Source organism: Pinus tabuliformis, chromosome 2_1, assembly GCF_031772625.1.
Source record: "Pinus tabuliformis cultivar Carrire ecotype Pingquan chromosome 2_1, CPIR1, whole genome shotgun sequence".
Classification (NCBI taxonomy): Eukaryota; Viridiplantae; Streptophyta; class Pinopsida; order Pinales; family Pinaceae; genus Pinus; species Pinus tabuliformis.
The window spans coordinates 67136138-67280316 of record NC_142299.1 but is presented as its reverse complement, the minus strand read 5'-3'; the positions used below and the strand labels follow the sequence as shown (position 1 = coordinate 67280316).

The window sequence follows — 144179 nt, the reverse complement described above, 5'->3', positions numbered from 1 at the left end:
ATAATCTTTGCAATAAATCAAGTACAATGTATATATATAGCTTCAATCAGTTACCAAGCACCAACTTGGACCTTTTGTGAGGCTCCAACCTCCAGAGCACCAACCCTATCTTGTCAAGGCACCAACCTTGGATTTAGGAGCACCAACTCCTAGGATGCCAATCATTCCAGTTCTGAGGCACCAACCCTAAGGGCTCCAACCCTCTGCTGTAAATTGTCTAGATCTGTTTGGTAGTAATTCTCTACTCCCAACCCCGCTGGACATATGACTTACTTCTGTCCTCCCTCTTCTTCCACTTCTGCTAGACCTTCGGCTTCCTCTGTTTCTTACAGTTTCACCAACCTTTAAACTTTCCTTGTTCTCTGTTATATATTCCTGATACCCTTGACCTTTGGCTTCCTTTTTCGCTCACTTGATCTTTCGGCTTCCTCTGTCTCTTTGAATTCACCAATACTCAAAGGACATGTTCATTCGAAAGAGAGGCCAAATTACAAAAGTGTTGCATATTAAAACTATATCAGAGAGGTTGTTTGGTCAATTTAGTGTGTCCTAAATTGCTATATAAATTGTCAATCTGGGAGTCGTAAACTGCTGAAGTGAAGTGCACTATATATGCAAGATAACCGATTTATTACTTCTTTGTCGTTTTTGATTTTTGGTTTGTTTTTGGGTTTATCATTTGTTGATTCCCTAATGTGAGATGGCAAAATTAAAAGTCAAGTATGCATATAAGTGTTCAAGGCAATGGTGACCTCTACAATGATTTCCAAACTTCAAAGTTCTCAAAAGGTTTTAAAACTTACAATGATGAAATCAATTCCTAAGAGAAAATAAAAATGTACCAAACAGTGAGCTAGTGACTATGAAACCCAGTATCCTTGCTGTTGTATAAAAAGAAAAATTGAACTCAAAGCAATTCAAAAATTGTAAGCAAAGTAAAGTAAATCATATTACATCAAATCATATTCTGACCCCTCACCATTCGACTCGCTCTGGCTATAGGAGGTAACTGAAAATGACATGAGTAATCTAATCACTAACTTGTAGAAAAATAAACTAAATCATATTATATCAACTCATATTCTGATCACTCACCATTCGAATCGCTCTGGCTATAGGAGGTAATCATAAACAAATTGAGTAATCTGATATCTAAATTGCATAAAAGTAAATGAGCAAAACAAAACTGAAAGAAATAACAGTGCTGGAATTAGAACTAAGAAAATAAATCAGTAGAAGGACAAAATAATTTCATGTCATTAGTCATTAAAAAGCTATGTGCAATTGCCCGGGCTGTCTATAAGAACCTGAAAGAAAAACACTGATCAGTTAACAGTCATTAGAAAGCATAAAAGAAACTATGGATAGCAACTATCATGAATACCAAAAACAGTGTAATATATACAAGCAAACGATTATGGCATCAGTAACATAAAGGAAGAAAGCATGAAACTATACAGTAATTACAGAACCTTGGTGTATGGGGGCCCTCTGCAACCTCGGCCAATTAGCAATTAGTCACAAATTAAACTTAAAAACATTGTCTTCTCACAAATTAAACTTAAAAACACTGTCTTCTCATGTATTAAAATGCAGTCATAATATAAAGATAGAGTCACGGCACAGTGGGCTCGTAAAACAGTCAAAATTACATATGAAAAGCTAGCTGATATGCGTATGATAACGCGTTATTTATAACTAAGGATGATACAACTACTTCCTAAATTCTACGCTGCTAAACAAACACGTGAATAACCACGTCCTGAAATCTAGCAATATGGTAGACGAGACAAATAAATCCAAGGAGTGGTGGTTGTTAGATTTGGTTCATGGAGCAGTCCACAGGTGTTATCACACCTCGTGAGATTGAGGAATTTGCCACGCAAGTCTTCACGTGGTGAAAAATAGAGTTCTGCCACCGCAAAACTCTTAGGTTGACCACCGCTTTGACTGTCCTTGACCATGGCCTTTTGTGAGTGATTTGGCTGAACCAAGGGGACACGTTCCATGTCCACATCATTTGCAGCTTGCCCATGTGGCTGGATTCTCCAGTAGACACCTGTAACATAGACTTCAACAAAAAGGCTGCTGAAAGTTGAGCTGGTTGCGGAAAGTGACAAGATTCCGTAGCTGACTGAGCAAAAATCTAGATCAAACAGCAGTCACAAGACATAGTTAGGAAACCATTTTATATGCTCTTTTTAAACTAATATGCAATGATTTGACAGCTTGGTGGTTCAGGTAACTGGAAAAAAAAGGCTAAAAAGGTGTATAGGGAAGATGCAAGTTTGGGACTCAACATACCCCCACTGTGAAGGTGTTGCATGTCCTCATGCAACCAAAATTTTAGTCATCCCCCTTTAGTTCATATGTTATGAAGCCTTTGCTAATACATCCAGTCCTCTTCTCTTCTTTCTTGGTGCTACCACCATCCTAGGTTTCCTTATCAAACATCTGAATTTGAGATTGATTATTTCCATGCTCAACTTCCTACACTTTTTCTTTAGTTTCTTGTTCTTTTTCTGCCATAGTCCCAAATGTAGCATAGTATTATCATGAATGATTTTGTCCACTTTGCTTTGCTCCTTTAATGCTTCATTTTCTTGTTTAATGTGCCTGTTTAGAACCTCTAATTCAAACACTTCTTGTTTCAAGGATTGGAATTGTGCATCTTGTGTTATGTGAGGCAAAGTGGTTGTTGTGATCGGGCATGCAGCTGTCTTTTCTAAGGATTCGAGGTAATCATACACCTCCTGCTGACTTAGATCTATTTCGGGTGTTTTCCTTGGGGTGACTTCAAAGTCTTGTTGAAGAGGAGGACTGCTTTCTAATTCTGGCCGAGAAGGACTTACATCAATATCTGGAGGACTGGTTTCAATATTTGGCTGAGGATGAGGTGGACTACGGCCAGCTGAAGGTTTCTCGGGTGTTTCCCCACCCAAGTCGATGATGTGGGGTCCTTTTACTTGTGTCTTCCTCCACTTTCCTCTAAGCCTGTTGCTTCTTCTTAGATACTGTGGGCTAGTACTCCTTTCTTCCATGCTCTGTTTTCCTTTTTCTTTCTTCTTGGCTGTAGCAGCTTGTTTTTGAAGATGCACTAGTCTCTCAAACAATGTTTCATTGTCTTCCTCTATAGATGGCTCTGGTGATTGGTAGACATCTTCTATGTTCCTTTTTCCTTTCAGTTTCCTCTGCTTTCTGTCCTTAATTCTTTCTTCCTTCTCTTTTTGACCAACTTCTTTAGTTTTGCTAATAGGAGAATCTTGGATTATGGCACTTTTTTCTTTTCTCCTACTCCTTCTTGGTGTCTTTGGTGTACTGCTTTCAGGTGCCTCAGATGGCTCTTGAAAGTAATTTCTTACTAGGAATCGTTCCCAGGTATCTTTGTTTTTCTTCAGTTGGTCTTCAATGAGAATCCTTACAAGTCCATGATGATATAAATGAGGTTCTATGTCTCCTATGTTCTTTTGGACTGTGGTGCTCATCTTTTTCAAGCTCAGCAGTAAGAAATGAGGTAGATTAAGGGTTTGATTCTCTAAGAAGTTCATCAATAACCTAGTATGATACATGTACATTGCTCCAAAGCGGCCTTCACAAGTGATGAACTTTTGAATGATTAACAGTAAGCTGGCCCACTCTTTTTTTAATGCATGAACATAAATTCCTTTTGTAAATACAGTAACGTCCATACCTGGGTTACGTAATATGATTCTCCATGCTTGCTCGTCAACACTTTTGTTTTTAAACCAACGCTCACCTTCCTCGGGCAGGTCTGTGGCAGCTGCTATTGATGCTTAAGTGACCGTGAACTTCAGGTCTCCAATTTCCACCATCTGGTCGTTGAAAGACCTTGCAAAGGCTTTTGTTACCTCCTTATTATGGCCCTTAAATTTTTGAATGAAGCGTAGCCATTTTGCTTTCTTCAGCAAATCTTTTACTTGAGGGTAACCTTCTAAGAACTTAGGTCCTTCCGGTTCTGCCCTTAGTAATCGTCCCATCCTTTCCTCTATTTGAAATTCAACTGAAATTCAACTGCGTGTGAGGGTTTAGCAGAGGTAAGATGGCTAGGTTGCAGGGTTTATGGCAAAAAAAAAAACAGTGGCTGCAATTGGAAGATGGATAACAGGTAACGAGAGTGTTCAGGAACTGTAAGCGGAAACAGAGGATGAGCAGCCGAGGTGAGTTCACAAAATGGAGTGGAGACGTATGTGAACGAGGTGGTAATGTAGCCGTGGCTTTAACAAAATGGCAGGGTAGTGAAGTGAAGTCGGAATTTTGAATTGAACGGCTGCGTACGAGATGTTACACGTTTATGGAATGGCTGCGAAAAATGCGGTGGAGAGGAGCCGTAATGAAATAGGTCACATCTCATGATTACAAATAGAGTGTGAAAGTGTAGTCAACTACGAGTTAAACTCGAAAATTAATCATGAGACCGTTTAGGGAATAAATGCATGGTTTATAGAATAATGTCGTGGAATGGTAATGGGTAATGGAGCTATTGTGATAATCATTGCATATAGTGGAGCTTTAAGGTTTAATAACTATGCAAAATTGTGCCTTTGATTGCTATTTGAAAGAAATTTTTTGCTCATACCTTGGAATCCTTGTCATTTGTTGTCCATTAGCCTTTAATCAACTGTTCCTTATTGATGTCTGTAGATGCCCCATGTCTTCATAGCATATGGTCAGTCATACCTGCATTTTCATGATTATTGCACTAACATCTTGACTGTAAATTTGAAAAACAGAGTGGTGGTTGCGGAAACTACTTCTGGCTGCAGAAACCGATTCCAGCTGCGGAAACTGACACAGCACCCACTTGGCTGAATAAAGATAGTTAGATAATAACTAACTGAATGGGAATGGTCATGAAAGAGACATTTATTGATGAAATGGAATGAAATGGATGAGATGGAGTGAGAAGAAATGGAGTGGAGTGAAAAAATTAAATGGAGATGGAGTGGGATGGCAATGAAGTGAAGTGAAAATGGGAAAGAAGGAGATTTTTTTTTTTTTGGAAAATATAGAGTGTCAGGTGTCCCTGATTTTCACTCTACATTTTCTGTATAAGACTGCCAATCAGTGATTGGTTTTCAGGCTTATACAATTTTTTTTATTTTTATTTTTTTAACAGAAAGGAACAAAGGCTAGGCTGGTGGGGAAGAAGGATTCTTCTTCACCAGCCTTATTGCAGAATTCTCTTGAAACATTTTGACAAATTCCTCTTTTGAGAGTGGCTTATGATAAATCTTTAATCTGTGGCCATTCACAATAAGAGGAGTTTGAAATTCATCAATGGTCTTGATTCTTACCACTCCATTGCTAAAGACTTTGTCAATCTCATATGGCCCAAGCCAACGGGTCTGAAATTTACCTTTGAAGTCTTTAAACTTGGAATCAAATAGTAATGCCCAATCTCCCTCTTGAAACTTTTTCTCTTTGATGTATCTGTCATGCCACTTAGCTCTTTGATGTTGAACTAGATCAGTTCTTAGGATTGCTTCTTGTCTTATCTCATCTAGCTCATCCAGCTGCTCCATTCTGTGCTTTTGGGCTTCTGATAGATCCATCCCCAACTGAACTGCCATCTTGAAAGTTTTGACTTGAAACTCAATGGGGAGCAGGACTTCTTGCCCATAAACAAGTTCATAGGGAGAATGTCCTGTTGTATTCCTCCATGTAGTTCTGTAGGCCCATAAGGCTTTAGGAAGCCTTTCTGCCCAATCTCTTCTGTGTAGATGAACAGTTTTAGTGATGATGCTTTCAATAACTTTGTTTGTAGACTCCACTTGGCCATTTGCTTGCGGATGGTAAGGAGTAGATTTTTTGTGCTTGATTTTGTATTCTTCCATCAGCTTCTCCATCATGTTGGATGTAAATTGACTTCCTTGATCTGTCACAATTTCTCTTGGGACACCAAAGCGAGTAAAAATATCCTCATAAACAAAACTAACAACTGAATTTGCAGTAGCAGAAAGTAATGCTTTGGCTTCTACCCATTTAGTGACATAATCAGTGCATACCAATATATACTTCTACTGTTTAGATGGTGGATTAATGGGTCCAATGAAATCTAAAGCCCATTTTTCAAAGGGTTCGATGAGTACCTATGGTTGTAATGGCATTTCATTTGAAAGAGTCGGTTTCCCTACTCTTTGGCAGCTGTCACACCTTCTGACATATCTTTTGTATCTTTGAAGAGGGAATGCCAATAATATCCTAAAGAAAGGATTTTATAGGTCGTCCTTTTGTCAGCAAAGTGTCCACCGCATGGTTCATCATGACATGCCTTGAGGATGTCAGGCATTTCATCTTCCCAAACACATCTTTTGATCACACAATCTGGCCCCGTTTTAAACAATTCATTAGAAATCCATGAATATTTTGAACTCTCCTGAATAATTCTTCTTTTTTCACTAGGAAATAGATGTGGAGGTAGCTTCCCTGTAACCAGATAGTTAGCAATATTTGCATACCAAGGAGTCTTATTAGTTACTGCAAATAAATATTCATCTGGAAACTTATCCTCTACAGGAGAATCTTCGTTAGTATTGTGGATTCTAGACAAGAAATCAGCTATTGTATTTTGTTTCCCTGGTCTATCCAACACAATAATATTGAATTCCTGTAAAAGTAAGAGCCATCTTGTAACTCTGCCATTAGTAACAGGTTTGTTCATTAGATATCTAATCGCAGAATGATCAGTATGGACAAAAGTTTCATAGCCTGTTATATAATGTTTAAACTTATTGATTGCATGAACAACAGCTAAGAACTCTTTTTCAGTCACAGTATAGTTCAACTCAGTGGGAATCAAAATTTTACTGGTATAGTAAATGGCATAAGGAACTAAATCCTTTTGACCCAACACAGCTGCTAGAGCTGTATCTGAAGCATCTGTAGAAATATGGAAAGGAAGTTTCCAATTTGGTCCTCTCAAAATGGGTGCTTCAGATATTCTTGTTTTCAAAGTTTCAAATGCTGATTGACAATCAGGATCCCATTTGAATTCACAGTCTTTTGTAAGTAATTTGAAGAGTTGAGATGCTATTTTGGTGAAGTTTTCTATAAATCTTATATAGTACCCAGTAAATCCCATAAAACTTCTAACATCTTTTTGACAATTTGGAATAGGCAACTTGGAGATGACTTCAACTTTTGATCTATCAACTTTAATACCATCCCCTGAAATATGATGTCCCAAAACAATACCTTAAGTAAACATCATAAAGCATTTTTCATGACTCAATGAAAGGTTTGTTTCTTTACATCTTATAAGGACTTTTCCCAAATTCTCTAATGCCTCTTCAAATGAATCACCATAAACTGTAAAATCATCCATATAAACCTCTACACAATCATGGATTAGATCATAAAAGGTTCCTAGTACTGCCCTTTGAAATGTTGTGGGTGCATTACATAATCCAAAAGGAAGCACTCGATCAGCAAAAGTTCCCCATGGATAGTTAAATGTGGTCTTATCTTGATCTTCAGATGCTACCTGAATTTGATTATAGCCACTAAAACCATCCAAAAATGAAAAGTACTTTTTGCTTGCTAGAGTATCTAATACATGATCGATAAAGGGTAAAGGAAAGTGATCCTTCAAAGTTGCTTTATTCAATTCCCTGTAATCAATGCATACCCTCCATTTACCATTCTTTTTAGGTACTATAACCAAAGGAGAAACCCATCGACTATCTGAAATTGGATAAATGAAGTTTACATTGAGTAGTTTTTGGAGCTCTTCTTTCACTATCTCCCTAAGGTTTGGATTCATCCTTCTCTGAGGTTGTCTGATTGTTCTACTGTTTTCCTCGATGTAGATGTGATGAATGCAAGTCTTAGGGTCAATACCTTTCATATCAGTATACTCCCATGCAAATGCAGTAGAATGTTTTTGCAAGATTTTGGTTAGCTCTCCCTGTTGTGATTTTTCCAAGTTTTTGTTGATATTCAATGTTTTACCTGGAAAGATCTCAATGGCGGAACTACCAAACTCTTCCATAGAGTAAAGAGACATTTGTCTAGATGATAGATACTCAATGTCAGAATCTAACTGAAATTGTGTGTGGTCATATTTTGAAGATGTTTCAAAGTTTTCTAATGTGTTCAGAATTTGATTATCTTCACTAATTTCAGAAATGGTAAAGACAGGTTGTATAGTGTCCTCATCATCGACCCATTCATTATCTCCTACTTCAATAATTGCTTTTGCTGGAGGATACAGATTGAATTACGTTGTCGAATTACCATCAGAAATATACATATCCCCAGATCTACAACTGATAAAAGCATTAGCTGTGGCTAGCCAAGGTCTTCCTAAGATGAGTGGGTGCCCTCCTAGATTACTCTTGGGAGTTAAAATCATGAAATCTACTGGATATTCCCAAGAATCTAAGGAGACCGAAATGTCTTCTAATACACCATCTGGTTTGATAATTGATCGATCTGCAAGTTGCAGTAAAGTAGGTGTAAAAAGAAGATTAGGAAGTTTTAGCTGTTCCATAGTCTGTCTACTCATAATGTTGATAGCAGCCCCTAAATCAATCAAAGTATTTGGAATTTCTACCCCATTGATATGTGTTTTGACAATTGGACTACTGAGATCTACATACTTCTGCATGGTAATTTTTCCCATCATGATATCTGCAATCTTTCCTACCAGATGGATTCTTCTTGTATCTCTTGGTTTCCTTCCTGGTCTTTTGAGACTCAACTCTTTTATTGTCTTTGCTAGAATAGGAATCTCTCTAATGGCTTGTAGCAAGGGAATATTGATACAGACATTCTTTAATTCATCTAGGAAATCATAGTCAGTCAACAAGTTTTGTTTTTCCACTCCTTTATCAATTTGTAATCTTTCAGGAAAAGGAGGTGTGGATGAAGATGCAGGTTGCTCAACTATAGGAGTTGTGGGGGTTGACTCTTTTTCTTTTTCTTTTTGAGTGCTTGGGTTTTGAAGAGATGCTTCAGAACCTTTATTGGCTTCAAGAGAATCTTCCTCAGAAATGCTTTGCTTTTGAGCATCTATAGAAGGCTTTTCTAAAACTCTACCAGATCTGAGTTGTACATCATTGAGAGGGACAATCATATAGGTAGGAAATTGTTGTCCTTCTACCATGTAAGCATTTTGAGGTTTTTTATTATTGGGATTTGGAAATGGCTGGGAAAGTAGTTGATTTTTCTTTTGTTGGAATGGAAGCAAGAGTTGGGAATTTGGATTTTGTTGAGAAGGTTGTTGTTGTTGTGGAAATGGCAATGAAAGTTGTGGATTTTGATTTGGAAGTTGTGGAGCTTGTTTGTTTTGAAAAGATGGAGGATATTGATAAAATTGAGCAAATCTCCCATAAGGATTTTGCATACCTTGTACCCATGATTGAAATGGATTTTGAGGTTGGGACCAAGGTTGTTGCCAAGGATTCCAATTTGGTGGGGGTTGAAAGTTCGTGGGGTTGTTAAACCCTTGATTTTGTTGCCCTTGCCAAGGTCTCCTTAAAACAAAACAGAGAGACTCAATTGAATTTGGGTCTTCTTGAAAGACAGATTTGAGCCCAGGAATTGAAGGACAATCCTTGGTCTCATGGCTTTCTGAACAAATCACACATGTTTCTACAACTTTTGCATCCAAGGGGCATTCCCTAAGAGCATGTTTCTTCCTACATTTTGGACAAAAGATGGCCAAAGCTTCAGCTTCTGCTTCCTGCTTGTTTTGTATCTTAAGGGTGTCTAGTTTCTCACTAAGACTCCCTAAAATATCAGTTTTAAACTCATCAAGCATGTTGCCAATCTCAGCTCCACTTACTGATCCAGTTGCAGATTTGTTTGCTCTAATGAGAGAAGGATCTCTAGGCCCTTTTCCAGTTTTAGATTTTCCCCTTGAGAGATGGACGCATAGCTCTGCTATATCATGAAGTGGAAGTTGAGATATATCTCCTTTTCCCATCATGTTCAAAATATCTATCCATTCATCTCTAATGGCTTTTAATAGAAGGGCTTTCAAGGTTTCCTCATCTAAGTTATTCATTTTGTCTCTTTTCAGGTTGTATTGAAATCTTTCAAGTAAATCCTCCAAGTTTTCATCTTATTTTTGCACCATTTTGAATACCTCATCCTTATGATTGGTGGGCATACAATAATCCAAGTATCTATCCAAAAATGTTTGTTTCATATCATTCCAAGTCCTAATAGATTGAGTGACTAATCCCATGAACCATTTTAGAGCAGCTCCCTTCAATGTTGAAGGAAACAATTTGAGTTTTTGAGAGTCTTCCATATAATCATAAGTTCGGCACACGACTTCAAACTCAAATAGAAATGTTTCAGGATCCTCACTTCGCAACCCATAAAAGTTTGGGAGGACAGATGGTGAGATGTTTTTCATTGTTGTTCGAGATTCCTCATCAATTATAGGAAATCCAAATGAGTTATCTCCATCCCTATTTCCCCCATTGTTACCTCTACCTCCTCCTCTACCTCTACCTCTACCTCATCCAAATCCGTTTACTACTTCCTCTGTCATGATAGTTTCCTCAGAGATTTCAGAGTCCTCTGGTTCTTCTATTAATGGCGAACGAGGAGGAATTTCTCCCTCTTCTTCTTCAGGGGATTCTACTTCCTCAATTACAATGTGTTTTCCTTTAGAAGTAAAGAAATGGTCTTTTCCTAACTCAGATTCGGTGGATAGTGTGGGAGAGACTCCTAATTCAGCTACTGCCTCTTGAATTCCAGGAATCCTAAGGCTAGGAGTGTGAGTTGGAGATGATGGAGGTGTATCTTGTCTATACCTTGAATTAGATGGAGTTGTAAAAATCGAACTCTTGGCCCTAGCTATAAACCTTCCCCTAGAATCTCTTGCTCTATGCATGTCATTTTTTTTTCTTCTTCAAGTCGGGCTAATAATTCTCTTTCTGATCTTCTAGATCACACTAGGTGCAAGAAGAGAGCATACTCAAGAAATTATTGAACCAATAACTCTCTTTTCTGATCCTCCAGATCACACCAAGTGCAAGAGGAGAGCATACTTTGAGAAGTTATCAATTTTTACCTTCCTTGAAATTTTCTTGTTTTTTTCTTTTAAGAAATTGGCTACCTAGTTTCACTTCCCCGGCAACGACGCCAAAATGTTTGGTCAATTTAGTGTGTCCTAAATTGCTATATAAATTGTCAATCCGGGAGTCGTAAACTGCTAAAGTGAAGTGCACTATATATGCAAGATAATCGATTTCTTACTTCTTTGTCGCTTTTTGATTTTTGGTTTGTTTTTGGGTTTATCTTTTGTTGATTCCCTAATGTGAGATGGCAAAATTAAAAGTCAAGTATGGATATAAGTGTTCAAGGCAATGGTGACCTCTACAATGATTTCCAAACTTCAAAGTTCTCAAAAGGTTTTAAAACTTACAATGATGAAATCAATTCCTGAGAGAAAATAAAAATGTACCAAACAGTGAGCTAGTGACTATGAAATCCAGTATCCTTGCTGCTGTATAAAAAGAAAAACCGAACTCAAAGCAATTCAAAAACTGTATGCAAAGTAAACTAAATCATATTACATCAACTCATATTCTGACCCCTCACCATTCGACTCGCTCTGGCTATAGGACGTAACTAAAAATGACATGAGTAATCTAATCACTAACTTGTAGAAAAATAAACTAAATCATATTACATCAACTCATATTTTGATCCCTCACCATTCAACTCGCTCTAGCTATAGGAGGTAATCATAAACAAATTGAGTAATCTGATATCTAAATTGCATAAAAGTAAATGAGCAAAACAAAACTGAAAGAAATAACAGTGCTGGAATTAGAACTAAGAAAATAAATCAACAGAAGGACAAGATAATTTCATGTCATTAGTCATTAAAAAGATATGTGCAATTGCCCGAGCTGTTTATAAGAACCTGAAAGAAAAACACTGATCAGTTAACAGTCATTAGAAAGCATAAAAGAAACTATGGACAACAACTATCATGACTACCAAAAACAGTGTAATATATACAAGCAAACGATTATGGCATCGGTAACATAAAGGAAGAAAGCATGAAACTATATAGTAATTACAGAACCTTGGTGTACAGGGACCCTTTGCAACCTCGGCCAATCAGCAATCAGTCACAAATTAAACTTAAAAACACTGTCTTCTCATGTATTAAAATGCAGTCATAATATAAATATAGAGTCACGACACAATGGGCTTGTAAAACAGTCAAAATTAGATATAAAAAGCTAGCTGATATGCGTATGATAACGCGTTATTTATAACTGAGGATGATACAACTACTTCCTAAATTCGCGCTGCTAAACAGACACGTGAATAACCACGTCTGGAAATCTAGCAATATGGTAGTCGTGACAAATAAATCCAAGGAGTGGTGGCTGTTAGATTTGGTTCACGGAGCAGTCCACAGGTGTTAGCACACCTCCTGAGATTGAGGAATTTGCCACGCAAGTCTTCACGTGGTGAAAAACAGAGTTCTGCCACCGCAAAACTCTTAGGTTGACCACCGCTTTGACTGTCCTTGACCATGGCCTTTTATGAGTGATTCGGTTGAACCAAGGGGACACGTTCCATGTCCACATCATTTGCAGCTTGCCCATGTGGCCGGATTCTCCAGTATACACCTGTAACATAGACTTCAACAAAAAGGCTGCGGAAAGTTGAGCTGGCTACAAAAAGTGACAAGATTCCGCAGCTGATTGAGCAAAAATCTAGATCAAATAGCAGCCACAAGACATAGTTAGGAAACCATTTTATATGCTCTTTTTAAACTAATATGCAATGATTTGACAACTTGGTGGTTCAGGTAACTGGAAAAAAAAGGCTAAAATGGTGTATAGGGAAGATGCAAGTTTGGGACTCAACAGAGGCCCTTTTTAATATTCATACGATAGACATTGATTTTTCATGGAAATCGCATTACAAGAGAGGTTATACCCATATTGAAGATCCTACATGCCATGTCCTTCCTTTAATCGCAATGGCAGCTTCCAGAGGTCTTTTACAAGTCGTTCCCATAACATACTATGTCCTCTGATATCAACATCATCGATCTTCATATATCAATATAGTTAAAAACATATAATGGGTGGTCCCACCTGCCACATCATCACCTTAATCACAATCGCGGTTTACCATCGTTACATTTCTTGCTTCTTCTGATAACTCAATCGGGTCCACTTAGTCCCAAGTCTTATCAGATTAATTCTCCACCGTTGATCTCATCTTTAATCTGATGGTTGTTGATCCACCCAATCAACAAACCCAATTGTCGATCCTCCACCGTTTGATCAAGGCGTGCTGGATCCAATGGTTCATAATGATATTGACCGGGGAACTTGCGTAACGCTTAACCGCCTTTTTGGAGCCGATAAGGATTATAAATCCTTTATCTATAAATGTTTGGGTTCGTTCTTGAGATTAATGTCCGATCATTTTGTGACCCGATATCCATTGGATATACGAGGTCATCAAATCTATGGCCTGCAGGTCTTCAAATAACACACAGGTTAACAACAGGCCTAACCCTCGCTGTTGACTATGACGTAAGTGTTGAAAATGAAATCGACGGCTAGGATTTAGTGCTGGCCTTCAGCCACGTACACTCATATCCTCGCTCTTCCGATAGTTGTACTCTTTGTTTTCTTTTTTACTTGCTCCGATGACCGTGTACACTCTTCACTCTTCCTTCGATGATGTGTTCCACATTTTGGCTCTTTCCTCGCTGTGTGTTCCTCTTTGCTCCTTCTAATATTTCATGCGATATCTCTGATATGGTTCTTACTCTTGGCACATGCGATAGATCTGCTTTGTCTTGGCTTGTCGCTCCTATGGCTTCTCTTCACTCCTACCCCCTATAACTTCCGATACTGCTTCGATAGCTCTTCTCTGCTCTGATAGCTCCTATGACTTCCAATCATCATTTAGTATCCTAGAATATTTCCATATTGACATTAATGACAATCTAGATCAACAATCTCCCCCTTTGTCATTGATGGCAATATTCTTCTTCTTCTCTCCCCCTTTGACATCAGTGGCAAAGGAGTGCATAAGGACTCCCCCTGTCGAACTGCTCCCCCTGTCATGTAACATCTTTATGAATCAACTTAATGTGATGCTAAAGAAATAACCCCCATGTTTTGTCGAAGATGTTCAAATGCTTCTTGAGGAAGAGGTTTTGTGAAGATATCAGCTATCTGCTCCTTAGTATTGATATATTCCAAGATGATGTTTTGTTCAGCTACTTGTTCATGAAGGAAAGGATACTTGATTGGTATGTGTTTGGTTTTTGAGTGCACCACTGGATTTTTGTTGAGGCTGATAGCACTTGTTTTATCACAATAGATGGTGATTGGTTGATTTGTACCTATGTTGACATCTTTCAGAGCTTCCTTCATCCATAATATTTGAGTACAACAATTTGCGGCAACGATATACTTGGCTTCAGTTGTAGATAGTGATATGGATGTTTGTTTTTTGCTGAGCCAAGATACTAGACAATCTCCCAGGAAGAATGCATTACCACTAGTACTTTTCTGATCATCGACACTTCCAGCCCAATCAGCATCGGTGTATGCAGTCACAGTAAGAGTTGAGCTCTTAGGGTACCAAAGACCGAAATCAGGAGTTCATTTCAAGTATCTGAGAATTTTTTTTATAGCCAACAAATGGGATTGTTTAGGAGTTGATTGAAATCTTCGCACCATTCCTACTGCTTGCATAATGTTGGGTATCGTAACAGTTAAGTATAGAAGGGCTCCAATTGTTGACCTATAATGAGTTACATCTACCGGAGGGGAGTCATCATCTTTGCTTAATTTGCAATTTGTGGTCATAGGTGTGCTCATGGGTGCACAGTCTTCCATTCCATATATTTTAAGCATGTCTTTAAGATATTTGGCTTGAGATATGAAAATGCCTGCCGTGGTTTGAGATACTTGTAGTCCAAGGAAGTAAGGTAAATCTCCTATCATTGACATATCAAACTCTTTTGACATATTTTGGGCAAATTCATGGTTGATCTCATCATTATTACTAGCAAAAATCAAATCATCAACATAGACAAGTGTTACTAGTAACTTATCCTCATCTGTCTTTATGTAGAGATTACTTCGTGCCACCCCCTTCTTGAAGTCTTGTTGTTGTAGATAGTGACCCAATCTTATGTACCAAGCTCTAGGAGCTTGTTTCAACCCATATAATGCCTTTTTCAACTTAAGTCTTTTCCTTCTGCTAGATTAAACCCTTCCGGTTGCTCCATATAGACTTCTTCCTTGAGTTCCCCATTTAGAAATGATGATTTTACGTCCATTTGATAGATTTTAAATCCTTTTGAGCAAGAAAATGCCAAGAACATCCTGATAGCTTCCACACGAGCTACTAGTGCAAAGGTTTCTTCAAAGTCAATTCCTTCAATTTGTGAATAGCTTTTACAAACAAGTCTTGCCTTATTTCTAATGATTTGTCCATCTTCATTCATTTTGTTTTTGAACACCCACTTGGTTCCAATTATATGTTTATCCTTTGGATGAGGTACCAGCTCCCATGTCTCATTCTTCTCGATTTGAGACATTTCTTCTTCCATGGCTTTTACCCAATGAAGATCCTTACTAACTTGAGTAAATGTTTCTAGTTCTATCATGGATGGAGAAGCAACACCATTTTTTTTTGGTGTACTTGTCATCCTTCTTCGGGTTTGCATCCCTTCATCTATATCGCCAATAATCTGCTCTTCTGGGTGATGTTTTTGGAGAAACTTCATCTTTGAAGGGGTTTGAGATGCTTCTTTTTCCTTGTGTTTTTCTTGATCTTTTTCTTCTTTTTCAGGTTTTTCTTCAATGAGAGGGTCAACTTCATGTTCTTCAATTTCTTTTTTCTGGAAGGTCTTCATCAATCTTCACATCAATGCTTTCCACTATTTTCCGTAGTTGATTATTGTAGCACTTGTAGGCTTTTCTCCTTGTCGAATATCCAAGGAATATCCCTTCGTCAACCCGAGAATCAAATTTTCCTGGTGAGCCATCATTGATTTTTATGAAGCACTTACTTCCAAAAATCTTGAAGTATTTTACTGAAGCAGGTCTTCACGTCCATAATTCATAAGGAGTCTTCTCATTATTTGGTCATAGTTGAGTTCGATTCAAGGTATAGACAGTTGTTCCGACTGCTTCTCTCCAGAATTTTGGCTGCAAGTCAGCTCCTATTAACATTTTCTTTCCATTTCTTGCACTGTTCGGTTTCTTCTTTCAACTACCCCATTTTGCTTGGGTGTTCTCGCAACAAAGAGTTCTCTATCGATTCCATGTACTTTACAGAATTCATCAAATTCTTTTGATGTGAATTCCCCCCCTCTATCTGTTCTAAGACATTTAATTTAGAGTCCTTTTCGTTTTCTACAAGAGCTTTAAGATTCTTAAAACACTCAAATGCTTCGGATTTATATTTTATGAAATATACCCACATCATTCTAGTATAGTCATCAACAAATAAAGCAAAGTACCTTTCTCCTTGGAGTGCCAGAGTTCTAGTTGGTCCACATAAGTCAGCATGGATGATCTCCAAAAGCTTTGATGTATAAAACTCCTTGGTCTTGTGGTTGGTTCTAGTTTGCTTTCCATGTTGACATGGACCACATACGCCTTGATTTGGCTTGAATAACTTTGGGATGTCTCGTATTGCATTAATCTTGCTGATCTTGGTCAAGTTTTTGAAGCTTGTATGTCCAAGTCGCTTGTGACACAACCAACTTTCGTCTGTTTGACTTAAGTAACATTTATTTTCTTGAATTTTGTTTGGAATGTAGATGTTGTCTGGTGTTCTAACCCCTTTTGCCACAAGTTCCCCTGAGGAAGAGTTCCTTATTTCACAATATTTAGTGCTAAAGAAAACATTATGTCCTTGATCATAGATTTGGCTAACACTCAGGAGATTGTGTTTGAGCCCATTTACTAGAAAAGCATTTTGAGCCTTTCCTTTTCCATTAAGAAGGGTAACAATTCCTTTTCCAACAATTTTTGCAGATCCACTTCCAAAGGATACATTTCCTTCCTTTTTTTTCAATGAGACAAACTTCCTTTTGTCCCCTGTCATGTGTCTGGAGCACCCACTATCCACAAACCAATATTTTCATCACTGTGAGCACATAGAGCTAGGCCACATTTATCCGTGTTGGGATTCTCACTTTTTTCTTTTCTTCTTTTGAGGGTAATTTTGTTCATTGTGTCCATTATCATTACATAATGAGCACATTGGATCAAATTTGGCCAAGAGATCAAAAGAGTTGTAGGTCTTTATTTGTCCTTGCCCTTTGGGACCATATGGTTTGTTTGTTTGATCCTTCAATTTTGGTGTTTCATTCTTACGGGCCATGCAATGTCTAGCTTCATGACCAAAAATTTTACAATAAAAACAATGCCCAAAAAAGATAGTTTTGTACCTGTTGTAATAGCCATGATTTGAATCAACATTCTTCCTTGGAGTTACTCTCTGTTCATTCTTTGGATTTGAGATGGGCCTTTGATGAAATAATGTTTTGTACCTGTTGTAATAGCCATGATTTGAATCAACATTCTTCCTTGGAGTTACTCTCTCTTCATTCTTTGGATTTGAGATGGGCCTTTGATGAAATAATCTTTCTTCTTTTGTGTTGCTGGAAAGTACGTCGGCATAGCTTTTTGCATTATTTTTAATACTTGATGATTCTCCTTTAAAACCTATCCCAGATTTGTCCTGTTGAGGTTTTTGATTATTTAGGATAGTGTCAAGAATTTGAGAGCTTTCCCAACTCTTTTTGACTTGCTCCAGTTCCTTCCTCAGAGATACTATTTCAGCTTCACATTGGTATCTCTCCAAAGAACCCAGACACACTCATGAAGTATTTGGGGGTTATACACAACCATCTGCGGAAGCAAGTAATGTTGTTCAAATTCAAAATGGTAGATGGGGCTTTTGTACAATCACAATACTTGGAGATCATAAACCAGAAGAAAGATAAATCAAGTGGGTCAATGCATAAGGAGCAATAGGAACCTTCAAAGGAGGGGATGATGTAGTCAAAAGGAGGAAAAGACAAAAAGGCAATAACCACAACACACCACTTCAAAGATCCCAACAACCATTGCAACCACTTTAATGTTGACAATGATATAGAAAACAAGAGGAGGAAGTTGCATATATGGCTCAACACAAAGAATAGAAATAAAGATGCTAAGAAGAAAAATCTCATGGCCATTGATTCGAGCAACTGGGTGGAAAGTAGCTAGGACGTGGATGAGAATATTTTTCTATACATCCGTGCAGAAGGGGGTGAATCTAAGTAGCCTTCAACAACAAGAAAATAATGAAATGACTAGACTCTTCCATATAAAGATACAGGTCTAGGAGATGAAAATTGATGCTCCATTCAATTTAGGATCATAGGAGAATATCGTAGTAGCAGATTTGGTCAAGAAACTGGGACTGGAAACTGATGACCATCCTAACCATATCCATTAAGATAGGTCAACAAGGAGGCAGAGATGAAGGTAACCAAATAGTGCATAATAAAATTTGCTATCAACACTGACTTTATTGAAGAAGTAGAGTTAGATGTAGCTCCATTAGATGTATGTGGTGTTGTGTTTAGGAGTCCCTATATTTACATGCAAGATACAATCTTCATGTAGAAATCCAACTAGTGCCACCTCATTAAGGATGGAAAATCCTTCATAATTAACATGCACGAGGGAAAGTTGTAGATCTTGTTAGTGCTTGAAATTTCACCTCAGGCTGAGAAAGGCAAACTCCAAGGCAACATCAAACCACTTAGCCTCGTAGCTAGCCCTACGGGGCAGGAGAGGGCTCTCTCCGGTATATCTCGGCAAAGATCTTCAACGGCAGAGATAACCAATAAAGAACACTGATTTTAGGCTAGTAAACTGATAAAAAAGGTTTAATTTGGGATTTTTAGGGTTTTGGTGGAAAATTGGGGAAAGGCAATTCTGGGTGCGGGGATTGGACACAGTTTTCGCAGGGGGTTCCTTGGGGCAAGGTAGGAGACTGTACTGATGCCTTTAAATTAAGTGAATGGATAGGAATGACCGGTGAGGAGCTAAAGAGAGCAAGAAACCTTCAAGGGTTCTCTTTAGACAGATGAAAACATAAATATAAAGCAAACTTAAAAGCAGATCATGACAATCATGAATTCTACTTTAACACTTCATTCGCCTAATTTGCAGAAGGAAAAGTAAGATGATGAATCACATAACAAATTTACAAGTACAAAGAGATACACACCATCAATACATGTAACCACAGGAATCCCAAAAAAGACTGCAAAACTCTGGTCTTTCTTCCTTTGCCAAAACTGCAGAGATACAATGAATAATACAATAGTAGCTTCTCCCTCAAGAGTCCAACCCTCCAACCTCTGAAAATGACTAAGAAAATACATAATATAGGCAAGCTAACACCTTTCCTTGCCTCTAGGGGTCGAGCTCATCCTTCTAGGATCTGTTTCAACCAATTCTAAACTGAGCACTAAAATCTAGGCAGTCAAAACAACTTGCCTCTATAAGCTAGGAAACCAATTCATTCATTAAATGTTTGCCTATCTTATGAATGAATCTTCTAGAAGAGATAAATAAGTGTCAAAATATCATAAAATTACATCATTTACAACAAGGAGGATGAAAATAAACTCCAAAAAGTCAAATCCAGTCAAAACAGTGTTTTGCTGAGCTGTAGGTTGAATTCCTGTGCAAACTGCCTGATGGGTCGCGCGCAATTCCTGAATGGGTCACGCACCTTTGGAGGCACTTTTGAGGCACTTCCAGGTGTCCAAATGAGGCAAAAGTGGGCTTGTTGGAAAGGTCTGGATGTCTACTTTCCAACCCAAGTGGAATTTCTGAATTTCGTGGTCATTTGCCCCTCCAAAATTGCAATCTCCCAAGACTGCTTCCTGTGTGCCAAAAAGGTGGTAGAAAGTCATTTTTTGCTTGTTTTTTGACCTTCTGGAGGCCCAAAACTTGGTGAAATTTCTTGGCAATGGCTGAGCAAGTGTAACTTTCCATGAAAAATCCAGAAATGCTGAGTTTTCCCAAAATGGAGTTGCCCAACGAAAGGGTCGCGCGCCATTGGTGGAGAAAACCTGTTTTTGGCACAAAAAATTCACAATTGACAAAATTTTCTCCAAATTTCTTGAAATTTGGGCTGGGAGTCCCCAATAAAGTACCATGCTCAGTCAAAGAGGCTTTGGCCAAAATTTGGAGTGGATCGGGCCTTTTCCGTCGTTTTAGTGCCTTGGCCAACCTCCTTGGATCTAGCGATTGCAATTTTGACATTTCTCTAAAACCATGACACCTGTGCAAAAAGTGAAGGAGGTTTTTCTTCCTTGGCATGTTATGGACAAAAACCTCTCTCAGGTTTCCAAAATTCATATTTTATTGCTCTGGAACATCATTTGAGTGCGACTTGTCCCGATGTGTGAAACAAGGAATTTTGTCGAAATGGAGCGAAATGAAGGGGATAGGGGGCTTCTAAATTCTTGGGGAAATTTTTGGGAGTGGGGAGGGATGTTAGGAAGCAGGGGAAAGTGGAATCTCAGAGATTGAGCGAGGGGAAGAGGTCGAAAAGGGCAAAACACAGGCCAAACCTAGAAAATTGCCAGGTTGTAGCTAGAAACTAGGGTTTGTGCAAAAATGAGGAATTTGGGGGATCTAAGGGATGGGAAACATTGAATAAGGTACTTTAAGGATAGGGGAAGGTGTATGAACATCTAGATACAAGTTTTGCCGATGATTTGACCATCCAAGAGAAATTGGCTTCAAAACCCTAGGAGAGGAAAATGACCTTACCTAGGCGCAACTGAAGCATGGACAAGGTGTAAAATGACTCATTAGACACTGACATGATAATGACAACCCTATGAATGATGATAAACTCAGCTGAATGGTGACATGGATCGACATTTTGACAACTTTAGAAGGAGTTAAAGCAAACCCTAGACCTAATGCCTAGTGACCAAATTTTGCTTGAAGACTCACTGAAATGACAAAATTTGACCTTGACACTTCAGAATCACTTTGTAAGAGCATATTTGATCACTGGAGGAAGGCTGGAAAGACTGACACTAACAGATCTCACTAGAAAGTGCCAACCATGCCAAAAGTTGATGAGCTATAGCAAGATATGCATTTTGTTGTTTTTACGAAAAATCAGTTTGTAGAAGAGTCCATGAGAGCTAAGTCATCCTTGGAGGGGTGTACCAAGGAACATAAACAACATCTAGAAGAGTTGATACATACAAGCAAGAGCCATCTAGTATCACCTCATCAAGGATGGAAAATCCTTCATAACCAACATGCACAAAAGCAAGTCAAAGATCTCAATTGTAAATGCCAACTTGGCCAAAAGTTGGTCAGTTATATCAAGAAATATATTTTGTTGTTGTTACAAAAAATTAGTTTGTAAAAGATTCCATGAGAGCTAATTCATCCCTGGAGGGGTGTAGTAAGGAACAAAAATAATAACTAGAAGAGTTGTTACAGGTGTACAAGGGTGTCTTCCAAGAGCTTAAGGGGCTACCACCAAGAGGGAAGTGGAACATGAGATCCAATTGTTGGTGGTCTCTCCACTTGCTAACATTGGGCTATATAGGAAGTTTTTCATATAGGTAAATGAGGTGAAGAAGCAATTGCAACAACTATTGGAACAAGATGTCATTTGACTAAGTACCTCACCATGTGGGTCACCCATCATCATTGTGCCAAGGAAGGATTGGAGTTAGTGAATGTGTATTGATTATAGGGCTTTAAACAAAATTAGGCTCAAGAATGGGTACCACCTACCCAAGATAGATGATCTATTGGATTAGTTGAAGCATGATAAATACTTCACCAAGTTGGACTTAAAGTTTGGATATCATCATGTTCAAGTCGAATAAGAAGATACTTGGAAGACCATCTTCAAAATCAGGCAAGGTTTATATCAATGATTAGTAGGCTATAACACAGTCTCATAGCCTAGTAGTCAATAAGAATTTGGTGCAACTTTTGAGGGGTTACAATAAGAAAAATCCGAAGACTTGGGATGAAAATCTGGTATATATACAATACTCTTATAACAAAGTAGTCCACATTTCTACTAGTAAGTCCATATTTGAAACTTGTTTTGGATATTTTCCACCTTCAGCTTTGGATATTGCATATAAACAACATATATAAGTGAGGGATGATCTTATAAGGGATGCCTTGAGGGCAAAAAAAAATGTTGAGTACATGAGACACTATAGAAATCACAGGGAAAATACAAGGTTAGGCATGATCAACATAGAACAAAGAAGTCATTCAAGGGGGGGAGACATAGTAGTGTTACAATTGAACAAGGAGAGATTGTAGGGTCATATGGTCCCTTTGAGATACCAGAGAAGGTGGGAGATAATACTTATAAACTCAATCTACCCCCATAACATGCACATTTACTCAGTGATGAATGTAGAGAATTTGAAACTCTATGAGCCTTCCATGCTAGATCAAGAAGAGCAACAAGTCCTATGTTCTGTAGAGGATTTAGCACAAGATTCTTAGGCAAAGTTGAAAGGGTACAATTTTACATAAGAGGTCAAGGATTACAAGACAAGGGTAGCATGAAATTTGGCATATTGGGTTGAAAGGAAAAATTCCAAGTAAGGTCCTGCATTCTTTGCTATGATAGTTGCATTTCATCATAAATACATTAAGTTCACCCCATATCATGATTACATTATTAAGATCTACACCATTATATATCAGCATATGCAATTGCATAAAAAGAAACAACATCACCATCATCGTCAATGCAACAAAATATAAAAGGAGCAGTAGAAGAAAATCATGCACACATATAGAGACACCAGGATTGGTCCAAGACCAGGGCAAAACCCACTATGGGGAAAACCCTTGCAAATCTTCTTCTTCATCACCAAATGATGCAGCAAAAGAGAGTACAATGATCCATAACTTTGTTTATGCAGTGAAACAATAATGGTATCTATGAAAACAGATCCAATCATGATAGGAATTAGAACCCTCATACTGATGGTTGTAATGTGTTGTCACAAATTGATGTCAACTGTTGCATACTGTGTCACTGTGTCGAACACTGTTGAGCATTGTTGTCATTGTGCCGAACATTGTTGAGCACTGTTGTCACTGTCGATGAGCCCAATACATATGTTTGCAACGAAAACCTGCAAATCAGATATATAGATCTACATTTCTGTATAACAGAAGAGAGAAACCTAGATCTACCATATCACTGAAGTCAAGATGTCAAACCCTAGATTTGAACTCTTTGTCGCTCTCATCAATGCTGTCTATGTGCAACTGAAACTCCGCGGTCTCTCTCTCGGTCACGTGTGTGAACGACTGTGACTGCACAATTGCTCTCAAGAAGTCTTTATGCGTGTGACTGTGGCGCAACACACTTAAAACTCAGAGTCGCTCCCTTATTGTTGTTGTGTGAGCGATCAAGATGTTCTGGTCGCTCTCAAGACCACTATGTGCGAGCGACCGAGAACCAAAACCTCCAGATCTGCCCTTGATTCCATAGTTGCTCCCATAAGCCTCTATGCCAACGATTATGGGTCTCTGGTCACTCTTATAGGCTTTTGTGCCAACGTCCAGGGATCCGAATGCCTTGTTTTGTGCTAGCGACGGAGATCCAGAAGACCCTAACTCAGAGCGAACCTTTTGCTTGTGATTTCTGACCCTTGAGCGAATTCCTTCCGTCAAAACTGTGCGAACCAAGACAAAAGAGAAGAGAAGATGTGTCCAAATGATCTTGAGGTCTCTTCTATTTATATGATTTCCTAAGGGTTCACTTGGGGTTAAGACTGACCCAAGTAGTTACTCATGTGGTTAGGGCCGACCCATTCCATAATACATATATGAATAAAATAATTCATAACTCAACTTCCGCTTGACCAAATTGGGTGATCTTTAGGTCGATTTTGGTCCTCTCGAAAAGGAGAATCTAATGCAATCCTTATCTCAATAATTTGAGTTGTCCAAGGTGGTTTTTTACCGCAATTGCAAAAATTAACACTCCCTCTCAACTAGGGAGAATTCCACCTACCAATATCTATTCATCGAACAATATGTCATTCCGGAATCTTTGAGTGTCATCACATATCATCTCTGTCATGTAGTCATCATGCCATGTCCATCTCAGTTGTCTTATCATCACAAATCATCATTGTACATCTCGATCTATCCTTTTCTTATTCCTTTTTATCTCTTGATTGTTCTTGCTTGTCCATATATTTACGTCTTGTCAAGTTGTTGTAATGCTTGACTATCTCTGCTCAACTCTAACTTCATATAATATATCAAACCCTAATCATCAAGATGTATAGGGTTTTCTTCAAACCCTACAAATATTTTAGGTCTCCTCCATCCTCTTCTTGCTTCCATCAATGGTGCCATCCTCGGGGTGATCTCCATGGCTTTTCTTCAGCCTAGCTTTGAAACCATGTTAAGTTTTCTTAGGGCGACATTTTTCTTTGCTATGATAGTTGCATTTCATCATAAATACATTAAGTTCACCCCATATCATGATTACATTATTAAGATCTACACCATTATATATCATCATATGCAATTACATAGAAAGAAACAACATCATCGTCATCATCAATGCAGCGAAATATAAAAGGAACAATAGAAGAAAAACATGCACACATATACAAACACCAGGATTGGTCCAAGGCTAGGGAAAAACCCACTATGGGGAAAACCCTTGTGAATATTCTTCTTCTTAGATCGTCATCAAATGATGCAACAAAAGAGATTACAATGATCCATAACTTTGTCTATGCAGCAAAACAATAATGATATCTATGAAACAGATCGAATCATGATAGGAATTAGAACCCTCATACTAATGGTTGTAATGTGTTGTCACAAACTAATGTCAACTGTTGTACACTGTTGTCACTGTGTGGAACACTGTTGAGCATTGTTGTCACTGTCGATGAGCCAATACATATGTTTGCAGCGGAAAATAACAAATCAGATCTACAGATTTACATATCTATATTACAGACGAAAGAAACCTAGATCTACAATATCACTGAAGTCAATATGTCAAACCCTAGACATGAACTCTTGGTCGTTATCATCAAAACTGTCTATGTGCAACCGAAACTCCCTGATCGCTCTCTCAGTTGTTTTATGCGAGCGAATATGAATACATGGTTGCTCTTAGGAAGACTTTATGTGTGCGACTATGGCACAATACACTTAAAACTCATATTTTCTACCTTACTGTTGCCTTCGGGGAACGTAAACCTTCAGATCTACCCCTGATGCCATAATTGCTCCCATAAGCCTCCATGCAAGCGACTATGGGTCTTTGGTCACTCTCATAAGATTTTGTGCCAGTGTCCAGGGACCAGAATGCCCTGTCTTGTGCCAATGACCGAAATCCTGAAGACCCTAACTCAGAGCAAACCTTTCGTTTGTGATTTCAGACCCTTGAGTGAACTTCTTTCGTCAAACCTGTGTGAACCAAGACAAAAGAGAAGAGAAGATGTGTCCAAATGATTTTGAGGTATCTTCTATTTATAGGATTTCCTGAGGGTTCACTTGGGGTTAAGACTGACCCAAGCAGTTACTCATGTGGTTAGGGTCGACCCATTCCATAATACATGTATGAATAAAATAATTCATAACTCAACTTCTGCTTGACCAAATTGGGTGATATTTAGGTCGATTTTGGTCCTCTCGAAAAGGGGAATCTAATGAAATCCTTATCTCAGTCATTTGAGCTATCCAAGGTGGAAATTTACAATAGTTGCAAAAATTAACAAGTGGAGGATATTGAAAATGCAACAAGATGATGGAGCTTAGTGAAAAGAAGTCGCCTTCACTAAGTGGGCCCGCAGGCTATTTTTGGTGCAAAGTTTATTTTTAGACTATTCTATTTTTAAAGATATGGATCATGGTCTATGAGTTGCAGGATGTTGTTTATGGATGATTGGTCATGTTGGGAAAAATAGATAGACTTCTATTTTTGGTTCATAGCGGAGTGATCAGAGTCTATTTTTAGACTGCTAGGCTAAAAATAGAAATAGTCAAATATTATTAGCCCTTAGTAATATTTGGACTTTAAACATTATCTTATTCTCTTGGAGCACTTCAGTTCGAGCTACGAATGTGGCACATGCAACTGACATAAGGAATCACGTGGTTTCTTATGTGTTAGTTGAGCTATTGCATGGAGGACTTCAGTTAGAACTCATGCATGTGAGTTCTATGGAGTTGGATGTGGAGTTGATGGAGTTGTGTTCAGTTTGACTTAGTTGAACTAGTTGTATTTAGTCTAACTAAAGAATACACTAGTGATGAGTTGTGTGAATTGATTGTTAATTAATTCACTAATTATTAACTCATAAAGCAACTAAAGAATACATCAGTTAACTCAGTGCATGGACAGTTCAACAGAGACAGGTGTTAGAGGTAAGTGAAAGGGTGAGTTGTGATTATCAGTTGTGCATGAGATTTTGCACATGGATGGATTGGGTTATGCCAATGAGGACTGCGCAGTGTGGGCCAATACCAAGGCAATTATAGCTTGTGCTCACGTGATTTTCACTTTGGATTGTGCAGTGGAGGCAGGCAAAGCAGTGAAGGAGATTTGAACCTGTGACTTGTTCGGATCTGAGCTAGTTTTGTGTTTAACAGGTGGAGATAGTACTGAGTACTTGGGAGGAGTATTGTACTATGTATTGTTACATGTTCTCAAATCATTATAATATACATATAGTGTGGGGTTTTCAACAGTATGCTTTCCCAGGGTTACATATTGTGTTATTGTGCGCATGCGATTAATGTTTCGTTGTTTTTAATGCTGCTAAATTGATGATCAACGTAGAGGAGGTTATGTATTATGCATGTATTCTGCAATAGTGTATAATCGGATAATCTCTGTGAATAAGTGTCATATTATTCAAAATTTCTACATGGTATCAGAGCTGTTGATCATCAAATCTATTATTCAGAAAGTGTTTACATTTTATTTCTTCAGGCAGAGTCTGTAATCGGGCCAGGTAGCCTCTAGATTCATCCTTCTTTTGGAAGGTGAGATATTCGGTAAAAGTCCATACAATCAATCTCTGTACGAGAAATACTTTGTTCTCACGAATTTTAGATCAGAAGCGGTTGAGTTTTGAGCTGGTGGAATTCGAATTTGCAGCAGTGTTTTCTTGGAGTCAAATTTGAAATGTCTTTCAACGGATTGCGATTGGAGTATGCTCTTGAAGGCCGCTCGAATTATATTGCATGGAAAGACAAGATGGAGGCAGTGTTAGATGATAATGGGTTGAATAATTTCATAGACGTTGAGGTCCCAAAACCTACTGATGCTGCTGAAGTTGTGGTTTGGCAAAAGAAGACAACAAAGTGTCGAAGGATTCTGTTGGAGGGCGTGAAGGATCACATTGTGTCCAGCCTGCATGGAAAGGCTTCTCCATACTTGATGTGGAAAGCGTTGACAGATTTATTCCAAAGCAAGAGCGACCAGAGGAAGTTGGCGCTTAAGGATAAACTCAGAAACATTAAGTGTGAGAATGGAGACAGTATGCCCAGGTATCTCACGAAGTTCACCCAATGCCGGGATGAGCTGGGAAGTGTGGGGGTGACTGTCGATGATGAGGACTTGGTGAGCTTGGCTCTCCTTGGTCTTCCGAAGAGTTGGCATTCCTATCAGGACTCTGTCAATGGTCGGGAGACATTGCTAGGAAGGGAGAGACTTTGGTAGGATCTTGTGCAAGAGGAGATCAGACGGAGCACCAGAGACATTTCTTCATCCATGCATGATGAGGAGAACTGTGCCTTATCGAGTAAGGTGAAGAAGGGGAAGGAGAAGCATTCTCTTTCCGAATCTAGTTCTTCCAATGATGGGAAGAAGGTTGACAAGTCGAAGGTGAGATGCTTTTGTTGTCATGAGTTGGGCCATTATGCTACTAATTGCCCAAAGAAGAAGTCCAAGAAGGGATCCGGGGAAGGATCTGAAGGTGAGGCACTTGCTTCATAGTTTGAGTTGGATTTCACACTCTTTGCATGCATGGTTTCATCCATGGTGGGAAGTGGTTGGTTTCTTGACAGTGGGGCTTCTTTCCACATGACCGGTGTCAAGAGTTTGTTCAGTACTTTGGTGGAGAAAGATCTCCAGATACTCATAGCGATGGGTAATGATGAGAAGTATAGTGTCTCAGGTGTAGGCACGGTTATTTTTTAGAGGGAGCATGGAGCTCGCCTTACCTTGACTGATGCCAAGTATGTACTAGGACTGAAGAGAAACTTGGTGTCAATCGTGATGCTGGAAGACAGAGGCTATGATGTAGTCTTCAGTAAGGGAAAGGTTTTCCTTAAACACATCATCACTACACAGGTGAAGCAGATTGGTTCACGAGTCAAGAACTTGTATGCTCTTGAGGTTCAAGATGCATGCAAAGCCTTGAGCAGCGAGGCAACTGATGGAGACTTGGTGGTTGAGAGGGAGCGTATATTACCTCTCAACATGCAGAGCCAGAAGAAGTCTCAGACGATTGTGGAGGAGCCACGATTGGTGCAGCAACTTCAGGAGGCTGTGGAGCAGCCACAATAAGGGAAGTTGAGAGGAGATCAAGTAGAGAAATCTACTCATGCAGAGACCTCCAGTAGGGGGAAACTTCGAGCCAGGTGGGCTGAGGGATCGCATGCAGCTATACCTCCAGGGAGGAGGTGGGGTGATGTGGATTGATCGTCCCAAGGAGGAGGGGCAGGATCCTTGAGGTACCTAACCTCTTGGATGAGACCTTGCTACGGGAGCCCCGATGTGGAGTAGCAGGAACTGACTAATTGGGTAGAGACAGATGCGGATGGAGCGGTAGAGAGAGCGACGGTGTAGGGAATCCCAGGACAGTGCATAGCTAGCAGGCTGCAACAATGCGAGAGGCACAAGTGTTTTGCACAGTGCTAGGTGGCACAAAGAAGTGTGCAATGGTGCGAGATGCATGGAGATGTTGCAGTAGCACAGATGTCAGAGAGGGAGCACTTGTCAGCAACAGGTAGAGCTTCAGCATCAGAGTATGTTCCTAGCCCAACAGAGTGGTCAGTTGGGAGTGTTTTTGTTCCAAGTGTTGTTGGAGCAAATGGACCGGGCAAATGTGTTGCATGTAGAACATTCTAGAGTTGCAGGATAGGGGTTGCAGATAATCCATATCTTGTTGAGAGGGAGTATTGAAAATGCAACAAGATGATGGAGCTCAGTGAAAAGAAGTCGCCTTCACTAAGTGGGCCCGCGGGCTATTTTTGGCGCAAACTCTATTTTTAGACTGTCTATTTTTAGACATATGGATCATGGTCTATGAGTTGAAGGATGCTGTTTATGGATGATTGGTCATGTTGGGAAAAATATATGGACTTCTATTTTTGGTTCACACCGGAGTGATCAGAGTCTATTTTTAGACTGCCAGGCTAAAAATAGAAACAGTCAAATATTATTAGCCCTTAGTAATATTTGGACTCTAAACATTATCTTATTCTCTTGGAGCACTTCAATTCGAGCTACATATGTGGCACATGCAACAGACAGAAGGAATCACGTGGTTTCTTATGTGTTAGTTGAGCTATTGCATGGAGGACTTCAGTTAGAACTCATGCATGTGAGTTCTGTGGAGTTGGATGTGGAGTTGATGGAGTTCTGTTCAGTTTGACTTAGTTGAACTAGTTGTATTTAGTCTAACTAAAGAATACACTAGTGATGAGTTGTGTGAATTGATTGTTAATTAATTCACTAATTATTAACTCATAAAGCAACTAAAGAATACATCAATTAACTCAATGCATGGACAGTTCAACAGAGACAAGGTTAGAGGTAAGTGAAAGGGTGAGTTGTGACTATCAGTTATGCATGAGATTTTGCACATGCATGGATTGGGTTATGCCAATGAGGACTGCACAGTGTGGGCCAATACCAAGGCAATTATAGCTTGTGCTCACGTGATTTTCACTTTGGATTGTGCAGTGGAGGAGATTTGAACCTGTGACTTGTTCGTATCTAAGCTAGTTTTGTGTGTAACAGGTGGAGATAGTACTGAGTACTTGTGAGGAGTATTGTACTATGTATTGTTACATGTTCTCAATCATTATAATATACAGATAGTGTGGGGTTTTCAGCTGTATGCTTTCCCCGGGTTACATACTATGTTAATGTGCGCATGTGATTGATGTTTCATTGTTTTTAATGCTGCTAAATTGATGATCAACGTAGAGGAGGTTATGTATTATGCATGTATTCTGCAATAGTGTATAATCGGGATAATCTCGGTGAATAAGTGTCATATTATTCAAAATTTCTACAGAGGAAAATTTTCCTCGCCTCATTCAATAGAATCTTATGGGGATTAAAATCCTCCCAAAATGGGGAGGTATGATCTAGATTGGATCATTATATTATTTTTCATCTATCTTAGTGCTTGTAGAGTGGAAAAAGTGGAGGAATTAGCTCATAAGACCATTTTTACCGGGCGGTCCTAGTTTGACAAAATGAGGTCTAAAATTTTTCAGAAGCAATTTGAGGCATCAAATGGAATTTTTTTGGGGAAAAACTTTGCCACTTACATGTTGCACCCCCTAGCTCTATTCTAAACATACATATCTTTCCAGTGGTGTGAGAATCAGTTTAATCAGAGCCTTAATGCAGAATTCATGCCACCTGGAAGTTGATCTTCCTGTTTTGACCACCATGGTTCAAGAGGACGCAATGTCAGCCCCCATTATTCATGGAAAAGGGGCTAGCCAGATGATCATGACGAAGAAGGCTCTAGAAGAATCAATAATGCAAATCTAGATAAGAGTCGAAGGAGTCAAACTTAAGCACTCCTAAGCTATCAGGTTGTGTTATAACCGAGCCTGTTACAGCTCAAACTAGTAAGGGGTCTTAAAAGGGCACTTGTTAGGTCAAGAGAAAAAATGAAGCTAAAGCCCACTGTGACCACAACTAAAACTTCCTACTTTTTACGGACCTTCACCGATGTGAGGAGACTCGATATATAAAGAATCACTTGTGAAGGATAAATCAACTAAAATGGAAGTGAAGTAATCTCGATGACCCTTTCCTAGGAGAGACTCATGAGTGGGACTTGCTTGCCTTTTAAACAAGGTGCAAGGTTCTCTAGGATAGGGGAACAGGGATTTGAGAGCTTGGCTTAGGGGATGTGACTTGTAAAGGAGCTTCCTAAACCCTAAAATCCTTGTTGGACTTGGTTTCCCAATTGGTTTTTGAAGAGTTGACTTTTACAATATATGGGACCACACGGGACCAAGTGGACCCAAGTTAGGTTAAGAGGAAGGATTTCAATAACTAATGATAATCTTGACCTAAACAAGGAGGAGAAGGGGATCAAAGAGGTGATTTTCACTTAAAGGTGCAAAATGATCCCTATGAGGAACTAGCATAAGTAAACTTAGGGCAAAAACGAATCTCGAGGCTAGGGCTTGGGATATCTCACAACCCCACTATGAAAATTCCCTCAGATTGGAGGAGGCCTAGGAGACACACCAGTGCAGTAGAGGCCAAGAGATCGAAGTTTTTCTATGGGAGGTTTGTGAGGAAAATGATGCCCTAGGAGCCCTAATGTGGCTATACCTAGAATAAAGGAGGAAAGGTGAAGAAAAATTGTTCTTTAAGTGATCATCTTATGGTAGATCAGTGCCTAATCCTTTAGGGATATTGGAGTAAAGAAGAATATGAGAGTGGACTTCATTTCTAGGTCAAGGAGGCTTCAAGGACAACTTCGCTTGTCATTAGGGCAAAGGAGAGTGACCTTAAAAGCTTTTACACTTCGTTTAGCAAAGGTAAGATGGCTTGTTAAGATAAATTCATTCATAGAATTATCCCCGGGAGAATTTGCTCAACATACATGGCCCATGCATAAAGAGATGCTATATAGAAACACAATCCCACAATTTCACAGTAAATGCATGCAACAATTAGCCCTAGTATAACGAAAATCTCATCATCAATGCATGCAACAAAGTAGAAGAATAAATAACATTAAATTTGTATTTACATGTAAGAGAATATATCCAACCATCAATAAAATTGCCAATTAAGAAGCTCCAAGGTAAGAAAAGATAATCCATACATCAAAATTCATCCAGGCTCCAAAATTTCGTCCACCAAGAAGTAATAGCGAAAATCTCAAGAGAGATATAAGTCCAAACCAAGTGATGATGAGAAATGAACTCTCATCATTTGTATTTATACACTCCTAATTAGTTCGATTTAATTACTTGAGCTTACATTAGCCCCTAAAATAAAAATAATGTGTAAATAACTAACTTTTGGTGACAAGCCCACCAAACTAGCTCATAAACAAAATAACAAGCCTCTCAAGAGGTTGAATGATAACTAGTACATGTTGTTGGGCTCCCTAAGAGGCGTGATGAAGTCCATAATTGCCATAATGATGAATATGACTTCCAAAAGTAACGGACAAGGGATTGGACCCTTGTTCTCCACATAATAAACTTGTGGTGCTCCTAATGGGTGTGAGGGCACACAAGTGGCCTCATGGGTCTCCAAGTAAGTTGAAGATGTTTGTAGACCATCTGTAAGGGCTCAAATGATGGTGTAAGTGATGCCACATCAACATGGAAGTCTCGGGTCATCTGCCAAGTGCATGGTATAACTGTGGGCTTTGCTGGGCAAAGGTGAACCAAGTGCATCTTCCTCGTCCAATAGGTGAATCTCGAGCAATCTCTGAACATCTATGGGGATCCATGAAGTGTTTTCTATTGCTGTGGAGGCCCATGGCTCTCAACACACACCCTACATGTGCCAATGTAGCCCTATGGAGAGTTAGGACTCCATATAGGGAGACCAAACCCAAAATGGAGACCACCTGCAATCCCGCATAAGATCCAATGCATCCCCTAACCTTCTAGTGTACCAAGTGATCAAGGAAATCAAGTAAAAGAGCTTACAAACCACAGACAACAGGTGGGGACTTCATAATGGCATGCCCTTCCATAGTGGGCTTTGGCATGTGCTAATGTCTCCAAACTCCAAATGGGGTTAACCAAGTATCCTGTTAGGTGGTTTCTACTTCTAAAAGGGGTAATATGTCCAATGTACATCCTTTAAAGGGTGGTGTCATGTGATAGAGAGATGAATGGAGCAGGGGATGAAAAGGGGCAGCCCTGGGCCACATGCTGGGGTACAAAGGTAGCTAATAAAAGGGAAGCCCACACTTGGGTATATAATGTATAGGAGGGAGAAATCATGGTACATGAGGTGCCCTGACCTTGATTTTTCCACCCTTATTTATATGCCTTTTGCTTTTTATGATTTTTTCCTGAATTGACTACTTGGGGCTCAAGGGATATGAGCATGATGTGTGAGATATAGCAGTGGATACCCCCTGGTTCCTTACCCACCAGGGGATGGGACAATCATGGGTTCCTAAATGATAAAGGAGGCTCATCTAGGGCCTGTAGGAACGAGGGTGATGACCATGATGTTGGGATAAAGTTCATGCATTGGATTTGTCCTACGTGCTAAATGTGTTTGTCCCGACCATCTTTTGCATTTTGTGGTACATCTTCCCGTTTACTGTGGCCAATTATGCTTTTACTTTTCTTTTCAACTGCATCAACCTCCGAGGCATCATTCCAGGCCCGACCCACGGTGTCGGCAAGGGGAAGGGACAGGCTAACCCTATGTGGACTTAGTGGAGGAATGTGGACCTAGGTGGGAGAAATGATGAATGGGGTTATAATGAGTGGGAAGGGAGTGATATATGTGGATAAGGGAGCGAGACCACATAACTAAAATCAGGGTTTCCACTGTAGTACCATTCCTGAAACCCAAAGGTCAATAAAAGAGATCTCGCGGGAATGAGGTCGAAGGTTAACATCCAAAAGAGGTCTAGGGGATAAAAGCAAAAACCTAGCCCACTCTTTCCGGTGAATCCCCCCATTAATCCATGCCCAGAGGTGTCCATGATCAACAAACTACAATACTCAATTACCAAATGACAAGCCATACCTTTAGGTTCGGGAGGCCCACCTTCAAACATATGATCATGACAAATGGGTGAGGGACCACATGGTTGGCTTAGGTGGTGGAGAAATGGCACAATGAGCTAGCTGGTGGCTGCAAGGGGCTGCTGGCTGTCGGCTATGGACCATCTTGGAGAATTTTTTTCTCCTAGGGATATCACCCACAAAATGGTGGGTAACGGAGCCAGAGGAAAAGGAATTCCATTCTATTCGAGTACAATTTGTGTCACAAATAAGTAGAGTAGCTGGGAGTGGATAGAGAGAGAGCAAACAACAACCAATGGGCCACACTTCTCACTTATTTGTACTTATATTCATTTCTATTTAGAGAAAAATAGAGCAGAGCAACCTCACCTTGCAATTGGGTTTTCTCTTGAAAGGGTTGCTTGGGTTATATCTTGTGTTATTATGGTTGTGAGTGAATTGCATTTTGTTTGCGAGTTGTCTTTAGTGAGACTTTTTGGAAGCTTTTCGAGTGGGTTTTTCCAGTCTAATTTCTCTAAAATCCGGCAGGGATTTATTGAAATCATAATCTTGATGGGTAACCCCTGAAAAATCGAAGTGCCCTCGGGGTTTTTCACGGTGTTGAATCCATATATACAGTCAAAAAACCAGTTTAAATCACACAAATCAAGATTTCACCTCAATTTTTCCATCGGAAAGTCCAAAAAGTTGCACTAAAGGCAACTCCTTTTGTTTGTTATCTATTTTTTGCATTTTATATTATATGCATAAAAAATAATGACTTAATAAAACCCAAAAGTCCAAGGAAAATGACCCTCATAATATAGATTTTGGATTTTAGTATAAATTTATGAAATATGTTGTGACAAACTATATAGTGGAATATCCACGACAATTTAAAAATCATCCCACTTCACCTTCTTGCACTTTCATTTAATTATAACTACACTTTTAATATCTCTGATTTATGGTATGCTCTTTAAATGATTCCAAATAACATAATTGAGGTGTAGCGTACCTAATTTACTCTCTCCAATGCACAATATCTTCTAACTCTTTATTAGTTCATAAAGGTTATCATGCCTAAGGTTATTTGGACACATCATAAAACCTTATCACTAACCATAAACACGTTTGTCTACTCATTCTCATTAACGATCATAATACATATATATCCACACTAATGTGCGCTCTTAATGCTCTCTTACTTGGTTCTTTGACCAAGTACTTTAAGAACTTGATTTTTTACTTTAATACCATGAAAATGCAAACTCATAAACCAACTAATAGATCCTTCATATTAGTTACAAGTAAAGTGTTCATTTTCATTTATGATGTTTAGTCTCCCTCCATAATGATCTCCCTAAAATCAATATCTTCTACTTACTTCTTACATCATTGTTACACACTTTATTTTTACACCCCAAATTATAAACTACACCTTATTAAAATCAAAACACAATTAAAAATAAAATTAAAACACATTAAAAATAAAATTAGAGAAAACACCAATAACATAATTCCCTTCAATTTCTTATAACAGTGTTACACACTTCATTTTTACTCCCCCAAATTATGAACTACACCTTCTTACCATCAAAACACAACTAAAAATAAAATTAAAATACATTAAAAATAAAATTAGACAAAACACCAATAACAAAATTCCCTTCAAATTTTTATTTAAAAATAAAATAAAATTCACACTCAATTAAAAAAGAGTCAATAATAAAACCAATTTTCACGAGGTAATAATAAAACCATTTTTCACTCTCCGATGTGCTTTTGCCTTTGAAAACCCATAAAAGCGTAATCTAACTCTGAAATGTTCATGACACCAATTATCCCTTATCACCATGCCTTAACGGATACATCATAAAAATATAAATAATGCGTATTTCCTTTTATTCATAATTAGAAAAAGAGAGATATATAAAAGAAAATTTGAAATGAACTCGACAGTGACGTAGTATCTCGAAAGAGGGTTCGATTTCAAGTAAAGAGGATCAGAGGTTTCCGCCTAGGCTTATTGTCGCAGCAGCCTTGATCTCACTTGCATCTCTATTAGCAGCAGGGAGGAGTCATCGCATTTGTACATTTTCAGAGATCTTGGTGGCTGTTTACGCTTTTATAGTTTCTGGGCGTTCGTGTTGGGTTCCTGCGATTCAAACAGTCGATATACGCATACTTGTTAGTTATTGGCTTTTTTTACTAATGAATCATGGAATCCCGAATGGTGGAATGCGTAAACTATAGCCTTCGTCTATACATGTACAGCAATGCTATTTTTATTGGCGAACGGCTCTGCGCCGAATACCCTTCTGAGGTAAGTTCTTCCTTGTCCCTTTTTGGCTTCCCGACTAGGGTAAGTTGAACCGCGTTAAAGATATTCCAAGTTTTATCTATGTTATAAGCGGAGATCCTTCGAAGACAATCAGAAGAATTTAAAAAACAGAAATATTATTGGCAATGGTTTCAAATTTCAATGCGCATGCCCGTTAAATTTTGTGAATTTGAACCCTGTCTGAGAGGCAGAAGTCGCTTGATTGAATTTGACGAAAATAAGCCATTTTCAAAGCGTCGTTGTGTTAAAATCAGACGGAGCTTTCAAAGGAAATTAACTTTGCAATTCATTTATAACTGGCAGACCGGTCGTCGAACAGGAACCGATATAGTCTCCTCACATTAGGCGTGTAACTATAAAGAATAAGGTGTCATAGCAAAGTTTTTTATTTACTTTAATCACGGGATTACATATTGATTGCTGGTTGCTTGTTAGCTTCTACATTGATATTGCAATTTAGTATTCTACATTCGACCAAAAACAGGAGTTGAACTTTTTCTCTTTGGAAAGAGATCTACAACGTCTACCTTCTGACAACTTGGATGTTCCCTCCTATACCTGTCAATCCAAAGAATCTCTTTGCTTGTCACGTACCTGTGTATTTGAATAGTAGATTGGTTTCATCTACTTTGGGAGGCAAACCATTCCTTCTTGATTCTTTTTTTCAGATTTAGCCGAGATTTGTATTCTGAGTATTCATCTAGATACTTATTGAATATAGTGATCAATTATTGACAGATTATCTGTTTAGTCGAGAAAGAAAGGAAATAAATTGAGTGAGTGTTAGTAATTATTAAAAGTAGTCAATGTGACTGGTATACAAATTCTTGTTGCAGAGCAAGGAGAGAGTGCACCGGGCCTCTCTCTTCAAACTAAGAGCGATGCATCCAAAACACAAATTGTCATCTGTTAGTGAACAAAATATAGCTTTGGTTTCATCTACTTTGGAAGGCAGACCATTCCTTCTTGACTTTTCTTTCAGATTTAGCCTAGATTTATATACTGAGTATTCATCTGGACACCTATTGAATGTGGTGATCAACTATTGATACAAATTCATGTTACAGAGCAAGGAGAGTGCACCAGGTATCTCTCTTCAGTCTAAGAGTGATGCATCCAAAACAAAAATTGCCATCTGTTAGTGAACAAAAAAACTGTTGGATTTAGTTGTTAGCGAACAAAAAAACTGTTAGATTTAGTTGTGGTTTCATCTACTTCGGGAGGCAAACCGTTCCTTCTTGACTTTTCTTTCAGATTTAGCTTAGATTTGTATACTGAGTATATCTAGATACCTATTGAATATGGTGATCAGCTATTGACAGATTACCCGTTTAGTTAAGAAAGAAAGGAAATAAAAGATCACTATTGACAGATTGCCCGTTTAGTTAAGATTCAAGAAAGAAGTGATGTGTCCAAAACACAAATTGTCATCTGTTAGTGAACAAAATACAGATAAACTCTGAAGGCACTTCAGCTGTATTGGCTTTATTATACAGTATAACACTCAATCAATGTCATTTATCCTGCTCATTCTCTGACTATCCCACAACTGTTCTGGTATAGACTTAGAGTCATCAGCTGTAGCAGCATCTGCAGTGCAAACCTAAAATCAGTGTTACAAACATCCTGATTTTATCCCAATTTCATGATTTTTTGGCCTAGCTGATGTTTTCTGTTTTTTATCCCGATGCTGACATTTGCAACATTGCCAAAAATCCTGCCCATCTGCATTTTTTGTTAGAGACTTTTTAGAGCCTTCTCAAGTAGGAGTGTCTATCCTAACAGCCAGGGCCAATGTTCCACCTACAGGGCTGCAGAGTATCTGTTGTTCAGGTCTCGTCTCGAGTCTCCATAATATCAGGTCTATGGGTGTTAAAGATTCAAAACACAAATGGTCATCCGATGTAATATTAAAAAATTGTTGTTATATCCCAAAAATTATGGTCAGTTCGACATATTAAAACAATATATTGGCACATTACCTCATGGTTTTGGTGTCAATCGTATTTGTAAAATGGTTTTCTGTCACTCGTTTTGGGTTGATATTGATAATTGGCCCAACCCATCCATATAAATCATAACACTGGATTTGATATCTGCAATGTTGGACAGTGATGCATTACTTAGTACTTGCATATAAAAGGAGATTGCTGCAACTGTATATGCTGTACACTCTATTCTATTGTATATCTATTGGGGTACACAATGGTGGTGGGTAACAGTGGGCAAGATGTACAAAATCTGAAGTACTAATTAGGTGGATGGAGTGTTAGGTGAACATTTCAAAATCTAAAGTACAAGAGAATATAATACAATCTAGGCGTACTCTCATAGACATTACAACACTAATACTGATAGTTGTTTTGTTGGTGTAATTTTGTTCTTCTTGTGTTGTCTGCATCATATTTTTATGGATAACATGAAAGAGTGATACACTTGCCAATGATGTTCACTCATGACAAGGCAAGTTCAATCTGGAAATCATCTATTTTGTCTCTACTTTAATCATGGAAGAGGCTGATTGTGATGGGCTTGAATAAGAGCTAAGGAGGAAAGGCTTACTGGGGATTGCACAGTCGAGCTCAGCAGTGGCTAGGGAAGGAACCACTGCTCACTGGAAATGCACAATGCGCTATAAGGAGGGGCTCTTCAAGGGCCAATGCAGTGAGCAAATGCAAGAGACAGTTGATGAGTCTGCTGATTGAAATTGCGCAGTGCTCAAGGGAGAGGGACGCAATGACTGCGCAAATGAGCTTCACAGTCATTGAGGGAAGGTCTCACTGTGAACTAGAACTGCCTAATGCGCAGAGGAGGCCAAGCAGGACAAAATGGTTGCGAGGGGTTCTAGTCAGTAGATGAGGCAAGACTAGGCACTGCAATGATGTAGTGCTTGAGGGGCAAAATCCTATGCTTGCGCAGTTGAGGGTCGTAGTAGCTTAGAGGTGGACTCACTAGCCACTGGAAACGCGCAATTCGCAGAGGGAGGCTCATTGGAAGGGAAGATTGAGCAGTTACCTGAGGCAAGCAACAAATAGTCAAGTCACTTTGCTTAGGAGATGTCCATTGCACTGTGAAGGAAGGAGGACCTTTGCATTGTGTAGTTTGCTATTGCAAGGGGGTGAAGGAGGGTCTTGTTGTCAACTAGAAGTGCTCCATGCACTATGTAAGGCAGAACTGATCAAGGCTCAATGCAGTGAGTTAGTACAAGCAACAAGTGTTAGTGACCATGCTGTGAAGGTGCTCAATGTGCAATCATAGGAGCCAACCTTGAGAAAGACACAATGCACAAGTCAAGGAGGTAAAGGTTTGATTGGGTTAATGCCATCATAACTTGCTAAGTGTGGGACCAGTGGAGTAGGAGAGGATAAGACATCCGAACAAGTCCAAAACATAGATCACACACATGAATGCCATCAATACAAACCAAGGAATGCACATGACTCACGATCAACAATCACACCTTGAAATGACAACAAATCGACACTTAGAAATAAGTGCAATAGTTATTTCTAAGTGCAATAGTTGAAATGTGGCATTGCGACACTTAGAACACAAGTTGCGACAGAAGTGTTGACTGTGATCAGAAAGTGTGCTAAGCTGTAGGAATGTGTCTAACACATATTATTATGATATATAGGACCATCTAATGCGGAGGAGTGCGCTAGAGTTGCCTCTAGTGATGTGCGAAGTTGCGACACATACATGAGAGGAAATAGTTTAAAGCGACACTTGCAATAGTAAGAAAAAATGAAAATGACACTTGCAAAAGCTAAAGAAAATGAAAGAGACACATGCTGGAGCGAAGATAAGGTGAAAATGACACTTGTTAAAGCGAAAGCAAGCAAAAACATCAGCCACAAAAGTGAAAGCGACACTTGTGAAAGCAACAGTGCACAAAAACGACAGTTGAGGAAACTCACTGGAATAGTAATATAATTGCAACCAAAGTGAGAGGGACTGTCAAATGATATTGTGCATTGATTGTCGACAAAGGCCACACAGTTTATTGTGTGGAATATTGCGCAAGCACTATTCCTAGAGATTGTTCAAGCTTTAACTTTCAGGAGCTGCGCAATGCCTATCTGAGCTTGCATAGAAAGAAGCACATTTATGAATTCATCAAGGCTTGAGCATGTATGAGCAAGTGACTTTGACACTTAGAATTTGAGAAGAACATTTGAACTCTTAGCAAAAAATCATTTGACCATGAAGTGGCTACGATTTACTTGTAACGATAGATTGTAAGATCTTTAGTAGGCTCCAAAATTCAAGTGTAGGCAAAATTTTGCAGAGTGTTGATCGCAGCGTCAACAACAGTGTAACACGCAATCAGTGTAATGGAATCTATTCATTTTCTGACGATTCCCTAGTTACATGTGCATAAAGTTTTAGTCATTGGCTGTAGCAGCACCTGCTGTGCAACCTGAATCCTATATATGTACACTCTTTGCAGGACCTGTTTAGAGCCTCCTCAAGCAAGAAGTTCTATGCTGACATCTGATGCCAAAGTTCCAGCTACGTCTGCAGAGTATCTGTTGAGTAGGCTTGTTTGAATCTCCTGATTGTATTTAGCTCTACCAGCTCTTTGCTGGTTCTAGTTGTGGGTGTGTGCAGGGGCTAAATAGTATCAGAGGACAGTGGTAGCTAACTTGATATGTCGAGGAGCCAGTGGGTGCCTAGTTTTGAATCTTTTGATTACTGACAGTTGTTATCAGCAACAAAAAATAATTTGATTCTGTCTCCTCTATGTCCCTGAAGCATGGATTGGTTGCATAAGCCACTTGATTGTAATTTTTCTCATTTTAGTCATTTGATATAATGACAACTTCTTTTTTGTAACTCTGATTAAAAATTCTGGTTGCACTATTCCCACTTTTTAATGACATGGAATTTCAGAGTTGGCTATGCTGCATGCACGGGAAGCTTTGTCTAATTCATGATTGGTGGGCCCAGCTAATAACATTGGTTCCTGTTTTGATGATTTTGTCTTCACGCTCCGACTGTGTATTGGTACTTTTATACTCAGCAGTCCCATTGACCTATGTTTGTGGCCATTGATAAACTTATCTTATCTAATCTCATAACAATGGTACTACTCATCAGCATGAAATGGGAAAGTTTTACCTTCTTTTGTTTTTGCTTGTGTTGATGAACATAGAGTTATATTTTCTTCTGAGTTAACTGTGATATGAACATTTCACCAAGAATGGTGTTAGCTCTCACATAAATGCTTTACATCGTATACTTGATTTATCAAATCTAACTCAATGTACTAAGAACACTTCAAAACATGCCAAAATTTTTGGGCATGGTTAACTCCATGGTTCCAATCTACATTGTTGCACAATGCTTCTAGTATCCTTTCAGTCTGCATTTGATACTTCATTCCTGCATTTTTTCTAGATCTTTAGTGCATAGTATTATTTTTTGAAAATGGGATAATAGTAGGACCATAATATGTGTGAATTTTATTCAATCCCAAAAGTGAAGGAGGATAGATTTTTGAAAAACTTGCTGCACTTCCTCTACCCAATAGCTGGGCGCATTTTTCCTTTATTCTGAAATTTCTGTATCGGTCGGATAATTTCTCTGATGTGTTCTATTTTCTTTGTTGCTGTGTATTCGATTATATATCTTGCCCTTTCCCATTTTTCGGCTTGCTTTATTGGTCTATTTATTCAACTTTTGGCTTCCTGTGTTGTTTTTCTCACTTGCTGGTTAGTTTTTGTTGATCAACTAGTTCCTTCTTTCTATGTTCTGTTTCCTGCACCATTTACCTTCTTTTGCTATATGCTTTCCTCGTTTCTGGCTATTGGTTTAGAAAGGTGAATTAATCTGTGCTTGGGTGGTAGATGTTATAGTTTGAGTGTAATGGAATTGGCTGTGGATTGTCCCCTAAGTCTTTATAATCAGGAGGAAGTAAATCTTTTTTCAGTTGATACGATTAACATGGCTAGATGTTTTAAAAATTGTGGCATTCACACACTTAGAATTCAGGGCCCATGTAGTAATGGAATTGGCTGTGGACTCCTTTCGAGAACTTAGAATTGTCCACTAAATCTTATAATCAGGAGGAAGTAAATCTTTTTCAGTTGATACAATTAACATGGCTAGATGTTTTAAAATCTGTGGCATTCACACACTTAGAATTCAGGGCCCATGTAGTTATGCAATTGGCTGTGGACTCCTTTCTAGAACTTAGAATTTCCCCTAAATCTTTATAATCAGGAGGAAGTAAATCTTTTTCAGTTGATACGATTAACATGGCTAGATGGTTTAAAATCTGTATCATTCACACACTCGGACATTCAGATTTTGCAGCATTTATCGTATTCCGCTCAAAGACATTAACTGTTATGACCTATAGTCAAATTCCCTTTTGATTTGAGATTTGCAAAATTTATAACTGTTATTGTTTGTTATCGATGCCAGAAGAATTCTCAATTATTGGCAAGCTGTTACTTGCGTAACAATCAAGCTTATCGTGCATATAGCATCTTAAAAGGTATGGCTTATATATTTCGTTTTTTTATTTCCATCTTATTTAGAATTTCATGGCTGAAATGTTTTATACAGTTTATTAATTTTCAGTAACTTTAAACTTATTTGGCTTCTTGATTGCTTGGGATTTGTGACTGAAGGGACACAATCTCCACAATCCCATTATTTATTTGCACTGGTATATGCAGTTTATTATTTTTCGGTAAATTTAAACTTATTTGGATTCTTGATTGCTTGGGCTTTGTGACTGAAGGGACACAATCTCCACAATCCCGTTATTTATTTGCACTGGTATGCTTTGACATGGGCCTTCTTCGTGAAGCAGAAGCAGCATTATGTCCTCTCAATGAGCCTAGCACAGAGGTTATTAATTAAAAGCTCTTAAATATTTGTTTTTTGTGGTTAATGTGTGCTGCAGTTTCATTTTGGTAGTGTTTGGTATCAATATGGATGTTAATGAATTCTGTCCTTATCGATTAATATCCCAAGGATACATTGCAAATAAAGAGGACACTTATTTATTATATAGTATGATAAGTTAAAGTAAAGTCTACCACTAGCCTGATGAATGTATGTTCTGCGCAAGTCTATAGCTGTAGTCTTCTTCATCTGTTTGTGATAAAATTAAATTTATGATTTACATATTTTGTATTTGATGAAGATGTTTTGAAACAAGTGGCATAATGCTTTCATTCTTGGTTTTGTAGGTTCCAAATGGTGCAGCTGGACATTATCTCCTTGGAAAAATATACAGGTTAGTCCTTCAACATTGTGTTCAATTAGATAACTTGGAAACCATTAGGTTCATTTAGATTTCTGTAAAACGTTATGAGTTTCCTGTAACCAGTGGTGTTCATGGGGGGTGGGTTGTGATATTTGATTCAGGTTTCGCATTTTGAAAAATCCTAGATTCCAGGGCTTGGGGATACATCAATGTATACTCGTGCATTTAGATAAAACATAGACACAAACATGTATAGTTTTGAAATATAAATTACATCAGTAATATTTCACTTACCCAGTAGCCCAAGAGAATAAATACCATATGAATGAGAAGAATGTTGGTCAAAGTTGTCATTGATTTCAATATGACATTGTCTAAGATGCCCTAAAACCTAACCACTTGACTAAACCCTAATCCATTGATGAGCATTGATTGGTGCCAAATGCATTAAGAGCATTGATTAGATTGCAAACCCTATGCATGGCCAGACCCTAACTCTAAGCATTGATTGAAAAGATCTAATCATTAAATTAGTGGCATGGTTGACCTAAAGAACATTTTATGGAAGACAAAGGTGCCCTTCTTAGATAGTTGAAAAAGGAAGCTGACTGGATCCAGCGATGAGGACAAGAAGTTCAGCTTATGATGCCATGGGAACACTTGTTTACATATGATGCCATAGCATGTATTTATGGACTGTACATATATGGTTTGGCTCTGGCAACTGAGAAGCATACTTTTCTGCAAGCAAGTAAATCAGTGGTATTGCAAAATTGAGAACCTGCACAACAAAGGAGCTCATCTAATGGTCTTGAGGTTTCCCAATTTATAGCTCAATACCAACACTACATATCTGGTCCAAGAAAAGATTTTGAATTTGATACAGCATATGGATTTGGTCTGTATGAAGCGAGAGTTGCTTGTCACCCTTCAGCCCAATGCATTACAGTCCCACAAAGAGGGAGAGAGTCATAAGTTGGGGCAATCGGGAACACTAGTGAGATTTAAAATTAAGAAGAGGATTCAACTCCACATGTGCCAACCCTCTGCAAAGGAACCAACATCTTCATTGGATGGTGTTGAGACCTCCACAACTTCTCCAATAACTTCAAAAGTACATATATTTGGCATGGATTCTACAGCGGAACCTGTAGCAGCCTCATCGATTCCTGAAAGTAATTTAAAAGAGAAAATTTAACATTTATTATTGCACAGGTCGGCTTCCAAATAGGTTATGTCGGCTCTCCTAAAAAGTCGTGTATATTCAAATTTCACGCACACAAACAAGTATATATACAAACCCCGGCTCTTCGAGAATTCATCTGAGAGAACTGCAGATCCAAAGTAGCCCAACGAAGGAGAAATTAGTCCGATTTGGTGTCTTTCTATGATCAGTTTTGAAGGCAAGTTTGGTAATTTGCAGAACTGTGGAATTCGGACCTGTGGAAACCCTTCTGCAATTCTGACCTGCTAAAACCCTTCTGCAACTCCAACCTGTCAAGAATTAAAAACTCTGATCTGTAGCTTCAAAACCTGTGGAAGATTAGAGCTTGGCAAGTGCAGATTTATTCAAAATCTTGTGATGTTTGGACAGGCATGTTCTGGAGTCTTTTTTGAGCTGTGAGACTGTTCATGCTTAAAATCTATGGAGAATATTTATATTTAGACATGTAGAGGTTGTTTACATTTCAGACCTGTGGAGAAAAGCTTGAGCACAAACCCGTGATACAATTTTCAACTACAATTTTTCGGGCTACTCGTTCAAGATCTGTAACTAAGTTGCATTGAAACGGATATGGGAACGGATACGAAAACAGGGTTTGAAATGGATACGGCGAATTATAAAAAAATCCAGATATGATACGGCAAGAAAACGGCATATATATATATATATATATATATATATATATATATATATATATATATGACAAAATAAAACTTTCATATTACCATTCATCTTTTAGAATCTAGATTCTATATTTAAAAATACATAATCATCATCATGAATTCCACACAAACAAATCATCATCACCAATTCAGCTTAAACATTGTCATCATCATTAGAGATTATTATAACATTCAACATATCATCAAGTTTCTGTTTCCAATTTCAATCATCAACATCATCACCAAAATTAATAATGGTAAATGCACACTACATAGTACAAATTACAAAATTGAACTATGATTGGCAGTCTACTATCATATGACATATTATGGTATTCAATGGCCATTGTTCAAAAGTTTAAAATATCATTATAAATTACATTTACATATCATCAAATATGTTTTCATCCATGTAATTAAGATTTACATCATCATTTGGATCCTCTCCATGGAGCATTGCTGCCATGTCCACTTGAGGATGCAATTATTGGGGCCTCCTCATCAAACAAAATGATATGAGACATGGCATTCAACGTCATATCCAAGTCAGAAACCTCTGGAAACCCTTGTTTGTGTCCACAAGATGATCCTTTCATCAGCCTTCTTGTTCACCTTCTCTCTGATACCATGTTGAAAAATTCAAAGTGGCAGGTTATTATATCAATTTTCCTTAACCTTAATATTTGCTTGTGAACTTAGTTATTCTTCTTGTGTTTTTTATTTAGATCTTTTCATCAAACAAATATCAAGAACAAAAATAGTAGCAACAGAGGACACATAAATTAGGCTCCTAGCTAGGGAAAAACCCCTCCAAGGGGAAAACCCAAAAAACTCTTCTCTTCTTGTAGAATCTGCGTTCAGTGAGACAATAATGACCCAAACCCTAGACCAAGTCCTTCTCCAAGTACCAAGGCAACCCTTCCAACAAGTCCTTCCTTGATCCAACACTAACCAACTTCAAACTCCAACTTTGACTTCCCAACTTCAATACTACTCCTTTGACCTGCAACTTTGGCCCTGTAGCAGCTGCAAAAACCCTAATCCAGCTTCCTTTTGAGACCTTCCTTGAGCAAGACAACTCCTCCCAAGGTCAACGAGGTCAAAACACAATGTTCTTCCTTTCAACAATAAGAGATTGTACTTCATCCTATTGCAACTAAGATCTGCGATTTCGGCCTCCTTCGTAGTTGTAGAAACCGTAGACTTTCGCACGTGTGAGAGAGAGATAGCCCAAAAATAAGTCTTCTTCTTCTTCTAGACCTTCGCTCTTCTTGTCTTCTTGATGGAGCGAGGCTTGAGGGATTCACAAATGCAAATTGGGTAGGGAGCTCCACAGACAAGAAGAGTACTTCAGGTGGCATCTTCAACATTGGGTTAGCAACAATTTCTTGGTAAAGGAGGAACCAGAGATCAGTTGCACTCAGTTCAGCAAAGGCCAAGTACATGGCTGCTAGTCAGGCAACTTGTGAGGCTATTTGGATGAAGAAGTTACTTGTGGGATTTTTTAGACAGTAGATGGAGCCTACCATGATGCATAGTGATAATCAGAGTTGCATTAAACTATTTGAGAATCCAGTGTTTCATGAATGCCCAAAGCATATCCAGATTTAGTATCACCATCTTAGAGATTGCGTGCAGAAGGGGATAGTCAAGCTACTGTACATTCCAACAGGGGAGCAAACAACAATTATCTTGACTAAGGCATTAGAAACAAGCAGTTTTGTTCATCCTAGAGATAAATTGGTAGTTGTACAAAATATCTTCCTTACTAAGAGAGAGTGTTGAAAAGTAGTGAAGGATTGGATTCCTTGATTTGTGCCTTAATTCAAGGAATCAAATTTTCTTTTTAATGTCCTTCTCCATAATGAACAACAGCAGTACAATCTAGCTGTCTTTCCTGTCTATTTTCCTTCCCCTTTTATATTTTGTACGTGACCAGCTTATGCTGGGTTATTGCTGGTAAAATAAGGTTGCTTGGTGTATCTCATAATCACCATTTATTAAATTGGCACAAGCTGTTCTGTGGGCTTTAGCTACCTATCTGTAAAAATAGTTGAGATCAGTGCTTTATGTCAGATATGCAACTTTGGCCTGGAACACTATCCTCCCTCAATTGAACAGCTACAAATGGTGACAATATCTATAAATAAATGCTTATACTATGGTGAACGTACTGCTGTATTTTTTTTTTCAAGAAATGGCTTTTTACATTGGTTGTTTCTCACACAGGTATACTGATCGAAGAAAAATTGCAATTGAGCATTTTGTGCAAGCTGTGTCACTGGACCCCCTTCTTTGGGCTGCATATGAAGAACTGTGCATCTTAGGTAAATGTTGATTAGGATTGTATAGTAATACTTATCAGATTGCAGTAGAAGGCATCTAAGTTTTCATTACTGCTAAACTTCAATAGTGTGGAGGAAATGCAGTTCTATTTTTTTATAGCATATTTAGTTAAACTGTTATTTGAGATAGCTGTTTATAACGCTAGTGAATCAAAGTAGTAAGTCAGTCTTTGTTCTGTTCATCCAAAGATTATACACTCAATTATATAGATGCATAATTTCAACTTCTTACACCATTATTTTGTACTTATATTGGCCAGGTATCTAGTTCTTTTTCTACTTTTCTGCTTTTGATGAGATTTGACAGAGACACTATTTGGCAAGAGAAGATTCTTTTGCACTCCCTCTTTCTTGTACCTACATTGGATGTCCTTTTGAGTCCCACTGACAAACTTGTGGGTTGTTGTGGGGCATTAATAAAATTATTTTATCTCATGTAATCTCAAAACATTTCGGTTATTTTGTTCATCCATCTTTGGATTGGTTTCCATTTTGCACAGAGTTTGACGATTTACAGACTCTTCAGCATGTAGGGACTGCTACCCTTATATTGCTTACATCTCCTTGGAGGCCATAGCCACATCTTGTACCTCTGGTTGAGCTCACTGTTGGTTTGCAGAGGCCATCTATTTATTTCAGTTGGTTGGTATCTCCATTGATCACTTTGCCCTATTTAGAATCTAGATACTTTCTTAATGCCCTTGGTCAACTCTAGCCAAATAAGCAAGAGTTGACTAGGATCCTTAGAGAGGACCATCTTGTAATTTCACTTAAATAAATACAAGTGAATGTCAAATTTCTTATTTTCTTCTAGTCTTAGAAATCTAAATGAAATATGCTAGATTATTAGTGAATTAGATTTGTTCTTGTTGGAAATATTGAGAGGGGGACGAATCAGTGTTTCAGCATTGATGTTATTAATTTTTACCAGTTTAACCATTTCTCCATTCATCATCAAATCTTGAAAGGGCAATATAAAATAAAGAAGCACCATGAAAAGCATACACATGTGACACAAATATTTTAGGTGGAAACCCTTTCGGGAGAAAAACCATGTACAATCTTTTTCTTAATTCAATCTTCTTTTACAATACTAGGAGGGGGGTGAATCAGTGTTAGCAAATCAATAACTTTTTCATTTCCATAATCAGATTTATATACGCTACTTCAGTGAAGGGAACTTGCGTGTACACGCAACTGTATGAAGGGCAACTAGCGTATATCCAACAAACTTATAGTTTAGTTAATTCGTCATATGTTGATCTTTAATCAGTGCATCAGTACTTTATTAACCACATAAACAGTAACCAGGTGCAGTGAAAACAGAACAGACCATCACACATATGAAACATGCATGAACACCAAGATTTAAGGTGGAAACCCAATGCGGGACAAAAACCACATGCTGCTGTCTTCTTTAATATAAGAAAAACTTGTTTACAATCTTGTATGGGTGCAGACTCATACCAGTACGCAGGCTTCTACCTGTAGAAGGCTACAACCTTCTCTCGTTCTCCAGCTTCTACTGGAAGGGAGCTACAACCCCTAGCTCTTGTACTAGCCGATTTGTTTACTAGCACGTAGGCGCCGACCTACAGAAGGCTACAACCTTCTTTCTTCCTCTAGGGACCACGTTTCATAAATTTTCAGACTGGATACTCTTGGAACACAACACCACAATTTGAAGGCCACGTTTCATCCAATTTTCATACTAGACCCATCAACAAAATTGAAGTTCAAAATCGATCACCATTGAATATTCAGAACACTGTCATCAAAACACAGTCACCAAAATCACAGAGCAGAACCCAGAACTCTGCAACAACCACTAGAACCAACTGTAAATTCAAATATCATATCTCATAATGTATACGCTACTCTGATGAATCGAAACAGTGTGTATACACGCTTTTACCAAAGCCAACCAGCATATACATCTGCAAATAATTTTGCAGCTATTACAGACTTCAGTTATACCCAGATCATAACATTTACAGAATAACCCATGCGTCAGTATTCAGATCTAGATTATACATAATCAAACCAGATAATGATAATTCATTTCAAGCCTTAAGATCTCGATCCATCATTAGATCTTATCCCTCATCAACCGCTAAGGTTCATCCTTGATTCAGATCAAGCAAAGCACCATAAGCCGATAACCTGCATACTAGATCTCACACTTCATCAGATATTCAATTCTTGCACACCTGGCCTAATGATCTTCTCCTCTTTTTATAGTTTTAGGCCTTTCTCAATACCATGGACCAAAACCACTTAGGACCAATACCTTGGACCAAATACCTAGGATCAATACCTCGGACCAAATACCTTGGACCAATACCATGGATCAAAATACCATGGACCAAATATCTCGGACCAAAAACTTAGTTTTCCAACATGTACGCGTTTTCCCTCTTGTGAAAGTGAGTGTGTACGTTATACGCTCCTTTTGTTATGTTAAATCGCGTGTATATGCTTATTTGTCAAGGTGAACCTGCGTATACCTATTTTTCTTCATTCTTTGTAGTCTGATCATTAATTCTTTGCTTGTTAATTTTCTGCACTGTGAACTATCATTTGAGTGAGTTGCCATCAAGGACAACACCTGTATCATAATGCCAACACACCAACCAGTATGTAAGCACCAACATGCAACTTGATGGAAGTATCCACTTCCTACAACATTCGCAGACAATGATTTGTTGGAGGCACCAACTGCCAAGTTCTTCTTAGGCACCCACCTAAATGAAGCCACTACTCCTTGACTAGCAAGCCACCACTTGCCCTGAAGGAACCGACCTTCAAATCACTGCATTGACCTCGTTTCATCAATTTTCACACTAAATCTACCTCTGCTCATACTCAACATAAAAAACATCAAACCATAAACTTTTCTGCTAAATAATTTGACCTCGTCATTTTGCAACACTAGCACAAGGTCATCAACACCAATACAAACTTTCTATGTTCACAAAACAACTCAATAACACATGCTTATTGCTTAACAACATATTCAATGTCAAACCCTAGCAACATACTTTGACTCACAAAGGCTCATACAACCATACTCTAGACCACCAACTCAGCTATACATGGCATCACTGAACTCAACAAGTAATGTATCTAACACCCTGTAATTTGGTCACTGTATTACCAAACCCTAGCAGCATCAATAAATCAATTCTGACTTTCAAGTAATATGCAATCTTCAACCTCATTGTCAACAAGCGAAACCATGATCAACCATTATGAGCTTAGTGGGCAGATTACAAGTTTGGCAATCAATTATGCAGATCATACATTTGCAACAACAAAGAACAACACTCTAACTCAACAAAACACATCATTAGTAACTGAACATTGTACCCTTGTAACCAAATAGAGAGCTTCAACAATTAGCACCTGCCATCAACACTTATTCTTTAACAATACAATGTGGAATGTCAACCAACAACTCAATCAACCTCAAAGATAGCTCCGGACTTCATATCATCAACAATATCCCCGTCAATAGCAACATACTAGTCACTGTAACACCATCTTCATAAACTAGCCTCATAAGATTGGTCCGCAGAAGTTTGATCATCTATAGCTTGTACAAAGATAACGTTATGCATCAGATTAACTTTGCATACAATTTCATCTAATTGGTTAACAAGACATCAGATCATGTCAATTTATCAAATAGTCATGTGTATGTACCCACAACTAGATGCCTAAAATGTGCCAGGACAATTTTAGATCACTGATACACGATCAATCAATTTCAGATCACCTTTGCACATCAGATTGATTTGATTGTAGTGACCTAGTAAGGGAATGTGATTATACCCAATTGCTCACCAGATCAGAAAAGTGCCAGATTCCATTTATAGATTACGACCCTTCCTCATTACTTTATCTTGGCATACTATCATTAGGACTTTGCTGCCCAGACTGAATTGGTCCTTGATCACATACGCTCTTCGTACAAATTCAACAAATGAATTTTCATCTTTACTCCTTAATCCATAACATGACTCCACTGATTCGACCCATCTAAGACTTTCACTATCGATTCACTGAGCTTATGGCATGCTAGTAATTTTGATCCCATACATAGTTTTGTCAGTATTGGCCGCAGACAATTGTACAAGGCATGCTTGGTATATTTTTCATCTTGCAAAAAGATTTGATCGCTACAACAACACTTGTGCTCTCATTTGCCCTAAAACACGATCTAGAATTGAGAAAAATACCAGATGTACCATTACCTAATCAATCCCTATGTTCTTTACACCAGATCAGATATTTCGATCAATACAACAACTCCTATACACACGATTGATCCTCAAACTACATGACTAAGTGATCACCATAAGACCGATTCTATTCATTCGAACCATGCTACCAAGAAAATCGATTTGCCAATGGCCATACACTTTACGTACCAGGTCTAGAGTAGAACAATAAAAATAAATACCATGCGATCGATTATATTTCAGTGCCAAACTTAGATTATGCTAGAATTATTCGATCATTATCACGCTATATTAACCTGGGCTAAAACAAGAGAACAAACAATGCCATGGTCTTTGGATTGTAATATGAGTGTTTTATCACACCACAACCACCGCCCACTTTTTAGATCAATAGCTTGATCTTGAAATGCTTTGTCTCACGACTAAATAGATATCGCTTAGGGCTCATTGTTTCTCAACGCCTTAATTCGTAGAAAAACCTGTGTATGAATGGAGAAATGCCCTGTAGTTATAGTGATTATGTGGTCCTTGGGTCGACCATATCACCTTGCTTGGAGTGCAAACAATTGTATACAGGTTGAACAGCTTGAACGACTGCCAAGGCTAACTTTTCGACATATGAATACTTACTTTCTGTATCGTTGAGATTACGACTCAAATAATAAATAGGATGTTCAGTTCCACTTTTTTCTTGAACTAAAACCATACCAATGGTTCTATTTGTAGTGGCGAGATACAGACAAAAGTCTTTTTGATAGTTTGGGGTATACAGTAATGATGCTCTAATTAGGGAATCTTTGAGAGCATCAAAAGAAGCTTGTGCAACTTGGTCCCAATGGAAGGGTACCCCTTTCTTCAATAGACGTGTATAACCTTTAGCTAATTCAACATAGTTTGGAATGAACCTTCTCAGAAAGTTTGCCTTCCCTTGAAGTCTCTGTATCTGTCAATGTTGCTCTAATCGTTATCGGGGATTAATTCGGTGCGGGGAAAAATCAGAAAAAATCGTAATAATTGGGAAAAAATCGTAATAATTGGTGAAAAATCATTTGGTACACAAATATTCATTTTTTTTCAACTTTTTTAATATTTAAACCATCTACAACATAAAATAAATACATTGACAAATTAATATGATAAAAGAACTAATATATAAGATGTTTAATATCATTTTTAGTGCTAAAATCACACATAACAGTGAATCATGTCTTGAATTAATAGTAAGTCCTGACTACTGAGTCCCAACTCAACCTCAAAATATCAACAAAAAATATAATAATATATCTCATATCATGAGTCCTAATGTCATATACAATGAAATGAACCAAATAACTAAAGTGTAATACTATTGATTTCCTTTGCCCCTCTAGATGTAGATGTCGGTGGAGTTGGCAGTAGACTCTGGAGTCTGCTGTGCTCTAGAAGCTGAAGAACTAGGAGCTACTGGAGGTAGACCACGTCCTCTACTTGTGACAGGGGTAGCTTGGGTCACCTCCTCCTCATAGAATTATATTTTTTTCCACGATTTTTCCCAAAAAATCGCGTTGAAAAAATTGGCCCATTTTTTTTTTTTTTTTTCCAATTTATTGCCCGATTTAATCGTCATTTTCAAAAAATCGCGATAATACTATATTATCGTGATTTTTTCCCGATTAGTGCAACATTGGTATTTGTAACAAGTTTGAAGGTGGAAGCAAGTCAAGGATTGCGTGAACGTTAATGGGATCAAGTCGAATTCCATCTTTTGAAACTATGAATTCAAGCAATCGACCAGAGCCAACACAAAACACACATTTATGTGGATTGAATCTTATCTTGTAGTGTCAACATCGTAAGAATATTGCTCTCAAATGTTGCGGGTGATTAGTTCGTTTTCGCGAATGAGCAGGCAAATCATCAAGATAAGGTTGAACAATGTGTTTGTTGTCATGGAAGGCATAATTCATTGTCCTCTGAAATGTAGCCCCTGCATTCTTCAAACCAAAATGATCTGATATTCACCCTATGAGTGACACCAGTTAAAGATTTATTAAACTAAGGCATTACAGACTCGTGCTGGTGTGTGTTCTGTGTTATTGAAGCAACGGATCGATCAGATTGCCAATACACAGACAATAAAATGGAAAGACAGCAGAGAAGTACAATAAGCAAACACAAAGACACAGGAAATTAATAAGGAGTTCACCCTATTCTCCAGGGCTACATCTCCGGTCCAGATTTTAGTGGTGGCCTTGTTTTATTGTGCCTTTAAGCAGAGAATTACAATATAGGGACTCAATGTGAGTTCTCCTGAAGCAGGTTTTGCTTGGCAGGGTGGTTCCTGGATTCCCCAAGCCACTGGAGCGCACAGACTCTTCTTCTTCTGCCAGCTCTGTGACCTTCTGGTCTACAGTGGAAAGAGCCAAATATGGTGCCCAGTCCGGACAGATTCCTCTATGGAATGGCTTGAACCTCTCAAGCTCTTTGGTGCTCGATGCTGCCTCTGGCCATCTCGGCCCTCTGTCCTCTTTCTGCTTTGCTTTACTGTCTTCTTCTGGTCTACAGTGGAAAGAGCCAAATGTGGTGCCCAGTCCGGACAGATTCCTCTATGGAATGGCTTGAATCTCTCAAGCTCTCTGGTGCTTGATGCTGCCTCTGGCTAGCTCGGCCCTCTGTCCTCTTTTTGCTTTGCTTTACTGTCTTCTTTCTCTGTTTTTTGTCTCTCGGTGTTCAGTCCTCCTCTCGGGGTTCACTGTTCCACTTCTTCGTCTCTCGACTTCGACTAACTGTCTCTATGTATTTTGTCCCTATTCATGGCTTTTAGCCATTCGTTCCAATGCCTGTTCGGTTCCTCTTCCGCCTTTGTCGATTCACCTTCTGCAAGCTGCGATTGGAGTTCCCTGTTTGGCGTCATCATCAGTGCTCATGGAGTGGCCACATGTCCTCCTCTAAATTGCGCCAGCTTGCTTCGTCGGTTCGTTTCTTCAGTTACGTCGTGGATGAAGTCTTTCCTCCACTGTGGCGGTCAAACGGACTCCAAATCTTTCTAAAATGCGGTGTATTCCCTTGTCGATTCTGCTTCCTCCATCGGGTGCGATCTCAATCGTCCGATTTAGGTCCCCCAGATCCAACGCCATACACACGTTTCGCACGGTTGACTTGCTCGACCTTTAGCGCGCGATCAACAGCGGTTTTCTCTCACCTCCGCTTGCCACGCGTCGATCAATGAATGGAATCGCTCTGCTCTTGTCCAAAACCTCTTATCGTTTGAGGGCACCCCGATCAAAACTGCCGGTTTCCAGAGTGCGGGTCCCGCCTTTGTACTTTCAACGCTTTTTCCTTTCCGCCTGTGGTTCTTCGGCTTCCCATGCATCCGTGTGCTCGGGCTTCCTCCTTTACGGCCTTGTTCGCCACCAATGTACTTCAAAAGAGTCTTTGGTGAGTTTAGTGAGATACCCAACATCAATGCTCTTTTTCTGAATTCTTGAGTATACCCTTGCACACTTTGCACCTCAACTGTCGAAGAGTTTGCCAACTCATCATGGCTTGTTGCATGTAGGCCAATGGATAGAACTGCTTTTTGATTGCAGCAACAAATTCACTCCAGACAGAGATGGTCTTACCATGTCTTTTCATATCAGCTTGGGTTCTGCCTTCCCACCAAACCAAGGCAGTGCCTCCTAGGCGTAGGCTTGCCAGCTGAATCTTACTCTTGTCTAAGTCTATGTTTTGTACTCTGCAATACACATCAATTTGTCTAATCCAATTGTCCAACTTTTCAGTGTTTAGCTCTCCATCATATATAGGCAAATCAAATTTAACATCTAGCTTAATCAAAGATGCTTTCTTATTATGCACATGGCTATTAGGAGGCGTGAGAAAGCTTTCCTCTTTCCCCTTTCCTTTGGAGTGGTCATGGAAGTGAGACTCATCTTCTTCTTTATCTTGCTTAGAACTTGATGAATCTTCCACCTTATGCTTTCTAAAGTCTCTGTACATTTCTTCAACCATAGACTTTATAGCTAGGAAACTCTCTATGAATTGAGTGTTTGGCCCCACCGAACCTTCCTTTGATATTGTCTTCCGAGGATAGACTCTCCCAATCTCAAGATTAGTTTCCACCAACTCTCCTTCTCCTAATTTGAGCTATGATCTAGTGAGCATTCACAGCTAAACCAACACAAGCTTGTCTAACCTTACAGCTTAAAGCTCTGATACCACTTGATCTGATATTCACCCTATGAGTGACATCAGTTAAAGATTTATTAAACTAAGGTATTACAGACTCATGTGCTGGTGTGTGTTCTGTGTTATTGAAGCAACGGATCGATCAGATTACCAATACACAGACAATAAAATGGAAAGACAGTAGAGAATTACAGTAAGCAAACACAAAGACACAAGAAATTAAGGAGTTCACCCTATTCTCCAAGGCTACACTTCTGGTCTAGCGTTTAGTGGTGGTTTTGTTTTATTGTGCCTTTAAGCAGAGAATTACAATATAGGGACTCAATGTGAGTTCTCCTGAAGCAGGTTTTGTTTGGCAGGGTGGTTCTTGGATTCCCCAAGCCACTAGAGTGCACAAACTCTTCTTTTTCTGCTAGCTCTGTGACCTTTTGGTCTACAGTGGAAAGAGCCAAATGTGGTGCCCAGTCCAGACATATTCCTCTATGGTATCGCTTGAATCTCTCAAGCTCTTTGGTGCTCGATGGTGCCTCTGGCTAGCTCGGCCCTCTGTCCTCTTTCTGCTTTGCCTTATTGTCTTCTTTCTCTGTTTTTTGTCTCTCGGTGTTCAGTCCTCCTCTTGGGGTTCACTGTTCCACTTCTTCGTCTCTCCACTTCGACTAACTGTCTCGGTGTATTCTGTCCCTGTTCATGGCTTTTAGCCATTCGTTCCAATGCCTGTTCGGTTCCTCTTTCGCCTCTATCGATTCAACTTCTGCAGCTGCGCTTGGAGTTCCCTGTTTGGCGTCATCATCAGCGCTCAGGGAGTGGCCACATGTCCTCCTCCAAACGGCGCCTGCCTGCTTCGTCGGTTCGTTTCTTCAGTTACATCGTGGATGAAGTCTTTCCTCCACCGTGGTGATCAAACGGACTCCAAATCTTTCTAAAACGCGACATATTCCCTTGTCGATTCCGCTTCCTCCATCGGGCGCGATCTCAGTCGTCCAATTTGGGTCCCCCAGATCCAACGCCATACGCACGTTTCACGCGGTTGACTTGTCCGACCTTTAGCGCGTGATCAACGACGGTTTTCTCTCACCTCCGCTTGCCACGCGTCGATCGATGAAGGGAATCGCTCCGCTCTCGTTCAAAACCTCTTACTGTTTGAGGGCACCCCGATCAAAACCTCCGGTTTCTAGAGTGTGGGTCCCGCCTTTGTACTTTCAGCGCTTTTTCCTTTCCGCCCGCGGTTCTCCGGCTTCCCATGTGTCCGTGTGCTCGGGCTTCCTCCTTCACGGCCCTGTTTTCCCAGCGATGCGCTAATTGCGCATCAAAAATCACCTTATTTTCCCGATCTGAGGCTACTTTGACCTCCTGCACAGTCTCCATGGGCCTCGGTCAGCGCGCTTTGACTGAGGTCCTCGTCGTTCCACACTGGCTGCCATCGCCATTGGTTCAGCGCGCTTTGACCGAGGTCCTTGTCGTTCCACACTGTCTTGCCCCCTAGTTGGTTTTGCAGGTTATTCAAAATCCCATATGGAGTATATGTTCTTCCATCAAAGGCTTTTAATGTAGTTGGTGATTGTGACAAAAGCGGTGAACCAAGTATTTTCCAACAGCTCATGGACATAATGCAAGTAGATGCCCCCTCATCAATAATAGTTCGGTGAACGTTTTTATTGAGAGCTTTTACTTGTATTAGGAAAGCTAATTGCACCGATAACTATGGTGAATATCCCGCATGGTTAAAAACCACAAGATTCGAATTTGTAGGATCTATTCCACCTATTGCTGACAATAAAGCTTGTTTCTGGGTGGGACAGTTTTGCAACACCTCGAGTGTTGACATAGCAGAAGGTGATTGAGCCAGATCTTCCACTATATTATAGTTTTGAGCTGCTCGAGCACGAGGATTGAATTTTGATTTGTGCACAACTCTCTTAGGTGGTTTTATTGTCAATTCAGGTACGATTGGTGGAACAACTTTAGGTGAAGTCGAGGTCGAAGTACTAGGTTGATCAGTGGCTTGGTTATTCGACGACAACGAATTTCCATAATCTTTGTTTCGTGTTGACACCAAAACATCGTTTTGTGAATTTACGATGGATAACATAAGTACTTGGGATGTGGAAGCATTGTTAGTTGCAACCAAATGTGTCTCCAGGGTAGGAAATGGATCTGTCAACACTGTTGATGTGGTTGAAGTCTTTAACAGTTTAGAGACCTCAGAGCGATGTGGACAATCTCTTGTATAATGCTCGCCATTACATATCAGACATGGATAACGAGGTTTCTTTGCCATGGTAGGGGATTCAAATGATTTCTCTCGAGTGGAATTTGCTTGTTTTTTTTGTTATTCTTCCCCTTTTTCTTACCTCCTGGTTGCTTTGTTTTTTTGCCTTTGTCAGATGACATAGCATTAATCTTAGAGGCATGAGTGTTTTTTGATGCATTTGCAGCTTGACTGGAAATAACAAGAGTTTGACCAGATGGTCTTCTTGTCCCCTGTGTGCTCAAAGGACCGATCACACTGTCGCCGCCATGAGAGTCCCTATTCGATTGTGGAGGTGGTGGAACAGTGAAAGCTGGTCTAGGTACATCTGGAATTTTATCATAGAGGTGCCAGATTATGTGTAAATCAAATCCAAGTATTGGGCACGAGTGATAACTTGCTCTTCTGTGACGACTCCATGTTTTGCCACATCCTCAGTGATTGATGGCAACAAGGATTTTATGAACCACTCAGCTAAAAGCTGATCGGGAATGTATGTCTTAACCATTCGACGATGCTGCCGCCACTCATGAATATGATCTGATATATGGGTAGAGGTAGTCTGTTTAAAGTTGGTCAAGAGTTCTATTCCAGTTTCGTATCTGATAGGTAACTGGAAGTGGGTCAAAAAGGTAGGGGCTAAAGTGGTGAAGTTATCGAAAGAAGCTCTTGGTAATTCAATGTACCATTTAGCAGTTGGACTAGTGAGTGTTCTTTGGAAAAGACGAAGTCTGTTCGAATCATCATTCAAAATGTTGGATGAACACCATAAATGAAAGGTCATAACATGATTCGATGGTGTCTTCTCCAGGATTTTCGTTAAACTCGGAATATCAGATGGTAACTTATGCGGAATTACTAGCCACCAAGGTGCATATGCGATTGGATCATTAGTGAGCCGGTTTAAATCTGGTAATTCTAAAGTTGATACGAATGGCAATTGTCGATTCAAGTCAGGTTGAGCATACCTAAGATATGATGGAATTGCCTGTGCAATAGGTCTTTGCATACCAGCATAGGGCATCTGCATTTGGTAACTTTGGTATGGTTGTTGAACAAAACTAGTATAAGGTGGTTGTTGATAACCAGATTGAAATTGTGGTTGTGCATAACCTGCAAAGCCTTGTTGCCCAGGGCCTTGGTAAGCTTGATATTGACCAAAACCAGGTTGGGCTTGTGAACCAAGTCCAAACTGAGGTTGGAACTGTTGGAATTGTGGCAACCACGGTTGTTGAGACAACTATTGTTGCCCAACAATGAAAGGTTGACTAGGTTGTGAATCAAATATACCAGTGTAAGCCTGGGTTAGTCCAAATAAAGGTAGACTAACCTGAGTTTGTTGCTGAGCTCCAGAAACAAGTGGCTGTTGTGTAACAACTTGAGAAACTTGAACCTCTTGACTTGAAACGTGTGGTTGCAAGGAAGAAGGATCAGTTTGTATCAGTTGAGATACAACAGTTTGGGTTTGTGACTGTGGCACAATAGTGTCAACAGGTATAGTAGGAATATTTGACATAGTTTGCATTGGTTGTGTTGGATACACAAGTCTTGGTTGAGTTGGCATTGTTGGTTGCCATTGACAAACTCTAATTCCAAGTTGACTTGAATATTGTGGGAAACTTCCATATGGTTGTCCTCCGGAATAAGGAGGATACAGTGAATAAGCATATTTCTCTCCATATGATGGCAATCCAGTATTTAATGAATACACAAGTATTTGATGACCATATTGCCCAACATGACACTGATGTGCAAAATCACACTGTTGAGTTTCCATTAGAGAAGAACCAGGTAGAATTTCGGACGAGGACATGGGTGATGACCATGGTGCAGAAGCAACCCCTGAGTGGGTTCCAGACAATGATTGGTAACCAACCGAGACGGACGATTCACCATACAGGTGAGACTTAGGTGTGGTAGAAAACATCGAAGGAGTTACAATAGAAGATTCTGCTGCAGCTGCATCAAATGATACAATCTTGGATGTTAACGGTTGTTCAACCATAGTTAACTGGCCCAAAAGTTGTCCTAAAGATTCGACGGGTACTTGAAAGGAAGTAGGATCAGATGAAGCAAAGTAATCAGGAGTAGTAGGATAAAGATTAAGCCCAGTTCCAAAGTGAAACGGGGTTCCAGGTGTGGAATCTTCTACTAATTCCTCCTCTATGGCAATCAAATCTGGTGGAAGAACTTGACTGTTAGGTCCGTAAAAGATTTCTGGTGTTGATGAAAGAGTAGTTTCAACAGTGACTGATGTTTGAGGGGTAACAACTTCTGAATGTTGAAATTCGAAGTCCAGATGTTCAGGTAAATGAACAACAGTTTCAAAGGGAGGTTCCTGAACAACTTCAGGTTCAGATGTAACTTCTATTTGAACTGGGATAGATTCTGGACCAACTCTTGGTTGAGCTATTTCAAGTTCAAAAGCACTTTCTTGTTGAACAATTTCAAGTTGAGTATCAACTTGTTGTTGGACAACTTCGGTTACTGTTACACTAGGATCAGTGCTAATGTCCTCAGGTAATTGTGAAACTTCTTCTTTAGGAACGGATGTACCAGAAATAGTTGGAGTAACTAGAGTCTCTGTAGCTACTGAAACAAATGTTTCAGGTAACTTGGATGAAGAACTAGGAGTTTTTGATGTACTAGATTCAGTTAAACGAGACCACTTTGTCCGAATTGGTGTCGCTTCGGGAGGCAAAGGCGGTTGGCTCATTGTTCTCCACGAACGACGGGGTTTGGGTTGATGTTCCTCCACGATTGTGGATTAGTTTTATCAACTTAAAATCAACTAAGGAATGAAGATGTTATTCGTGATCAATTAATTTTTACGACACTGGAACACAATTTCGCTTTTTCATTTTTAAAGAGTTGAGAAAAAGCAAAAGATGACTCTAGTCGCCTTCGATTTTTAATGAGCCTGAAAGGACAAGTGCTCAAATGATCCTTTTACTTTTAAAGAGTCGAAAAGGAACGAAAGTGACTGCTCTGGAAATTTTAGACAAGAGGGTTTACCAGACAAATCACAAAACTGCAATATACACCTTGGTGATAAATGAAAGAGAAATGACCAAGGACTTTACGTACGGCAGTCAATCTTCCCGAATGTTGTGTTCGGTGTGTTGCGATCGGTAAGGCGGCAGACTCGACTTCCTAGGGATAAAGGATTTCAACCTATTGGGGTCTCTCAACATATACTCGACGGTACAGGGAGCACAAGTTTGTATTAACACTTATCAGATCAGAGAGGAGGAATCACCCAACCTTCAGTGAAAACGACAGCCACTAGGTTTAAAGACCCCAAAACACACCTCTAGCCTAGACCTCTAGATGTTTTTCGATAAGTTCCAATGCGTTATTAGATAAATTGATGTTCATTTTAAGTTGATCTTGCTTAGAAATTTGCCTTTCAATTTCACCGCGTGATGTATTATGAAATTCCTAAAAATGCAACTAGAATGAGAAGCACTCTTTCCATTTATTTTTTAACAATGAAAATCCTAGCTATGAGGCATAGAGCATACAAGTACTTTTTTGAACAAGCAACAAAGAACACAAACTAATGCAGTTCCCTAAACCATTCCATTTAGCACACACAAACTCTTCTCAATGCAAATACATGTATTTCTTTTCAGTTTCTCTTAATGTGAATGATGCAAAAAGAAAAACTAATGCACAAACGATTCATAACTTTTTTCATAAAAAATGACGATTTGCGACAATTTCTTTTAAAGGGGAAATGAGAATTGTACGACACTTTCGATTTTAAAGAAATGAAGATTTTCAACACTTTAAATGAAAACACAAATCAAATGCACAAATAAATCAATCGATTATTTATGAAGGAAGATTCTACGACACTTCAGTTTTCGAAGAAAATGATGATTTTACGACACTTCAGTTTTCGAAGAAAATGATGATTTTACGACACTTTTCTATCGACAAAACAATCGATCAAAACTACCTTTCGACAGTGGATTGTGGATAATAAATAAAATACATAAAAACATCCAACAATCTAGTCTAAGTAGGGCCAAATTAAGGAGATGAAAAACTTTTTTCAGAGACAAAAGATCATTGACATTCAACAACTAATTCAAATAGGAGAAAATTGGCAAAAACTTTCAGTTCCTAGATAGGAAATTGACCCTCAAGGGATCAACGCAGGCTGCAATTAGAGACAGTGCGTTGAATCGCTCTGTACCTATACGGGAAGTACATTGTAGCGCACGCAGCAGTTAGAGACTGCGCTGATGACAGTGAGCAATTCTGAAGGTAATTTTGACACAATTTCGACTCAATTTTCAATGAAAGAGGACTGAAATTCAATGAACGGCCACAAGTACAGTATGTAGAAATGTCTTAAGAGACTAGGATGGACAATCTATCCCTAGTATGGTCGCCAATTTTGTTTCGAGAATATTTAGTGTTCTTGGACAAATGCCTAACCCTCTAGATCTAGTAGCGGATCTAGAAACAATAGACAAAGTAATCTTAACCTTTTCTATAATCAACAGATAAAACAAGAGAGAAGAGAAACCTACTTGTAGTTTTCGCTAGCTCCTTGTCTCCCTTGACCGATCTTGCTGCTCCTTTCCGTACTTAAGTTGCTTGGAAAGTACCTGCACAATCACAGAAACAAAAACCAATCAAAGCATAATGATCTATTGCTTATAAATAACATGGAATCGAAAACATGATATACATATGAATGCGTTAACATATAACACAAGCAAAAGGAAAAAGTCTTGAAAACTTTATTGATAAGAGGAAAGATTACAACCCAAGCTTAATCTAGTGTCATCCTTCCAATTCAATCCTTCATCACCTCATGAAAGCAAGACACTCCAACACTATTATAATACTTGCACTCAATTCTAATCTCATATCACCAACATCTCCTTATAACTTGATATTTTTCAGCCCCTGATCTCTTAGATGAGTGATCCATTTATAGGTGAGTGAAAGAAGTTATGGCATCAATGGTGATAATGAATGTCTTTCTAAATTTAGAAATTAGTTCCATGGAATAAGGGATAGGGGATTGATGTTTCCTAATTCCCTTTCTCATCCAAATGCGAACTCAAAGGAGCAAGTGGCATTGAGAAACTTCTAGAGGGTTCCAATGGATAAGGAATATTCAAACCCTCACGGAAATTTGCTCAAATTCGCTCAGCGCAAGCCAAAGAAGGACCAAGTGCACCGCATAGCACCCTGTCAGTGTATGGTTTGCATTGCAGTGCACCCTAATGAAGGCTTACCTTTGCTGATCTTCTGAGAGGTAGTTTTTGGATGTTTTCAGTGATGAAACTTCTTGGAAGTAAGACATTCTGATGACCAACTCCTTTAGGGCATGTAACAACTTGTACTAGGGTTTGATGGGTTCTAATAGTATCGATCCGTAAGTTGGGGTTGATGTGCCCAAATGGATCTGTAACAAATAGGTGAATGTTATGCTCTACATTAATCATTACCTATTTAATTGTCATAAACATTAATAATATTTATAATTTAATTAGTTTAAGTAATTAAAGTTTAATAGTTGTAGGGTAATGCTTCGATTTAAATTCTAATATATTAATTATTTTATATAACTATTATATATTACAAATATTTAAGTTATATATTATAAAATTTATAATTTTTATTTTGACAATTATAAAAAACATATCTATATAGTTTGTACTTGCTCTTTTCTGTATCCTGGCTTTCCAAAAAAGTGGTGGATCCAAATCTGTATCTGGATCCGAATCTATATCCAGATCCAGGGCCTGGTTACTAACCTACTTAGCCCACTACGTATTGTTTCTCTTGAACCTAGCAGTCACTTTGACCTATTTATGGTCACTTGTCGGACTTATCTTATGTCTCATTGCTATTCTTCACTGTGCAGTTTAATTGCATGTGTGCCACTGTATTAAAAATACTAGTCAAGCATGTACTGAAGTTTAAGTGGGCATTGAGAAACTTAATATTTATAAGAGATCCTTTTTATTTTTGATGCATAGTATGATACTGATTGTTTAAATATTTCCAAGAGTGTACTACATTCAAACTGAACGTATTGTGAGGATAAATCATGTCATTAAATTTTTACTGCCATATTTTTTCATACATTTTCTGTTACTTTGCAGTCAGAAGCCATAATTTAAAAATGATGTGATGTTCTTACTCAGGTGCTGAAGAGGAAGCAGCTGAACTTTATGGTGATTCAGCTGTTTTCCGCCTTCAACAACAACATCAGTTAGAATTAAGTTCTCAATATTTTCCATCAGCTGATGATCGTAATATGCCATCTAGCCGGTCTTCCTACTCTAATGATGCAAGTCCAAGACAAGCAAGACAATTACCTGTGAGCAGTGGTGGAGAATTGCCTGCAGGTCATGCTTCTGCCTCAGGGGCTGGGAATATTACACTTCACAGTACACCATTTTCAGTGAATATGTCAGCATACAACACCCCTTCTCCAGTTCCATCACAAGTAAGTGCTCATCATGTCTAAACTTTCTGTAGTAGCACTTTTTTGTAAATTGGGTGTGATATGTGTACTAAGAATTCCTGTTGTTGAAGTCTAATGTTACGAAATCTCATGGCTAGTTTTTCCAGTATTTCCTAGAAGCTCCAGTATTTGTTTATGATATTTTATTTTGCTACAGTTATACATTCTATTCTTTATGGGATAGGTCTTAACTTCAGATTATGGTCTAATTATTGTTTCAGGGAGGATGTTAGACTGGCATCTAAACTTTCAGTTATAATTTCTGTTGATTTGCTATAGAAATCTGGAAGAAACATGTTGGCTATACCATCAACATTGTAACATATATTTTTTTTTAAATTTGTTCACTTTAGTGCTTTTTACTAGATATAAAGTTGCTCTTATGATCTTTTGTGTCATTGTGCGGTTTGTCCTACTAAAGGCCTTTGTTTTCTCTATGATCTATTATTCTACTCATCTAATCTTACTTTGCACACTGTATAAAATGAAGGTAAGGTAGCATGATATGAGTTTCTTAGGTGGGTGCCTTTGTTTTTGTAATGACCCAGAAATTAAACATACAACCAAATACAACAACCAAGCTATCAACATATCTAAAATAAATTTAAATAGTGCTGTGTACCTGAGGAGTGAAGATTTCTTACTGATGTCTCCAAGAATGCCTTCAAGACCAACTTCTACAAGAGTCCTCAATAGGTCTTCCAGATGTCTTCAATAAGCTGCTCCAAGAGGGTCCAAACAATAATCCTCAAAGTATGCTCCAAATCTTCAAGTGTCCTTCCAAAAACACTCCAACAAATCTTCAATAATGCTCTCAACACGATGTCTTCAAAACAATGCCAGGTCTGCTCCAAGAGGGCTGATCTTTCCCTAGATTTCTTCAATAATGATGCCTTCAAAAATACTCCAAGGATGCTAATTACAAGATTCCAAATTCTCTCCAAAAACCACCTTCAAGAATGCTCTAACAAGGTTGTTCCAAGTGTTGCAAGTCTGTTTCAAAGTGGCCTAAGAATGGCACAAGGCTGCTTCAAAAATATCACCAAGTTCTCTTCAAAATGCCCACAAAATAAGCCAAAAATGCTTGCTCCTTTTCTGTTTGAGGATCTGCTACTCAAGGTGGGCTGGTCCAAATTCAAGGTCTGCAAATACATAGTTCTGATATGTAATCTTCACAGGTCTGCAAGAATGAGCAAACAGTAGATCTGCAACAGGTATGTCTAGTAGTCTTCACAAATCCGCAATAAATAACCACCTGTAGACCTGCAACAAACGATCAGTATCACTAATCCGAAGAAGTCCTTTTCCACAAGTCTGCAAAAGTTAACGAGTTCTGAAATAGTAGTCACAGGTCGGAAGTCAGAAGACAGGCCCAAAATATTCAACAAGGTAACAGGTCCGAAGTCTGAGAATAAGGCAGAGTTGCAGACCTAATTACAGGCCGAAGTCTGAGGTCCTCCAAAGGGTCAAGTTGCAAACTGTTCTAGCCTTGGCTATGGTCAAGATTTGAAGTATTAAAATGAATAGCCCTTGACAAAAAATAATCAATAAATATTCTCAACTATACCATCGAATTTCATCCTCTATTCAATCTCAGATATTAATTCTGTATTTCTTCTTGACCGAATTTCTTGCCTGAAATGACAAGCTCTGTCTTGTATTTATAGTTGTTCGTGTATGTTTGAAGAAACACATCTTTACAATGGAGCTGACATGTCCTGGTGAGCCTATATAAGTCGGCTAGCAGATTTGATCAATATTAACATACACTGTTTTAAAAAATTAATATCTCCATAATGACAAGGAGATAAGAGGTGAATCTCACTGGAAAGAGGTGAAAGTCTCTATGAGCATGAGATGAACCTAACATTTTCTTAACTGCCTATCTGTACCTTTGTTTATTTAAATGTCTAATCAATTAAAAAATCAGGAAAATTTATTAACTTTATAGTGTTTTTTTTTCTAGAAATGGTTACAGCCGACACAATATATTGTGAAATTATTTGATTCTTACATTCAAGCCTAGTTGGCTCCTGTCCTAATGTTCTCATGCTAAATAACACAAGCAAAATTGATTTAACAACAGATAATTAAATTTATGAACGTTGCATCAATCACACAAATAGCTGAAAAAATGAACAGTGGAAGAAATAAAACACATACAAGGGGAAGGACTGAATAAATAAAACACATACAAAAGGAATTTTCCTTCAAATCAGCTTTGCAAAGCTTACATTGTGACCTATGCAGCCTGTGTTAAACCGGCAGCTGTATAGTCAATAAAATCACTTCAAGCAGCAGTGTAAGACTTGTGAAAGAAGGGTACAGCTACAGCAGTGGAACCTGCTCTATTGCTACCTTTTCTAGACAATACATTGCTCTTTCTCCCTTTAAATAACTGAATTACACTCCAACAATATACTCTATGGCCAGATCTGAAGATGTATGACCTTTTTATGAAGAAAAGGCAGGTACAGTGGTGATACGGGCTGTTTGGCCTACTGTACTTGCTGGTCTCTTTAGCAGATCTGCTCTTCTCTTCCAGATGCACTCTTCCTTTGTCTAGCTCTCTTGTTCTTTTTTCATGTGTGTGAGATCTCTCCTATCTTGTCCTATTTAATCTTTGAGAGAGGATAACTATTGTCCTAAATTTTAGCAAATAATCTTCTCAATCCTAGCTGCCACCTATCTCAATTATAAGATGCACGGCTAAGATTAAATTCTAATCCAAGTCACTAATGTTATAGAACTTCTAGAACATTTCATTTAGATAATCTAAACATTTGATTTTTCATGCAAAGTTCCCAGAAACTTTGGGTGTGGGAAGTTCTATTCAAAATTTTAGGATTGGGGTTTTTGAGATTATAATTTTCAAAATGATAAAGGCATAAAATTAAGAATTTGAATAATTTATACATTATAAATTATAGTTTCAAGATTAAAATTATCAACGTAGATTAATAAAGCATGTTTTAGGGTATTTTTAGAGTTTAGAACTGTCTAGCATGTCTAATATTCTGTGATTTAAACAGATTGCTACAGCAGCTCCACCTCCTTTGAACAGAAATGTACAAGGTCAGCAAAATTCTACCATTACAGCTGGAGAGGTCTCACCAAGGTCAAGTGTCAACGCTCCAGGTCAAGCACCAAGAAGGAAGTTTATGGATGAAGGCAAATTAAGAAAGGTTCTTACTTTTTCTTTTTGCATCCTTTTTATATTAATTATCTAGTGAGTTTGAACTTTGAACATCTTACACTGCGTCAGCTGCAAATGGGAGTTAATTTTTGCACACTTTTAATCTGGATGTTTTCTAGGGTTATTTCATGCCAGAAAGCTTAATGTTAACATGACTGTACATATCGTATTTACAAAACTTTAGAAATATTGTCTACATTTCTTATTTGATATTAACTTTTGGATCCTAGGAGATCACTTTTCCTTTTTTGTAGAAGCTTGAATGCACTTATATTTGCTCCATCAGTTTCTGTTATTCAGTCTTGCAGTTTGCACGTGTGTACAGACACATTAGATTGTCCTACAGGCATTGGACTTCGGTTAACTTACTTGTAGTTCTCAGATATTAACCTAAAAGCCATTAGTAATATCCCTGAGGCATAATCCAGTTGTTTGCTTTATCCTGTGATAGTTAATTCGCTATTTTCATTCCACATATTTAACATGTTTGCTGATATATTAGGGATATCAATTTGGAATGTTGGATATTAAATTCTGTCTCTTATTATAGAGGTGTTGATGTCTATGATTGAAGTCCAGGGACTATTAAGTAAAATCTGTACTTTCACTGCCCTATGCATTTACTTATTTCTGTGGGATGTCTCTCTAGATTTCTGAAGTTGCATTTAAACATTGTTGGTTTCATTTAGTTTAAACCATGTAGGTTAAATGACCACAAATTATAGACATTCATCACATACTTTTCCACCATTTTCTCCTAAAAATGTCCAGAATGCTTCATCTTTTGTAGTATAAAATCTGAGTAATATCAAATTTCAATTATCATTCTTTTCCGAATGATTTATTCCACAGTTCTCGTTATTAATTCCATTGCATTTTCTTTGGGATGTTACAATTTAGTTCTGCTGAAATGTGATTTTTATTTACATATTGATGCCTTGAAACTCTCTGGCCTTATTTCACACTACCAGATATTACTGTTAAAAAGAACCCAAACATCCCAGAACCAAATTTTCATTTTGTTTAGCCAAGTGCATCACAGATCATATAATTCTACCTTCTCATTCTTTCCGTTTGGTTGGGTGTGAGTGCAGAGCATCCGATCATCATCCACACGTGCTGCATACTCTCAGGTGCATGCTGATGTCTCTCTGACATTTGAGTACTTGTTTAGTCACTGTGCTCATATTATATACACTGAAGAGCCTTTGTATGGCCCTTATGATTTCTATTTATGCCAATCTGTGGTTTTTATCCTATTTGGTCGGTGGTTAAGTTATGCTTTTTCATTATCAATTTGAAGTCTATGAGATAGCCTATGTTGATCTTGATATCTGTTTTGTTGCATGTTTAATTGTCCATGTCATTACAACTTGAAATTGATAGCTTAACTGATTCAATATTGTTGCTGCTTCTATTTTAGCTTTTCTTGGATTTGTTATTCATCTTCAGAGTGGCATGGCTATTATGTTGCAGGTTTCAGGGAGGTTATTTTCTGAAAGTGGACCACGCCGAAGTACAAGGCTTTCAGGAGATGCAACGATACCAGTTGGCTCATCTGTGCTGCCAGTAGGTGGAAATGGGTCTGGTAATTCCTCTGCTAAACTTCCTGGAGGTTTGTCTTCAACCAAAATGAATGCTTCGAGCTCTCTTCGCTCGGGCACTGTTCGCAAAGGGCATTCATCAGCTATAGAGAGTGGTTTTGAAGATGGTATGTGGGTGGAAACCTATTCTACCTTGACTTTTTACAAATCACAAAGAACATATTTATTATTTTATTTTTTGAGGGCAATGCAAAATCTTTTGTAATGTTCATTGAATTTCAAATCAGAGTGCAGTTGACTATTCTAGTTTCTGAAATAATGTATGTTCTTGCTTTCTATCTTTTTCCATTGATTATAATAGCAGATTAATTTTGAAGTTGAAAATGGAATTTTTGATGTCTGTTCTATGACAAATAAGAATTATCAAAAGATAGGATGATGATGATCAGGTTTTCCCTCTAGGCAACTTTAATATAGGTTATCAGATTACATACAGGTTGAACAGAGAGGAGACTGAGCTCTTGAGAGGGAAACCATTACATTATCAGTCATCGATGTCTTCTTACATACATACAAATGAAGAGGAAAAAGTCATTACATACCTCTTGTTTATTTGTTATTAAATCAAGAGTCTAAAGCAATTTATCCAGTTTAGTTTTTGCAGAAGAGGGCACACCGTTGGAGGATATTCTTGGCAGTGTTTGGTTGACTTATTTATGCAAGAAAGGATGATATTTTTGAACTTAATTAGTTTTGAAGGTTTTGACAGCTGAAAATGGAATTTTTGATGTCTGTTCTATGACAAATAAGAATTATCAAAAGATAGAATGATGATGATCAGGTTTTTCCTCTAGGCAACTTTAGTGTAGGTTATCAGATTACATACAGGATGAACAGAGAGGAGACTGAGCTCTTGAGAGGGAAACCATTACATTATCATTCATCGATATGTCTTCTTACATACATACAAATGAAGAGGAAAAAGTCATTACATACCTCTTCTTGTTTATATGTTATTAAATCTAGAGTCTAAAGTAATTCATCCAGTTTAGTTTTCGCAGAAGAGGGCACACTGTTGGAGGATATTCTTGGCAGTGTTTGGTTGACTTATTTAAGCAAGGAAGGATGATATTTTTGAACTTAATTAATGCTATTCCAGGGGAAGGTGGGCACCCAACTTGGGATTTCTATCTTTGCCTGTCTTATCTCCAGCTATCCACCAGACTGATTTTCATCCGGAAGATCATGCCCTTCTTCAAGTGCTTCCATTTGTCAGGGGTGCAAAGAGGGAGACTGAAATAGTTGTATTTCAAACTCCAGAGGCATGAAGGTTTGGGGGGGGGGGGGGGCGGGGCTTGCCTCATTGCATGACCTTTTGCAGGCATGCTGGCAGCTGTACCAGACCTCATAATAGTAGACAGTTGAGATCTCCCAGATTCTAGAGACATGTCTCCTCTAAACAACAGCACTTTGGACAGTCCAGTTCTTTGTCCAGCTCCTCTTTCAAACAATCATGTATTTGGAGGTTCCTCATCCTGGCCGTAGATAGGGGAGCTTCAGTCAAATCCTGGCCTTTGGTTTGCTTAGTACTTGCATATCTTCTTTCCCTTACTTGCTTCCTGAACTCCTTTTCTTTATACATTGTGCTTTGGTTTTTCCTCATAGCTTGTAGAGTGATATAAAATTAAATGCTTAAATTGCCTTTGTCTGCAACTTTATTAATTAAATGGACTTAATAAATTCTAATGAGCATTTAAAAGACGAAATTGCAGAATAAATAGCAATAAGAAAGAAAAATAATAGCAAGTTGTTAATGGAGTTAACCCCTCTTGGGCTCTGTCTCCTAGTTTGCTTCAATGAGAATCCCATCCATCAAAAAATGCAAAAAATACATCAAAATGCCTTCTTACATCAATAGATCTCCAACTTACAATAAGAGTGTCTATAAAACTCTTCTAGGAAGATTATAGCACTGCTAGAACACACTCCCCAGCCTTTTTCCACAAATAAAAATACTTTATGGCCTTTATTCTTCATAAAAAGCATTGTTGTGTCTTATTCAAAAGAAATTTGCTCCAATGTATTGTAATATAATAGTCTATGGTCTAGCCACTAGTGGTAAGTTGTTGGAGTTTTGTGGAGAAGGTCACGGTTCAAATCCCAAAATATCTCCTCCTACCATTTTACATGGCTGAAATATGGGATTTTAATACCATAAAAGTTAAAACATATTATGGTTAAACACATAATAGCTAGGAGGGAAAAAAAGGTATAAAGTGAGCCAAGTTTGACTTTGTTGATCCCAGCTCGTACGAGGCACATACTTCTAGAAGATTTGATAGGTTGGATAATAAAATGTTATATTTTCAAATCCCTTGAAAAGTTCAACCTTCACACATGGAGTGTCATTTAAGAATCTTTCTATTTGTCGATGTGTCAGCTGTTAATTGGTCCATATGTCATCCTGTCACCATGCCATGTGTGAAATTGTCATCTGCGGCATGTCAGTTTGGAGTGTGCCACGTGTTGGTGCCACCCCGGTTTTGCCTTCACCTTCCTAAGGTCATAAGTTTTTCATACGATGTTTGTTTGAGCCCATTCAAATTTCGTTGAAAATGTCTTGATGAGCTCTTCAACATGGATAGCTTTTCATCAACATTTGAGACTACCAATTTGGATCGGTTGTGGGAATCGTCCTGGATCATAGAGATAGATTCTTATTTTTAATTATGCTTTTGTGTATATAGGAGTCACATTTGCATTCCCACATTGTATCGACTTTAGTGTACTTCACAGTCCCGTTGACCCACTTTTGTCGTCATTAGTAGGACATTAATACAATTTTCTTATCTTATTGACCTATTTGTGGTTATTTGCTGGACATTAAAAAAAATATTAATCTTATCCACATCATGATTACAATGGGATACAAGACCATTTTATATGGGTTTAAACTTTAAACCTAACTCAGCTGTCACATTAATTATGAACCACCAGGCCATTTTTTAACTACCACTTGAATTGGGGACCATTAAGGACACCTTCTAACTACCACGCTAATGATAGACCATTAGGGCCTTGCATTAATGACACAAATGCTTATTAAGCCAAGATGACAGTAAGTACTAATATTGGGTCATTGCTTAAACTGACATCACCACTTAAGGTTGACTTGGAGAGCAAGAATGGGCAACACAAACTATTTCAAGTTAATGATAACTTCCTTCATTCTAGGCAGAGTGAAGTTGTGCAAATTTAGCTTCCATCACGGGTTTGGTCAAGATGCTAGTGATCTAGTCCCAAGTGTTGCAATAGTCCATCTAAATAGTTTGGTCATGTATTGGCATTCAAATATAGTGTTGACGGACCTCAATATGTTTGGTCTTCCAGTGACGCCTATGATGGCAAGCAATCGAGATTCAACCTTGATTAGCACACTGAATTGATGTTGGTTGCTTTTGGCAATGTCCAAGCTCTAACAAACCCATCCAAATCCACATGATTTCTTGCTTGACTATGACAACTCCTTTCTTTGTGGCTATGGTGGAAGAAAGGGGACTTGTAGACTACTTCCTGTTCAACCTGTAACAAGACCAAAGCCAGAATTGTAGGCATAACAAGAAGTGGACTTCTACTTATTTTGATCTCCAACCTGTTCTAAATTAGTTTATCCAACCAAATTTGTCTAAACCCCTTAAAATTATTGAATACCAAATTGGTATGTACCCTTAACCTATCTAAGAAATAAATTCAATTTGCTTTAATCTAATGGCTTTCCCTCGACTCCTACAGATATTTGAAAACATGATGAACAACAAAGGTGATGTCAAGATGCTAGTGATCTAGTCCCAAGTGTTACAGTACTCCATCTAAATAGTTTGATCATGTATTGGCATTCAAATATAGTGTCGGCGGGCCTCAATATGTCTGGTCTTCTAGTGACGCCTATGATGGCAAGCAATCTAGATTCTACCTTGATTATCACACTGAATTGATGTTGGTTGCTTTTGGCAATGTCTAAGCCCTTCCAAACCCGTCCAAATCCATATGATTTCCTGGTCAACTATGACAACTCGTCTCTTTGTGGCTTTGGTGGAAGAAAGGGAACTTGTATATGACTTCCTGGTCAACCCTGCAACAAGACCCAATCCAAAACTGTAGGCATAACAAGAAGTGGACTTCTACTTGTTTTGATCTCCAACCTGTTCTAAATTAGTTTATCCAGCCAAATTTGTCTAACCCCCTTAAGATTATACCAAATTGGTATGTACCCTTAACATATCTAAGAAATAAATCGAATTTTCTAATGGCTTTCCCTCGATTCGTACAGATATATGAAAACATGATGTCTAGACTGCTATGAGTAAAATATGAGAGATTGCCAACATGTTGGAAATACATCTTAGCTTCCACTCGCAACAAAGTATGGTTGGTAGTCAATGTGACTCCAGATTGGAAAGGGGTAGGATAAAGTTTGCAATTGTCAATGTGACAGCTTTTGACAAGCTCAAGGGCATGCTTAAAACATGAAATGACAATACCATCATCTAATTTTAAAATAAATCAGAAGGCCCAAATTAATTATTTCATATGGGTTAATGATTTTTTTATTCATATCAATAATTATGTTACTGTTAGTACTATGAACTGTAAGAGTTAAATTATCTTCATAGGACAAGGATACAATTTTGTCCAGACATGTTTGACATATGGTTTATGATGACAATGGCAACCATGGAAATTACTGGTGAGAGAATTTATCAATTTTCTCACACCGTTGCTGATGGTTTGCTTCAACTGATCTAATGACTTCTTCAACTTGTAGACAAGTTGAGAACTGCCATCCTCAAAGGGACCATGGCGGTGCTCCATATAAATCTCATCATGAAGATCACCAATAAGGAGAGCTGATATCATGTCCATCTGATGAATCTCCCACTAGAAGGAACAAGTGACAAAATAATGCTAATGGCACCCATCTTATCAACAAGAGCAAAAGTCAAGTAATCAATTCTTTTTGTGAGAGGCCCTAAATACTAAAGTACTCTTTTCTTTTTCATTTAATAAATAAATCTTATGCAAACCCCTTGTTCTAACCCTTTATGGGAAAATGTAACAGTGAGCAAGAAAAACCAAAAAGTTCCAAAAATCCCCTGCCCCAACCAATGTTTTGATGAGATATCACTGTATTTTCATACCCATCAAAATATTGTAATTTTTTTGAGTGATAGTATTGGGGAGGCAAAAAAATCGAAATATATTCACTGTTGCATGGGTACCGCTCCCAGCAATTGGAGAGCAAGTAACCCACGCTTCGGCGCTCTTGGGAGCTGGTACGAAATGCTCCAAAACAGCTGGGAGCTTTTGCTGGTACGGTGGAGCTTTCTGGGAGCGTCACTGTGCAGAATTTGGAGTTTCTGGTACTGGTTTCGATTGGAACGTGGCTCTGGAGCGTGTGGGAGCTCCGATCCATCGAGGACAAGTGAAAATTTGAAATAATTGCATAGTAAATTAGATCATTTCCAAACAAAAGGAAACAACCTTACTAAGAGATCAATTCAACAATCTTAGAACTGTAAGTCTAAAAGCTTTAATCTCCGATGCATATGACGAGCAGGAAACCAATGCACATGAAATAACTGCTGCTACCTAGTGATGACACTGTATCATAACCAGAACTTTCTTCAAAATCATACCTGGCATTCTTTTGTAGAACAGATGCTTTGACTGTTGAGGCTTAAAAATACATGTCAAGTTATAATTTGGCGAATGCATGTGCTAAATATGGATGGTGATAAATATGCAGTTGTAAATCTTTTGTTATAATCTGCTGATTGTAGCAGAAAAGTTCACAGATGTTGTCAATGTAACTTATATTATTATGGCCTTTACTTTCCATCAAGACATTTTGTAGTGATCAAGTCATGATAGTGATGTTAAGGATGGCTACATTTTGGTCTTAAGTGTAAGCATTAGGGCTTAAAGTCATTAAATTTTAATCTTCCATGGTGTAAACATTGAGAACTGTTGAAGTGTTTGTTAAATGTCTGTATGGGGGAAAGAATCAAGGAAAACGATCATTTATGAACACTAAAAACAAACCTTCACTTGTCTTACTGGTAGGGTTGAGCAGTGGTCAGTTAGTGTCCCATTTAAAGACGAGATGAGAGGGTTTTAACAGGATCTTCATATGGGACTAGAGGTTGCCCAGAAGTTACCAGTTTGAACATAGAAGTCTGTGTGCGAGAGTGTTCATGTTATGTAATAGCCTGCAATGATAATTAAGACATATTACCCGAGCTAGTTTTTCTCCCTATCGCGGGGTTTCCCACTATAAATCAGTGTGTTCTTATGATGTTTTAGCGAGGGTTTGGGGACGGGGATGAGAACGGTATGTCATTTATGAAACAGGGTGCATGGGTTCATTGGGGGTATATTATAATTTATATATATAATATATATAAATATTATATTTTATAAATTATAATATATATGAATTTGAATATTTTTCAACTTTAAACAAGAAAACTAAAATATTTATGATTTAAACTTTACATATTTAAACATGCACATCATTGAACATTCAACATTCACAATGAAATTTCAAATTTCTAGTTTGATATCAAGTGCAATTTGGAGTTTACATATTAATAAGAATCACGATATATGTGTATTGTCATACTACATTCAAAATTTGCCTTAGGCATCTCCAAACAACTAGGAAATTTTCTAATACTAAAATAAAAATAGCTAGTATTGAACAATGGCTTCCTCAAGCCATGTCATCAGCGTCACTCAGATCTTCAGTTAGCTTGCTCTCTAGGTAGGAATCACTCTCATCTTGAGGCTCCTGCTCATCCATAGCAATTGGAGGTAGCTCAATAAGGCCATCTGGTTGTATCTTCTCGTCCACACACATAGCACCATCTGTGTATTGGTCCCATCTCTTGAAAGGACCCTCCTTGAGACGAAGTGTGCTATGAATGTACACTAAGTTCTCTACCTTCTTTGAGCCCAACCTATTTCTCTTTATTGAATGGATAAAGGCATAAGTACTCCAATTCCTTTTGCAAGATGAAGAACTAGGTACCTAGAATATTAGGGGAAGCCCATTAAATTAATTAAAAATTTAAAAATAAAAACTAAAATGAACCCCAAAGAACCCGATTTTGGGGTTCCAGGTACCCATCATCAGGGTTCTCTGTACCCGTCAAGACAAAAGAACCCATTTTTTTTAATGGAGAACTTGGTTCTTCATAGAAGAACCTGGTTCTTATGGGTTCTTCTCAGAAGCACCCGTACCCGAATTTGGTACTTGGGGACAAGAACCCGGGACGGGTTCGAGAACCCCACCCCCGTGTTCGCGAACCCGTGCAAGATATATATATATATATATATATATATATATATATTAATTTTTAATATATTATATTATTGAAGCTCCCAACTTGACGTTACCTGTAAATTGGGGCAAAGCTTCTAGCCATACCGAATACTTGTTCCCACATACCCGAAGTTATTATATTCAATCATCAATTTTAAAATTTATGAAAATGTGTAATGCTTGTAGTCCGTAGTCAAGTTTTGATTAATTTTTGAGTAATGTTAGTTTAAATTGTCGATATAATAACTGTCAAATATATTATCTCCTTAGCTGTTCAAATGTTATATGTTGTTAGACCTTGTTATTTTTATTGCATCTCAGCATATCATGGAACTTTTACTGATTCTTTTGCATCAGCTCATTTTAGGAGGAAGAAGGCATGAAGTGCTAGTTACATTTGGTTCCTTGTTTTGCAGGTAAAAAATATGAAGCTTTGGAAGACTCTGGGCCAGAAGATACAGCAGCTAATTCTTCTCGGCGTGTTGGACAAGTTATAATGGATGATGAACCTCGTATTCGTAACAGATCAAGTGGTTTAATAAGTCGTGGTTCAAGGGTTGCAGAGGGTTCACTGGAGCTTTTAGGACTTTTGCGAGTTCTTGGAGAAGCATTCAGGCATTGTTGCATGCATCGATGCAAGGTATTTGATACATAAGCTAGGTATCTTATATTGGTTAGTTTTACACATTTCAAATTAAAATCATTATTGTCAGTTTTGTAATTCATGGAGAAGATTTTCTGAATGTTTCATATCTGTGAGTGAGACAGGAGGCTCTACAGGTCTTTTGTAAACTTCCACATCATCAATATGCTACAGGATGGGTACTATGTCAGGTCAACTCACTTTCTGCTCTTTTGTTAGTGTGGTTTTGAATTTTAATGAGATATTTAATTACAGAGTACTTTACTTCTGCACCATACAACTTTATTAAAACTAGAAAGAAGAAGATTTGGAAGTTGTTCATCGGGACTTTGCTTAAAGAATGTAGGATGAGATGCTAAGAAATATCGGTCACAGTCTAGGTGGAAAGGTTGATGTGTTTTTACTTTTAACCGTTTAACTGGAGAAGCCATATCATATGTTTTTAGTTTTCTTCAGAAAAAAGAGGAAAATGAACTAAAGGTTGGTCTGATGTATGTTTTTAACATAATGTATTGGTTTGATGGAATTTTGGGCACTTTATCAAAAGACATATGTAACATCTTCAGTTTCCGTACACTGATTTGGATGTTCTTTTTTCTTGAACTAGGGTATTTTTAGAGAGGAACTTGGATCTAGAGCTGTTTTCTCTATATTCTACATAGAAAACCTCAAAGATGGTTGTAAATATTAAATACCATTACCCTTTGTTTCCCTTGAAAATTCCGCAACAAGAAAAATAAAATTCTCCAACTTTTTTTCCGAAGACAGACCTCATACTAGTAGTGAATATTCATAAATAAAACCTTAACTTCAACAATACCAAAATGCATCTGCACAAGAGTAGACACATGGACATGGATAGGACCATTCAGGAAGGGTAACATTGTCAAGTACTCATTAAGGAAGGAACCACTCAACAAGCCATGTTTGCTACAAGACAAAATCAACGTCCAACACATCTCAATAGAATGGTACTCGTGTATTTATACTTTCTATTCCTCAAGGTCTTTGCCAACTACTCTTCATTATTATATTATTTTCTTTTAACTACCAAGGGGGTTTGTTACCTACTCTGCCTCCTAGTAGAGATCGAAGGAATATCCAACTCCTCCAAATTTGTTGACTATGTTCCTGCTGCTGGTGTTGTCGATCCCTACTCAGCCTTAGGAGCCCTTCGCTCCCGATCCTCTACCGTTGTTGTCTCTTTCTCATGAGATCTCCTAAGGGTTCTGCCCTCATCAAATCTGACATCCCAACTCAAGATCACTTTCCTCTATCCTGGAATGTAGACTCGGTATGCCTTTGAGACCTCATTGTAGCCAACTAATACTCTACTCTCAAACTGTTGAAAGGTCATCATTGTTGTCATTGATGGCCCAAGAAAAAGAAGTGCATTAAAAAGCCAAATGGATTGTAACAGTGTAACAGTGTGCAAAAGTTATGCCATTGTTTCCTAGAGCCCAAGTTCCTTGGGCCGAATTCATTCTGAGGGAGCTGTGTTACAGGTTTTGGGGTTTGTATTTTTTCCTTGTATCTTTGTGGGTTGAAAACCCAGATTTTCCAGATCATTAAATGACGAAGAACTGTTGTTGGTGAATTATTTTGCAATGTATGATTGATCTCTCTGGTTTACTTCCGCTGCACATATAATTTTGGAAGTTAAAATACCAATGATTTTATTTCTTGTTGATTCAGTAATTATTTTGGTAAATAAATAAATTTACTGGGATAAATTAAATTGCCGTGAGAAAATAAATCTGTTTGGTATTAGAAATTTAACAATAACTGGATCCTACTCAAAGATTTTTGTCATTTATTGAGTTTTACACTCGAAAACAGTGGCCCATCTCTTCCCCACAGTACTGCTGAATTGGTTAATTTAGAAATTATTGCAATGCAATATCTCTGTTTTGGTTTCATGATGATTTTATTTGTTTCAACCTTTTGTTTATATCTTTTGATTCTGTTTGCTTATGTAGGAAGGTAATATGACCTTTTGACTTTGAATGTTTCCTTGTTTTATGATTTATCTTCTTCTGATTCGTTTTCTTGTTTTAAACACTGATATGTATAGGTTGGGAAGACACATTTTGAAATGGTGGACTATTATGAGGCGGAGCGCGCCTTTAGTTGGGCGCGTCGTGTGTCTCCCTACTATCTAGAAGGAATGGATATCTACTCTACAGTTCTTTATGTATGTTCTCAAATCTTTTTTTACATGTAGATAGTTCTCAAATGAATATTTATTTTGGTGTTTGTCAAAGTAGATCAGTCCATTTATGTTGCCTTTTTCTTAATGGAATCACGACAGTTTTTATTTATTTATATCTATAAGTTTATTTATTTCTATAGGTTTATAATGGCCAGATTGATAAACAGGCTGAGAAGCATGTTCCAATTGAATTTCAAGAAATAGGTCAAGAAAAAGATAAAAACGAGGGATTATTTTAGAAAAAGGTGAAAGCGCAAAAAGATCAATCAACCTTAATATAAATAATTGATTAGTGCTCTGGCATTCCCCAGAACATTTACAATTGTAGCTTACTGGGACATTGGGAAACAGGAATACAATGTTTACAAGAACTCCTGACTAACATTATTTAAGAGGTAGTTCTGTTGAAGTTTGGATGAAGGGATTTGATTTAAGGTGTGAATAAGAAAGTGTTTTAAGTAAATTTTTGGAAATTTAGATTGGACCATGATCAGATGTCTTATATTTTCTGATTGTATGAAGATGTAAGTCTACCTTTTGTATCAGGAATGATGCTACGTTTTCAAGAATTTTTGTATGTTAAGAGTTGTCTAGCCTTTCGATTATTTAATGTAGAAAATTGGTTTTAAGCCAACCCGGTGTCAAGTTCATAAAATCTCATCAAGCTTAATGCCCAACCCAACATATTTTATGCTGCTGTCATAAACATGAATATTTTTCAAACTTGCTAACACATGACATACTCTACTTTTTCTGTTTTGCTGAGAATAACACGAGTATTTACACTATATTTGATACGGTATTTTCGGTCCAATGACCCCGGAAAAACCGGCGAGAGAGAAATTTATTTCTTATCAGAGAAATTATTACAGTAATAAATGGAATGCAGACAGTCAATTTATCTCCCAGATTTCATTCTCAGAATTCCTTTAGAAATGTGCAGACTTCTCCCTTGAAACTTGTGCCAGCAGCCCCTTGATTTCTGCGTGACAGTCGTTTTTTGTGCCAAACCATGCCAATCTCTGCTGTCAGTCCCTCGAAATCTGTTCCTAGCACTGCTCAGAATTTCATGCCCTCTTCCTCAATTTTTGTGCTGCTGTAGCAGCTCCGACAGACTGCATTAAATGCCTTTCAGACTCCGAAAATCATTGCCAGAACATCCTGTAATTTGTGCAGCAGTGCCTCAAATTTCATGTCTGAGTTATGCTGTTCTGACAGCACAATAAATGTGCTGCACCTTCTCGATTTTCATGCCTGAGTTCCTTGAAAATTGTGCAGCTTCAGACTGCATGTTTTGCTCCTAGAAATCCGTGCTGTTACAGTGGCAGTCTGCTAGAGGGTACCTTGAAACTCATGCTGTTTGTCCTTGCTATTGTTTGGTGTACACCTTGATTCCTTCCCTTGTCTCTCTATCTCCTCTTCTCCAAATCTCATGAAGAATGGTGTGCCTCTTCACTCTTCATTTAAGGACAGGAATAAGAACCCTGAGAAGGATTCAAATTCAAACAACTCCTCCCTATGCCAGGCAGCTAGAAGCTAGATTTTGATGGCACTTCTAAGGGAATGTGGGGGAGTTAAGTAAAGGAGATGATAAAGGGCACTTAAGAGTTGTCTATTGTTAGGGGTAGGGAGAGGCCATCAACAGACAAGCTGAGTTTGATTGCCCAATTAGATGCCTGATTAATATGTGAATTAATCATAGGTTTACTGTGCAACAACACTAAAAGCATGTTACACAATAGAGTCTAGACTCTAGATCTAAGAAATTGTTAAAATTTGCAAACATTGTCAGATGATATCCATAGAAGGGAAAATTTGCTGGTAGGTCAGATTGTCACATTGTAAAAAGGGAAAATTTGCTGGCACATCAGATTGTTACATCCAAAGAAGGGAAAATTGGCTGGAAGGTCAGATTGTCACATCCAACAAGGGGAAAATCTACTGGCAGGTCAGTTAGTGAATATTGGAGTCAAGATGGCTGTGGTGAAGTGCATCTCATAATAATGATGAGTTTTGTAAAGAAAGGGGCTAATAGAACATGTTACAACAAAATCTATGACCCCATATGATGTAAAGTTGCAAACATGAGTTGGTCTTGTGAAACTCAGGAAGGCTACTCACTGTCACCTTAGGAGTCAGTAGCTCTTCCTTTCACAATTTGTTGGTTCTTCTCCAATATAAGAGGGGCTTCCCTAATAAAATAGGATTTCTAAGGCTATGGAGCGAAGGTGCATGGTGATAGATTGAATAGTGAGCATTAACAAAAGAAATGTAGTATAGATGATAAGTGAATGGTGTGAGAACAAAAAAGATGGTGAAAAACCCCAGGACAAGTGCCTAATCACAATATGCGTAAAATGGAGTCAAAAGAAGCATAGATCGAGGAGGGCGAGTGCATGCATGTATGAGGTAATTGAGGGCTGATCTATTTGAAACAAACAAACCTTAGCTTGCTGACAATCATTGCAGAAAATTAACCTTGGAAAGCTAGGGGTATCATTCTAAAACATTGCTATGAAGGCGACGCCAAATTATTCTAGCAGCAAGTAGGTTTGTTAGATGCAGTGTTCCACGGGGATGCGTCCCCCAGGGTCAGGTGCGTGCACCCCTCGCACCCCATGCACCTGAGACGGGGGGACGTTTGCGGAAACGTTTCCCCACGTCCCCCTTTTGGGGAGACGCAAGGGGGGGCGTTTCCCTAGTGTGGGGGACGCGACTAATGCTATGCTATTCATGGTAATGTTAAAAGTAAAAGTGACATTCTCCTTTATCTTTCATTTTCATCCTTTTACTTAAATTTTTAACATTACCATGAAATGACTCAGGATGTTTGAGAGTGGTTTTGACCTCATTGGATTTCATATGGAGAAAGTAGAATTTTAGATCTCACTCAAAATCCAGCAGACTTAACAGTTTTTCAGGAATTCAGAATTTGATGGAGTGCAATGTTTCCATTGCATTTTTTCATGTACAAGGGTATGGAATTGGTATTTAATCAAGAGCACCAAGCCCTCTGTGTACTTTAGAGTGACTTTTAGACTCATCACTCCATTGTTTTTGAGTTTTAATTATATCAATTTATTATTCCAGTCTTTAGATCAATTTTTCAGGAATTCAGGATTTGATGGAGTGCAATGTTTCCATTGCATTTTGTCATGTATAAAGGTATGGAATTAGTATTTAATCAAGAGCACCAAGCCCTCTGTGTACTTTAGAGTGACTTTTAGACTCATCACTCCATTGTTTTTGAGTTTTAGGTATATCAATTTACTATTCCAGTCTTTAGATTTCAGTATCTATTATAGTCTATTTTGCTTAGTACTAATTAGATTCTAGAATGATAAATGATGAATTTTAATTTTAAATCAATTTAGAATCTAGAATGATGAATGATGAATTTAATTTTTAAATCAATGTAAATTCGAGAATGGTGAATAATGAATACTGAATATGGATCAGAGTATTTCATTATTGAATCTCATGGTTTATGGATGAATCATGTATGTATTAGTAAGGATGATGAGTATGGATCAATGTATTTCATTATTTAATTCAATTATGTATGTATCATTCTATTTATGCTTTCATTATTGAATATGAATTTGAAATATATATATATTAAAAAGGAAAAAAAATTATATACCCCGACGTCCCCCCATCCCCCCTAAATTTCCCTAAAATTTGAGGGTACTCCCACACGTCCCCCTTGTGCGTCTCCTTGCACCCGCGTCTCCCGGTCCCAGAGACTTGGTGGAACATTGGTTAGATGTAAGCTTAACATGACAACGATATACATAAGAGTGATTATGTTGTCACATTACATTATTGAAATGTTAGATGCTCCATTGCAAGGTCTTCAAAACAAGTTACAAGGGTTTCCCACAACAGAAAACAACTTGAATAAAATGCAAACATAAAGCCTCACAGAAACTAAAAACGTTACCTCTTATCTTCTATTAAGCTTGCTAAAATGATGTACAATGTAGCCCGATAGGAGAGCTCTTCAATCCCCAAATTCCCAACCCCCATCAAATGGATAGAAAGCTCCTCTTTATAGGAGATCTTTTCGTTTACAATGCAAAAGTTAAGCAAAGTCTTTCGATAGAAATCACATAAGAGAAATTTTTGGCCGACGCGTTTCAAACCAACAAGTGTGGTTCATTATCAGGACCAGATGTGGCATGAAAATATGGAAACCATGGGGTGATGAAGAGCCCAACTCTACCCCAAAACCAAAACCCATCATTCAGGACGATCTCCAGATCTTTTGGTGTATAAAATGAAAAATAATAACCCTTTGAATCATAAATAGATATCATAGTTTGGGGTCTAGGAAGAAAAGATCCATTGGTTCTAAAGCATCCGCTTTAGGCGAAAACCCATTGAACCTACATATTACAACCTTTGATTGGAGGAAAAAGATAGAAAATTTACCTCTAGAAGATTAACCTCCACAGCTAGTACTTGTTCCATTTATTCTAAGATAAGGTCTTGAGTTGAATCGGGGTTGGTTCACTATTTTACGAGTCTTCCCTTGCTCTGCATCGTTGAAAGAGGTAGAGCGGTGAGCCACTAGGATTTCTGGAGCCCAAAGCTCTGCCACACAGCGTCAGGTTCAAAATAATGGCAAAATTCCACGTGATGCAGTAGTCCTTCATCTGGGAGGAGTCCTAAAGCAACTTCCCTTTGAGAAACATGCACTGAGCATATGTAGAGATGCCCAACCTCTTCTCTATATGTTGTTTTAGATTTTCCACCAAATCCAAGTCCTCAATCCAGAAAATGATGGACTTCCGATCTATATTTTTTATAAATATCTGGATTGTTTTCTTTTCCTTCTCTGCTCGTCTTTCATCCAGAAGAGACAAGTGAAAGCGAGGGGGAATCCCCTTGAGAAAGAGGATCCCCCGAGAATGTATGTCACTTCATGTCCAAAAACTTCATAGCCAGTAACGCAGGGCTAGTGAAAAAACCCATGACAGAGGAAAAACAGAGTGCAAACACCAACCCATTGCTTTCCCTTTGTGAGCATCCCAAACATACTGGACCCCTATCGGAAAAATGAACTTTGAAATTCATGTGTAGAATTTGTACCATGGCTCCAGACGCATCTTGAGCCAGGTTGGAGGAGGATTCAGCGGGGCTGAAACAATGCTCGTCTGCAGAGGCCGCAAGCAATCTTGGCCCACCATCTTTCTCTGTCACATTCACATAACCAGTGGTGGTGCCTATCCAAAAATTGCAGAGAGGACAAACCCTAGAGCACAGTGCAAAGGCCATTTTTCTTCTTCCCTTCCAATTCAACCCATTCCCCAGTAGCTAAAAGTATTGATTTTGTATTAAATTAGTTTGTATGTACAACGACATCAATAATTTATGTATAAAAAATCTTGTTTTCCACTTAGTGTTAGAGGAATGAAAAACTGTATTTCATTGAGCAGCTATCTTTTGAAGAAAACCTGGATTTCTATTATCACAAGCATTCATGAAGAAGATACAAGTGCAAAATTGTTATACTTTCCAATGTTCTAGATTTCAATTACGGAAAATAAATAAAACTTAATGGTGCACAGGCTAAGTGTTTAACTTCTATTTAATGTATTTTGAATGGACATATAGCAAATAAGATGGCATAGATTGAACTAGATAGGTGGATAGGCAAAATATGTGACAGTAAATGCCAATTCCGCAGCCCTTTTACTCATCTAGGGTAATGTAAATGTATTGCAGCACATGAAGGAGGAGATGAAGTTGAGTTACTTGGCTCAGGAATTAAACGCAATTGATCGTTTATCTCCTCAAGCTTGGTATGTCTTATTATAATTCTTTCAAAATAGTATTGTTCATTTATTTAAAAATCAAAATTTATGTTATTAAGACTTGCCTTTATAGTTATAGGTTTTTATCTACGTGATGTAAATTCTTTTGATTGGGACTGGGGTGCAAGAGCCCTTTTTTTACATTACTAAAGGTTATTAAGCTCATTTTTTGATTGATATCATTCATTTTTTGATTGATATCATAAGCTCATATTAAACATGAACCGCAAATGTCATGTTGGTCTTTTGTTGATGATGGGATTGATTATATGCAGGTGCGCTTTGGGTAATTGTTATAGTTTGCAGAAAGATCATGAGACTGCCCTGAAAACTTTTCAACGAGCCATACAACTTGATTCACGTTTTACTTATGCCCATACACTCTGTGGTCATGAGTATGCTCTGACCTGAATTATTCTGTTCCTGCAACTATTTTAATGATTACTTATTCATCACCGGTGGCTTTTGCATTATTCATTTAATTCTTTTACAGATATGTTGCAATGGAGGAGTTTGAGAATGGCATTACCTGTTATCGAAGTGCACTGCGAATTGACCCTCGCCATTACAATGCCTGGTGAAGTTTTGATCTAGTAACTAAATGAGAGGAAGCTTAGCATAGGAATCATTTTTTTGTTTCTTTGTGCAAAGCTTGGGATCAATAGGATTTTGAAAATCGTCTTTCTCTGGTTCAGGTATGGCTTGGGAATGATATATCTCCGGCAGGAAAAGTATGATTTTGCGGAGCATCATTTTCGAACGGCTTTTCTAATAAATCCTCGATCGTCTGTTCTAATGTGTTACCTTGGGATGGCTCTACATGCTCTAAAGGTTGAAGTTAATAGTGTCTATTTTCTAACTTGTCCTGGTTTGCTTGCCCTTAAAGGTCACACAGTTTGGGTTTGAAACTTGGGATGAAGAAAAATAGGATTATACGTGGTGAATTATGTCTGTAGAAGACTCCTAAACTTCACATCGAATTGCTTATGTGACAAAATATATGTATATTTTGTGTTATCCTTTTGAGTGTTGCATTTGATGCATATATGCATTTTTCATTCTTTGGCCTTGGTAATCAAAGCAAGTGGGCAAATGCAATATCCCACGGTTTTTGAATTGGATATTTTGTTCTAATCAGTTTTGCTGTTGGGTATTCAGTTGCTACTTGCTTCAGTTAGCATGCTGGTCTTTATAGGCTTAAAATGGTTTCTCTGTTAAGAATATTTGTTCAAAAATATTTGCTATTGTAGTAAAACTCATTTTAAAACATGTACTGCTGTCGTAAGGCCTTTCTTCCGACATAATTGAAATATACATGAGTTTCAAATTTCAATGTTTAGTCATCTTCAACATTTAAAGACTCTTATTTCTATCTTTCTATCTCACAGAGAAATGAAGAAGCCCTTGAAATGCTGGATCAAGCAATCTTAGCTGATGCAAAGAATCCATTACCTATTTATCAGAAGGCAAACGTGTTAGTGAGCAATGAAAGATATAACGATGCTTTAGAGGAGCTGGAGTTGCTAAAAGAAGTTGCACCCCGTGAAAGTAGTGTCTACTCTCTTATTGGTAAAATTTACAAGCGCATAAATATGCCAGAACGTGCAATGTATCATTTTGGGCTTGCTTTGGATTTGAAGCCATCAACTGCAGATGTTGCCATAATCAAGGTTGAATCCTTAACATGTTTTGTTGTACTGTCTTGTTATGATCTGCATCTTATGTTTTAACTAGATTTTGTATTTTTTTTTAGAATTTTTTTGGGGTATTTTTCTACACATTTATGAAAACTGTGTTGGCAGTCTGCTATTGAGAAGTTGCATGTACCAGATGATATAGAGGATCATCTGTAGAAATTCTGTGATGCTGGAATATATATTTTGGGGCCAATCCCAACATCTGTCAATCTGTTACTTCTGTAAGGTAAGTTATTTGATTTATATATATGATCGTATAGATTCACCATAAAGCATCTTATTCTGCTTTTATTTTCCTTATTTCAAATGCAGGCTGTAAACCATGGTTTCTATCACTTCAGTTCTTTATTATATATTTTCTGTTGAGTTCAAAACTAGGATGCAGTTTCAGGCCTTTTGTGTGCAGAACACTATGACTTGGTTGTTTGTCAATTTTATTGAGATTTTTCCATTTCAGTATTTTTTTTTCTTGCTTGCTGTTTGGGTTCAAATATTTTTATTTTGTTAGCAATGATCTAATTGAATTTTTGTCCTGCAGGAAGTTCAGGCTGTATTTGTAGGTTCGTCTATCAGTCTAATCCTGGGGAATTACTGGTATCCAGCACTAATATGATGTCTGTGCCACTTCTCACTGTGTCAGATGAGCGAAGTGTACCATGTGAAGGATGAAGGCCACATTGGCTTTTATTGTTAACTAATATTATCCTGCTAAGAAACTTAGGGAACTCATGCTCTTTAGGTCATATGCGGGCTGTACAATACAGGAATGTAGAGGATTAACATGCTAAAATGCAATAGCCATGGCTTTATTCTCAATGGCCTTGGCGTTAGAGGGATCTGTTATGGCAGTTTTTTGTTTGGCCATGTATGCAACTCCACAGTGTAACTAATTTGGTTGTCTTAATTTATGATGATTGGGGTCCCTTGATTTAACGTAACCATGGAGCAAAAACAAATCTAAGCTTCTTGTTATGATTTAAAATAGATGAATTCACAACTATGCTATCAACTGACAGGATGAATGATATCCATGTCTTTGACTATTTATTTTTTTAAATCAGGGGGTGGGAACTCGACTTACCTAGGATTTTACTCGAGCAGCTATAGGTGTTGAGCTACACACATTTGTCTACTAACAAATGGCAAAAAAGGGCAGAAATCTTGATGATTTTTTAGTTGAAATTGAAATAAAAAGGTTTACAACTATGCTATGATCTATCACACATCAAATCTGTTCAAATGGCTGAAAGCAGTTAGCAGGTTGCTATACAAATCAGCGAAACGTTTCCAGTGACTTTTAATTCAAAATTAGTTCTTTGATCCAATATAAGAATGAGTGTAAGACACATTGAAATCAGGTTCGTGACATGTCACTCAGTTGGAACTACATTATAACATGTCTCCAGATGCGATGGCCATTATTTTCAACCTATTGCAGTGCTTCGAAGCCTTTGTTGTGGCCATTAAAAATAACCTGAAATGACACCCATAACACTGGCCGGATCTCTTTTGCTGCCTTTGAAAACCACCAAACGTCAAACTTGCATAAGTCCATCTGAATCCTGGATCAAGTACAGAGGAATCAAAAACCTCTAGGTGCGCTTGATAGATCCATGGTTAAGGTTGATGTATGCAATTTTTTTTAATTGTTTTCGACGTGGCCAACGTTTATATATATATCTACCTAAGCTATAGAGCTCTTATTTTTCCCAGGGAAATATTTTTTTTTTCTGAAAGCTTCAAATCTCGCATAACGCTTCAAATGACCGATGAAGGAATTAGAGCATTCCTAAATAAGTATGCCCATATAATGCCTTCATTGTCAACCATGGGATGCTACATGGAATGTAGCATTCAATCCCATTTATCCTTGGGGCATTTCATTTCGCGGTATCATGGCACTCCAAACCTCTGACAGAGCTCAAATTTGAGATGATGCCGGCTTCTCAATTATCAAGATGTGGTCAAAATTTCTTGGTGACAATGCAGAGGATACTATAATCTTGGGATTTTGCTAAAAAAAAAACCGAATTCAATTTCTAGGAACTTAGATCAAATTGAACCAAGTTTCCACTTCTCCCCCGATCAAGGAAATACATCAAAAAGCTACATCATTAGTTCTCCCCATATCCAACCACCAAAGAATACATTATATAAAAAATAATACATTATATAAAAGATGTATCAGAAACCAGCACTTTGCAGCCAAAAGAATGCCAGGGATTCTGGCTGCCATATCAGCCCAGATCCTGCTACCTATTTAGACATTTAATAATTCCAGACAAATAATCAACTCTTCATACAAAATCATTGTCTAACAAATATGCATACATGTTGGTAGGACATACCATTTAAGAAGAAACAACCACCATTAATATAGCAGCTCAATTAATACTCTTTGATAATAAAACACCTAGCAGCTCAATTTATACTCTGATAATAAAACACCTTTAGAAATCTTAGCAAAAGTGGCAAAAGCTGGAATTAAATTATCTAGACGTAAAAGTTGGTAATATTGTCATTGATCAATTGGTGTTAAACTATGTTGAATGTTGAATTGATGATAATTTATGCTTGAATGCAAAACACTAAAAATGATGTGAAGTGTAAAGACTGAAAATTAAATGTGAACGCTGAAAATGGTTAAAGTGGAACATAAAATATTGATACAAAAGCCGAAAAATATATGTTTTCATTGTACAGAAGAATGTAGATAATACAATTCTGATTTGTCTCTTTGTAATCGTCATTGATTGAGCAGTTTTATTTCAGCCGTATTTTATATTACAAATTTTCTTTCAAAATTGAAAATGAAGAGACAAGCTTATGAACAGTTTTTGGAAGTCATTTCATATTCATGCAAATAATACAAACAACCAAAATGGCTTGCTTATAAAATATACAATGTGGAATTGGAACAAAACTTTTTGAAGTGAAGAACTCTGCATAAGAAGATTGATGAGCAACAATAGAAGATACACAAAGTGAAAAAGAGAAGCAATGCAACAATAGATTTGACAACGAAATTGTATATAAGGTAACTAGCATTTGTGACTTGATGTTGTGATTAAGAGATTTCCGTCCCTTTCTATGTTGTAGCATGATAAAGAACAAGTTGTAGCCGGTTGAGGTAAGAGCCTCCTGTGAGTTATAGTCTGCAGAAAAATTGTGGGAGTATGACCACCTTTTGAGGTAGGAGTCAACAAAAATATGATGTAATGAGTAGTAACTTGCCTTCACACCACTTTTAGCCTAAAATTTGTGGTTTTCTCTATTCGGGGTTTCCAATTATATCTAGTGTCTTCATGTGTCGGTTCTTGAATTTTTGATAAATATATTTGCAAATTTATCTCTCTGACACCTGCAAAAGGAATTCCATAATAATAGAGCACATACATAAACCATTAGCTGCATAAGAAGAAAATTAAGTTGAGCAAAAGTAAAGATTTTAAATCACTGGTTCACCCCCCCCCTCAGTAATTTCCAATCATAAATATCAATTAGTATTAGAGTGAGGTTCCTTTAGTAACAGCTTAATGTTGAAATTGACAAGTCTGACACGTTAGAAATCCCTACTGCATTATCTGGTTTAATTTCTCCTACTTGTTTATTCCATTAATAAGTTATTTATAAATATAAACACAAATGTAGCCTTAATTCATATACATATCAACAACTGAAATAACTGAGACAAACACACAACGGACACAATTATTTTTGGATAATTGTCTCAGGAAAAACCCAATGCGTGAAAACTGGTGCAACAGATATGAGGGTTTTATTATTATGCAGTTTTTGAATACAACTAGGGTGCCAGAAATGGCTCACCCAACAGAGAATCGCTCGGCAATAGTACCTCTCCTCGGAGACAAATATTCGCGCTGATCAATCACGGGATGAACGATCCCACATCAACTGCGACAGCTTCCACCGTTCTACGTCACTCGGCAGGGACTGCGTCACCCTTCCCGGCTCACCAGCACTCATTTTGCCCCACGAAAATTCTTCTGGCGTTGTGTCTTGGCCCCACGTCAGCTTTGCTAGCCTCTGTGCAACAACTGAAGCCTTTGCGTTAGCTCTCAGATCTGCGTCACCCATGTTGCCCTCTTTAGTCTCTGCGTAGCTCCCAACAGCCTCTGCATCAGCCTCTGTAGGCTCTGCGCTGTTTCTTTGGCACTATCTCTACCACTTTGCTATGTATTTTCGGCCTCGTGCCGAACTGCCCCTCGCTGCAACAGATCACTCGTTCGATTCTCTCGGCAAACCCCGCTCCAGAAAATCGAATTCACTGATCAATTTGGTGTATCCAAGTGACCCTCAAGCCTCTTCTTACACTTTTTCCGTTGAGTCTTCAATGACCGAGATTAAGTTCCTAATCAATGGCTAAGATTAGATTTGGCTTGATCCATGTCATTTAGAACATTCTCACCCAGTTTTATATTAATACTCATTAATATTTTAATTTTCCGAAGTTTAGACTTAAAAACTCCATTAAAAATATTAATTATTTTAATATCTCTCCAACTAGGTGGAATTTCTCCAAACTATTTTTGGGTCTTGGAGATCTCATGTGCTTTAGCCTCTCCACCAATTTTAATGGCTAGAGCACATCCGATGCTACCACAAATCAACACTCCCTCTTAGCGAGGAATGTGCTCTAGTAATGCTTCACCATGGAAACATCACACCGATCCTCTTTATCGGTACCTGTGTTGATGCTTGGCCTATTGTCTCACCTCAACTGCACTGCTTCTTCCTGTACTGCTGCCCATGACACTGCCACTGCCAATGCTTCATCTGTACTGCAACTCCCTCTTAATATGTTGCTCACGCTGCGTTTAACACTGCAACTGCTAACTGCTGCACTGCAACTCAGTTATCGAGAAGTAGGTAACTAACTTCTCCCAAATAATGATATCCCAGTCAGTCTAAAAGCCACGTGAAACTGAAGTTGCCTCTGCTGCTATCCTGTGCTCCCTTTGCTACCACTGCACTGTTGCACACAACTCTGTGTCTCTTGCACTGTTGCACCCTCCACTGCATTGCCTCAGATTTCTGCACCCAAGAACTGCCTTGCTACTCCACTACACTTTGCTCCACTCAACATCTGTCACTCTGCTATTGTCACTAAGGGATTCCGTAGCCGGATATGATCCAAGAATTTGGGCACCTTAAGGATCCTGCCCCAAGTTTGTAGTCCTCCTGACTACAATTCGATGTCTCCCCACTTCTTCTTTGGAGGTGCATGAGCATTCATGGCACAATCGTCATTAGTCTCGACCTCTTTTTCCGCCTTAGCTAGAGCTACCCTGGAGTTGGAAACCTTTCCCTTGTTTTTCTTTCTTGGACATTGGGATGCATAATGTCCCAGCTCCCCATAATGGAAGCACTTCACCTTGGAGATATCCTTCTTCTTCCTCTTCCCTTGTTGTCCCACAGATGTTAGAGCAACATCCTTCTCCTCTTTCTTGATTCGATTTCCCTTACCACTACTCCTTGCCTTGGTCAACCTCCTGATCTCTTCTTGGCGAAGAGCTGCCCACATGTCCTCCCATCCTGAAAGAGTAGTTATGCCCAAAATTCTTTGAACAAATGGCTCCCACTCCTTGGAGACTGCATCCAGGGCGGTCCTTACGTTGAACTCCGGATCCGATGTAGACCCATTGGAAGTAAGTTGGTCACGAATCTCCTGCAATCTGAGGAGGAACGGATCTATCTGGTCTCCCTTCTGCATCTGATATGACCGCAACTAATTCAAGGCTGTCAAAGTATCCCACATTTCCTTTGCTGTGTTCTTTTCAGCAATATGTGGTATGACATGATCTTTGACCCCGTGAAGGATCATGCACTTCGCCCTCGCCATTGCATCCTCATACTTCTCATTTTCAGCTAGGTCAACTGGGATAGCCACGGTTCTCAAGGAAAAGTCCTTGATGCGATGTCGATCCAGGACTACTGGGATCCTGGCCTTCTGGATGACAAAGTTGGAAGCCCCATCCAACTTGTCCTGATCCCTCAGTTCGTTCACTGCCATTTCAGATCCTCTTCTGGACTCTCGCTGAGTTTTGACTTCCCTCCTGGAAATCTCCCTCTAAGTCCTGATTTCCCTACTAGAAATCTTCTCGCCAAATGTCTAACCACTCCTCTCCAATCCTCCTTGCAACTGCAACTCGGATCTAGATTTCTTGGCTAGAAATCTGTCAAGGTAACAATTCCCTCTACCTTGGTTCTGTCCCCTTAGGTACTGTTCCGCATCAACAGAAACAACACCCCACCAGCTTCTCAATCACAATATACCCACAGCTTCCCAAGCCCCGACAACTGAAGAAACTGAGCCTTTCAGGCCCTGCGCAATCCCAACAATGACAAAATCTACTCCTCCTGGCCAAAATGTCAATCCTTCCTAACTGAGAAAGATGGCTGAGAACTGCATAGATCTGATATCCCCCTCTGCCTCTGTGCTGACCCTCCTCCTGGCTCGAAATGATGACGCAAACCCTCTACGTCACTTCTTCTTTGCTGCTTCTGCTCTGGAACATCGCTGTCTCTCGGGACAACTGTTATTGCTGCAAATTCTTCAGATTACTGTTGGTGCCTTCAGTCCTTCTATGATCTGCAATGCTCTGATACCATGTTGAAATTTCTAAGTCTGACACATTCCCCACTGCATTGTCTGGTTTAATTTCTCCTACTTGTTTATTCCATTAACAAGTTATTTATAAATATAAATACTGAAATAAACACAAATGCAGCCTTAATTCATATACAAATCAACAACTGAAATAACTGAGACAAACGCATAAGGGACAATTATTTTTGGACAATCGTCCTTGGAAAAATCCAATGCGGGAAAACCGGTGCAACAAATATGAGGATTTTATTATTATGCAGTTTATCAATACAACTAGGGTGCCAGAAATGGCTCAACCAATAGAGAATTCCCTCAGTAGTAGTACCTCTCCTCAAAGACAGATATTCCGGCTGATCAATCACCCAATGAACGATCCCACAACAACTATGGCAACTTCCATTGCTCCGCGTCACTTTGCAGGGACTGTGTCACCCTTCTCGGCTCACTAGCACTTAGTCTACCCCACAAAAATTCTTCCGGCGCTACCTTTTGGCCCTGCGTCAGCTCTGCGCAGCTACTGAAGCCTCTGCATCAACTCTTAGACCTTCTGTGTCACCCACGCTGACTTCTTTAGCCTCTGCGTAGCTCCCAGCTGCCTCTGTGTCAGCCTCTCCAGGCTCTGCGCTATCTCTTTGGCACTATCTCTACCTCTCTACTATGTATTCTCGGCCTCGTGCCGAATTGCCCCTCGCTGCAACAGATTACTTGTTCGATTCTCTCAGCAAACACCGCTCCAGAAAATCGAACTGACTGATCAATTTGGTGTCTTCGGCTGACCCTCAAGCCTCCTCTTATACTTTTCCTGTTGAGTTTTCAATGACCAAAATTAAGTCCCTAGTCAATGACTAAGATTAGATTTGCCTTGATCCATGCCATTTAAAACATTGTCACGCAGTTTTATATTAATACCCATTAATATTTTAATTTTCCTAAGTTTAAACTTAAGAACTCCATTAAAAATATTAATTATTTTAATATCTCTCCAACCGAGTGGAATTTCCCAAAACCATTTCTAGGTCTTGCAGATATCATGTGCTTTAGCCTATCCCCCAATTTTCATGGCTAGAGCACATCCAATGCTACCACAAATCAACATCTAACAACTAGAAGGAGGTCCTAAGTCAGTAAAGTCGCTAGTCAAGAAGGATGCTCAACAAATAAAGCCCCTAAGTCTGAGTTGTTGTTGTTAGGGTCCTATAATTTATAAGATCTCAAGATAATTGAGTGTTGTATCGCAGGAATCTTATTTTGTAAATATTTGTCAATCTTCCAATGATTCCTAAATAAAAGAAAAAAAAATAGAATAAAAAATGAAAAGAGAGTATAAGTAAGAAAAAGAGAAAAAACAAGAATATTGAAAAGAAGAAAAGATTGAACCCCACCAAAAGAAAGAAAAATAAAAAAAGAATAATACTGAAAGTGTTGTAAGTCTAAATGCCACTACTCATAGATAGTTTTGCTTCATCACTGAAAAATAAAAGTTGTGTGCAGCTTGTTCAAATGCCACAATCACTAATTTTTAGTTTAATCACATAGTGTAATCATGATTAAACTTTTTTCAATTTCTGTAAATTAGGTTAAAGAATAAAGGTTTTCCCAACAATTAAATCTAGGTAGAAAACGACATTGATTCAACTATTTAATCTAGATCAATAGGAGGAATAAGGGATATGTTAGATAGTTTTTCATTCTGCAAGAAAAGAAAATAAATGGGGTTTGCTAGTTTAAGTGCACCTTTTTGAAAATAAAAAATGCTAGTTTAGCTAAAGTTAGGTAGATTAGGTGATGTATAAAATATTTGTTTATGTAAATTTTATCCTAAGTTTTAAGGATATGATGAAGAAGTCAAAATATGCAAGATGGGATAAAGTCTTTCATATATTTCATCATTTATCCTTTATCCTAAGTTCAAAAGAGGAAATATGTGTGCTATGGGAATAAAGCACTTTCATATGTTTATTTTAAACTTTATCTTCATTTGGGAACACAAAGTGTAATAACGCAAGCAGATAAAGTTCTTTTTGTTGCTTATGGTTAAAGTACATTACAAACAGCCGCCTCGGGATCTGGGCTCGCTCCGCATCCATGACCATTATCATCCTTCGACCCTCCCTCTCCATCCTTGCCTTTACTACTTGGGGGGGTGACGGGGCGGGGTCTGAAAAATGGATTCTTCCACCAGGCCCCATCCTCTACGTGTCATCCTCTCACGATTTCGCACCCCCTCGGCCATTCCCGCTTACTGCTTCCTATCCCCTCCGAAACCACTGTTCTCTCGCCCACTTTACCACGAACCACCACGATTTATTCTGCCATTCTTCTCTCGCCACGTTGCATACTCGTTGGCCTATTAAATGCTTTCCTAACAAACGACTGTTTTGCATTAACTTTGTAAATTCCCGGGTAACTGTTTAGGCCTAACAGTTTCGTGCCATTTTCAATGGGACATTCACCACAACGTTTAAAAGCTTCTGAACCTATCATTCTCATCCCTTTTCACTCCTGTTTTTATGTTATTGACAGTTCTGCTTAGCGATTACTCTCAAAACTATTCCACGACCAGATCACGACAAAAACTTGACAGTTCCCTGTTTTTTTACCTGATAGTTTGATTACTCAAATACTTTCCCCGGTATACATTTTTGTAAATCTCTCCCGTTCTCTTATTCTTACAGTCATGCCTCCAAAGACTCAAACTCAAGATAATCCAGTTAATCCTTTGATTCCCCCTTCTATAGATTTAGATTATATACCTTTCGCTGATAGGGATTACATGATTAATGAAGCCCAATGTGACTCTGATTTTCTGGAATTGTTTTGCTGGTTAGAGGACAACCATGCAGATAAGACCGATGAAATTTGGTTCTAGGAGTCCAACCTCCCCCATTACATTTTCCCACTGACATTCCAAGCCCCAAACTTTACCAGAAGGTGTCAGACATGCTATGTACTTGCCCAAAGAGCCATCATTGCCCTTACATGTGACATTCTCTTCACAATCACAACCCAATCCATTGACCAAATGATGCTGGCTCCCTCTGTGGAAAATAATACTCCATTCTCTTTAGAAGCCCTCACCCAGCTTTATCAGAAGTTGTATTTTTCCACCAGAGCTAGAATCTTTGAGATTTTCTTGCTTGAGAATGCCTAATTTCCTAAAAAAATCCTCCATATCCTTCCTCCATCTTCCCTGATCAAGCCAATCAAATTATATCCATGATTTCCTACATTTTAGGCTATTATTTTGATCAGTAGGTAGATGACCCCATTTTAGGATTCCTCTCCATATTTTCCACATACAGCAAGACCTCCTTGGTGTTCAATTTCAGTCAATTCTTGGCTGACAATATTCGTGAACAACTTATAAAGTTTTCCACAGAAAATGTGTTGAATTACACCTATATTTTGATTGATATGTTTCTCTATTATCAGGTAGACAAATTTAGTTTTTCATTGCAGAAGCTTGATGATGCAGGGAACCAACAACCAATGATATTTTGGACCTCATTGGTCATGAGAGAACAACATGAATTCACTTATAAGCAGTGTATTGAAGATTTTGTTCATCCAACCATGAACAATCTAAAAAGTGCAGTACAATCCATGATCAATGATGAAATCAAGAGAATTTTGCACGTGACAAATCAGGGAAAGATTGGGGACTGGTATTTATACCAAAATTACACAGAAATCAGGGTGTATGGTTGCGAATTGGCACCTTATAAACTCCCCATATACCTCACAATGAGGGTTTTTTCCCTAGAGTATATCAGACAGATGATGAATTCGAATGACATCCACTTTGTAGTGGCCAAGAAGAAGTCACAATTTAGAATAAAAGCACAGGTGGGCCCATTTGTGTGTAACACAAGGACAATAGGTGAAGAAGCATATAGAATGCTCAAAGAAATGAAGTTTAGTCTAAGCTTTACATGGTCTTATGACCCCCGTGGCATCATTTCAAAGCTCAGAGTGGAGAATAGAGCAGTATGCCAATCAGCTGGAGTGGACAAAAAATACCTTGCAGGAAGCTGAAGAACAACTCATTTCTACTTCTAGTCTACAGACTCCTATTTGTCAGGAAAAATCAAGCAAAAGATAGAAGGATGAAGTATCTTCATCAACAACTGGGAGTGAAGCCAAAGAGTTCAGGATCAACTACAGAAAGAGAACAAAGTTAACTTTTAGAGTATAATTGGACAAAGAAACCGAGGAGAAGGCTGCCATCATAATCACAGATTCACCACCTATAACTATAAAATTCAAAACATCTCCTACTAAACCTTCATCTTCACGGGTCACAAGGAAACTGAGCTAGAATCACAGAATGTCCAAACAAAAAAGGAGAAGACAATTTTTGGCAGGTACAAGGAAATTAAGCTTAGGAATGAGATTTTAAAAATTAGTACATATAACCAATTCTGGAAGTAGACTTCCAACTCACAGAGTCGTTTGTTGTCAGTTTTTGACACATAGCATGGAAAAATGCAGATGGCCTTTCTTAAGGCCCAAATTCCACAACCAAAATTATCGATAGACTACAAGAGCACTACTTTCAAGTTTAGCACAAAGGACATACATCCCATTGATCAAATGGAGTTGCACAAACAAACTGGTGAAATGATATCCTCCACTTTGACTAACACTGCTATGTCACTATCTAAATTGCAAGTTTCATTTGCAAATGTTCAATCATAGTTAAAAATTGAGAAAGTGTCCTCCTTGGGCAAGGATAACAGGATTAAGTCTTTAGAAGACTTGGTGGTTAAGATAGGGCATGACCTTAAAGATGTCAATGCTATTGAGGATATTATTAAAAAGAAGAACTTGGACATTGCAGCCTTGAGAAAGCAGTTCAAGCTGCCAACCATAGAGGATCCATTGACCAAGGCAATTGAAGAAAGTGAAGCACAAAAAACAGACACGATGAAGTTGATCATAGATCAAAATATACAAATTAGACAGATGGAGGCAGAGATGGAGAAAATGATAAAGGAGAAGGAGGAGAGTCAGAAGATGACCACTGTCCCCCTGGATGCCATACTTATTTCTCGGCTTCCAGCAACAGGGACAACCATTGCAGCCACTTCTTCCACTCAGACTGTGAGTGCTGACCAAGTAACAAAGGCACTGGAGAATATGTCACTCCAATCAAAGGAGATTGAGACTTTGCAGGGCCAACTCAAAGTTCTAGAAGTGCAAAAGGCCAAAGCTGAAGCAACTCGGGTTACTGAAATGCAAAAATTCTAGAGACTGTTGGAGAAGTTGCAGAAGGTAGAGAGAGACACTTCATTTGGTTAGACATTGGCCCAAGCCAAGGAAACCATTTGGATGAATACACTGGACTCTATGAATGATATTTGACCTTCTATCCAAATCATATTTGAGCAAAAAGAGTTGATAGAGAAGAGTACAAAATCTATTGTGCAGGGAAGAAAAAAGCTGGGAGAGATGCCCACAGAAGCCTCCAACATTATCAGGTTCTTAAACTCAAAGTCTAAGTATGAGCTTGAAGAAGTGGGGATTAGTGACAAGACTGCTACCATTCTGGAAGTCAAGAAAGTCTTGACAAACAGAATCTTATTGATCAGTTTGAAGAAAGGTGTGAAACCTTGGAGCTACAAGTAAATAGGTTCACTAACAGGATTGAAGCATTAATCCAAAAGGGACTGCCCAAAATTTATGTTATAAATGAAAAATTAATCACTCCGGAAGACTATATCCTGAAGATGAAAGAAATGGCTAGAAGCAACATCAAGTTCAGTGGGATTAAGGGCAATATGAAAACAAATGATTTTTTTGAAACCATGTCAAATGATTTCCATGTGAAGAATGAGATAAAACACATTTTTACTGTAAAGCCAACTTTTGACAAATACACAGAGGTAGATGAAATTTGTAGGAATTTACAGGGTAAGTTCCTCAGAAAGAATACCAAAAGGACACCGCTCACAACCAGATCTCAAATCAATACACCAGTATTTTTGACGTGGTTAAAACCCTCAGAGTGCAAGGAGGGAAACAGTCCACAGCCTGTCCCAACATGGGTATAGACAATTTATTAATCAAAGAATGAACATTTACATAAGCTTCTCTCATGCACGGATTACACGAACAATGACCCTCCATGCGCTTTAAATAGAACTCATGGACCAATCGGGTGTCAAGCCACGGATCAAGTGTCGATAATACCGAGGTGAGAGTGAACCGTCGGATCACTACATATCGTGACCGTCGGATTGCAAGTTATAATATGTACAACGGTAAAGAAACACACTTTACCTAACTCTATACCTAACTCTAAACTAGACCAAGTTGAACTTAACTATATCCTATGTGTCGGAATATCCTAACATCCCCCCTTAAGAACAACTTGGGATAGGATTGAAGGATTTACAAATATGACACAATAAGAGAAGGAAGGAGGCACTAGAGCCTATCCCCCCTTAGCGACAACTTCCTGAACTCCAAGCATATATCGAAGTTTAGTGAACTTCGCCTCTGTGAGAGCCTTTGTGAAGATGTCTGCAACCTGATCATCTGTTGGACAATATTGCACTTCAAGAACATGGTCATGAATGAGCTTTCTGATGAAGTGCATGTGTAGTTCGATGTGTTTGCTGCGCTGATGCTGAACTAGATCTTTGCATAGCTGAATGGCACTTTGATTATCACACCAAAGTGTGGTTGGATGCTGCTGCTCAAAGCCAAACTCTGATAGGATCTGACGAAGCCACAAGGCATACTCTGCTTCTGCTGACGAAAGAGAAATGGCAGCCTGTTTCTTACAAGCCCATGTAATTGGTCCTGAACCAAGAGTGAAGACATAACCGGCAGTAGACTTCCGATCATCAGGGTCACCAGCCCAATCAGAATCAGTGAAACCAACTAACAGAGGAGCTGCTTTGGCACTGTAATGAATCCCAAACTGTACTGTACCTCGAACATAACGAAGTATTCTTTTGGTTGCTTTCCAATGACTTTCACAGGGGTTTTGCATAAAACGAGCAACAAGGCCAACAGCAAAGGAAAGATCAGGACGAGTATGGGTTAAGTACAAGAGTTTTCCTACAAGTTGACGGTATAAGGTAGCATCAACTTCAGGAGAAGTACAAGAGACTGAAAGTTTGACTCCAGACTGAAAGGGAGAAGGGGCTGGCTTACAGTCTTCCATGTGAAAATGACGAAGAATATCACAAGCATACTTGGACTGGGAAAGGGAAATACCTTCCTTGGATTGCAAGACTTGAAGACCGAGAAAATAGTGTAAGTGTCCTAAGTCTGTCATTTCAAATTTCTTTTTAAGGATAGACTTCACATGGTTTATAAGGTTGGGATCACTGCCAGTAAGGATAAGATCATAAACATAAAGAACAAGGATGATAAGAGAGTCACCCACTTTCTTGGTGTAGACAGTATTGTCAGAATGACACCTAGAAAAGCCAGATTCTAAAAGAAAGCTATCCATTTTGGCATACCAAGCCCGAGGAGCTTGCTTGAGACCATAAAGGGATTTCTTAAGTCGACACACAAGGCTGGAGTCTGTTTGTATGAAGCCAATGGATTGTTCCATATAGATTTCTTCCTGCAAGTCCCCATGCAAGAAGGCAGATTTAACATCCATCTGATGGACTTCCCATTTTAAAGAGGCAGCAAGGGAAAGAACAAGGCGGATAGAGTTCATTTTGGCAACAGGGGCGAAGGTTTCAGTGTAGTCAATGCCTTCAACCTGTGAAAAGCCCTTAGCAACTAGACGAGCCTTATGTTTATCAACTTTCCCATCTGGTCCATACTTGGTTCTGTAAACCCATTTGCATCTAACAAGTTTGCGTCCCTTTGGTAGAGGAACAAGATCCCATGTATCATTTGTCATCAATGAATGATATTCTTCATTCATAGCTGCTTCCCAATGTGGATGGCCTGAAGCTTCTGCAAAAGTGTCAGGATCATGATTTACTGGAGCTTGAGCCAGTAAAGAAGAGGCTCTTTCAAACTGAGAACGGGTACGTCGTTGATCTGTAGGATCACCGGCAACATCACCTGCTGCATCCCGAGTAGCACGGACCCATCTTGGAAGTTGAGGATCCTGAGAAGGTGGGGGAGGATTATCATCCTCGCTTTCATCATCAGAAGAAGAAATGTTTTCAAAGATAGAAGAGATAGGAAGAGGTGGCACATCCGCCGGACTAGGCTCGCAGGCCGATTTATTTTCATCAAATTTTACATCTCTTCTAATGATAACATTTTTGGACTTAAATGGAATAAGTCTATAACCTTTTACATCTTCAGAATATCCAACAAAAGTACATTTCTCACTCTTAGGTTCTAAAGCTTTATGCTTTTCATCTGGAATATGGGCCCATGCTTCACTTCCAAACACACGAAAGTGACTTACATCTGGTTTAATGGAACTCCAAGCTTCTTCTGGAGTGATATTCTCTAGAACCTTGGTAGGAGTGCGATTGATTATATAATTTGCACAATTAATTGCTTCGGCCCAAAAACTAAGACTGAGTCCTTTAGATTGCAGCATACAATTAGCCATTTCCTTTAAGGTGCGATTTTTCCTTTCAGCTACACCATTTTGTTGTGGAGTGTATGGAACAGTATGTTGCATTTGAATTCCATTTTCGGTGCAAAAGTTGATGAATGCGTTTTTAACATATTCTCCACCATTATCAGTTCTTAGCTTAAGAATTTGATGTCCAGATTGTTTTTCAACAAATGCTTTGAAGGCCAAAAAAGTGCTAAATACTTCGCTCTTGAGTTTTAAGAAGTATACCCAAGTGCGTCTAGAGAAATCATCAATGAAAGTTAAGAAGTACTTGCAGCCAGAGAATGAAGCAACAGGAAGAGGACCACATAAATCACTGTGCACAAGCTGTAAAGGGGCTGAGGCGTGCCAAGAGGCACGTTTGTCAAAACTGTCCCGATGATGTTTTCCGAGTACACATCCGGAACAAACACCATCTTTGCAAGATACCATAGGAAGACCTGTCACCATATTTTCTTTACATAGATGCTGAAGGGAGCGATAGTTTAAGTGACCAAACCGCTCATGCCAAAGTTTGCTCACTTCATCATTATGAGCAACAAACACTGAGGGAAGATGGGATGACCCAAAGTTGTGAAACTTATACAACCTTTTGGAATCATCAGCAAGACCAGTAGCTAGAATCTGTTTAGGATCTTTTAGATCCTTGATTACAACATCATGAGGTGAAAATTCAACAATTTTACCTTCACCTGAATGAGTTATCTGATAAACAGATAGAAGGTTGCAGGATAAGTTTGGAACACATAATACATCATTGAACTGACCATTGTCTAGATGAACAGTTCCAGTCCCTACAACATTAAGAGATCTATCATCACCAACATATATATTTTTGGTGTTACAATCATTTAAAGAAGAAAACATGGCTTGGTTTTTGGCCATGTGACAAGAGGCTCCAGAATCAATGAGCCACTCATGAGAATGAGAAGAAGAAGAAGATACATTTAATGCATAACCAGACTGAGATGATTGACGATGACATGCAGAAAGTGCCGTTCCGGAAGTTGAAGTGGAAGTAGGCTCCAGATGGATGTTATGTTTCTTCATTGCGGCTTCCAAGGCTTCCATCTTCTTAAAGCATTTAGATTCTAAGTGGCCATCTCGATTACAAAAGTTACAATGTCTGTCAGTCCTCTTCCATTTGTTTTTATTGGTCTTGTCATTTTGCTGAAATGATCTTTCATCTTGAGGCTGAGTTGGTTTAGGACCATTCCTTTGAGGATAAGACTTCTTAGGATTCTTTGAATTTGGTTGCTGCTGGGCGGCTAACGCTTTCGAGGAAGAGTTTCCAAGATTAAGAAGACCAAGGTGTAAGAGTTTTTCTTGTTCTCTTATTAAGGAATCACAAAAGGAGTCAAAGGAAGGGGGTTTGTAGTCTTTGCCTTGACAAATGAAAGCCTCCCTTGTAGAATGGAAAGTGGAAACAAATACAGAGTAGGCTGGTCCCAACTTAGTAAGGATGGAATAAATAAGGTTACCATCTTCTTTCTTAACTTTAACACCTTCCAAGAGATATCTAAGGGTCTTGAATTTGGACAAGAAATCTTCAATGCAAGAAAAATTATTAGGATCCAAAGTAAGCAACTCATTCTCAAGTTGATGGGCTCTAATTTCATTTTTGATCCCAAAAACTTTAGCAAGTTTTTCTAATGCTTCATGAGGAGTTTCAATTTCTGCAATGTGGAATCTAAGATCAGGAGAAACAGACATTCCTATCAAACCACGTGCTTGATCTTGTCTATTTTCCCATTTTTCGGCCTTGTCTTCATCTTTGGGTTTCTTCTCTTGGTCTGTGGCTATTCTGAAGAGACCTTTACTTCTAAGTAAATCTCCCATGTAGGCTACCCATTGGAAGTAGTTAGTGCTGTCAAGAATGACTTGGCATGGACTTTCCATTTTTTGAAAAAAAACTGAAGCTGAAGATGCTGAAAGTAAGTGGTCCAATGGATAGATCTCGAAAAAATAGGCGGTTTTAAAAAAAACGGCTCTGAAAAAGGCTTCCGGATGAAGAAGTTATGGCTTTTTGAAAAATAAATTGTTGACGTTGCCGGCAAAGTGCGCGAATGTGCGGGAATGAAAAAATCCGCCCCCACAAAATGGAGACTTGAACCCAAGACCTCTACTCTCTTAAAAAGTCTTTGAACCAATTGATCTATACAAAATATTTGAGAGAGAGAGAGAGAGAGAGAGAGAGGGGGGGGGGGGGCCTCGATTTGCGTGCTTGCCTTGGGAAGGCTCTTTTCCCCTACAAAACACAAAACACAAAACCCAACACGAATATGCAAAGAAAAACGAACCTTACGGCTCAAAGTTAGCTTTTAACCGAAAAACTAAATATTTTTCTCAATGTTTCTGATTTTCCAAGATCACACTAAGGTGCAGGGAAAAGAGCATACGCATGAGAAAAATCCTTTCTTTCTGTTTCTGATTTGCCCAGATCGCACAGAGTCGCAGGGCAAAGAGCATACGCAGAAATGAAAGGTATAGATCCGGGAAAAAAAAAGGCTAAATAAACCGAAACCGAAATAAGCAGAGAGAAAATGACAGTAAACTGCAAAAAAAAACACTGTATACCTCCCGATCTGAAAAATGACGCAGCTAGGGCTACCGGAAACCTTTTCGCGTGAAACGAAAGGGGTTCCTCACTGAAACAGATGCTCCGAACGCAACAGAGCAGTCCTCTCGGCCCGAAAGCAGTCAGAAACAGCAGATCTAGGAAACGACAGCCGCATGCAGTTCTACCGGCTTCAGATTTGGATCACCAACGGACGCGGCCCTCAAATAGCTCTGATACCATGTAGGAATTTACAGGGTAAGTTCCTCAGAAAGAATACCAAAAGGACACCGCTCACAACCAGATCTCAAATCAATACACCAGTATTTTTGACGTGGTTAAAACCCTCAGAGTGCAAGGAGGGAAACAGTCCACGGCCTGTCCCAACGTGGGTACAGACAATTTATTAATCAAAGAATGAAAATTTACATAAGCTTCTCTCATGCACGGATTACACGAACAATGACCCTCCATGCGCTTTAAATAGAACTCATGGACCAATCGGGTGTCAAGCCACGGATCAAGTGTCGATAATACCGAGGTGAGAGTGAACCGTCGGATCACTACATATCGTGACCGTCGGATTGCAAGTTACAATATGTACAACGGTAAAGAAACACACTTTACCTAACTCTATACCTAACTCTAAACTAGACCAAGTTGAACTTAACTATATCCTATGTGTCGGAATATCCTAACAAAATTTACCACAGGGTAACGAAATTGACAATACCAGATGAAAAGAGATGGGAATAATTGGTTAATTTACTGGATTGAAGGATAATTTAGAAGAAGTAAAACAATTGCCAACGCAACAGCCAGCACAATGGTCAGTTCAACAACGCAACACAATTTCGGGTTGACTCAACGACCAAAACCTTCAAAACAGGGCCGCCTTTTCTTTTAGTTGCCTACGTGGCCTATTTGTCTGCCAAGATTAGATCATATTGTTTGTAAGTAGGTCAATAATACACTGTCGGTTTGACAACAATTTTGTAAAGGATTTTTGTAATTTTTATTATAAATACTTCACTATTTGAAGTATTAAGGGTTGATTTCTGAATGTAATTTCTTCTGCATATTGTATTTTTCCAAGTATGCATCAATAATACAAAGACCTTTCAAAGGATTCATGTGGTGTACCAAATGGTGATGCGCCTCTTCTGTTTATTTGTTTAAACATTGTTTTCTTTCTCCGTTATTCTACATATCTGAATTATTCAACATAAATTGTGATAAATAGGATTTGTTATTTATAGCAAACTATTTTGGCTATTGGTAATTTTAATGTTTTCCACTGAAGTCAAATCAAGGAATTCTTAATTGCTCCTTGATTTCTACCGAACCTTACACTTCTGCTATTTCACCATCCATTTAATTTATGAAAAGATCCAGATAGTGCAACCTAGCTTGCCCTATGAGAACTCCTCTAAAAATTGATGCAAAATCCAGTTTAATTTATAGACTCCATAGCCCAATGGAATTATAACACTCAAATCAACCAAACCAATCAAATTAAAACAAACAAGTACAATCATAGCTAGCCTAAAATTTACACTAAAACAAAGATAAATTCAACAGAGAGATCCCTCTCTGAAGCTGGCAGGGCTAAATCCTATCTTCCAAAGTGGTCTTGACGCTATCCTATGTGTTTACTCCCTCAACCTCAAAAATACAGAACGACAACAACTGTGATTGTAGGGTATGAAGAAGAAAATAACTAGTGACAAAGATGCCAAACTGAATTTTATAGCTAATGCAAAAGCTATGAATGCACTTCTGAGTGGTCTATGTGAGTATGAATTTATCAAAGTAATACATTGTGAGACAACCAAAGATATCTGGGTTAAATTAGAAAATATTCATGAAGAAGATAAAAATGTAAAGATGGCCAAATTACAAGTGTATAGAACACAGTTTTAGAACTTAAAAATGAATGAAGATGAATGTATAGCTAAATTATTTTTAATAGTTGATGAAGTCGTAAATATCATTACAGGTCTAGGAGAAACAATAAAAGAAAGTGTAATAGTTTGGAAAATATTGAGGTTATTACCTTCTAAATTCAATCCTAAGATTTCAGTTATAGAAGAGACAACAATTTTTGATACTTTGAACACGGATAAACTACTTGGCTCTTTGACAATATATGAGATGAGAATTCCAAAAGGGAGGACAATCACTAGAGAGGCAACTTTCAAGGAAGACAAGTCCACATAAGAAAATGAATGTTCATGCTCAGGTTCTGATGAAGAAGCAAAATTCGTCAGAAGGTTGAAGAAAGGCACAGGTAAGTACAAAAGAAAACATCCATTTAAGTGTTTTAATTGTGGAAGAATAGGGCATTATGATTCAAAATTTCGTTATAAGAAAGAATAAAATCAACGTAAATGGAAAGAGAAGAATAAGTCTAATAAAATGCAGAAAGATAGAAAATTTAAAAGAAAAAGTTTCTATGCCCAAGAAGATAGCACTGCATTTGAAAGTTACAATGAATCCTCTAGTGAAGATGAAATTAGTGAATTCATGTTGATGGCCTTGGAAGATTTTGAAAACAATTGCCAGGAATATGAAGAAGAAGAGGAAGGTGAAGTAGACATTGAGGGGGAGTTGATCAGTGCCCTAGATGAAATAAAAAGGCTTAAACTAAAGAATAGAAAGCATAAATAAATCCTATTGAAATATGTAAAAGGAGAATCAAATTCAGAAGACATTATCGAGTTGAAAGTTGAACTTGAATAAGAAAAGAAGGTGGAAGACATTCTGTTGCAACAAATAAAAGAGAAAAACCAGGAGTGAAAGATTAGAAGAAGAGGTGGTAAGTCTGAAGAAGAAGCTGGAGAAGGCTCAAACTGAACTAAACATGAATATTCAGTAGATAAAAGGGTCTGAAAAATTGGACGTGATATTAAATGGTCAGAGCTATCCACTCATAAATACTAGGTGAGGCTATGAAGGAGAATCTAGTAAATCCAAGGAAGAGGATAAAATGACAATCACCTTTCTAAATGCTACTAGGGAGAGAATGAAAACTCACATCAATATGAGAAAAACAATTGAGCAACACTTCAACATCAGATGAACAACTGCAAAGAAACATTAATAGAAAAGTACAGAAGACAAAAGGAATGAACAGTCAAACAACAATCTATCAGAAACCATACTTCTTCAGGAGACAGGATTATCAAATGTCAAGATGGTTATATATATATATTTTATGGATATTGTTAATGTTGTAAGAGTTTTGGACATAAAGCCATAGATTGTAGAGCTTATGTTAGAAGAATTGATTTGGGAATTTCTAAGAGAAGAAATAATGGATTCACAAACATTAAAACAAACATGAATCTAGACAAAAATGCATTTGTTCCTCTCCTTGATATCACTGAATGTTTCTATTGTTACAAATTTGGGCACAATTCATATGAATGTCAACTTAAAGACAATAGATTAACATCTCAGAATAATTATAGAACAAAAGGATATATGCAATGGAGAAAGAAGGAAGAAGAAAAGAAACCTGACAAGTGTGACCTAGTTCTGTATGCTCAAGACCAAAACAATAAATGGTACGTGGACAATGGTTGCTCTAGACATATGACAAGAGCTAAAAACAAGTTTGTTTCCCTGGATGAAAATAAAACTGGAAATGTCACATTCGACAATGATGAAGCAGGAAGAATTAAAGGAAAGGGTACAATCAATTTTAATAATGGAAGAGGGAAGGCTTAGGATGTACTTTTTGTAGATGGTCCAAAACATAATTTATTGAGTGTAAGTCAGATTTTTGACAAACGTTGTGATGTTCCCTTTAGAGTTCAAGACTATGAAATCAAGTCAACGTTTACAAGGAAGATTCTTGCTAAAGGAGTTCAAGCAGAGAATAATGTTGTTAGGATATTCTAACACATAGGAAATAATTAAGTATAACTTGGTCTAGTGTATAGTTAGGTAAATTGTGTTTCTTTAGTATGTACTTTTTGTAACTTACAATCTAATGATCACGATATGTTCTAGACATAAAGTGATTTGACGGTTCATTCTCTCCTCAGTGTTACCGACGCTTGATCCATTAATTAACACCCAATTGGTCCATGATCTCTATTTAAAGAGCATAGATGGTCATTTGTTCGGTGACCATTCTTGAGAGAAGCTTATGTAAATTTTCTTTCTTTTACATTAATAAATTGCCTGAAGTGGCCGCGTTGGCTCAGGCCGCGGACTGTTTCTGTCTTTGGGGGTTTTAACGACATCAAGAATATCGGTGTACTGATATGTGATCTGTTTGTGAGGGGTGTCCTTTGGTGTTCACTCTAAGGAAGTTACCCTGTAAATTCCTATATAGTATTAGAGCTATTCGAGGGCCGCATCCATTGGTGATTCAAATCCGAAGCCGGTACAACTGCATTCGACTGTCGTTTCTTAGATCTACTATTTATGCCCGCTTCTAGGCCGAGAGGACTACTCTATTTTGTTAGGAGCATATGTTGCAATGAAGAACCCCTTTTGTTTCACGCGAAAATGTTTCCGGTAGCCCTAGCCACGTCATTTTTAAGATCTTGAGGTATACAATCTTTATTTGCAATTATAATTATTTATCTCTCTGTTTATTTCTGTTTTTACCCCTTTATAACTTTTTTTTTTATCATTACCAGATCTATACCTTTCATTTTTGTGTATGCTCTTTTCCCCGTGACTCTGTGCGATCTGGGCAAACTAGAAATAGAAAGGAAGGATTTTTTTCATGTGTATGCTCTTTTCCGTTGCGCCTTAGTGTGATCTCGGAAAATCAGAAACATTGAGGAAAATATATAATTTCCGGCCAAATCTAACTTAATGTCGTAAGACTTGGATATTTTTGCTTGTTCATTTGGTTTGTGTGGTTGTTTTTTTGTTTTGTAGGCGAAAATGAGCTTTTCAAGTAAGCACGTAACCCAAAGCTTCAGTGAGCAAAAAAATAAAAAAAAATCCTTCCTCATTTCAAAAAATTACTAACATTTTAAATTAGCTCACTTGGTCTAAAGTTACTTTATGAGAATAGAGGTTTTGGGTTCAAGTCTTTTTTTTTGTTGAATTACTCTTTCAAAAAACACATGTAACTTATGTTTTAAAGTTACTTTATCTAAAAGCTTTCTCACCCATTATAAAATGTGAGTCACTTATAATTTCTAAAGTCACTTTGTCATTTATTTAAGTTACAATTTAGTGGATAGTTCATAAAGTACCATTGTAAAAGTGACTCTCATTTATTTATAAAAGTGGACCACATAAAGTAATCATTTTTTAAAGGTGAGATAATTAGATTAAGTTTGGAAAATGAGAGATTTTTTTTTTAAATATAACATTATCACCATCTTCCCAACATTCACGTGGTTCGTTTCTATCTTCAACAATTTTTCTTCAAAAAACCATAACTTCTTCATCAGGAAGCCGTTTTTTTGAATCGGCCTATTTTTTTGAGATCTTTCTATTGGAACATTTAGTTTCAGCAGCTACATCTTCAGTTTATTTTAAAATGGAAAGTCCATGCCTAGTTATTCTTGACAGCACCAACTACTTCCAATGACTATCCTACATGGTGGATTTACTTAGAAGTAAAGGACTTTATAGAATAACCTCAGGCTAAGAGTCTAAACCTTAAGATGAAGATAAGCAAGCCTAATGGGAAAATAAGCTAGATCAAGCATGTGGGTTGATAGAGATGTCTATTTAGCCAGACCTTATATTCCATATTGCAGAAATTGATACCCCCGATGAAGCAATGAAAAAGCTCAATAAAGTTTTTGGAATTAAAAATGGAATAAAGTACCATTCAATTATGCAAAGATCCAGTCCAACAACAGTGCAATAAACACATTTAATTACACATGCACTTCATCAGAAAGCTCATTCGTGGCCATGTTTTTGAAGTGAAATATTGTTCAACCTATGATCAAGTTGCAAACATCCTTACAAAGGCTCTCACAGAAGCGAAGTTTCCTAAACTTCAATTTATGGTTGGAGTTCAAGAAGTTGTCACTAAGGGGGAATAGGCTCTAATGCCTCCTTTCTTCTCCTATTGTGTCATCTTTGTACATCCTTCAATCCTATCCCAATTTTTCATAAGGGGGAATGTTAGGATATTCCAACACAGGAAATAATTAAGTATAACTTGGTCTAATGTATAGTTAAGTAAAGTGTGTTTCTTTAGTATGTACTTTTTGTAACTTACAATCCGATGGTCACAATATGTTCTAGACATGAAGTGATCCAACGATTCATTCTCTCATCAGTATTACCGAGACTTGATCCCATGGTTTAACACCTGATTGGTCCATGATCTCTATTTAAAGAGCATGGAGGGTCATTTGTTTGGTGACTGTTCATGAGAGAATCTTATGTACATTTTATTTCTTTTACATTAATAAATTGCTTGAAGTGGCCGTGTTCGCTCAGGTCGTGGACTATTTCCCTCTTTGGGGGTTTTAACTACATCAAGAATATCGGTGTATTGATCTGCGATCAGTGTCACACGGAAACTGTCAAGGGTGCGGACACGACTGACCTTCCTAGAAGTCTAAGACATTCTAATGACAAACAAGACAAAAAGGAGTGATCTTTCTCTAAATACACCTTTCATAACATGAAAACTACAAGTGTTAAGGTTTACCTCATTCCAAAACGCTGTTGGTGAGTCCGTTCTTGACGATCCGGATGAGCTCCTCCTTCAAGTCAATTCCTGCAACCACAAACAATCAAACAATTACCAAGCACTTGCATTTCATATAATAAAACATATATTTAACATGCAGACCAAGGAACACATGAAATAACTCATTAACATAAGCTATTGAGAAAAATAAACCAGTTTGTATTAATAACGAAACAAAGAAACTCTTACAACCTGGCCTTGGTGTTGTGCAAGTTCCTCCCAGGGTCCATCAAGGGTTTTCCTCTTCTTTGACAAAGCTCACCCTCTCCCAAGTAGAATCAAGTGAAGACAATCTCTCCTCACAAAGGCTCTAATGGAAGACCTAAATCCTGCAGCATTTACCCAAAGAAAATGTATAGCTCCAACCTCCTTTCCTCCTGGCCCAATACCTTTATTTATAGTGCTGTAAAGAGGTTATTCTGGTCCACCATCAATGGGATCATCCCCCTCTTTGGGTGGGATAGCTCCCTTATTGATGGGATAAGACTCCCCTTAATAGAGATACATGAACCAACTGGAGGCGAATCCATTTCATCAAACCGACCTCTAGAATGTTCTAGAAGTAACCACAAGTAACTTTTTCAAGATAAAACTCGCGCATTTTGTCTTTTACAGAGGGACGCACCTGTCCCTTTACATACAGAGCGTCTATGGACGCAGTTTTTGTGAACAAGGTCCGCGTCCCCGCAGGTAAGACTAGAGAGAACCTGCGACCCCAGAGATAAACATGATTTTTACAAGACTTTCTCTCTATTTTGAGTTTGAGATGGATAACAGAGGCATAGACTTGCCTAAGAGGGTAGCATGACTGTTGATTTGAGCCATACTAACTGTAAGTTGTCAAGGTGACATTTTTTAGTGTAACAATCAGTTTGTGAGTGGTGTCCTTTGGTGTTTAATCTAAGGAAGTTACCCTGTAAATTCCTACAAATGTATATATCTTGAAGGAAGAGAGTGAATAATGCTACATCAACAAACAAGATGAATCCCGACTACGGCATAGGAGATTGGGGCATCTCAATTTTGATCACATCATCAGGCTCAGTAAGAAGAGAGCAGTTAGAGATCTACCAACAATAAAGAAGCCTCAGAACACTATCTGCAAGTCATGTCAAATGGATAAACAAACACAAACATGATTCAAAGTCAAAGATAAATGATCAAGTTGTAAGCCTTTGCATCTAGTTCACATGGATTTGTGCGGGCGTTCTAGAACGAAAGCACCAGGAGGAGAAAAATATTTCATGCTGATAATTGATGACTAATCAAGATTGACATGGGTGGAATTCCTTAGAAATAAGTTAAAAGCATTTCAGAAGTTAAAAATATTCAAGGCACTAGAAGCAAACCAAACATGGTGCAAGATAAAGTGTATAAGATCAGACAAAGGAGGTGAATTTACATCAGATGAGTTTGTAGACCTATGTAATGAATTTGGCATAAAATGACAATATACTATTGCAGATACACTGCAATAGAATGGAGTTGTAGAGAGACAAAACAAATCTATTCAACAAATGGCCAGAGCCATGATGCAAGAAAGAAACATTCCTCAAACCTGTTGGGCAGAAGCGATGCATAAAACAAATACACATTATCAATAAGGCACGTCTCAGACCAAACTGTGAGAAGACACCTTATGAGTTGTGGCACAGGAAACCAACATCAATCAAGCATTTAAAGTATTTGGGAGTAAATGCTATATTAAGAATAATGATGAAAAACTAGGGAAGCTTGATGCTCAGTCCAATAAAGGAATATTTTTGGGATATTCATAAAAAAATAAGGGATATAGGTGCTATAATAAGAGGTTGCATAAGATTGTGGAATGCATAGATGTAAACTTTGATGAAGAGCTACATGATAAGAACAAAAGCATAGGTTTTATTAATCCTCCAGATCATCACCATCATGACAATAAAGAGAATGAAGTACAAGATGAAGACTTAGAATATACAAAGACTCATTCAAAAGAACCCTTGAGACACACAAAATAATCATCTTGAAAATCAAATTAAAGACAAGAAGTAAAGACAAAAGTTGGATAGATGTTGTGAACGAGGAGTTAGACCAAATTGAAAATAACAAGACTTGGGAACAAACACCAAGACCTATCGGAAAGAATGTCATTGACGCAAAATGCGTATTAAAAAATAAGATGAATGAACAGGGTCAAATTGTTAGAAACAAAGCCAAACTAGTGTGTAAGGGTTACTTACAAGTGGAAGGTCTTGATTATGAAGAGACTTTTGCACTAGTCGCAAGACTGGAGGCAATCGAGATGTTTTTAGCCTTTGCGTGCTACAATGATTTGAAGGTATACCAAATGGATGTGAAGACGGCTTTCCTAAATAGTGATATTAAGGAAGAAGTCTATATGGAACAACCTGAAGGTTTTGCATTATCAGATAAGCCTAATTATGTTTGCAGGTTAAAGAAAGCACTATATGGTCTTAAACAAGCATCATAGACGTGGTATTCTAGATTGGACTTGTTAAATTTTCTGATTGTTCTATGCTATTGTTGAAAATGCAATAAGATGATGGAGCTTAGTGAAAAGAAGTAGCCTTCACTAAGTGGGCTCGCAGGCTATTTTTGGCCAAAGTCTATTTTTAGACTATGTCTATTTTTAGACATATGGATCATGGTCTATGAGTTGCAGGATGCTATTTGTGGATGATTGGTCATGTTGGTAAAAATAGATGGACTTCTATTTTTAGACATATGGGCGGAGTCTATTTTTAGACCGTCAGGCTAAAAATAGAACAATCGAATATTATTAGCTCTTAATTATATTTGGACTATAAACATTATCTTATCCTCTTGGAGCACTTCAGTTCGAGCTACGGATGTGGCACATGCAACTACCAGAAGGAAATACACTTTTATTATGGGTTAGTTGAGCTATTGCATGATGGACTTCAGTTAGAACTCAAGTGATTAAGTTTGGTGGAGTTGATTGAGGAGTTGATGGAGTTGTGTTCAGTTTGACTTAGTTGAACTAGTTGTATTTAGTCTAACTGTAGAATACACTAGTGATGAGTGATGTGAATTAATTGTTAATTAATTCACTAATTATTAACTCATAAATCAACTAAAGAATACATCAGTTAACTCAGTGTATGGACAGTTCAGTGGAGACAAGTGTTAGAGGTGGGTGAAAGAGTGAGACTGCTATCAGTTGTGACTATAGCTGTGCACGAGATTTGCACAATCAATGATTGAGATTTCCAATGAGGTTTGCGTAGTACAAACCAAGGGAATTCGTTCTTGGATCAGATCTATTCTCACATTGGATTGCGCAGTAGAGGCAGGTAGACGGCGACAGAGATTTGAACCTGTGACTTGATTCAGATCTGAGCTAGTTTGTGTGTAGTAGGTGGAGATAGTACTGAGTACTTGTGAGGAGTATTGTACTATGTATTGTTACATGTTCTCTATCATTATAATATACAGATAGTTGGGGGTTTTGAGCTGTATGCTTTCCCTAGTATATACTGTGTTAATGTGTGCATGCGATTGATGTTTCATTGTTTTTAATTATGCAAAATTGGTGATCAACGTAGAGGAGGTTATGTATTATGCATGCATTCCGCAAATAGTGTATAATCAGGATAATCTCTGTGAATAAGTGTCATATTATTCAAAATTTCTACATGGTATCAGAGGAGAGTTGATCATCAGATCTATTATTCAGAAAGTGATTACATTTTATTTCTTCAGGCGGAGTCTATAATCGAGCCAGGTAGCCTCTGGATTCATCCTTCTTTTGGAAGGTGAGATATCCGGTAAAATCCCATACAGTCAATCTCTGTACGAGAAATACTTTGTTCTCACGAATTTTAGATCAGAAGCGGTTGAGTTTTGAGCTGGTGGAATTCGAATTTGTAGCAGTGTTTTCTTGGTGTCAAAGTTGAAATGTCTTTCAACGGATTGCGATTGGAGTATGCCCTTGAAGGCAGCTCGAATTATATTGCATGGAAGGACATTATGGAGGCAGTGTTAGATGACAATGGGCTGAAGGAGTTCATAGAGGATGAGGTCCCAAAGCCTACTGATGCTGCTCACGTTGAGGTTTCGCAAAAGAAGACAACAAAGTGTCGAAGGATTCTATTGGAGGGCATGAAGGATCACATTGTATCCAGCCTACATGGAAAGGCTTCTCCATACTTGATGTGGAAAGAGTTGACATATTTTTTCCAAAGCAAGAGCGACCAGAGGAAGTTGGCGCGCAAGGATAAACTCAGAAACATTAAGTGTGAGAATGGAGACAATATGCCCAAGTATCTCATGAAGTTCACCCAATGACGGGATGAGCTGGGAAGTGTGGGGGTGATTGTTGATGATGAGGAATTGGTGAGCTTGGCTCTCCTTGGTCTTCCGAAGAGTTGGCATTCCTATCAGGACTCTGTTAATGGTCGGGAGAAATTTCCAGGATGGGAAAGACTTTGGTCTGATCTTGTGCAAGAGGAGATCAGGCGGAATACCTGGGACGAATCTTCATCAAAGGCATATGATGAAGAAAATTGCGCTTTAGCTGCCAAAGCAAAGAGGGGAAGGAGAATGGTTCTCTTTCCGAATCCAGTTCTTCCAATGATGGGAAGAAGGTTGACAAATCAAAAGTGCGATGCTTTCGTTGTCATGAGGTGGGCCATTATGCTTCAAATTGTCCACGGAGGAAATCCAAGAAGGGATCCGGGGAAGGATCTGAAGGTGAGGCACTTGCTTCACAGTTTGAGTTGGATTTCACACTCTTTTCATGCATGGTTTCATCCATGGTGGGAAGTGGTTGGTTTCTTGATATTGGAGCTTCTTTCCACATGACTGATGACAAGAGTTTGTTCAGTACTTTGGAGGAGAAAGATCTCAAGATACTCATAAAGATGGGTAATGATGAGAAGTATAGTGCCTCAGGTGTAGGCATGGTTATTTTTTAGAGGGAGCATGGAGCTCGCCTTACCTTGAACGATGTCAAGTATGTACCAGGACTGAAGAGAAACTTGGTGTCGATCGTGATGCTAGAAGACAGAGGCTATGATGTAGTCTTCAGTAAGGGAAAGGTTTTCCTTAGACACATCATCATTAGACAGGTGAAGAAGATTGGTTCTCGGGTCAAGAACTTGTATGCTCTTGAGGTTCAAGATGCATGCAAAGCCTTGAGCAGTGAGGCCACTAATGGAGACTTGGTGGTTGAGAGGGAGCGTATATTACCTCTCAACATGCAGAGCCAGAAGAAGTCTCAGACGATTATGGAGGAGCCACGATTGGTGCAGCAGCTTCAGGAGGTTGTGGAGTAGCCACAACAAGGGAAGCTGAGAGGAGATCGAGTAGAGACATCTACTCATGCAGAGACCTCCAGTAGGGGGAAAATTCGAGCCAGGTGGGCTGAGGGATCACATGCAGCCATACCTCCAGGTAGGAGGTGGGGCGATATAGAGTGATCGTCCCAAGGAGGAGGGGCATGATCCTTGAGGTACCCAACCTCTTGGATGAGACCTTGCTACGGGAGCCCCGATGTGGACTAGTAGGAACTGACTAATTGGGTAGAGACAGATGCGGATGGAGCGGCATAGAGAGCGACAATGTAGGGAATCCCAGGATAGCGCATAGCTAGCAGGCTACAACAATGCAAGAGGCTCAAGTGTTTTGCACAGTGCTATGTGGCACAGAGAAGTGTGCAATGGTGCGAGATGCATGGAGATGTTACAGTAGCGCAGATGTCAGAGAGGGAGCACTTTTCAGCAGCAGGTAGAGCTTCAACATCAGAGTATGTTCCTAGCCCAACAGAGTGGTCAGTTGGGAGTGTTTTTGTTCCAAGTGTTGTTGGAGCAAGTGGACCGGGAAAATGTGTTGCATGCAGAACATTCCAGAGTTGCAGGATAGGGGTTGTAGATAATTCATATCTTGTTGAGAGGGAGTGTTGAAAATGCAACAAGATGATGGAGCTTAGTGAAAAGAATTCGCCTTCACTAAGTGGGCCCGCAGGCTATTTTTGGCGCAGTCTATTTTTAGACTATGTCTATTTTTAGACATATGGATCATGGTCTATGAGTTGCAGGATGCTATTTGTGGATGATTGTCATGTTGGTAAAAATAGATGGACTTCTATTTTTAGACATATGGGCGGAGTCTATTTTTAGACTGCCAGGCTAAAAATAGAACAATCGAATATTATTAGCTCTTAATAATATTTGGACTATAAACATTATCTTATCCTCTTGGAGCACTTCAGTTCGAGCTACGGATGTGGCACATGCAACTGCCAGAAGGAAATACACTTTTCTTATGGGTTAGTTGAGCTATTGCATGATGGACTTCAGTTATAACTCAAGTGATTGAGTTTGGTGGAGTTGATGGAGTTGTGTTCAGTTTGACTTAGTTGAACTAGTTGTATTTAGTCTAACTGTAGAATACACTAGTGATGAATGATGTGAATTAATTGTTAATTAATTCACTAATTATTAACTCATAAATCAACTAAAGAATACATCAGTTAACTCAGTGCATGGACAGTTCAGTGGAGACAAGTGTTAGAGGTGGGTGAAAGAGTGAGACTGATATCAGTTGTGACTATAGCTGTGCATGAGATTTGCACAATCAATGATTGAGATTGCCAATGAGGATTGCGCAGTACAAACCAAGGGAATTTGTTCTTGGATCAGATCTATTCTCACATTGGATTGCGCAGTAGAGGCAGGCAGACAGCGAAGGAGATTTGAACCTGTGACTTGATTCAGATATGAGCTAGTTTGTGTGTAGCAGGTGGAGATAGTACTGAGTACTTGTGAGGAGTATTGTACTATGTATTGTTACATGTTCTCTATCATTATAATATACATATATTTTGGGGTTTTCAACTGTATGCTTTCTCCAATACATACTGTGTTAATGTGCACATGTGATTGATGTTTCATTGTTTTTAATTCTACAAAATTGGTGATCAACATAGAGGAGGTTATGTATTATGCATGCATTCCGCAAATAGTGTATAATCAAGATAATCTCTGTGAACAAGTGTCATATTATTCAAAATTTCTATAGCTATATTAGTTACTTTAGCCCAATTTATCTTTTCATTAACAATGCATCCAATTATTAGCAGTATAATCAATCATAAACATAACTGAAGAAATAAAAATATATGTAGTGATAGAGAAGACAACAACACAGCCATAAGAGATAGCAGACTGGTCCAAGACCAAGGAAAAAACCCACAAGGTGGAAACCCTTTCAAATCTTCTCCTTTAGTAGATCGTCATAAAAAAATTTCAATAGTGATTACAAAGTGCCAAATACATATGATTTTGTAGCGGATAATAATAAATAAAATCTACAGATATGTTATAACAACAGAGAAACCCAGATCTACCAGATCACTGAAGTTGATTCAAGACAAGATGTCAAAGCCTTAGATCTGAATTGGGTCGCCCTCATCAACATTGTCTGCGAGCGACTAAAACTTCTGGGTCACTCTCATGAATTCAAAATGTGAGTGATTGTGACTATAGAGTCGCTCCCAGGAGGTCTTTATGCGTGCGACTCTAGAACTGAACTAAAAATACCAAAGTCACTCCCATGTCGAGCTGTGCGAGTGACTGATAAACCAAATTCGCACCCTTGCCGAGTTGTGCGAGTGACTGATAAAGAAAATTCGCACCTTTTCCGAGCTTTACGAGTGACCAAGATGAAAGTGTCAATCCCAGGGCTACCTTGTGCAAGCGACTAGGGACCAGAACCTTCTGAACCTAGAGTGGCTCTCACTGAATTGTTTCCAAGAGACTAGAGAGCCAGAGTCCCTCTTTTGCCTACTCTGTGCCTGCGACGAAGGACGAAATTTTTTTGTTCCATGACAGCAACCGAGATCCATAAAACCAAAACCCAGAGTGAACCTTTCACCTGCAATTTCGGACCCTGTGCGAACTTCTACCGACGAACCTGTGTGAGCCAAAACAAAACAGAATAATAGAAACATGTCTTGATGAAGTGAGTTGAAATAAAGTTTAGGTCACTTCCTTTTATATGATTTCTTGAGGGTTTACTTGGGTTTGAGGTTGACCTAATTAGTTACCCAAGTGGTTAGGACCGATCCATTCCATAATGAATGAATGAATAAAATAATTCAAAACTTAACTTCCATTTAACCAAATCACGTAATCTTTAGTTCGATTTTGGTCCTCTCGAAAAGAGGTGTTGGGTCTCCAAAATGTCATCCACTTTTACCCACATTTCCATCACTTTACCCTCATTCCGTAACTCTATAGCCCCATAAATCTACATTAAGTAACCATTTTCATGATTGTATGGGTTTATCATTATTATTTTCCAAGTCACTGATTTTAAGTATTTTAAAAGAATTTGTGATTAAATATTAGGAAATTAACATGTTTTCATATATAGTTTAAAGTTTTAGGAGTTTTGTGATATTGTAGGCCTACTTGGATATTCTAGAAGGGTCCTATTTGGCCACCCAACCACAAATTCGAATTTCAAATTCTAGCTCATGAAGATTTGTGGAATAATTATAGAAGATGTGGATAATTAACTATGCACATTCAAAGGAGAAGAATCATGGATGAAAGAATTTTGAGAGGATTTATATCTTACATTTTTAGGTGATTGGTTGCAACCACAAGAGATAAATGTGGATTTAGGAGATACCTAAGCATCTATATTTATTGAATAGTTATCCTCAATTTTTATATAAATAGGAGTGCACCCTTCATACAAAGGTTTGTTAGTTGTTAGGTGTTAGTATTGGTTTCCAAGTTAGTAGCTAGTTGTTAGTTGTTAGTTGGAGGTTCCAAGTTCCATCCAAGATGTGATTTGTAAAGTGAGGATAGATAGTTCTTGTAATATCTTGTAACTCATTTTATGAAATATATACTGCTACTTTGATCTTCAAGATGTGATAGTTGTTAAGTGTGCTTGCTGAGGAATGGAGGGCCCCCATCAACCATAATTTGCACAACTTTGTACATATTGGTAAAATAGTATAGTTATGTTATTTCATTTATTTTCAGCGAGTGCATTTTCATTTTATACAAGTGTTTTTTACCTTTGAGCAAGTGTGATTTCATTTCAACAGGTGTGAGTGTGATTTCAATTCTGCAAGTGTGATTTCATTTATGCAAGTGTGAATTTCATTTTCAAGCAAGTGTGATTTCAATTTATTTATGTTTGGTTTGGTTTGGATTAGATTTATTATTTTGTTTTGTAATTAGCTTTAATTGCATTACATTAATCTATTCTGATAAATAACCACCTATTACATATAATATAGGTATACCTCATTAGTCTACGAACCCCAAGTTGACAATTAATGGCAAGGATTTAACTCACAATTAAATCACCCAGATTAACCATTCAAGTAAACTTGAGAATGATGCCGGTTGAGAAAGCTTCCACCAGGCCATAGATGCAGTTGCTGGCAGCCCTTCATGCACGTAATGAGCCTGGTCACGTACAAGGCAGTATGATCTATCAATCAAAGTGAAAAACATGTCCATATATGTTGCCATTGGATCGCGAAAGCCGGACTCTGTTGGCTGTCCCAACTCTGCAATGCATACTTCTAGCTGCACATTGTCAATGTAAACGACTGTAGACAAGTCTGTTATTTCTTGTTGCGAAGGAGGAAGGATTTCCAAGAACTTTTTAGGGTCTTGGAAATCATATGACTGAATCTTCTCATCTAGACACTGAATCTCCCTTTCAACTCTTTCAACAACTAACTCACAAAATTTAGTTTTGCTTTCAAGATGAAGCTTCAGAGATTTCAAACATTGAAGGAAAATACTGAAAAATTCTTCATTAATTTCAATATCCACTAACCACTCTCTAACTTAGTTTAGAGCTTCACACAGGGCAGGGTTTGCCACATACCCCACCATTGCATAAATGGATCAGCGAGCGTTGGAATGTCTGGGTCGAATTGGAGTCGCCAGGTGAATGGTTCAGCCTGCATAAGTGTCTGAGTGCTGTCCACCATCAGCATCAGATCTGCACCTTGATTGCATGTACTGGGACAAGACAATCAACAAATTGAATGTTCTCCCCAGTATGGTCGCCAGTATGTTAGCGCTTGAAATTTCACCTCAGGCTAAGAAAGGTAAACCTCAAGGCAACATCAAACCATTTAGCCTCGTAGCTAGCCCTACGGGGCAGGAGAAGGCTCTCTCCGGTCTATCTCGGTAAAATCTTCAATAGATGAGATGACCAATAAGGTAACACTGATATTAGGCTAGTAAACTGATCAAAAGGGGTTTTTAATTAAATGACGGGGTTGTTCCGGGCTGCATGGGAAAAATCACAGCTTGAACAGAGAAATATAATGAACAACACAGATTATCGACTGAGGCAAGGTAGGCAAGAAATTTAACACCAAATCTAGATTTAAATGGGATGGCAAGACTGGTGAGGAGCTAAGGAGGGCAAACAATAACTTTGAATCCTCCTTAAACAGTAGAAAACATTAAATATTGAACAAACTTAAAAGCAGAGCATGGCAGGCATGAATTCTTACTTTAACACTTCATTTGTTCAATTAGAAATGATCATGAAGTGAAATGGAACATAACAGATCACATATGAAACACAAGAAAAACTTATGCTAAATTATCATACCACAGGAATCTCAGAAGTCAGAGCTGTGAAATTTCATTAAAAATCTCTGTCAAAAACTGTACATGGTAAGCTCTCTATTCTCCAGCACTCAGAACTCTCTCTACATGCTCCCTCTTTACAAAGAATTTACAATAATAAATAGGACTGTCTGTAGAAAAAAGATCGACCCAAAACAGGGCGCTGTTTAAACTGACATTACAAAAATTAACAAAAAAGCGTTTCATCCATTCTACAAATAGAACAACGTTCCTCTAAATCTTCTACGATTGGTTTATTAAGAGACAAAATCTGGAGCAAAGTTCTCATGAAATCATGACTGAGGATCGAAATAGGCAAATTCGTTTCTCTTGAAATCCTCTGATGGCTAATAAACCGGAGCACTGATCCTTTTGAATCGGGACTGAGGATAAAAATAGGCGAATTGACCCTGTTTTTCTGCTGTGACAGATGTCTTCGTGGTGTTTGGTCCTTTACTTTTCACCTTCGCTTTCTTCTCTATTCCAGCAGACATCGTAAATTCCACCGCTTCCTTTCTTCGCAGACCATATATGCAGACACCCGTCGCACAACCCACTTGAAAGCAATTGAATATATAGGTTCACTGTGAGTAGTCAATTTGAACAATTGTCTTCCTTGCTCGACATCCCATAATTTGATTGCTGAGCCAAATGAGTTCATCAGGATTATTTGTACACGGACCAGTGGGGCTACACTTGACAACATAGATTTCCTTCGTGTGCTCCTTGAGATCATGTAGACGCGTATGTTGCTTTCATACTCCATATCTTTGTTGTCAAGTCAATGCATCAAACTCGAGAAAAGATATGCCATATGTCTTGTGCGCAGACTCTAACAACACTCCTTGCATGATAAAGCTTTATCTCTGCTTACTATATCTCAATAACAATATACATACATCCACTGCATTATACTTGCTCATTAGCATACAAGCCTTATTACAAAAACACTCTTTCGATACACCAATCAGTTCACATTGGGTGGCTCCCTTTGGCAGCAAACATTTTGAATTATCTCCAACGAATTATCTTCAGTAGACCATGATAAAGTACAACACGAGGTTGCAGATGAAGACCACTTATCCGCAACCTTGTAAATTTCTGTTTCCTTTATTTGTTGCAATAATTCTCAATTCACTCAGCTTCTTCCTTATCTACAGTTTTCTCAGAGCTGTCCAACCTTCTAACTTCGACAATCCACTTGATGAAATCTGTAAGATTTGCAGGTAATGATTCAAAAACTGCAGAAAGTATTTTTTCTACACTGTCAAAACCTTCTGCTTTCAGAAGCTACAGAACCAGAGTATAAAGTAAGGATGGACCCTGCTGGTGCTTCAAGATTAGCATAAACCCCCTGTATTTTTGAGTCGTTTCGTCTATGGTATTCATTGCCTCCCAAAGAAGTGAAAGTGGAACCCAATGGGGAAGATACTTGCATCAAGCGACATCTAAAACAAGTGCCGGGTCTTTTCCAGCATGGTATCCACCAATCGGTGAAAAATGGCCAAATCCTGTCTGCTTTAGTGGAGCTCTATGATTTGATGTAATCACATGGGAATCTTTAGAAGAAGCACACTTTGCTACAAATCTCCGGAATTCATCAATAGAACTTTGATTAGAGCGGAAAGCTTCAACCTTAGCTCCAGAACAATTAGCTAGGCATGCCATCAACTTTCACCTTTTCCAAAGGTTCACAACAGTCCAGCATCGATTCATCAAACCAGCGCCAAGACCCCTTCCATTTTCTTCCAGGATCAATTGGAAGAGCATTGTGAACAACTGCAAGAGTAGCCAATCCACAATAGGCAGGTTCATATTGTGTTTGGAAGTATCAAATGAGTTTAGAGAATCCCTCCATGGTCCCATTTTTGTAGAGCCTCGCAAAAGAGTTCATTCCATCATTTGAGTATGCCATTATCAAGCATTTGCACAACTCTCCCATGCACCAAATCTTGAGCTGAAACGCCCATTACGCCTAGGTTTGTCGGAAACTATCTGAAGTTCATTTCCTTCTTCTGTAGTAATATTTTCTTACGAGTCACTGGAGTTTGTGAGCATTGACTTTCGATCTCCATTTCAGAAGCTTTCCATGTCATCATCGCATAATATGAACACATCAAGTCAAATAACACCTCCAATGTCCTGAGCAAGCAATGCTTGAAATTTGTTTCTGGTAGTTGCAAGCAGAGATCATTATACGTGAGTCTGCTCTTTTTCTCCACCGCTTGAGAATCCACACCCTGAAAAACAAAATCCTTCAAAACAGTTTGTGTTTCCAACAACAATATCTGCATAAAAGAAGTCTGCAACTTTTCCGCAAAGCCAGAAATGTCACCAATTAATGCATAGGCATCACTCACTGTTATATAGCTCTCTGGATTGAACTTTTGACAAACTTCAAGCAAGACTGAATCAAGTTTCTCTAAAGCCCTACCAACCCACACCTCTATGCCACGGTTCATTTTCTTAATACCCGAGTATAATTTTGAGCATAACCAGTTTAAAATTTTCATTCCCAGATTTGAAACTTTTCAATCCGTCCCACTCTAATTTTGTGTGGCATCTATGACTGGATAAGACTCTACATCAAATTATGCAGGCAGTCTTGAAAATTTCACATTAGTACATCAGAGAGCTCTCACGTTATTAGTCTTTGCAATCAATAACACCTTTTGGAGAAATTTGAAAGTGTTCTTCTACTTCTGCTAAGCAGGGTGAGCTAATCAATTTGCAAATGCATTCCTCACCTCGACCTCTGCGAAGAGCAAGCCTTGTGGTGGAAGCATGAGCTATGATATTTACTCCATTAAGCTTAACTTGGGGACCAACAAACATAGTAGAAGCATCAAAACAACTTGACTGGTCACCACAACTGCCACACCAAACTCATCTACCATTTTCTGAAGGATTCTAAGGAACTTAGCAAGATGCATCTTCCTTGCTTTAGGAGTAGCATCCACTCTCAAAACTTTTGAAGTTCTAGAAGGGAATTTCTGTGCTCTTTTAGATATAAAAACATCACTGGCATCTAGAGTAGATATTTGTGCTGGTGAAACTTTTACTCTGTTCTGAGATTGGACTGGAAGATAATTCAGAAGGCTTAAATTTTGCTTCATCGAGACCAGCTGGTTCTCCTCCAGTTTTTAGCATCATCAAACCTTGGAGTTTGACACTTTTAAATTTTGACTTTTTACCAGAACCTTTTGCACGTCCTAGATTAGAACCTAAGACATATTCTGCATACTTGCTTGATTTGGTACTTTTCCTCTTGGTTGGGATTGACATTTCCATATCACTACTAATTGGATTATCAACAATATCTTTTTCAGGCACATCATCTCTTCTTGTATTCTTAATTCCATTTGAAATTTTACATGAAAGTTTATTGGAATCTTGACTTTTTGAAGCTTTATCTGATTGCATACCAGCTTCCCTGAGCAACATATTTGATGCTTCCTTGCTGCAACTTTTTAGTAGACCTGATGCTTCTCTAGGTGTTCGGACTCTAAGATTATTCTGCTTTCTAATTCCTTGCATTTTTCCACACTGCATCATCTTTCGTAGAGGCACTTCCAGATCATCCTCATCGCTTTCTTTAGCCACATTTTCATCAATATTTATCTTTGTCTTCTGGTTTCGAGTTCGCTGAGCTGTTTGGCCCATATTTGATGCCTTATAATGCGCAAAAACATGAGTACCAGCAAGGCCTGCACTCAAATGTCTTACATCTGCCTGAATGTCAATTTCTTTTCTCTCCTCAAGTGGTTTGTATAGAACAGTCGGAAGTGAGATAGGCATACTACAGTCCAATGAAGGCACCAAATCCTGAACTAACTCCTTCGTGATTGAGAGACCAAGATCACACAAATGGACATGATTGTTGATGATGTTTTGTTTGTGCTTGTGCAGGGATAGGAGCTTGAAGTCGCTGCTTCCTTTTGAAGAGCTGGAGAATAAATTTCATATTCTAAAACACCACATTTAATGATTTCTTCTTCAAAACAGGGTTTTGAAGAAGAATCAATCTCACACTGACATATAAGACGGAGTCTAACATCGGCTCCACTTGGGATGGCAGCTGCCGCTTTTTGGAGGTGCCAAGAACCGCAGAACTTTGGGAGAGCAGACAGTGCCTCCACCCATTGGGCAATGGAGTCATCATCGACACAACTCTTGACTTATTTTCAAACTGAAACTGAACTCAAACTGATTTGCTCTCAAGACTAAAATGACTGAAAAAATGACTTAACAATCTTTAAGAAAACTGAAAACAAGATGCTGCCCTTATGGCTGCTTATTTATTTACAAAATCTACTCTAATCTGCTGTACAAACAATAGATCAGGTAATACTAAAATGCCAGATTAACCATTCAAGTAAACCTGAGAATGATGCCGGTTGAGAAAGCTTCCACCAGGCCATAGATGCAGTTGATGGCAGCCGTTCATGCACGTAATGAGCCTGGTCACGTACAAGGCAGTCTGATCTATCAATCAAAGTGAAAAACATGTCCATATATGTTGCCATTGGATCGCGGAAGCCGGACTCTGTTGGCTGTCCCAACTCTACAATGCATACTTCTAGTTGCACATTGTCAATGTAAACGACTGTAGACAAGTCTGTTATTTCTTGTTGCGAAGGAGGAAGGATTTCCAAGAACTTTTTAGGGTCTTGGAAATCATATGACTGAATCTTCTCATCTAGACACTGAATCTCCCTTTCAACTCTTTCAACAACTAACTCACAAAATTTAGTTTTGCTTTCAAGATGAAGCTTCAGAGATTTCAAACATTGAAGGAAAATACTGAAAAATTCTTAATTAATTTCAATATCCACTAACCACTCTCTAACTTCGTTTAGAGCTTCACACAGGGCAGGGTTTGCCACATACCACACCATTGCATAAATGGATCAGCGAGCGTTGGAATGTCTGGGTCGAATTGGAGTCGCCAGGTGAATGGTTCAGCCTGCATAAGTGTCTGAGTGCTGTCCACCATCAGCATCAGATCTGCACCTTGATTGCATGTACTGGGACAAGACAATCAACAAATTGAATGTTCTCCCCAGTATGGTCGCCAGTATGTTAGCGCTTGAAATTTCACCTCAGGCTGAGAAAGGTAAACCTCAAGGCAACATCAAACCATTTAGCCTCGTAGCTAGCCCTACGGGGCAGGAGAAGGCTCTCTCCGGTCTATCTCGGTAAAATCTTCAATAGATGAGATGACCAATAAGGTAACACTGATATTAGGCTAGTAAATTGATCAAAAGGGGTTTTTAATTAAATGACTGGGTTGTTCCGGGCTGCATGGGCAAAATCACAGCTTGAACAGAGAAATATAATGAACAACACAGATTATCGACTGAGGCAAGGTAGGCAAGAAATTTAACACCAAATCTAGATTTAAATGGGATGGCAAGACTGGTGAGGAGCTAAGGAGGGCAAACAATAACTTTGAATCCTCCTTAAACAGTAGAAAACATTAAATATTGAACAAACTTAAAAGCAGAGCATGGCAGGCATGAATTCTTACTTTAACACTTCATTTGTTCAATTAGAAATGATCATGTAGTGAAATGAAACATAACATATCACATATGAAACACAAGAAAAACTTATGCTAAATTATCATACCACAGGAATCTCAGAAGTCAGAGCTGTGAAATTTCATTAAAAATCTCTGTCAAAAACTGTACATGATAAGCTCTCTATTCTCCAGCACTCAGAACTCTCTCTACATACTCCCTCTTTACAAAGAATTTACAATAATAAATAGGACTGTCTGTAGAAAAAAGATCGACCCAAAACAGGGCGCTGTTTAAACTGACATTACAAAAATTAACAAAAAAGCGTTTCATCCATTCTACAAATAGAACAACGTTCCTCTAAATCTTCTACGATTGGTTTATTAAGAGACAAAATCTGGAGCAAAGTTCTCATGAAATCATGACTGAGGATCGAAATAGGCAAATTCGTTTCTCTTGAAATCCTCTGATGGCTAATAAACCGGAGTGCTGATCCTTTTGAATCGGGACTGAGGATAAAAATAGGCGAATTGACCCTGTTTTTCTGCTGTGACAGATGTCTTCGTGGTGTTTGGTCCTTTACTTTTCACCTTCGCTTTCTTCTCTATTCCAGCAGACATCGTAAATTCCACCGCTTCCTTTCTTCGCAGACCATATATGCAGACACCCATCGCACAACCCACTTGAAAGCAATTGAATATATAGGTTCACTGTGAGTAGTCAATTTGAACAATTGTCTTCCTTGCTCGACATCCCATAATTTGATTGCTGAGCCAAATGAGTTCATCAGGATTATTTGTACACGGACCAGTGGGGCTACACTTGACATCATAGATTTCCTTTGTGTGCTCCTTGAGATCATGTAGACGCGTATGTTGCTTTCATACTCCATATCTTTGTTGTCAAGTCAATGCATCAAACTCGAGAAAAGATATGCCATATGTCTTGTGCGCAGACTCTAACAACACTCCTTGCATGATAAAGCTTTATCTCTGCTTACTATATCTCAATAACAATATACATACATCCACTGCATTATACTTGCTCATTAGCATACAAGCCTTATTACAAAAACACTCTTTCGATACACCAATCAGTTCACATTGGGTGGCTCCCTTTGGCAGCAAACATTTTGAATTATCTCCAACGAATTATCTTCAGTAGACCATGATAAAGTACAACACGAGGTTGCAGATGAAGACCACTTATCCGCAACCTTGTAAATTTCTGTTTCCTTTATTTGTTGCAATAATTCTCAATTCGCTCAGCTTCTTCCTTATCTACAGTTTTCTCAGAGCTGTCCAACCTTCTAACTTCGACAATCCACTTGATGAAATCTGTAAGATTTGCAGGTAATGATTCAAAAACTGCAGAAAGGATTTTTTCTACACTGTCAAAACCTTCTGCTTTCAGAAGCTGCAGAACCAGAGTATAAAGTAAGGATGGACCCTGCTGGTGCTTCAAGATTAGCATAAACCCCCTGTATTTTTGAGTCGTTTCGTCTATGGTATTCATTGCCTCCCAAAGAAGTGAAAGTGGAACCCAATGGGGAAGATACTTGCATCAAGCGACATCTAAAACAAGTGCCGGGTCTTTTCCAGCATGGTATCCACCAATCGGTGAAAAATGGCCAAATCCTGTCTGCTTTAGTGGAGCTCTATGATTTGATGTAATCACATGGCAATCTTCAGAAGAAGCACACTTTGCTACAAATCTCCGGAATTCATCAATAGAACTTTGATTAGAGCGGAAAGCTTCAACCTTAGCTCCAGAACAATTAGCTAGGCATGCCATCAACTTTCACCTTTTCCAAAGGTTCACAACAGTCCAGCATCGATTCATCAAACCAGCGCCAAGGCCCCTTCCATTTTCTTCCAGGATCAATTGCAAGAGCATTGAGAACAACTGCAAGAGTAGCCAATCCACAGTAGGCAGGTTCAGATTGTGTTTGGAAGTATGAAATGAGTTTAAAGAATCCCTCCATGGTCCCATTTTGTAGAGCCTCGCAAAAGAGTTCATTCCATCATTTGAGTACGCCATTATCAAGCATTTGCACAACTCTCCCATGCACCAAATCTTGAGCTGAAACGCCCATTACGCCTAGGTTTGTCGAAAACTATTTGAAGTTCATTTCCTTCTTCTGTAGTAATATTTTCTTACGAGTCACTGGAGTTTGTGAGCATTGACCTTCGATCTTCATTTCAGAAGCTTTCCATGTCATCGTCGCATAATATGAACACATCAAGTCAAATAACACCTCCAATGTCCTGAGCAAGCAATGCTTGAAATTTGTTTCTGGTAGTAGCAAGCAGAGATCATTATACGTGAGTCTGATCTTTTTCTCCACCGCTTGAGAATCCACACCCTGAAAAACAAAATCCTTCAAAACAGTTTGTGTTTCCAACAATATCTGCATAAAATAAGTCTGCAACTTTTCCGCAAAGCCAGAAATGTCACCAATTAATGCACAGGCATCACTCACTGTTATATAGCTCTCTGGATTGAACTTTTGACAAACTTCAAGCAAGACTGAATCAAGTTTCTCTAAAGCCCTACCAACCCACACCTCTATGCCATGGTTCATCTTCTTAATACCCGAGTATAATTTTGAGCATAACCAGTTTAAAATTTTCATTCCCAGATTTGAAACTTTTCAATCCGTCCCACTCTAATTTTGTGTGGCATCTATGACTGGATAAGACTCTACATCAAATTATGCAGGCAGTCTTGAAAATTTCACATTAGTACATCAGAGAGCTCTCACGTTATTAGTCTTTGCAATCAATAACACCTTTTGGAGAAATTTGAAAGTGTTCTTCTACTTCTGCTAAGCAGGGTGAGCTAATCAATTTGCAAATGCGTTCCTCACCTCGACCTTTGCGAAGAGCAAGCCTTGTGGTGGAAGCATGAGCTATGATATTTCCTCCATTAAGCTTAACTTGGGGACCAACAAACATAGCAGAAGCATCTACTTGCAAAACAACTTGACTGGTCACCACAAATGCCACACCAAACTCATCTACCATTTTCTGAAGGCTTCTAAGGAACTTAGCAAGATGCATCTGCCCTTCTTTAGGAGTAGCATCCACTCTCAAAACTTTTGAAGTTCTAGAATGGAATTTCTGTGCTCTTTTAGATATAAAAACATCACTGGCATCTAGAGTAGATATTTGTGCTGGTGAAACTTTTACTCTGTTCTGAGATTGGAATGGAAGATAATTCAGAAGGCTTAAATTTTGCTTCATCGAGACCAGCTGGTTCTCCTCTAGTTTTTAGCATCATCAAACCTTGGGGTTTGACACTTTTAAATTTTGACTTTTTACCAGAACCTTTTGCACGTCCTAGATTTGAACCTAAGACATATTCTGCATACTTGCTTGATTTGGTACTTTTCCTCTTGGTTGGGATTGACATTTCCATATCACTTCTAACTGGATTATCAACAATATCTTTTTCAGGCACATCATCTCTTCTTGTATTCTTAATTCCATTTGAAATTTTACATGAAATTTTATTGGAATCTTGACTTTTTGAAGCTTTATCTGATTGCATACCAGCTGCCCTGAGCAACATATTTGATGCTTCCTTGCTGCAACTTTTTAGTAGAACTGATGCTTCTCTAGGTGTTCGGACTCTAAGATTATTCTGCTTTCTAATTCCTTGCAGTTTGCCACACTGCATCATCTTTCGCAGAGGCAGTTCCAGATCATCCTCATCGCTTTCTTTAGCGACATTTTCATCAATATTTATCTTTGTCTTCTGGTTTCAAGTTAGTTGAGCTGTTTGCCCATATTTGATGCCTTATAATGCGCAAAAACATGAGTACCAGCAAGGCCTGCACTCAAATGTCTTACATCTGCCTGAATTTCAATTTCTTTGCTCTCCTCAAGTGGTTTGTATAGAACAGTTGGAAGTGAGATAGGTATACTACAGTCCAATGAAGGCACCAAATCTTGAACTAACTCCTTCGTGATTGAGAGACCAAGATCACACAAATGGACATGATTGCTGATGATGTTTTGTTTGTGCTTGTGCAGGGATAGGAGCTTGAAGTCGCTGCTGCCTTTTGAAGAGCTGGAGAATAAATTTCATATTCTAAAACACCACATTTAATGATTTCTTCTTCAAAACAGGGTTTTGAAGAAGAATCAATCTCACACTGACATATAAGAGGCAGTCTAACAACCTGGAAGGAAGGCTAAAGATCCCCTTACAGTTCATGTGATGGGGGATCTAGCTGCTTTAATGACAAGAAAAGCCCCTCCTATCAAATATGGTGACCCTGGTCACCCTACGGTCACAGTGTAGGTCGGAAAAACTATTGTTTCACGAGTTCTGGTAGACCTAGGTGCTGCTATAAATATCATGACCCTTGAAACTGCACAGCTGTTACAATTGAAAAATGTAATTAGAGAAACACCAACTATCTTGGAATTAGCTGATCGTTCCACAATCAAACTAGAAGGGGTTATTGAAGATCTGATTATTTCAGTTGAATCCTGGAATTATCCAGCTGACTTTGTGGTGTTACAGACTAAAGCAAAGTTGGGGGGGCATCCTCTGATTTTGGGGAGACCCTGGCTGGCTACAACAGATGCTTTTATCAACTGTCGATCATGCTCAATGACAATTTCTAATGGCTGTGAAACTAAGCAGCTTACGTTTTACCCTCATGCTACACATATGATTAATAATGACGATTCTGTATGGTTAGACTATGAGGATAATGATACCCAACCCATCTTGACCATTGGACAGGCCTCAACTCTTAAAGATACTACAGAAGATGAAGTAATTAGTAATTTCATTTCTAAACCTTCCTCAGTTACTTCTGAAGCACATAATCAGTTAACTGAAATTCTGGATCCTGAAATATAGAAAAAGCTTAAATATGAAGATTTACCTCAAACATCAACTGCTATCTACTCTAAAAGTATACCAATAGAAATTGAACCTCGCAAAACATTAAACATAAACCCCAATTTATCAAATGCTGAAACACAACAGCTAATGAGGTTGCTCCGTGAAAACAAAGAAGCATTCGCCTGGGATTACACGAACATGAAGGGGATCTCTCCTGAATTATGTACTCATCGTATTTATATTAAGGAAGGAGCCCGACCAGTCTGTCAACCCCAGCGACGAATGAATCCCAACCTAAGGGAAATTGTTAAGGAAGAGCTTCAAAAATTGCTTGATGCCGGGTTTATATATCCTATATCTGACAGTGAATGGGTTTCACCATTAGTGATAGTACCTAAGAAAAATGGGAAATGGAGAGTGTGTGTGGATTATAGAGAATTAAACAAAGCCACCCAAAAAGATCGTTTCCCCTTTCCCTTTATTGATCAGGTGTTCGATAGTTTGTCAGGGAAGAAATTCTTTTCCTTTTTAGATGGTTTTAGCGGATATAACCAAATCAGAATTGCACCCCAAGACCAGGACAAGACCACCTTTACTAGTCCTTGGGGAACTTTTGCCTATAAAGTTCTCCCATTTGGACTATGTAATGCTCCAGCAACATTTCAAAGAGCAGTTATAGGAATTTTCTCTGATATGCTTAATGATTCTTTGGAAATATTTATGGATGATTTCACTCCCTATGGTGTGACTTTTGAAGTTGCGCTGCAAAACCTTGAGAAAGTACTCAAACGATGTATACAAGCTAACCTTTCCTTGAGTACTGAAAAATGTCATATGATGATGAACGAAGGAATTGTACTAGGACACTTCATTTCATTTCTTTGGATTCAGGTGGATCCATCCAAAATACAGGTAATTCAGACCCTTCCTATTCCTAAAACACAAACTGATGTAAGAATCTTCTTAGGACATGCTGGATATTACAAAAGATTTATTAAAAATTTCTCTAAAATAGCTTCCCCTTTGTTTGTGTTACTTATGAAAAATGCTGAATTTAAGTGGACTGATGCTTGTCAGAAAGCATTTGATGAACTTAAGCATCAGTTGTCAACAACTCCTATTCTGATGGGACCTGATTGGGTGCTTCCCTTTCACATATCCTCTGATGCTTCGGACACCGCAATTGGAGCTGTCTTGGGTCAAGAAGAAAACAATCTTCCTTATGCTATCTACTTCATCAGTAAGAATATGACCCCTGCTGAACTTAATTACATAGTTACTGAGAAAGAATTTTTAGCAGTCATTTATGCTATAAATAAATTTCGACATTATATTACTGGTTATCCTACTTTTGTTCACACTGACCACTCAGCTATTAAGTATTTAATGAATAAATCTGTTACAAATGCTCGAGTTACCAGGTGGTTATTATTACTACAAGAATTTGATATTACAATTGTGGATTGACCAGGTAAAGAGAATGTGGTTTTTGATTTCCTTTCTCGGATAAAAACTGATGATAATACTCCAGTAGTTGATTCCTTTCCTGATGAATATTTGTTTGCAGTATCTGCTTACTCACCATGGTATGCAAACATTGCTAATTACTTGGTTGTAGGGAAGTTACCATCACACCTATCACATAGGGAGAAAAGAAGGATCATTCAACAAAGTGCTAGGTAAAACTGGATAAATGGGTGTCTTTTTCATACAGGACTTGACCAGGAGATCTGGAGATGCATTAGAGAAGATGAAATTTATGATATATTGAAGGCTTGTCATGATGGTCCTTGTTGTGGGCATTTCGCTGATAAGAGAACATTACATAAAATTCTCAGGATGGGATATTATTGGCCCTCACTTTTCAAGGATGCACAGAAATATGTCAAGGCCTGTGACAACTGTCAAAGAATGGGCCAACCCAACCATAGAGATGAAATGCCGCTGAACCCTCAGGTAATACTTGAACCCTTTGAAAGATGGGCTCTAGATTTTGTAGGGCCCATCAACCCCCCATCCAACCAAAGAGTTTATATATTGGTTTGTATAGACTACATGACTAAATGGGTGGAAGCTAAGGCACTAATCAAAGCTAATGAAGAATCTGTTTTAACCTTTTTATTTGAAGAAATCTTCGTTAGATTTGGGGTGCCTAGAGAATTAGTTACAGATGGAGGACCTCCTTTCAATTCACATAGTTTCAAAGATATGCTTCAAAAATATCATATCAACCATAAAATTACTACACCTTACCACCCCCAAGCTAATGGTCAGGTGGAAAGCACAAATAAAGTCATAAAAGCTATTTTAACAAAAACTGTGAAAGAGAATAGGAAATATTGGTCTCAAAGACTGCCTGAGGCATTATGGGCTTATAGAACTACTTGGAGAAACACTACAGGTTTTTCACCCTATGAATTGGTTTACGGTAAAAATGTTGTTTTCCCTGTGGAATTTGAAATTAAAACTTTAAGAACTGCTTTCGCTGTTAACCTTGATTTAACTGATGCATAGACAGCTAGGTTGCAGCAGCTGCAGGAATTGGATGAAAAAAGGTTGGATGCCATCCATCAAACAACTATGACTCAGCAGCAAAGAACCATGTGGCATGACAAAGCTATTAAACACAAGAAGTTTCTAAAAGGTAATTGGGCTTTACTATATGATTCCAGGTTTGAAAATTTTCAAGGAAAGTTACGAACAAGGTCGCTAGGACCTTATGAAATAGACACTGTTTTTCCCAATGGAACAGTAAGGCTCTTAACAATTGATGGTTCTAGAACTCCATTACTAGTAAATGGGTATCGACTTCGTCCATACCAACAACCAATTTCTAAGGAGGATTTTAAATCCACTTGCATGGTAGAATCACACTACATTTTCTTAGGGGAGTCTCTCACCCCTCATTGCACCTAATTTCTGCATTTATTTTTGTATTAGTATTAGATTAGATTACTAATAATCCCTGTCAAGGGTTGCCATATTACAATTTATTTTTCAGGTATTAATCCAGAGGCTAGTTGAAGGAGTAATGGCATTACAAGTAGGATCAGGTTTCAGTTTGGGAAGCGTGGCCGTTTCATCTTAATTCATTATCCATCAGCAACATTTCCTTCTTTTCCCTGTTGCTGAAACACCAATTTCAGCAGTTGTTGAAACACCAGTTTTGGCCGTTGCTGAAACACCAACTTTCCCCCATATTTTTCCCGTGGCTGAAACACCAATCTTCCCTCACTTCTCCCGTCGCTAAAACATCAATTTTTCCTCATTCTTCTCCATTATGGAAACACCGACTTTTTCTCATTTTTCAGAAAAAGCGTCAATTTTTCCCATCTTTCCCATAATTGAGGCATCAATTTCTCTCCAAAATAATTAATATTATCCATTCTCAGAGAATCAGCCATTTATATTGATAATTAAAGTTCCTTCACCGTCACCTCCTATACATAAGGAAAGCCTTTTATACCCTCACATCTTATAACTTGTTCTAATAACCATTGGTGATCCACTAAACGACAAAAATGGACTTTCAGCACGACAATCAAAGGTAAAACGTGAGGTATGCGTGTTTATGTGTAAATATTAAACAATAGTTAATGAGAAGATCACGATATGATTGCCGAAATCATCGTACACCTTTTAGCCATAGTTGGGGGGGGAATATCAAAGTTTTGCAATAATTACCCGATATGTCAATCACCGTCGTTTTTTTAACACGATTGAGTCTCATCATCTCATCCCGGTTTTATTCAGTCACGCCCCATTTTGCAATTTCTTACTTTGTCTCTGCTGCGGTAATTGGCTCTGTATTGTGCATCTTACTGAACCAGCAACTATGGGAGGGAACGCTGTCCGGAATGAACCTGGTTCAACGACCTTACTGGAACTTTACCCAGAAGTATAACAAATTTTTCTGCAAGAGGGCCGGGTGGATTACTTTCGAAGGCTCCAGGAATTTGACTCTTAGCAAGTCCTAGAATTCGCACTTAATTTAAAAGAAGACCATTCTATTGTTCGGGGAATACGAATTCCCGTAACAGAGGATGATATAGCACAGGTTTCAGGATTACCTGCCAATGGTATCCACTGGTTCAGCCGAAAACTCTTAATTTTGAATGCTTAGCAAGATTTTCTTCTACCTGGGGAGCAGGTTGAACCTAAAGGTAGAGGAGTTGCACTACGTTCCTTACCACCTCCATGGCCAAAGGTTGCGGAGTTTTTCAAGCATTATTTCACCTGCGAAGGACGTTACCAGGTAGTGTAACAACATGACTTTGTATTATTGAATCATTTAAGACATGGTCGTTTATTGAATATGCCGTATTATCTGCTTGGGTGTCTAAAGAATATGTCACATTATTCTAAGGATATGAGGTACCCACTCCTCTCCATCACTCACCATCGACTGGTTCAGCTCTTAATCCTCAGAGGCTTTGCCCTGCAGAACCCTAATCCCCTTAATAACACACCCCAGGAAGCTGCTGCAATTCCGAAAGAAATCACTGAAACTTCTCAAGCGGCAGCTGAGACTTCTCAAGTACAGGATGATATTCCTCAGCCATCCACAACAGCTAGACCAATTGACCCCGCGAGTGTATCAACCCCGTCCCATAATTCACCTGAATCATCCATTCCCACTATCCATATTCCCAGTGGTGATTCAGACGATGACATTCCTCTGGCTAGGCTGAGAAGGAAAAGAAAAGCTCAAGAAACGACTGCTTCTTCAATAAAAAGATGAACAAAGGTCTCAGTGAAACAAGCTAGTATTTCGAGTGTTCCCCCTACCCCAGAAAAGGCAATCCATAAATGAAAAACCTCTGTCTTTTCTGCCTCCTTACCTCGAAGACGAAGGAGGACGTCTCCTGCAGCAGCAATAGAGACCCCTATCTTAGATACCCCACCCATCATTCTAAAACCCCATACCCTGCCGGAATCCCTACCTTCCTCACCCTCGGGTACCGAAATGCAGAACGCTCAGGATTTTGAGACATCATTCATCTTAGAAGACGCAACTACTCCACAAGAACCAGTTGCTAACTTATGAAAAGTAGATACCCAGGATGATGTACTGCATATATCTGTTACACAAGAACCAGCTACCAGACTAGCAAGTGTCACACAAGAACCACTTGCTGACGACCATGATCTGAAAACACATCAGGACTTAGCAGCCACTGTCTCAGCAGGTGCCACACAAGAACCACTTGCTGACAAATAGGAAATGGGTAATCAACATACAGCTGAATCAGCTACTGTCTCAGCAAGTGTCACACAAGAACCACTTGCTGATGACCAGGAACAAGAAATTGAACAAGACATAGCTATTACTGACTCAATAGCTGATACACAAGAACCAGCTACTAGTCAAGCAGGTGTTACACAAGAACCACCTGCCAATGAGCAAAGAATTGATACCCAGGATACTGCTGCTACAGAAGAGCTACTCATTCAGTTGCTCAATATGAAAAATTTGCATTTTCAGAAGGAAATACCAGCCGATGGCCCAACAGTTGTCACACAAGAACCACTGGCTACTGAACAACCTTCCTCCCTTCCACCTCAACTAACCACGGAGACTACACTTGTTACAGAAGACCCAGTCACGATAGCTTCCCTGCAACAGGAGAATGAGTTTCTGAAAGCTGAGATTGAGGCCTATAAGCAGGAGTTAATAATAACAAGGGAAGCTTATGAAAAAGAACTTAATTTGTATACTTTGGCCCAGGTAGCATCTGTAGCCGAGAGAAGTGCGGATAAGGACCGATATGAGGAATTTATGTGTAGCCAATGTGGTGATCTTTATTCTCGAGCTGGTTATAAGGTAGTGGAAGTTCCATTGTCTGGACCTACTTCCCCAGTCACTCCTGTTGTAGTTAAAAAGGAACGCCCTGTTGTCACACAAGAACCAGCAAGGCCTTCAAAGATTTTTGAAAAAGAAGAAAAACCGCAAGTACACCAGCCTACCCAGTTATCAAAGTTGAGAATCCTGCACTAAAGTTTGCAAAGACAATATTTACCCAGACTGAGCCTCTTCGTGCAGAGACTGTGTTTACTCAAACTTTAAGCATTCAAGAACTCAGTGCCATATGGAAGGAAGAGTATGCCTTATCGCAAGAATGGGCATTTCAGGCACAAAAATCATCATTGCAGAACTATGCATATAGGAATTGGCAAGTCTTGGAACAATTCCACGCACAGCAGAAGGAAAACAAAAAGTTAAAAACCAGACTGTCCCTTATCTTTGAATTAGTTCAAAAACTTATGGCCACCAGGAAACCATCTTTCAATTATTCCGTGTTCCTAGCAGAACGCCTAGCATTCCTTAAGATAAAAGCAGTCAGAGATGGACGACCACATGAAGTCACCACACAACAACAGTTTATGGAAACCTTTGCAGCAGCCTCAGTCAGCGAACAAAACCTGTTATGTGAACTTTATCTTCATAATGAGGCCATGCCTAAAGATAGAAAGTTTAATTTGATCCTTGTAGTTGGTGATATTCAGATTAGAGCCTTGGTTTCTTTTATGGCTAATCAGCTCACATGGAAAAACGCTTTTCTTTCAACAAAACATAACGAAGAAAATCGCCTTCTCTGGATTCGAGCTGAACCACATAACACTGCTATTTTCATTGCTGAACATCATAGGATTATAAAAGAACCAATAATGGCTGAGTATATCAAGGAATTACAAGTAACAGTCTTAGAAGAATGTCAGCAGTATATCAAGAAGAAAGGATGTCTTGCCATGCAGGCAAACAATTTGTTCTGGGAACACTGCCCTAAGGAGAGGGGGGAATATCATCCTTTCAACCCTCTCAATATTCATGCAACAATTTCACGTGTGCCTAATTATGTTAAATGTGTTCAACAATGTGGTAACAAATGGTTAGGTTACCACTTTCACTTTCCCCTTATTTGGTTGCCAGTACAACAATATAAGGCCGACTTTAAGGTATCCAAAAGGAGAAGCTTGCAGCATGGCAGAGATTACAGAGTGTCCAGGGTTTCAGACTTCCGACTGATAGAACCTTTTATACTTACTGTATAAGTAATTTGCACTGTACATCCCAATATTCCGATTTAGATTCAGAATAGATGTTGCATGGGGACATGCAACTGCTTCAGTTGGGGGGGATGTTAGGACCTCCTATTGTCCCTTTTTGACCATATATTTTGCTATGATACTACCCCTTTCAAACTTATGTTTAAAAGCCTTTGTTAAAAGTTTGACCCAATTATCTCTAAGGTACAAAACGATTCTTCTCATCACTATGTTTAATTATTTAGCATATAAATCACGACATATTCATAGTTAATCTTTGAATTATTAAGTGCTAAACAGTTAAAGGATGATGTGCAATTTGTGATGCTGAAATAGCTGGAAGACTATTTTTATAGTTGCTGAAACAACAGGAACAACATACGGATCACAATGCTAAAACAGTTGAGATCCGCACTCTAAATACAACAACAGCAAAGGATCGGGATTGATCACCAAAGAAGCTGTTACACGGGATGTAACGCTTATATCTAAAGACAACATTACTGTAACCGCATCTTATTGACAGGGAATTGACTTCCCTATTTTTGTGTAATAAGTTAGAACAATGAAAATCTTTTGTAATAGATGTCTCCTCTATAAAGAGGAGACATCTAAATTAGAGAGGGGGATGGACTGTAGAGAAAGGCTTAATTGAAAAGGAATAGGACTGGAACTCTTTTCTGTAATATGATAAATTGATGGATGAATAAAGTTTTGTTCTGAGCATCTTTCTCTAGTTCTTGTTTCTTGGGGAATCTTGTGAGAAGGACAGGGCCCACCTTCATCACAAGATTCACCCATTACATTTCCGCAGTGTGTTAAGTGTGCCTTTTTGTCTTGTTAAAACAATACTGCTTGCTGAAAATTATTTATAATGCCTTTGCTGAAACTCTGTTTCTAATTATTGTTATATGAGTTTTTCACCGGTGATTTGTTACAGAGTGAATTGGCAAGGATGAATTAATCAGAGGCAGGTGCTGGAGATTCCCGCTCCGGGGAATAGGGTCCTGACCCTCTGTTACAGCGTAGCCATTGTTTCCTTTTGCAGATTAATTTCCTTCATTTCTTTATTTGAATTAAGCACTTTTCTAATAGCCATTTGCAACAGAGTATAATTGCTGTAATACGGAGTGGAGCTTCAGTTTGTTGACTTAAGACGTGATTTGCTTATACTATAACTTCTGTTACTTTTAAAATTAAAGTACATACAGTACGCAGTTGCCTCTGAAATAACAAGACTTCCCTGGGTTGACAATTAATGTTGCACTTTGTTGTTTAATTCAATAAGCAATTAAAGTGACCAACACTGAGTATGCTCTCTTCTTGCGCTCTTTGTGACTTGGAAGATCATAAAATAAAATTGAATAATGCTAGTTTTAAAGTTTTGCAATAAAAATTGGATAAGAAATCTAAATTCATACTCAAAGGTATAATTAAATGCTTTTAAAAAGCTTAAAAAACAAAACTAATGTCTCCAATGGATCCAACATAGTCGAAAACCCCTGTTTTGACTCTTTTTGCACCTCATTTTGCCAACAAATGAGTAAAATATCAATGTTTCAAGTTTATGCCCAATTTTACTGTTAATAATCCTACAATTCCACCTAAACTTCGTTTGTGCGTCTCGAACACGAAAACTGCATACAAACTTGGCCTATATTCCCAATCGATGGTCAAATTTGTAGGATGAATAAATTCGCCACTAAGCCCTAGTTCTCAATTCTATGGTCACGCGGCACCATACGACCATGTTGGGTGCCGAAGAGGCGGGCTCAAGGGCCAATGGATTTCTGCACCCCTTTCCTCCACCGGCATGGTCATATTTGGGTCATACGACCTGGGGCTAGCCCCATTCTCCATCGTACTCCTTTAACTTTTGCGTTCTTCACTTGCGATTACATGGGACCGTGGTCGTTGGCCGAACTAAGGCCTAGCCCTTGGCCCCCGCCTATGGTTCTATGCCGTTGGAGTGGCTAGGGGCTAGGGCTTAGCCTGACCCTTCCCTAGTGACGCGTATGTTAAAATTCAAATATGCATTCGATCCTATTGTTAACAAGAGACAACAAATAGACAGATTGGTAAAGTTGCTTTGTTGGTAGACATGTGGTCTTAGGTTTGAATCCTGTCGAGGTCACTCGACCCTTCACAAAAATTTTAATCCACCACGAGGAGGCCACTTGGAAACCAATGGTTGGTCCACGTGGTACTCCCGCGTTGGCCCTCCTTAACAAAACCATAGTGTTGTGAAGGAAAATCCCCTCTACGGGCAAAGGCGATCCCTCTAGCCCAATGAGTGGGTCTAGCAACAAACCAAACAATCTAATACACACTTTCCTAGCTTATGCTTGACAAATGTAAGAAGAAGGAGGAACCTACCTCATTCTGATGTTAAATGCTCGATCCTTAGAGATGGATTTGCATATTTCGCTCCAGGACTCACTCCTAAGCCATTCTTCACGTCTAGAAACCTGCAAGGAAGATCAAAGTACTATGCAAGATACATGAGGATATATAACATACATCGAGCACAAACTACTATATAGATAAAGGAACATTAAGCTAATCACATAAATATTTACACAATTATGGAAAGTGAACATCAAAAGTATATATTAAGAAACTAAAAAGAGAAGCATACAAACTATGCCTTGATGTTGGAGCCTTCCTTTGGGTGGATGTCCAATTCCAATAAAAGATTATTCAAACACTCCTTCTCCAAGCTAGAATGGGTAGCATGTAAGCATGATCTCTGCATAGGGATGCAACAATCAATGACCAACCATTTGGGAATGTAAGGGGGTGAATTTATAGGAAGGGAGAGGGAGTTAGGAATCTACAAAAGAGGGAGGAAGGTCCAAATATCAAGGGGAAGGCCCATGATGATAAGATGAAGAGGCCTAAATGAGAGAGATCGACCATATCAACAACAACCAATATCTAGATCGCTATTCCCGAAGGTTCTAGTGAGAAAAGCTTCTCCTTTAGTTTGGGAAAGCCTGCCAGAAGGAGTACAACGTGAGTTTTCCTATGAAATCCCATGCTGGTAGCTGTAGAGCCTCTACTTTACACTTGATTATCCACCATTACCTACAGTTTTCCCTCATTCATCTCTCACTTTTGGCTCATTTTCCTTGAAAACCAACCCAGATCATTACATTATATGACTTTAAGCATGATTAAGGAATTTTGCTAATGTGTGACTGTTTTGTTTAGATTTTGACATATTTACAGGCATTCCGCAGCCATCTGCTGATTCCGCAGCCATCTGATGATCCCGCAGCCTTTTTGTTAATTTCAAGGTTCCACGTGTCATTTTGCCAAATGGGCCACATGGGCACTTAGGAATCAAGGTGCTCGAGGTTCCTGTGCTATCTGTTCAGCCATCCACGTCATCTGTACCTCCGGTCAACGAGGGTCAAGTTACGGTCAACAAAGGCAGCTTAACGGTGATACGTAAGCTGTTGGGTCACGTCAGTTCAAACGGTGACTTGTCCGTCTTATGCAGGCCGTGGGGGACATAATCCAACTCTGGATTCAATGCCCATAACGACCAGAACCTCCAGCTCATCCACGCAGACTTATGACGTGTTATGAACCTTAATTACGCATGACAGTTAGTTGTTTTTCAGTTTTAGCTGTACGCATTAGGCCGTCTTTCAGATGCCTATAAAAACTAGCGTTTGCATACGCTTAATGTTACTTTTTAGTTGCTGCATTTTATAAACTTGTTATCATTTTAGTGCATTCGAAGACTCTGTTTTTATAGTGCTGTTCTAGCACTCTTGACTGTATTTTTCTGCACATGGAGTAATAGAAGCAGTGCTGTTCTGAAGTTTACAATTCTCTGAGTCTTCTTTGGATGATATGAATGGAGGGCCCCTGTTCATGTTAGCCTTGTATAGTATTTTATGTATTTTATGTTCAGCATTTCCTTATTTTCCATTCAACATTTCTTTCTTTGAAACATGTACAGCTTAATTTACTTTCTTGTTATTTCATTTCCAGCCTTTATTTTAAGCTGATCAGCATTGTTCTTTTGTAGGTTTTTAACCCGGGATTGATTTTTGTGTTTGTGTATTTGCTTTATATCTAGTGGTAGTTTCAGTTGACAGATTCAAGTTGTTGCCTTTACTTATTTTTCATAGCTGATTTTTTAGTATTTATTTCTCAAAGTGGTCTGCTAACA

General features: G+C 38.5%; 1 protein-coding gene and 2 pseudogenes across 3 annotated transcripts; 1 reads left to right on the top strand and 2 right to left on the bottom strand.

The window, feature by feature from the left end:
* The first annotated feature begins 35993 nt into the window (after positions 1-35993).
* HBT (CDC27 family protein) lies at positions 35994-88426 on the top strand. Of its 3 annotated transcripts, none has more exons than XM_089402166.1 (19): positions 35994-36360; positions 42814-42883; positions 43133-43242; positions 43587-43633; positions 47720-47817; positions 64671-64975; positions 68026-68178; positions 69284-69322; positions 69666-69900; positions 77534-77757; positions 77886-77951; positions 79835-79954; positions 85703-85779; positions 86067-86186; positions 86285-86368; positions 86487-86622; positions 87180-87461; positions 87594-87714; positions 88027-88426. In XM_089402166.1, exons 1-18 carry the CDS (start codon positions 36256-36258, stop codon positions 87642-87644), a joined length of 2322 nt encoding a protein of 773 aa, XP_089258292.1. In that variant the 5' UTR covers positions 35994-36255; the 3' UTR covers positions 87645-87714; positions 88027-88426. The 3 variants fall into 3 exon arrangements, with proteins under 3 accessions (XP_089258292.1, XP_089258291.1, XP_089258293.1); XM_089402165.1 differs by having other exon boundaries at positions 42811-42883; XM_089402167.1 differs by lacking the exon at positions 69284-69322 and having other exon boundaries at positions 42811-42883.
* A 35102-nt stretch (positions 88427-123528) lies between these two features.
* On the bottom strand, positions 123529-124425 carry LOC149198817 (glutathione gamma-glutamylcysteinyltransferase 1 pseudogene; annotated as a pseudogene).
* Positions 124426-129176: 4751 nt separating this feature from the next.
* On the bottom strand, positions 129177-130097 carry LOC149198816 (glutathione gamma-glutamylcysteinyltransferase 1 pseudogene; annotated as a pseudogene).
* Between the last annotated feature and the right edge of the window lie 14082 nt (positions 130098-144179).

Excerpts from the sequence above, each read along its gene's own strand:
- HBT (XM_089402165.1), top strand. The coding sequence starts at position 36,256 with ATGGAATCCCGAATGGTGGAATGCGTAAACTATAGCCTTCGTCTATAC. Across the intron at positions 42,884-43,132 it reads TGCATATAGCATCTTAAAAG|GGACACAATCTCCACAATCC; the intron begins GTATGGCTTATA and ends TTGTGACTGAAG. Across the intron at positions 86,369-86,486 it reads CCTCGCCATTACAATGCCTG|GTATGGCTTGGGAATGATAT; the intron begins GTGAAGTTTTGA and ends TCTCTGGTTCAG.